The sequence below is a fragment of the Catharus ustulatus genome, chromosome 15, assembly GCF_009819885.2.
Source record: "Catharus ustulatus isolate bCatUst1 chromosome 15, bCatUst1.pri.v2, whole genome shotgun sequence".
NCBI classification, from domain to species: Eukaryota; Metazoa; Chordata; class Aves; order Passeriformes; family Turdidae; genus Catharus; species Catharus ustulatus.
This window is the reverse complement of record NC_046235.1, coordinates 7123457-7264875: the sequence shown is the minus strand read 5'-3', so window position 1 is coordinate 7264875 and position 141419 is coordinate 7123457. Positions and strand designations below refer to the sequence as shown.

Genomic DNA, 141419 nt, shown 5'->3' with positions numbered 1-141419 from the left:
AGCTTTTGATTGCTCAAGACAAAAGGGATGGGTGGGAGCTGTCTCCCTCACTCAATCACTGGCAGGATTTGGGGGTCTGAGAGGCTGGTCGCTTTTTTTTGGGGGGACATTCGCCAGTCCAAACATGGAGGAGCAAGGTTTCTCTGCGGTCGGATTTGCCCTGCACCCTGCTCTGCTACAGCCTCCTGTCTCTGAGAACAGCACTGAGCACTGGGACCCAAACAGTGAGGAGAGTCTTCCTTCACCCTTCTTCCACCTGGAACATGGCCCTGCCACCTCCACTTCCCTGCTCCTGCTGCTGCTGCTGTGGCTGTGAGGGGCCTGCAGAGGAAAAGAGTGTCTGTAACTGGAAAAAAGAGACTGGAACTGAGTTTTTTGTTCTGGTTTTGTCGCTGATTTTCATAGCTGATGTTGTTCTTGTTTGTCTTCTAGATATAGCAGTAAAGAACTGTTATTCCTAAACCCATACCTTTGCCTGAGAGCCCTTAATTTCCAAAATATAATAAATTGGAGGGAGGGGATTTTCATCCTCCATTTCAGGAGGAGCTCCTGCCTTTTTCTTGGCAGTACCTGTCCTCCAAACCAGGACAGTGTGATAAAAGGACCTGCCTTCATAAAAACTAAGCAAAAATATTGTTTCTCTGAGAAGTCTCCATGTTTTGTTTGGTAAAATCTTCTTCTATCTGATATAAATCTTGGTACAGTGACTGCATTTTTGCCATCTCAATATTAGGTGTCTAACCCCACCGAACTACCAAATCAAATGCCAAATGCCTCTACCTGCTCATAACACTGAACAAACCTTTAGGATTCCTTTAGATCAATTCACTGATGTTTCCAAATTTGAGCACCTGTGCTCTTTCTACACTTTGAGGAAGCCATGTTAAATACCATAACACAACTGAACTAGAGCTCCTCCATTTAGAGAAGTGTTGACATGTTGCTCACGGTGAAAAATTATTATTCTTAGGACTTTCTGTTCTCTGACATCCAGCAGAAGCATAGCTTGCCTCTAACAACAAACACCTGTTGTCTCATGGACCGAGAAAAGAGTGAGCTGTGCTAAAAAATTAGCAATGACTAATCCTTATTTTGTGGGTTTTAGCTGATGTGACAGTCACCTCCATATGACTGTTTCAGTGCTCTGCACAGACACAGCACCTGCTCCCACGCCCAGCGTGACTGTGGGGTGGCTTCCCACAGGCTTCAACATAGCTGCTGCAGAATTGGCTCTCAACGTCTTCTCATCTCCCCCGTACTGCAAATAGGCTAGTAACTATCACCATCTTCAGATATACAGTAAAGTCACCACTCTTGCTGCAATAATTTGTCCATCTGAAGTATCTGAAACACCAAAAGCCAGCAGTTTCTTTTGCTGAATGCAAAAGTTAATTTTTAAAATAAGACGCTCACTTTCCTTAGCTTAGTGAAATGGAAGCAGAACCTGACAAAAATGCAGAATTTGGCAAGAAGGGGAAGTTTTTACTTTTGCAAAAGAACAGATGAGCTTCTAAAATACCATGCTTTTTGGATCACCTTCTCCAAACTCTCTGGATTAAAGCAGGAATCTTACAGTGTGGCACTCCAGAAACAGCTATTGCTACAGCTTGCCAAAGATTTCCAAGACATACTTTTCTGTTACCATGCCTGGCTCTTTTACAAACTCTTTTTTCCTAAAAGGCAGAAAGCTTGTCTGAGAAGGGGTAAATTGATATAATTTGGTCATAGCCGCATTTATTTTATAAACAGAAGTATCTGCTAAATGACATGTGAGCTGCTAGCTGAGATCAGAAACAGGTTTGTCCTGTCAGTGGTGCTGCACAGAAGTGTTGGGAATGCCCAAGAACAGGATCAAGACACAAATGATCATGATTTCAAAATTATATTTCCTATTTTAATATAAGTTGTACTTAATGTTTAACCTTGCTTTGCAATTCGTGGTTTTTCTTCATACATAGACATTTTGATAAAATTCTTCCCAACGCCTAACTACAACAACAAAACAGAATTTTTGTATAAAGGAGTCCCAATCATTATGCATGGCACTGAAGAGCCTGCATCTTGCAGGCCGTACTTGTTCTTCAGTAACAAATTGCTGCTGTATTTAGAAAAAACTGATTCACCATGATCACGTTCCCAGCCAAGTTGTGGGACAGGTGAGGAACTGGCTTTAAGTCAGCTTGATGCTGCTTTGAGCTCTCGAGACTTAGAAAAATGCTCAGTGAACTCAAAAACTCGAAGTGTGCTATGGAAAGGAAAGAACAGACATGTAGCCTACATTTAAAGGGTTAGAGTTTCCTTGGGGACCTCAGAAGAGACTGACAGAATTGCTTTAACCAAGAAACCCACTGATTAAGCAGTGTGAGTCTGATGAAAACATTTAAAGGAGATACAATAGAGGGTATAAGCAAAAAAGGATCTGCCATGCATTACTCCAAGCTCTGAGTTTCCAAAAGTGCAATTCAGTATTCATAAATCTCTCTTTCAAAGCCTACACACCTTTTTTGACATTCCAAGTTTCTCACTGCAAAAGAAAGTCTAGGGACTCCCACTCAAGCTCTGCCCAAACTGAATCTTAGCACAAACACTTTCATCACTGAAACAAGGCAATCTTGCAAAATGTAATGTTCATAAGACTTTCTGCTATGGGATAACTGAAATATATATATGGAAATATGGAGATGTCATGCTTATGAAAGCACACCACAAACATCTAGAGACTACATTAACTCCTAAAAACTGAAGCAAACTAAAATAACACACTACTTGCTAGATAATCACATGGTTAAAGAGTTCCAGCTTTAGACTGCCTAAATAAGTAGGAGCAAAGGTGTGTCTGAATAGATGAACAGAAAACTTAGTCATCTGCACAGGTCTCATTATATCAAGTGACAAGTGAGAATTCAGCATGTGGTGTATTCATCATCATTCACTGCTCTTTAAACTATGCTGCCTTTTACACTATGGACAAAAAACAACAGCAAAACCATGAACTCTGACAGGCTGTCTCAGGCAACAACTTCAGAAGCTTCCTAGTATTCTTTCAATTCTTTATCCAAAGCACTATCTGCTGTGGACAGAAAAAAAAAAATCAGTTGTCAGTTCTGTAAAAAATTCTCTCCTGTACATCTCACTTTTAGATAATTTTGGGTGAAGCAAGACTCCTTTATGCAGAGCCATGGTGTGAGGAAGGGTCATCTGCAAAAGGGAAAGAAGTAGAACAAAAATTATATAAAATACTGCAAATTAATCACAACCGAAGTATATGAGCAAACTCATGAAAAGAGTTGTTAACACATACCTGGAGTATTTAAAAGGCTCACTGCTTTTGTGAAGCTAATGGCACACTTATTTTAAATAAAAGTGGTTTTATAGCAATGAAACTTGCAATTGCGTTAATCAGCTTAATTTTTTTGAGAATCAGATAATTTCATCTTTGTTCATATGTCTAAACCAGTAAAATCGTACTGCCCATTAGAAACCAAGCCCACCTAATAATTATTGTAGACATTTCTACTAAATTAAATGAGGAAAAATAGGCATTTGTTAGAAACACTCCATAGAATCCTTTGACAAAGATCCTTTGAGTCAAAATTTGAACTTTTATTTCTACCGTATTGAAAACAGAAAATACAGCCAGCCTGATTCAGGTCACTATTTATAAAATGACACAACAACGACTTTTAGACATTAAATATTATTTATTGTCATGCAGGAAGTTATTATACAGCATATACGCTGTCTTGACACTGCTTGTGGGAATTAGAAGATTTTGCTTGTCTCAGCTCCTTTCCAGTGGAATTTTATTCTTCAAAGAAAAGAAAAACCTAAAATCAGTTCCTCTGCAATTTGGACACCAGTAGAGAAAAGACACCATTGCCTACAGGGTGCAGAGGAAAGGATCTTATTTTACCTCCAGAAAGTTACCTGTTGTTAGAACAGTCATCAAAAGTTATGTTTTCTCTGGATTGTGCAGTTCTTAATGCAGAGTCTGGAGTGAAATTTGCAGAAAATCAAACACTTTTTCCCTGAACTATGCTGCAAGGGTCTAAGACTCAGTTGTACAAGTGCTTTGAAAATGGGGATATAGTTGAAGTTTGATGAAGAGGAACATGACTAAAGGAGAACAAAGACACAAACAAGTGAAAAGATCAGACTAGAAAAAGGTGCTTTGCCCAAATGGAGAAGAAATAACACAAAGTAAACTGTCCTAACAGCAAATTATTAAAAAAAAAAAATACCTCTTGCTTTTCTTGCTGCTCAGTAGAAGCTACCAGGTTCATAGGATGAACTGGAAACTGAAAAGCACATAGTAATTAAGTACTGATGGAAGTATGTAATTAGTTGGTCCCACTAAATATGATTAGTTTAGAAATCAAAATAAGTCATCTACTGCATCATTCTAGAATTGGTTGAATTGACCCTTTTCAGTACTAGAATTGGACAAGTTAATTGTACCAAACATTAGTTTAATTCATTCTTTTAAATTATTTTAACAGATGAATTAATTGAACTGACATCTAAGCTATGCAAATTTGCTCATTTAAAATGATTTAGTGAATGATTTATGCACCATAATTATCCTGAATAAAGGTAAATATTTAAGTTCATCATCTAGATACCTTGAACATATTGACCGTGTAAACAGAATGACACGAATGTATCCTGACTGCTGGAAGTGGCCTTCTCCTACAATGTCTAAAAAGAAGATTATATATTTTTCAAATTCATATAATTAAATAAATGAATTCTACTCTAAGGCCTTCTCTCCATGAATGGAGATTGAAGAATGAAGAGCCTTTCTCTTTATAGACAGCAAGGATGAGATATAACAAGTTGTAAGACCTATAATTTGGTATGAATAAATATCCAGGAAATGTGTATTATTCAATGCCAGAAAAATTGTGCTTCATGACTACCCTTTAACTATTTTCTGACTGAAATTGTGCAGATGCAATACTCAAATGCAAATGAAAATGCAAAGACTCAAATGCAATGCTGTAGTCTGCCTGGTCAGGATGTAGTTCCTTTCTCACATTGTCCTCTAATTTATTTAGGTATTAGACCATTAAAGATACTCATACACTGATGTAGTTCAGTCAGTGGTCTGGATTTCAAAGAAAACTGAAATAGAATTTGGTCTACTGTGATTTAGCTCAAAATCACCAGCTGTCTTCAAATTCTGACGTTAGGAACATATGCCATTTTTATTTATCACAGCCACCCTTCTGGAATATGTAAGAACCAAACATATGTACACATTTGGGCCAGGAAATTAAAAACACTCATGGAAGAAGTTAGTGAACAGATTTGGCTTGTGTTAAACCTGTTTTTTACCTTGCAGTCCTCTCTCTATGCAAATTAGATAGTGATTATCTAAATAATGATATACATCACAAGATTCTGAATGGGTGGAGAAACTCAATATATAGCAATACATGGCTCTTTTGTCCAGCTTTCAGTAGAAAGACATCAGGTATGAGCAGGCTTGTGATGGTGATCTGTTAAATAGCCCCTCAGAGAGAATCACAACTGGATGTGAAACAACAGTCACCAGGGAGCTCTTATTTACACATGTGATTGAAGTGCCCAGCAATAACATTGTGATAGAAAACTGCTTTTGTCATAACTGCCATCTGTTTCTTTGCCAAATGTAGTCCCACTGATTCAAATAGCCCTAAAACTTACCACACTTTTGCACAAAATATGAGTCTTTAGTCACAGCTTGTAGAAAACACTGAATTCATTAGATTACAATAAATATTTATTTTAACAACACGTGATTATTTCAAATTTGTAAATTTGTTTCAAGGTGACTTCTCTATATTAAAAAGAAATTCAACAGGAATAGAATAAAAGCCCAACAGTCTCTCCCTATCAACCTGCTCCAGGCTGCTGTACCAAATCAGCCCATTCTTTTACTGACAACAGCTTGAATTAAAACACGTTCTCCACATTTGCAGAGAATATTTTGTCATCTTAGATTAAGATTCTGCTGTCCTCCTTACTGAGACCAGTGAGGCACATATTCAGCTAAAGTGAAAAAGCACAGGGATCTACAGGATTAGAATATAGAAGTCTCTAATTATAAGCCAAATATTCAATTTAGTCCAGCCATCGTTTCATTGTGTAAATGCTCCCTGCATACAGATTTGACTTTGCAAAAGCAGCAGCTTTGCACACAGGTTCCCGCATGTTAATGCAGGCAGAGAAAGGATGCATTTGTGATCAGCTTAGTATGGGACTCGGCGTTTCCAGAGACAGTGCCTCAAAAGAAAAACGCACCAGCTTTTGCACACACTTGAAGTGTATCAGATCACTTTTTTCCAGCATCTAAGTATAGATTTCACTGTAAAATAGACCGCAGAAGAAAAAGGTACCTCGCCCTGAAACATTGCAAACATTGTCTCAAAGGTATACCAAAGCCTTTCAGTAACATGGTGAGACTCTTCAAATCAGCAAACACAGAGGAGCAAACGCAGGAAAATTTTCCCGTATTCCCCTCCTCTCCCCGTTAGCTCCATTAGGAGGCGCTCTTGCAGTGTGTGGCCTGGATGGTATTCTGGTTTATCGAGTACCATCCAAACTGATCATCACCCCGTATGAAGGGACACAGCGAGGTTTAAAATTCAGAGAGAATACATTGCAAAAAGAATGACTTCACCCATACAGCTTTCACTAACATTACCTGCAGACCATAGACTGGCCAGTAAAAAGCAAAAACCCTCTATAACAAAAAGCAGCACCAATATTTTTGTGTTTCAGGGCATATGCACACCTTTAGATATTCCCGTAAAATATCAGCCTTAAAACAGCATCATATAGCTACTTATATATATTCTGGAAACATAGATAAATGCTAAATCACGAAGTACAGAAACAGTCACTGATAAAGCACACCCTTTGCATGACAACAGTGGAAATATATCTTCACAGAAAAGTAGCAAGACATTCTGGCATTGCTACAAATACTGGGTACTGCTACCCTGGGCGTGTGTTTCTACTTATTTGACTGACACTTCTTGAAGAAGCAAACACTTCCCCCCACAAAATATTCAGCTGCTGAATACCTACTGCAAGTTGCTTCAGATGCAGAACTGTGTGTAAATCAAAGCAGAAAGGATGTGAGATAGGAGACATGCAAATGTCAAATCACACACTTAGATGTGATTAAATATATTATCAGAGAAGTGAAAACCTCTTCCTGAGTCCAAACTAGAAAATCTCTAGATGCCAGGGAACTTAAAGGTAAATTTGATTTAATGTTTTAAAAGCAATTTTCATAAAAATTTTAGCATTGACTGTGCTTACATTCAATGACATGGTGGTTCTTTTTATGTAACTCGACTTGACAGAAAGGAACAATTTAACTTTTCCAGTAAAATAACATTTATTGTACTTTTTGGAGAAAGGTAGGATACAGCATGTCATAAACCTGTCAGTCTGATGAAAATATTTAATAAGGGGATGTTTCAGCTAGTGCTTGTTTTATCAAAGTATCTCATTTGAAGAAGCTTACATTTTAAGTTTGCCAATATAATGATCAATAAGTAAGAAAGAATAGTGTGAAATAAACATTTGTCAGTACTGGAAAGCATATCAGTCTAACTACTCAAGCTTTTTCTTTTTTCTTCAAGGTAACAGACAGTTTAATTTCAGCCTCAGGATCAAGATTTTCTTTCCACATCATAAATACTGAAACATGGACCTCAGCTAGATTAGCAGAATGCTGCAAAAGTGAGGAAAACTGAGAGTTAAATTTGATTTAGCAGTCCAATAGCCTTAATGTGAGCAGCTCCCATTGGTAATATCTGATTCATTTTGCACAACCCTTTTTTGTTATAATTCTGCAGAAAAGATTTCTAGTATTATTTTTACTTCTCCCTAATTGCAAAAGTATAATCTGATAAAGAAAGAACTGCCAGCTTATGAGTGGACAAATACCTAAAGCTACATGCTCTAGACATTTCCTTCTTAGAAGTTACTGGCTTAGACATTTTATATCACCTTGGGATGATAAAAACACATAAAATCCTTCTCTCTGTGCAATGCACAAAGGTCTAGCTTTATTCTTGCCAGCAGGCCTTCCACACCACCTCAAAATGAGGTCTTACACAGTTACTGGGAAACATCTACAGGCTAAGCTAGGGAAGGAAGAATTCGATTAGTTTTTACCCTCTTCAGCTCCTGCCATCTACTTTCTTATACGAAAGCTCCACAGATGTCACAAATTTCAATGCTTTAATTCAAAAACGAATGTGATGGAGGACAAAATTTGTGTCAACAGCTTCTCCTAATCTCTGACTATATTGATCTTTTTTCTGATAGACATATGAGTATACAGTAAGTAAACGATGTTTGGGGGTTTTTTACTATATTTGCACCATTTAAAAAGACATTTTAAACACATTTTTTCATTGTCTTCAGACTAAACAGAAAGTGACATTTACCTCAAGGAATTTGTAAAAACAAATCTGCAATACTGAAGGTCTAATTTCAAAGGCAAGAGTTTTCCTAGTTTATCTCAAATACCTATAAACAACCCTGCAGAATACATAAAAAACTTGAAAAACAATAAAACTAAATCCTTTCCAAAGGGCAATAACTTTTAGGCTAACAAGGACAAAGAACGATTTAACTCTAGCCCTCCTAGTGAATTAATTTACTCCTGTTGGTTCAAAGCAATTTTTTAATGCAGTTAAAGGTTTTGTTACTTAATATAAGTAAACATCAACAATGTTAATTTTAGTTTCCCAATGTCTCATTCATTTTAAAAACTCAAAAAAAATATCAGCTAGACATATATAATTCATATAATGTGAACATCATTTCTTATATGACAAGTTATGAAGAAAAGGAATTAGCTAGGTGCTGTTTTTCTCCTTGACTCAATACTGTTCTCCTGAAGACCCCGAGTAATTTTGTGCTTGATATTTTTCAGAGACACTGTTTTCATTAATTAAATAAACACTTCACAAAAAGAAATCTAATGAGAGATTGTATCTTGTGAGTCAACCTTAAAGAACATTTCTGCCATCATGGTTGTGACTGTAAATATTTTATGGAGTGCCATTGTCAAGTACTATGGAATAAAAGCTCCAGTCATAGGGGCACTTTCATAGCAATGCTTTGATTTACCAAAAACTCTCCAGAATGAAGAGTGATCCACTGCTGCCTCTCAACAATTAAAAGCTTTTGAAAGAGAATGAAAAAATATGGTATCCTGAGAACCTCCACAAAGGCTTAGTGCAAAACAATTTTGCAGCTATCTGGAAATATTAGGACAATTCCCGTCTCAAAGAGCAAAAGTGGAGATGGTTATAGACAATCACCTGAAACTTAATTTTAAAAAAGTTGACATAACTATGCATCATATTTCAGTGGGTCTGAGCATGAAATGCTGGAAGACAAATTAACAATGAGATAAAATCACCCTGCAAGTTTATCAGTAGTAATAGTGTTTTAGAAAACCACAATTGTGTTCCTGTTAACCATTTTCTGAAGTAAATTCAGAATATTTAGCCATGACAGTTTACTCTGCAAGAGTTTTCATATCTCAGAGTTGATCTGGTAAAATTTAAAAATGGATACGTGGCAGATAAGACTGTCACCACCATTATATGAAAGAATTTGAAAAATCAAACAAAAATCTGAGCTTACACAGAGGCATGAGATCCCCAGAAAGGTCTGCCTGAAGTACTTGAGCAAATATGATCACCCAACAATCAATAGAGTACTTCTTTGCTTGAACATGTTGATTAGAGGCTGACATCACAAGTGCAGGATGTGATGATTGATCTCTTGGTTCTTACTGATTGCTTATGGAAAAGTTGAGTGTAAAATGAAAATAGAGATAAGTAGCTTGTGTTTGATGAAAGAGGGAAGGAAAGTCACATCAAAGTTATAGGGTAAGGAAAAACATTTGTGAGGGAAATTACTTTTCACAGTGGTATTCTGGATAACTCCATTAAGTGTTTTAGGCCAACGTAAATTACAGCAACTAGATGCCAGAAGAAGAGACTGGAGAAAAGCCTTACTAATTGCATAAGTGCTGCAGTGAGGTGGCTGCAAAAAACCTCTAAAGTCCCCTGTCTTCTAGGTGAGGGTGGCAAAAAAAAAAGGAGCTGGAACATTGGAGTTGCCCCCAAAAGAAGCACTTTAATTGAAAGCAAAACAGGATGGTGCCCAGAAACCAAGCGCAGTATAGGGACAAGCTCCTAAGACCAGGAAATGGGGTAGGCACAGCAATATATAAAGTAGGTCTGGGGAGGGACTGAGGGTAGGAGACCAAACACAAAGGGGAATTGGAATATGTAAAACAATGTGGCAAATAACCAACTGGGGAGAGAACTGGGACTACTTAGCAAAACCAAGTCAAAGACTTCTGGGAGGAAATCTCAGGCTCTCCCTGACTTGATAAATGTTTCCCAAGGCTTTAAGTTAATGCTTGGTGTGGCAAAGGTGAAGTCCTGCTGACTCCAAGTACAAGCTGGCTGATTCCCACAGATAAGAAAGCCCATCTTATAGATGTCACATTGCACAGTGCTGCTCATCTTAAAGCTGCAGCCTGAAACTCAACCATCCAGTAAGTAGGCAGGTCCCTGAGTGAGAATGATAGGATGGATTTGAACAAGTACAGGGAATCCCAGCCAATCTATTGAACCCTAAGTGCAGATGTATCATTGGCTGAGGAAATGAGTGACTGGGACCATAACCAATCACACATGTGTGCCCAGGAAATTCAGATCCTCTATTTAAGGAGAATGCAGAATAATAAAGAGAGTTTTTTGTCATATGGATCACAGGGGGTTGTGCTGTGTCTGTCTCCAGCAATGACCCCAGTCAACATTATATGTCAATCTTGGTTCATGATAATCATAACCTAAATGCAAATAGCTTGATAAAAGCCTGAGCAAAACAATGATGCACAGGAGACAAATCAAAGAGCTGCTGTCTTTGAGAAAGGAGACAGCAAAAGGAAAATGTGTATATTTTTGTTGAAAGAGAGAGTTGTGTGTGAGGACAAGTCAGAAAAACATGCCATGATTTTCCATCGAGCAGGTGGAATCATGTCACACTGTCATTCTAGAGGTAGGTTGAAACATCTGTGCTTGTAAATAAGAACCTCCATAAATGTGGCATGAAGCTAGAAAACAAAATAGCAAAAGTTCTGGGAAATGTGAAAAAGATGTTGAGAAAATGAGTGGCAGCAGATTAAAGGTTAAGAGGACAATTACAAATAGCATAATACATTTTTAGTACATGGAAAACCAGAAACTAATAGAAATTTTTCTCTAACATTACTTTACTAAACTACTGGGATGCTTACTTATGCTGGCTATAAGACAAGTTGCTTCCTATCAAGTGACATAATTTTTCCACACTCTTTAATTATTACTGAATGTCACTAATTCCAAGGCAGATCATCCAATTTCTGCAAAAATCTAATTAAAGGCTTTCACTTGACCTTCTTTTGCGACATTAAACATTTTATGCTGTTCTTTTTCAGAAATCAGTGATGTAAGATGCGTCATCAGTCCCTGTGTGAACATTCACAGTATCAACATTTATTCTTGTAGATGTGTGTACAAAGCTACTTAACACCTATGTAAGATAAGCAGATGTGTACATGAGAAATACACAAAAACCTTCAAACTACAGTAATTTCACGACTATAAGGCACTTCCGGACTACAAGGTGCTCTTTTTTTTTTTTTTTTTGCAGCGAGGATCTGCACTCAACAAAGTAAAGAATTAGTAACGAAATCACACAATGGCGGGGTTTACTGGCAGGTTCTCAATTTGCAAACATTTTTCATGAATCAGCGTAGCCTTTAAACGCAGCCCCAGGCACCCTCCCCATGCCGCGGGCCCCAGCACTCCCGCCTGCCCCTGGCACCGGCTGGTGCGGATCTTGTGGCTCGCACAGCTCATGCGGCTCTCACGGCCAGCGCGGCTGGCACAGCTGGTGCAGCTCGCACTTCTGGGTTGGCAAATTTCTGAACTTTGTCCATAACAAGGCACACTGGATTATAAGGCACACTTCCGGGTTGCGATCAAAATTTTAGTCAAAAGGGTGCGCCTTATAGTCATAAAATTACTGTAATTGTTTTGAAACATTTCATTTATATGAAATAACGGATTATTCTATTAAGTGTTTGTTTTCAAGTAGAAGTGAAGGGACATTGCCCAAGGGACATACATTGCAAATGAAATGGGAATGGCAGTGGCAGGCCAGGCTTTCAAATAAAAAAACCTCCATCTCTTCACCCAAAGGAATAGTGGCAGAGGGTATTAACATATACTCATATTTAGTGGTTTCACATTCCTTAAAAACAAAAACCCCAAACATCCCATATGACAACCTCAGCATTTGATAGAAAGGTTTCATTAGTCAAATTAGATGACAACTGAAGAACTGGTTTTCAAGAAAGTCTTCTAGAACAATTAATCCCTTGAAAAATATTTTAACAGTCTGAGAGCTCTTTTTTTTTCCTTTAAAAACAAGGTTGGAAAATTCAATTGGCAAGTTAAGCTAAAATAAAAGAGAAATCAATAATACTTCAAGAAATTCTTATGAACAAATGAACCCCATTATTAAAAAACATGAAATCAAAAATAAAAAAGTATTTAAAACCACATAAAAACCTGAAATGTCCCAGAAATCCCATTTGTGACATTCTTAGAGCAATCCTACTTGAATTAGGTTGAAAGATGCTGATCTCACTCATGCACATGAACATAGATGCCTTTAGACACTGAGATAATTTTGCAAAGGTTTGTTAAATGTTCGAGTGGCAAAACATAATCCTTTATAAACCTAAAGGAGATGAATGGGATCAGATCAGATGCAGCTGAATTGCATCTGCTATGGCCACTACTATCCTTAGACACCAGTAATGGATCAGTAGGAATTTGCTGACACTGCTTTATTATTTTGAACATCCCTCATCCTAAACTCTGGTAGCAACACAAAGTTTTAGAAAGTGCAATTCCATGACACTGTGTAGCTTGGAGACATAAATCTTACTGCAGAGTCCAGAAAGGACCATATGGATACAGAGAAAGAAATTAATAATTATAGGAAAACTATGGCCAGAAAGCAGTCAAAAAGGAAAACAGGTGCAGTTCTACAGATTTTGAGGACAGCCATGATTAGCATTTGATAGGAACCATGTTTTCAATAACTATTGTTTCCAACTCTACATCATTTACAAAATTAAAAAATTACCTACTCATCAGAAGATAAATTTTCTAAGTTTGCTTTTTTCTCAGATTTTCTTTCGAAGGATGGTCAGTTTGTATTGTACAGGAACTTATTTTCATTTTCTAAGTATTAAAGTTAGGATAGAGAAAAATCTCATACATGTCCTTCAAGCATCCAACTTCAGAGCCTACTGCAGTGAAAAGGCTAGACTCCGAGCATGTCTTGGTGAGATACCTACAATCAAGTAAGATATACTTGAAAGTGAGTGCAATTTTAGGAATGGGAGCAGGAAGGCTGATCGTTTAAAAGGAAACCTCACCCATGATGTTTACATGAAGAGTGACAGTAAAATTACGGAATGACTTCAACATTCATAAATTTGGGTGACTTCAGAGTAGTCAGCATAACAGTCACAGCACCAGTGCTAGACTGGTTACATATATTAGAGTTCAAGGGATTCCTGAATATACATCAGACCTGGTTTTTTTCTATAATTTTTTTCAAGTTGAAGAAAAAGGATTTACAATATAATGCATTTCACAAAATCTGCAAAGGTTGATAAAACTAGAAATCGCTACTCGTATAGCCATAACAAAAGCTATTTCAAACCAACCATGGAAAATCAATCACCTGTAAAATTCAGAAATAAAATTTTGCTTACTTTGTGTTAAATTGTACTGCTAAATTGCTGAAGTAATATCATAAGTCTAATTTGCATTTTCTATGATATTTTTCTATTTCCTTTCTCTTTAGAAAAAATGTTTGGCTCTTCTGTTTTCAACCATGAGCTAAAGAACTCTCCAACATGATTTTCCTTTCTAAGCAGTCTTTGATTTACTCTCTTGATGCTAAAGCTTCACCATTTGGCTCTTAAGCTTTTTAAAGTTTAAAGAGAAAAGATTTTTAAGTAATTTCAGAGGAAGTTGTTATCCATTATTACCCATCTGGACATTCATTCCTGAGTGAAGACTTTCTATAAAAAACCATCCTGACCTGAACAGCCTCCACCTCCCAAGGGTGAGGGATGCTAGGTATTTGGATATACTCTGAGTGCCTCCATATGAAGTTGGAGGAGCAGAAGAAGACACAGTAGATTACAAACAGTAGAGAACATTAAGAGAAAAAAGATATTTGAGAGTATTTGAAAATAGTTTGAAGTATTTTCAGCAGATGAAATAAAGTTGGTTTTGCTTTCATGTCAGATCAGGTTTAAGTATAAAAAAAGCCCCCATAATATATAAACCAAGACAGCAAGGACAGAATTGCCTCTAAAAATCTGTAATGAAGTTACTTAATCTTTAAAATGCAAGAATGCACTTGTGACTTCTATTAGTTATTCAGTGGGTTTCTTTCCCTGTAATAGTAGCTTCAAGGAAATAATTTCACATCGGTCATAGAATTTTCCTTTTACAAACAGTAGGTATCTCTACTTTCTGCATATTATCTATATCTAACATCAAACCAAAAAATAACATAGAGAAAAAGCAATCATACGACATTTTTAAGAGCTAAGACTTATCAAACCTCTCATAAAACATAGAAGTGATTCGTTTCCACCACCTACATCAGGTTTTTCCAACTAACACCTAAACTATAATGCCCAAGTGTTTTCTGGATGCACGGTGGTGGCAGGGTTTTTGACATACACACCTACTGTTGGTACAGTGACAACTTCTATTCAACAGCCTGGCTATGCTCAGGTGAAGCCCTGAGTAGCCTCAGGTCCACACAAGAATGTTACTTGCTCACACTGCAGTAGTTCCTCAAACTCAAAAGGTACCAAACACCACACTTTGCAGATAATGCCAAAGAAATAGCAATTCTGCTGCCTTCTATTTTTTTTTTTCCAGACATGCTGTAACTGTTACTAAACCTTCTTTCATCAAGAAGTCACAGTAAACAAGACCATTAGGAAAAAAAATAACCATCCCAATTTTTGGAAAAGCAGTGAGCCAGTTCAAATGAGAAGGATTAGCTACACTCTGTATGAAAAGATAAAATAGACCAATATACTACCTAAAGAATAACAAAACATAAGTAAAGCATGTAAAAAAAAAGACTTTTTACCATATTTTTTTCCATTACAGGGCTAGTGACAACTGAAATTTGAGCACTTGCTTCCTTTTAACAGCCCCCAAAAAAATCCCTCAAAGCCCCATACTACCTTCACAACACTTTATCACTTTCTCTCTCCTCTTAGCAACTAAATCCTGCTGCCCACCTATTTACCCTTTTACTCTGGTACCAGTCTTTATAGACTCTGTGGTTCACCAAAGTGCCCATAACCGAGCCCACTTTCACTGAGGACACAATCAGCCATCTGCAGATATGACTTCCTGAATACAAACTACTCCTTACTCTGCCTTTCCCACAAGTATTTCTATAAACCAAACCTCTATAGGAATTAGTTTTGTTGCAAATGACTAGAGGCTAGATTTCAAAGGTATTTAGGGGTCTGAACATAAATATACATTTAGTGCACTTTCCAAAGCACTTCCCTTCACCTGGTGCACCATCACTACAGCCATCGGAAAATTCAAGGACTGATGTGCAGCTAACTGCAGACAAATGGTACTAATGAAAGGTACTTTTCAGGACTTTAGAAGCAAAACCAGCTCATATTTGTCTTATATTGACCTTACAATTCAATGAGAAGGAGCAGATGATGTATTTGTGGTATTGTTACTGCAGGCCTTTCAAAGGACTCAGATGTCAAAGAGAGTCCCACTCAAAGAAGAAAGTTTCACCTGATGTAGTTGTGTGCAGAATAAGATTTCTCTCTTCCATGTGACTATCACAGCAATCATAACTACACAATTAAATTGTGTCATACTAGTCATGACTGGAACTGACCCTGCATTGAAACTCTCGAACACTGAAGAACAAATTTTCAAGACAAATTATTTTCTTCTTATAATACTTAATCAAATCCTTATCCATAAAAACATATTTCTTGTTTCCCAGTCTTGTTGAACTTTTCTCTACCTTTGGATCATTTCCATGTTAAGTAGCAGGTAAAAATATTTTCCCCCCAAGTCTTTTCCTTAAGTTCAGTGGATAATTACATCCAAAATATCCTAGAAGAGCACTTATGCGACTTGTCTTATAAATATGTAATATTTATATTTATATAATATTTAATTAATAATTTTAACTTTATGTATTATGAGAATTATCTGGAAAATACAAGAAAAATTCCAAAGCATAAGCCAGTCACTGGAAAAAAGCCAATTCATCAGCAAGTGACCTTTAATATCTACTGATGATGGTCCCCAAAGGAAGCTAAACTTAATTTTAAAAGTTAAAGAAAAAATTAATTAAAATTTAAAGAATTGTCTTATTGCATGCATGGCTTTATTCTATGAAGAACAACTTTTGCCAAAGGAATGAATGAATCAGGCAGACACAGAAATCAAAATAATCTTTTGGATGTCTATTATTTAATAGCGTGGAATGTTCTCTTGTCAAGGTCACCTTACTGTTGTATATCATTGTTGAAGGGCAACATTAATCAAAATCACTGATGATGAATACTGCATCTTTAGATATTAATAAATGAAGCTAAATGCTTGTTGGATTTCTCAGAATTCAATCACAGCTCTAAATTAAATATTGCACCACATGCCCGAAACAGGCAGAGTGCTTTTCTAAGACCAGTACTAGAATACAAATTAAACAGAATGGTACATTAATATATCATTCTGAGCTGATTTTTTAAACTTAATTTTTTTTTATTCATTGAATAAATTTATTTTAATATTTTTCCCTTTTATATAAGAGGCTTATCACCATTACCAATGTTTCCCATGAATCACATATCTGAAGAATGCTTTGTGCCTCTTAACCTTTGACACAATACTATCACGTGGGACATGATATTGCTATGGAATACCTTAAAATTTCCACTTATGCCCCCTACCCTTAGAGAGAAAAAAAAAATTAGAGTGCATTTTTCCCTCTTACCTTTTTATATTAAAGTCAAGCTTGCAGTATTCTTCTTCTGATTACTTGTATTTTTCTTCCAAGATATGAAACATTCTGTGGAGCTCATCACATTCAACCATTCCATTTTTCATGCAGCTCTCAATTGTGCTAAGTAAGGATTTAATTTTCTAGAGCATAAGCAGGTTTCTTACCCTTGCTGCCACATGTGCAAACCCAACAAGAGTCCCAGGGAATGACAACCCCACAGAAGCAAATAACAGGCTCTGAAATAAATAAACCACCACAATCGAATATCTATAGGTTGTGTTTGTTCTCCATAACATTGTGTAGCATCTTTCTTTCATACTGCTTTCCTCCAGTATCACTTTTTAGAATTCAAAGGAAGGAACTGGCAGTCATGATATCAATTTATTCCTTGAAGAGCCTGATCTCAACTACATTCTCTGCTCCTGACTTGCTGGTGACTGAAGACAACACAGGCACCAAAACTCAGTCTGTTGTCTAGGTCCTATTGATTTCAACAGATTAATAGACTACCAGGTGATGGTATCTCCATTAATAGGGAATTACACTTAAAAATATCCCATTTTTCCTGTGACAAACAGTACATTGCATTCAGACACACAATTTATTAGGGTTCTGGAGCACCACTGAATGTTGCAGGTAGTTACTTTCTCAGTTTTTAATTTTAGGACTTGGGACTTAGAGGCAAATCTTAATCTCAAGTCCAAAGTAGTGAATCTCAAAAGACAGGTTCTGTCTTAAGAGGAAGATATCACGCTCTGATGCATTTGACTTTAAGAGCTTTAAGTGCCTCAAATTCTTGGATTTCCTAAGTTACTTCCAGTGCATCACTTTGCTCATCAAGGTTATCATGCAACGATATAAAAATAGTATCTATTTCTAATTTCCCTAGCTTCCCAGCTCTAAATAATGGCTCTAAATCAATCAGGTTCACCTTCTTCATTAGTATGGCTGGTCTCTTATCCCTTGACTATTCAGTCTTCCTTTTTATTTTGTAAGCTGTCTTATTTACTTTATCTTGATAATACCATTTTAGTGTTTTCTTTTTTTCCCTTCTTCCTCCTCTTAATGAGAAAAAGAATTATTATTTACCCAATGGTATCATAAAGCAAGCAGTTAATAGAAACTGTCTGCAATGTAAAGACCATAATCAAACACTACATTTGCCTTCCTTGTACATCACCTCCCAAGTTCTAGCAGGAATATCATGTGAGTGCAGTACAGCTGGGCAAGTTATTCAGGCAACAAGGACATTGTGAAGATAGAGAAAAACTCTATGATATAATGAAATGACACTTTCTGCAGTCTGGACTTGACTCAGACCATTGTGAAAACAATTCCTATTTCTGTTTCAAACCCTCCAGTTAATGGAATACAATTCCTCAGGATATTCAGTTAAATATTTTACTCCTGTTATTACTGTAGAGTGGGATTTTTAAGGAAAAACTCATTAATAAACTCTGAAGCAATTAAAGTTAAGGAGTTTTGCCAATTCTGTTACGGCTGTACACAAGTCTTCAAGTTTATCTATGGCCCAGGATTTAAATTCTCAGCTATGTAAAATTTCCAAAGTGTCACCTTTTACTACACCATTGTGTCAGACCTCTGGCATCTGTAGAATAGTGCTGGTCCCATACTTAGAAATTAAACACTTTCAACAACAAGAGCTGTGAAATTAGGGAGAAAAAAGGGAGGAAGTTGGCAGAAGGCAAAAATAAGGTCAATTGTCAGATAGAGCGTCTTTGTCTCCATCCTTTACATGGTCACCTGGATACTGTAAATGTCCTTGCAAATGAGAATGTTTTCCTTAGTGAACTGCAGATGTGGGATCTTGTCAATACATGCTGAAATGTTGTGCTGATGAATTTTGGACCAGCTGGACCAGCTCAATTCTTTTTCCATACTCTCAGCTAGACATCCTAATGACTCAAAATTGGAAAGCCATTGTGCATTTAAAGAATCCTGCACTGTCCTCCAGGAGAAGCTCAAATTACCCTCATGAATTCCTGCCTGAGGACAAGGCAAAGCAAGACGGGCATCTCAAATTTCTTCATTTCCTTACTGCACAGGAAGAAAAATAGTAAGACAGAAAAACCACAAGTTGTTCCTAAATAAAAATGTGATAGAAATGAATGAATGTCATCGTCAATAAATTATCTGAGCCCTCAGATAAGTCACTGACCATCTGGCAGCTGGCAACATAATAACTCATTAAAGTACTTTGGGGAAGCTGTGGATTGAAATAAGACAATCTTGATTTATTTTGCTTTTAACTGACACATAAAACTGAACATCTTACAAATTCCGTCACAACAAATGTAACAGCTCCTATTTTTTTCACCATCTAAAATTCATTTTTTAAGTAGTACTTTTCAGCAATACACAGTGACATGCTGTAGGTGGGCTAGTGGCTCAGAATAACTTTTAAATACCTTCTGATTTCATGAAGCATTTGAAATAGACGCCTGTAGGGGGAAAACCCTTAGCTGATACATTATATGCAGGTCATACTGTATATACCCCTATATAATTGCAAGATGACAATGTTAACAGTGCTAAAATTAGGTATAAAATTTAGAAAAAAAAATACATAAGAGGTTTAGCAGTTTCAGCTTTCCAGAATATCATGTGCTTGGCAGTTGATACCAACAGATAATTTTAAACATAATCTAAAATTGAAATTGAGCTACAAAAAGAACAATCAAGTAACAGACTGCTGCAGACATTTTAACAATAATACTATATTTTCAGCCAATAGAACAGAATTTTTAATATGTATATGTTTCTTTAATTTTTAAAAGAACTGATGAAGTTAGATATTGACTCGTCAGCTCTGAAAACACAGACATAATAAAGCACTTAAAATTGATAGAAATTTTCTTTGATTAGTATAACAGCACTTGTCATTTTAGAAATTCCTTCCATAATTTTTTGAGTTTTTCAAAAGCTTGTGTTGAATTACATCACTAAAAATAAAATTAAATAGACTTTAAGGCAAAAAGCAACAGACTGAGCAAGCAACAGAAATACAAACATATTGTAATTGAAATGTATAAACAGGAGTAAAGACATTCAGACTAATGCACAATTCAGGATTATGTGATGTAAAAGCAAAATCTCACTGATAAATTGAATACATCACTTGTTTTCTTAAATTCATCAAATTATATGTATTTACAGCATGATATAAATTTCTTTCACTTCCTACTCAGTCTGTCTGAACTGCTGCATTGTGTGTAAGCCTTTGACTTGATAAAGCTGGAATTCCTCCTGACTGTACTTCTGGGTCAGAACTGCTCCCCTCATAGACTGTTGGTCCCTTTGCTTACCTACTCTCCAGTATGACCACAGACTAACGAAGAAGCATCTAGGAGCTGATGTGTTGGAAACTCTCTGGCCACCTGGTGCAGGTAGTAGGAGTTACTTCTGTTGTCATGACCACAACTGTCTTTGTAAATATTCTTGTAAGATGTGACTGGTGTGTCCGATATCTAGAAAAGGGGCAACAAATGTCGTCAAAGTCAAACTCCTTCTAGTGCAAACAAGGCCAGAATTTTATTCCATGTGTTCCAGTGTGAGATTTCTTAGTAAGAATTTGAATTGAGGATTTGAAATAACTTCTTTTTATAAAACTGGAAATTCCAGCCTTTCCAGTAAAGAACAAAATAAAGCCATACAAAGTATAGAATATAGTGCTCAAATAATATAAAATGGACACAGATGAAGCTGTTCTCTGTTCTCTGCTAATAAAATATATCTGGTTTCCTTTCTCCTATGATTAAATCTTACCTGTCAAATTAATAAAGAGAATTTATCATTGTAGCAGCTACAGCTGTTTATTTGCAGAAACTAAAATTCAACTCTCTTGCATCAGAGAAAAACAAATTAATTTGTGCTTGAAATGTCCTTCATAGTCTGAGCTGCTGCTATTTCTCACACATGCCTTTTACTATGAGGGTTTAGTGTGAGAAATATCTGAGTCTGAGACCTGAGTGAAAAAAAAATTCTACTCTTTGTTCATGTGAGGCTTTTAGAATAATTTTTTAAAAATTTAGGTATCACCTGATATCACAATGATGGTTGATAACTCCAAAAGGAACCAATACCACCAACTTTCTCACACATTCACCTTCATTTTCTTCTGGTCTGACTTGCAAAAATAATTATCGACAGTTATTGCCAGAATAGCCTCTGGAAGCAAAATAATTCCTCACTACTAAATAAAACCACAGAGAAATACATACTACAAGTGGTGAAACATCTTTTTCGCAGATAAAGAAGGAAGTAAAACTCCAGAACAATTTTCTCACACCTGGCGTAGATGTGCCAAGTATCATGTCTTGATTTGAAAGCTTCATGGAAAAAAAGAAAATTATGTGCTTGTTGTGGAGAACAGCTCATTTAATCATCAAAATTACTTTTAAGTGTCACTTAATAATGCAACCAAACTGATAGAGGAAATTATAATTTGATTATAAGTGGCAAATCTGCATACAGTAACTTCTGTCATGATGTCATAGTGTTATTAACAGGATTCAGCTTGATTTTGAGCTTAAGGGAGAGCCAGTGGGATTCAAAGCACAGGAGAAAAAAGTCACATGGTTAACAAAGATTTCTATGGCATTTATAAGCCTAATCTTAAATTCCTTCTATTTAATTTATCTCTATTGCAATAGGACTCATGACTAAGAACAGAACTGGCTACACACGTAGCTCGTGTGCATCACACACAGAATCACAGAATGACTAGGTTGGAAGAGACCTTCAAGATCATCAAGTCCAACCCATGCCCTAATACCTCAACTAGACCATGACACCAAGTGCCACATCCAGTCTTTTTTTAAACACATCCAGGGATGGTAACTCTACCACCTCCCCAGGCAGACCATTCCAGTACTTTATTATTCTTCTCATGAGAAACTTTTTCCTAATATCCAACCTATATTTCCCCTGGTGCAGCTTAAGACTTGTGTCCTCTCATTCTGTCAGTTGCTGCCCACTGAAAGAGACCAACACCCACCTGACCACAGCCACCTTTCAGGGAGTTGTAAAGAGGGATAAGGTCACCTCTAAGTCTCCTGTTCTCCACACTAAACAAGCCCAGCTCCCTCAGCCACTCCTCACAGGGCTTGTGTTCCAAGCCCCTCACCAGCCTCGTTGCCTCCTCTGGACGTGCTCAAGTGTCTCAATGTCCTTCCTAAACTGATGGGCCAGAACTGGACACAACACTCGAGGTGCTGGCTGGGTCTGATACCCTGGCCCTGCTGTAAGTGCTGCATGGTAACACTCAATACAAACTGTTCCATTACCTTACCAGGTACTGAAGTCAGACTAACTGGCCTATCATTACCAGGATCCTCCTTCACACCCCTACGTCCTTCCTGCTCTGACACCATCTACCAACCCAGGAGGACAGTTGTCCAGAGGACAAGCTGTCTTCACACTAAAGACTGAGGCAAAGAAGGCTTTAAGCACTTTTGCCTTCTCCTCACCTCCAGTTACTAAATTCCCTCCCTCATCCAACAGGAACAAAGATTGGTCTTACCTTTCCTTTAACCACTAATGTATTTATAAAAACATTTTTTGTTATCCTTTACAAAAATTACCAATTTAGTTCAAACTGAGCTTTGGCCTCCCTAATTTTTTATTTACATGCCCTTAAATACTTCCTGAGAGATGTGACCCTCCTTCCAAAGATGATACATCCTCTTTTTATTCCTAAGTTCCTTCAAAATCTCATTGCCCATCCAGGCTGGATGTATGCCTCATTGACTTTTCTGTCAGTCTGTTCCTGTGTCCTCAAGATCTCTGTTTTGAAGCATGCCCACCTTTCCTGAAATCCTTTGTTTTTAAGGGCTGCTTCCCAAAGAACTCTCTGAATAAGTTTCCTAAATAGGCTAGAGTCTGCCTTCTGGAAATGCAAAAGTCTTATTGGTGTTCCTTCTGATTTCACCAAATATTGGGAATTATATGATTTCATGATCACTGTGGCCCAAGCAGCCTCCAACCACCACATCTCCCACTAGCTTATCTCTATTTGCAGACAACAGGTCTAACATAGTCCCTCGATTGGTGGGGTCACTCACCAGCTGCGATAAAAAGTTGTCCTCCACACACAAAAAACTTTCTGGACTGCCTTTTTTCTGCTGTATTAAGTTCCCAGCAATGTCTGGTAGGTTGAAGTCACCTACAAGAACAAGGATTAATGGTCCTGAAACATTCTCCAGCTTCTTATAGAATAAGATGTCTTCTCCCTGGTTGGGTAGACAATAACAGACTCCCAGTAGGATGTTAGCCTTGTTGGCCTTCCTCTTAATTCTTACCCACATGCATTCAACTCCATCATCATCAGTTTCAACACCTATTGCATCAAAAGCCTCCCTAATATAAAGGGCCACCCCTCCATCTCAACTCTTTCTTTTCCTGTCTCTTCTGAAGAGCTTGTAGCCATCCAGTGCCGCTCCAATAGTCCCACCACATTTCCATGATGGCAACTACATCATAGCTCTGCTGTTGCACCATGGCCATGGCTTCCAGCTCCTCTTGTTTGTTACCCATGGTGCGTGCATTGGTATACATGCACCTCGTGTGGGCTAATGATTTCGCCCCTAACCCAGGCTTACCACTCTTGGGCCTGCTTCCAGGCAGCCCAGCTGCATCCCCGTCCTCCATAAAACCTAATTTAAAGTCCTCTCAATGAGTTCTGCCAGTTCATGAGCTAAAATTCTTCTACCCTTAACAGAGAGGTGCAGCTCATCCAGTTCCAGCAGACCAGGTGCCATAAAAGTTGCCCCATGATCAAAGAATCCGAAATTGTTGTTGATAATGTGGGCTCTGCTATTCCTTTCACTGTTTGCTATCATAGGGACTGAGGAGAAGATTACCTTTGCTCCTGCCCTATCAACCACTTGACCCAGTGCCCTAAAGTCCCTTTTAATTTCCTTGATGCTCCTCTTTTCAATTTAAACTGAAGTATAAGCAGTGGGTAATAATCAGAGTCCGGGAATCAGTCTCTCAGTGATATCCCATACCCGGGCCCAGGGAGGCAGCACACCTCCCTGTGGGATGGGTCTGGTCGACATATGGGGCCCTCTGTACCTCTCAGAAAGGAGTCACCCACTATGATTACCCTTCTTTTCTTTTTAATGTTAGAGGTGGTGATCTGTCCTACAGATTAAACATAATTGGGAGGCCCAGTGGGCAGATAAATTTCTTCTAAATTATCTGGCTGACCCTTTAGATCCAGAATCTCATACTTATTCTGAAGGGGTGCCTGGCTAGGTGATAGGGGTTGGGAGGAATTTTTATTATTACTTCCCCAAGCAGGGATCCCTTTCCACTCCCCTTCATCCACCAGGTGTCCTCTTACTGCTTGACAGTGGGAGGGATGGGAGTCCTCGGCCTCCCGGTGGGCTTCTCTCAAGGATGGAAGGGTGGAACTCTGCCAATCTATTTCCTTTGCACTTTCTCTATTACCTCATAGTCTTTCAAATTCCTCCCTAAGGTGCAAAGAATAAAAAATATTTGGTTACGTTTAGGTAGTGAGTGATGTACTTTGAAAGGTTAATTTCCTAAGGTCTTTCTTCATATGATGCTTCTGATGCAACATAAATCCCCCCAAGAATTAATGATGTGTTGGATTTTATCTGTATGGCTACTTTTTACAGATTATTGCCTGATCTTGAGACAGTAGAATATTCAGAGAAAGATTTAGGGAGAAAAACAGAATTTATTGCAGAATTATAATCCAGAAAATCACTGGTGAAAGTGTAGTTCTTGCTCTGAACTTACCAGCAGAACTCTTTCAGTGAGTAGGCAAGAAAGCCAATGAAAAGTCTACAAGAAAGATTGTGGATACTGTGAAAGACAGCTAAAAACTGCTTGAAAAATCTGAAATATCCTGCTCTTACTGTGCCAAAGCTTAGAAACACAAGGTTCAGCTGAAGCACCCTGGCTTTTGCCTGCTACAGTAAACCTTTATTTTATAACGTACTTAATTTTAGTTCTTAATGTATCTACTAAATAAACCAATGAATATATATACTCAATCTAGAGAAACCCCTTTGTCTATGTTTTATCTAAATCACGCTTTTATCAATATTTGCCTATGCTTTACACAAATGGCATAAATGGAAGCAAACACAGGGGAAATGTTTTTAATTTTTTTTCTGGTATAGACAAAGCTTCTAAAAGAAGAGGCAGCTTCTCTAGGCAGCAAGAAATGTTAATGATGAGCCTCATTCACAACACTCATTAAAATCATGTTATCTTAAGAAATTATTTCATTTTATTACCCATTATCTATTTGAAAATACTTCTTGGAAGATACATAATAAAAGCGTGATATTAAAATTAATTTTAAAAAATATAAAATGACATAAATAAATCATTTATGCATTCATTCTCATTGCACAGATGAACATGACCCAACACAGCTGCTCACAGAAGTACTTTGATTCCCATGATATTTTGACTATCGTTGCAAATGACAAATTCTTGGAAAGGCAAAGACATCAAAAGGTAAAGGATAATGACTTTTTATAATGTAGGAGAGCAATTACTTTGTTCAATGCCATGAATATAATGACACTATATGATTTTTGATATTAAATAAGTACTGTCATAAAGAGGATTATGGCAAAATTCTGACCAGCTATTCAGGTGTTTCCTAACTAGAAAGATGCATTGTGGCAAAATGAAATGGTTCAGTGAAATGTGTTTAATACTTGTATTAAAAATTTCTTTAGACGGGAATAGAGAGACTATCTTAGATTAACAAGTAGAAAAAGTTTCCTAGCTAATAAATTAGCGAAGAACATCTGACTTCAATACTAAGTTTACCATGTAAAGATGTAACTTGTGTTTTGGGCCTTAACGGATTCATTAAAATGCTCAACCATTGGAAGGTATATGCTTATCATAGAACCATCCTTTTTACATTTTACCTTTTATTTGCCTTCTGTTCTTAATTATATCTTCTGTGTATTTTACTAGATGCATAAAAGGATTCAAGGACCTTGAAGCAGCTTTGATTTTAGGTGGGGGCCCCTATCTTTGTGATGGTTGACAGCAGTCATTCTGCTCCTCTGTGACTGGGGTGGGGCCTAGATGCTGTCAGCAGGAGATTCCTGATGCTTCTGCTGGTTCTGCTTTTGCTTCCAGTGCCTGTTTGGATCATGCTGACCTGCTCTTCCTAAGCATCATCAGAAGCAGCACTTTATGTTCTGCTCCCAGTCTTCTCCTGGGTAATCACACTGGTGAGTGAGTTTGTGGCACAAGTGGGGAAGGGTCTTTTGACAGATCTCAGGTATGACTGATTTCTTCTCTAACACTAAAATACTCCAGTTTTAATAACTCATTTCTGCTACAGGTTCAAGGTCTCTTATACCTAACTAAATTGAAATCTACATTGCATAATTCCAAAGATCATGCCCTAACCATTTGTCTAAATACTGAGTACTTTAAAATACCATAGGGTTTTGGATTGCTACTTTCTCAGGAATGATGGGATGATTAATCACTCTCCCAGATCATTTTTGAAAACATTGCATCTCTGGGACTCTCCTTTACACTTTAAGACATGACCTATATTCTTCAATCTTTTATATATATAGTTGTGCTCACACACATACAAAAAAAAAGCTTTGTCTTGTCCCAGCCAGTATGTTGAACAACCTTTCTCTGGAAAAAAAATAAAATTTAAAAAAAAAATTAAAGTTAATCTAATCTGTTTTTCTTTCACATAATAAAATAAGAAGTTACTGCCAGTATTCACCTGTAAGTTTCTTGGCAATGTTAGAAAAGTTTGGGTAGATATTGAGCTCCTAAATAAAGAATCAGGCATTGGAGAATTCACACATGAAGTGTGGTAGACAGCTTAAAGCCAGAAACTGCAGACACATTGTAGCAGAATGACTCTGAAGAATATTATTGTGCATTTAATTTGCAAATCAACTTTACAGGTCTCATAATATAAAATAATACATGTTTCCTCTTAAAGAAATGCAGAAGTCTTAATAAACAACAGAGACACTCATAATAGTTGTAGGTATTCTTACATTTCCAATTTAACCAATTAACTAGCTCAATGTTGAAATTTGTATTATTTAGCAGTGTGGTTTTCAGTTTTCACATCCATACAATACAGAGAGAGTATCAACACAACATTTCTACTATTAAAAAGGTTGATATTTACCTTTTTAGTTTCCCTCCTACCACTTTATGTAATATAATATCTAAAAATGCTAACTTAGGCCATCTGTTCTTATTCCTGTTTCCAACCCACTCTTTTCTTTTTTTATTTTTCTGTTTCATTCCCCAGTTAAACTGATTTTAGCAGCACTGGAGCTCATTCTGTGACATTTTGCTACAGGGAAAATCCATGTTTATTTCCATAAAATTTAATTGACCAAATCAAACAATGAATATGCAAATTCCAAAAAGAGCAAGATTTTTGAAAAATAGCTGTGAAAAAAGAGAAACCTGTCTACTTACAAAAAGAGAACCAAAATTTTAGAGAACAGTCATAATAGATATTACATAGAACAAGCAGTGGCTCTAGAACCTACAAAGGAATTTGAGTCACTGCCCAGGTCATCAAATAGAATAAAGAAAATATGTTTTAGTTACATTAAAAAAAAGTTTGAGAAAAACACTAGAACTCCGTGAAGTTTTACATATTAATAGTTTATTCACTGCCATAATAACAGAAGTGATGAGATATATCTGCATATGTGGATGGAGTTGAAAGCAAGAAAAGGGAGAATTCTCTCAACATTTTACTTTCCATGTTGGTGAGACGAACAAGGAAAAGTGGCAAAAAACATGGCTAGCGTTACCTTTGGGATCCTGATGCCAAGAATTCCCCACCTGCTTAAAAAAATTTCCGCACATACTTTGAAGTTGTGCAAAAGAACCAGGGCTGGGAATATTATCTGACAGAACCCATGTGAAAATTCAGCTAAACCATCCATAAACAAAATGGAAGGAAGTAACTAAAAAAATATTGCTGTGCATAAATATCTATGTTTGCCTTTTTAAAAGAGCCTAATTTATTTGTTTTCCCAGGATTCCCTTTCACAGATGCTGCAGAGATTTTTTCCTCCTCCTTCTTTCTGTAGGATTGTCACTGCAATGTCCATTAAGGAAGATTATTTTGAGAAGCAGTCTCCCCATCTGTTGTCTCTTTTAAATGCTGTTAAGTAGTATTTTGCCTCCCTGGAAAAAAGCTGTTCACATATCCCATTCCTGCTGTTCAACAGCAGCAGCCTGGAATGAACAACTCAGAAGTGCAACTGAGTGATGCAGGTTCAAACAACGTTTGTTTAACTGAAGGTAAGAGTGGTCTTACATCATAGGACATAGTACTCATAAGCCAAAAGAGTGCATTGTTCCCTGTGACTGCAATCCTACCATACCCCAATGATACACAAATGCTGGGGTAGGTGCGTCTTTCCCTTCCTGAGCATTTCAAAGCCAAACTCTGTGCAGTGGAGTGAGCTCATCTATTTCAAGATGGCCAGCAGGATAATCAGTTTTAAAAAAAGTTCCATGACCAGTAGGAAATCAACTTTAAAACAAGTTAAAATTTATGATTTTTGTATTTCCAATATCTCCTCTGAGGTCTGTGAAATTTCAGTTTTGATTGTAAATGTGATTATGCAAACCTGTTAACTCAGAGGCATAAAAAACTGGTTCAATTTTTTACTTAGGATTTCTGTGAAACAATATAAAACTTAGTTAAGTATCTCTTTAAAATCCAACCGATTTTGTCTCCATTTGACTTCTAGCTTAAATGATGGAGCAGGTGCCCACTGCTAAACTTCTGTTTCTGGATTCACCGTGGCCTTCACCAATGTTGACATCGTCTGACAAAGATCAAAGTGTGCAGTCCATTAGTTTCTTGGTTTGTTCTTTAGGACGAATATGAAAGATTAAATCAATATTTGCTGAATGGAAGAAGATCAAAAGTTTCAGTAAAATAAATCTTGTTCCTTCATATAGAGATTCTGCCATCACTCCAGAAAGAAGCCCAGCACTGCTCACCCTCTCTCAATCCCAGGAGCGAGAGGTGGACAACTCCAGCATTCTTCTTTCCTCTTTGGCTGGTGCTTGAGTACAGAAAGCAGAGTCTGGCTTCCTGGAATGCTTTCAAAATGATCTTAAACTTAGAGATTCAGTGCAAGACAAGTGTGGGGAGAAAGCTGTAGTTTGAACACAGGGTTTATAGATCTAAACTCTTAGTATAAACCATGTGGAATATTGTGCACAAGGCTGATATATGTGAATACATATCAATAAATGACTCCTCAAAATCATGCTTCTTCAAAATTCTTGTGAAGCAGAAACTTCTCCTAGGCATTAATAAAAATACCCAGAAAAAAAAAAATCTATTCCTCAGAAAGTACCTTAGCATTGATTTCTTCACATGAGAATTTAGTGTGAAGGAACTGGGCCCTCTAGGTAACGTAACAGGGTAAGGGAGTTTAATCAGGTCAGTAGCAGGGAGATGGGAATGCAGTTTGCTCCAACAGTTTTGTGACAACGGAATCTTAGATGTTTACAGTTCAAAATAGCATTTGGTAAGTCTGTTCCTGGCAGAAGCTTGTAAATCTAAGCACAGTGAGAGAGCTGTTAGCCAACAACTTGTTTTCTTTACTGTTTTAGAACAAGATCAAAGCACATAAGTAAACAGAGTATTTTAGGGTTGTGTTTCGGTTGTATTAGGCTACTAGAAGTTTTTCTTTTAAGTCAAAAACTTGGAAAGCAATTGCTTTGAATAGAAACCTGGTTATACAGATTGAATAATATCTATCTGTAAAAATGTTCACTGTGTTAAATCCTGAAATAACAAATAACACTGTATGTCTGTCTTAGGAGACACTTCTCAATTTTAATCACTAAGTTTTAAAGTAATTCTTTGAAAATAATTTCCCAAGCAGAACAACATTTTGACTTTTAAAAAAATGCAGTAGATTGAATATCTAAGAAGGTGGGTTGAGCTTGAAGGGTTTCTTGAAATAATTACTATTTTTTACCTATTTAGTATTTTCTTTTTCTTTTTTTTCTGACAGTTCAAGTGAATCATCTTCCATATAAACAGACTGAAACAATGCTTAAACAATACTTTTTCAGATAAATAATTAAATATATCTTTGAGTCCCAAAGTGAAATTCTGTGGCATCCATACTCTACACAATGACAGACAGTATTTCTGACTCCATGCAGTATTTATCAGGAAAAAGTAGCAGGGAGATTCAATATTAAGATGATAATATTTTTTAATACAATAACAGTTATGTTTAGGTTACATTTGGCAAAACAGACAGAATTATATTTGGATACACTGTGCACTATACTTTTGAGTTAATCTATTGGTACTGACACGAATGTATGTATTTATGTAGATGCAATAATGGCATTGGACTTGGTTTACAATGCTCTTTGAAAGGTCCAGATTTCATGTTGATTCAGTCAATAATCATCTCTAAACTATGTTTTTAGTCTAGCACTTATCTAGTGCAGTTTTTGTTCAGCCCACCTCCATACCACTCCTTCACAGTATTTTGAGCACATGGATTAAAAGAGAAATAGGTGTCTGGATGTTCTAAATGAAATCCTCCCACGCACAACCATGAACACACATGTACAGTAAAAATGTGTAAAACCATGACCTAACTTTCTCCTAGAAGTGTTCCAAGATTAATTTTTAGGTTTTCCATGTTTTAATATACATTTATACACCTATTCATGACCAGAAAAATGTTAGAAGATAGACCATGAGGAAAAAAAAAAGAGATTATATCAAATCCTAGAATTGTATCCAAAAAATGCTTTATAATGGATGCTATTTTCCTCAGGAATTCAGAATTAAGATATTTACCCAAGGCTAAAATATGCTAGGAGAATCTCTGAAAAAGCAAAATGTTATCAAAGTTATAACTACTATTTTAAAATATATACTTATATATAACTTTAAACAAGATGTTTTTATAATATGTGGATTCATACAGTTCAAGAGTCTTTTTATTTATAACTAATAGAATCAGAATAATTTGAAACAGTAGTTAATGTGCTTTTATAAGCATCAAAACAATTCTTGATATGTAATAAATAGTCTCATAAAGCATAATTACAGAAAATTTAACTACTTAGATGTTTGCTTCTTATGGCTTTAATAAAGTATCCTCAACATGACCCATATAGTTACCTCCACCCAAATCATGTGTGCCACTTCAGACACAGTGACATTTACATTTCAGTTTTGGTGTTTTGCTTGTTTGTTTTTGTCTAAAGCAAATCAAGGAACAACAGGCTGAAACAGAAAGAACTTCCAGATAGGAACATGTGATAAAAGACAATCTGGCGAGATATTCACATTGTCAGAGTCCTTTTTTTTGCTTTATGCATATTTTGTAATGCCTACTTTTCCATTTGCTTTATTACACGTATCTTTTTCTTCTTCCTTTCTAATGTGTGATCTAATATTTGATGCATAGAAAATGAATAATTTTAGGATAAGGAAAAGCCATGTTTTCCTTTGGCTTAAGGATACAGACACATAGGGAAATCATAGGAGCTGAGAACCCCTTTGTTAATGAACAAGGTGTCTGCCAAATAAACTAACAACTCTTATAATATTCTAGTCTGATACAGAATGCATCTTTTTAGAACAATGACTTCTGTGTTTAATTATTCTTCATAAGACTCTTCTTTCAAAAACTTGGAATTAATTGTTGTGAAGATACCACATTTGTGCCCAGGGACAATTTACTGTGTGGGATTGGTTTATCACACAAAAGTGTCAGTGCACACTAGGCAGTGTCCTCATGCAAATTTGATCCTTTGTGATAATTTATTATGATGGAATCCTAAAACATCAGTGTCTGATAGAGCTTGTGGGCACAGAAAGAACACTATGCTTCAAAGACAATGTGCGTTCAGAGAGAAAGCAGCCTGCCACATTTTTGTTTTCTGCATCAGTTCTTCCTAACAGAGGTTATAAGTATAACATAATAATGAAATTCTTTAAGCATAAAATGTGGATTTACTTTCCCTTCCTTCAGACCGAGGTTGCAAAAAACTGCAAAGACAAATTTGCATTTAAAATTTCTTACAGCCAAAATTGGTACTGCTTCATTATTGGTGGATAAGTTTTATATATTGGGGTCAAGTATTTTAACAGCGAAATGATCTTATCTAGGAGCACTCAAAAACCTAGCTTGGCCATTGTGTGGTCCACTGACTGTACTGGAGGCAAAGATCCTAATTCCCACTACACCTAAGTCAATGCCTAAATGTCAATTGTAGGCAGCTGAAACTAAAAAAAGGTTGAAGTGTCTGGGATGAAAAACTTATCATAATATGGTGATGCGAGTTTTGATATGCAGAAAAATCTACACAATCTTCAGAGTATGTTTGTCCATCAAAACCCACTGATATCCAATTAAAAATGTGAATAGAAGTTACAGCTAATAAAGTACCTACAAGAATAATATGGTCTCTACATCTTAATAATCTCAGAACAATTCAGGGTTAGTATTACAGCATCCAATTCTCTTGACATATCATCTATGTGAGGGGAAGTCTGGAAAACTCTCTCAAACTTTGACATCTGCAGATTTTTCTTCTGTTACAGACCTCTTGCCTCTGTTAGCAAGAGTAACAAGTTGACCCTCTGGAATGAAAGTGCATAATAATTTTGTAGGAAGACTGGGAGCTCTTTTCCAACAAGAAGATTTTGCTAATAGAATAAATTTTCAGTAAAAAAAGTGCAGAGTAAAACCGCCATGCTTGTGCAGACACATTTGCTGTAGTCAAGAGAATAAATAAGTATTTATACAGTTCAAATTCTAGCCTATCAACAATTTTGATTCCCTCACCAAAATATACAGAGCATTTTCATCCTTCAAAGAAATGTTGTAATAACTGATGAGATAGATTGCAGCAATAAAATCACAGAAGTTTCATGTTTACAGGTAATGAATTGAACCGTGATCAAATGTTGATACTTAAACATGCATATATATATATATATATATATATATATATGATAAACACTAAGAGGAAGAGAGATATGGGGAGAGTATTTAAAATATTTTATAGATTTCTATCACTGAAGAGTCTGTATTTCACAAGTTGGTGGAATAAATTAATTAACAATAAGACCATTGACTGGAAATATTAAGTAACAGGTTTTCAACTTGTTACTTTGTTTGTAAACACTGATAAAAATATAGTGACTGTGTTAGATATTGAATGATCCAGGAACCAAAATGTATTTAATTCAACTAATAATATTGATCTATTGATTATTGTTAAATGCATTGTTTTTTGAAATAGAAGAAATTAACGATGGCTGAAGGCTAGATCTATGTTTTTAGAGACTCTGAAAAAGGAAATACTGTAATTTTGATGGATAAATTTCATTCTGCTTTTGGATGTTGGGAACTAACTGATTGTCCAAGTGTATCAGAAGGTTTGAGCAGAATCCAAGTGTCAAATTTTGTTCAAAGTAGACTAAGTCCAGTAGGAAATTTTGATGCTTTTATTTTATTGGCAACTTTTCACTTTCCCATCATTTAAGTTTTCTTTAGGATAAATATTTATTTATTTCTCCTTAAGTTTTAGAAAAGTGGATTGGAATTAAAAAAAAAGTGTTCCTGATCATTAAGTTTGCCCAATCCCCAGTTCATAAATGTAAATGGGTAGGCTTCTTTTTGTCTATATTTACTTTAATCTAGACAGAAAAAATAAGGGAGGTAAAAAAGATGTTATTGTAAGTCATAGTCCAAGTACCTATTTTAGACTGAAGTGCTCCTACTTTAGGAAATCGTGAGATTCCCTGAATTTTTTGCTCCACTAGCAGTTGCTACATTGCATTTTTGGACAATGGAACTTGAGATTCTGGTTTCAAAATTTGGCAGGATTCATCCTCCGTAGTCCTCTAGTGTTTCCCCTCTGGCCAGGAAGTGTTTCCTGTGTCTGTGTAGCCTCATTTTGTTAGGGGGAGGGCAGATAAAAATCTTGCATATTCCCCCTAATCCTATCACACATTAAATCACCTCATTCATACTAACTCCACCAATGCTGCTTTCCCCATTTCCTTAGTTACTTAGCAACAACACTCCCTCCCTTTTCCACTCCCCCATCCCACCTTTCATTTTTTCCCCCTTTGCAATCACGATTTCCACACTGTTTAGAAAAATGAGGATGCTCAGCAGCATAGGGCAAGCTTTTCATTCCAACCTCCTTTTTCATGCCTGCCAAATCCTTCTCAGCTCCAAAATGAAAATCCAGGCTGCCTGCATATGTGTAATCAAAGGTTAAAAAGCACCCTGGCTGACACCACGCATGTGTTAATCTGTGCTGCAGCAGAGTGCATCATTTCCACTTTGACCTCAGAGTTAATCTGCATTCAGGCAGAATCTCCATTGCTTTATTCTTTCTTTTTTTCCACCCCCCCTCTCATCTGTCCTTTGTTGCTTTATTTTTGTTTAGATTTTGCTGCATGTGTGTCAGCAGTTCCGTAAATGTGTATGTGCTCCTTTCCTTGACTATTTTTATTCTGTGAGTGTCTGTGATTTTCGCTTTTTGTTTGGGTTTCATTTTTTTTCCTTTTCTCCCAATTATATTATTTCCCTAGATCTGGAAGCTGCTGCCTGCTGCCTGAGCTGACGTTTTCTGATTATATCTGCAAAGGGCTTGTGCAGATCTAATTTCTCTCCCCCTGCATATTAATTCCCGCAGCTGGGCGCAATGTCTCATCCCACTGACGGGACCTGCTAGGGAGGAGGGAGAACTACTACCAAAAAAAAAAAAAAAATTAAGAAAAGGGACGGATCCATCTGCAACCAAGAAGAAAGGGGGGAAAAAGCTGGGGTGGGGGGGTGGGGGGGGCTGGAATAGAGATGATTCCTCCAAATCCAACAATCCTGGGGAGCACTGCATTCTTGAATCCTGCATTTTCTCTCAAAATGATGGTGTGGGCACTTCTGTTCCTCTCTCTCATCCAGTGGTAAGATGTGCTTTCTGATTCTGTTTGGGAGGGTGGGGGGAGAGGGAGGGCTGGGGGGGTGAAGAATCTGCAAATTTGCTGAGCTGTCGTGAGAATGCCAGAGGTTTGGATAGTGGCATTGCATTCATCTACGTCTAGCAGCTGAGATCTTAGACTGTTTTATTTCTCTTACAATTGTTGTCGCTCTGACATGGCCAGGGAGGGTGGGCAGCGGGTGTGTGTGATGGTGGTACACGCCCGTGTGTTCATAGAATTTGGTGCCATAATAATGAAGCCTTTTATCTCTGAATTAATCGCTCGCTCCGGTGCATGGAGTTGCAGGGCAGCGGTGTTTTGCGGCACAATGTCCGTGCGATCGTGCTTGTTTTCGCGGAGCGGGCAGCCCATCATGGCTGTGCGGGGCTGCGCGGCGGCGAGCGCGGCAGGGCTGAGCACCAAGGACGGGGATGCGGGTCCTGCCCAGCTCCCCCGGCTCCCTGCGGCTCCCCGGGGTCTGGCACAGCCTTCCCGGGTCCCTCACAGCCCCCCGGACCCGCACATCCCTGCCGTGCACCCCCAGGGCATGCGATAGTTTTGGGGTTCGCATGAGCCGAATGTTTCCATTTCCCCGCACGCCCGCCGCGTTCTGCTGGCAGACACTGTGTGTGCTGCATATGTGCATCATGCACCTAAATGGAAAGGGGTAAAAAAAGTGGAGGGCGGGAGAATTGCTGCAGTGCCAAGCTTTGTGCTGGAGCAGACATTCCCGCAAAAATGTGTGGACTGTGCATTTAGCAAGTTCGATGGGAAAATCTCTCGGCACGGCAAAGTGTGCGGCCTCTGGAGCGGCGGTAGATGCTCCCGCAGCCGCATGAGCCATGTTGTCTCCGATACCTTCGGGAAGTTAGTGCCCACTCTTTGCTATTGTGATGCTGGATTCACACAAGCTCCTCAAATTCACCTTCTTTCTCCTTCCTTCCTTTTACCTGGACGCTACCATACCAGAAAGTGCGTTATGGATGGGTTTTTTCGGTTTGTTTTTTTCTTAATAATTTTTGGTTTTATTTAAGAAAAATCAGACTTCATATCTGCAATTATAGGATCTTAGTTCTAAGCCAAATAAAAGGCCGAAATGATTGGCTGGGGAAATGAAATGGAAAGTTGCTAGGTTTTCAAGTAACTTTTTTCACACAAAAAGAACTTTGTAAAGAATTCCTCTGAGAAGAAACTAAAAACAGCTGAAAATTGAGTAGAAAATGATATAAAACTCTATAAGCCTGCCATGAGGGTACTTTGGTGTTGTAGGTAAGACAGGTGTGAGGTATTTTGACCCTTATAGAACCAGTTATGGTTACTACCTGAATACAGAAATAGAAAATTCCATTTTTATAGGATTTTATGACACAGCCTTTCATATTATTTTGACATAAAACTTCCACTAAAATAATCCCAGATACTTATTTTAGCACACTTCCTTCTTTTCACTCATCTTTCAGAAAAGCATCACTTGAGAGGAATTTTGCCAAAATTATTTCATAAGCCTTAAATGAAACTCTTCATACCACAACTTAAAGTTTTTCTCAGCAAAAAGTTCTATATTCTGTCCATAGTTATCTGATAGCTAAGATGGTTTCCTCTGATGGTTTCCTGACCTCATAATTTTAAAGACTAAATCATAGAAATAATAGCTACAAATAAAGGTAAATTATTCTTAGTGCTTTACAGAAGCATTTTAAATTAGCCAATATGCATATATGATTTTAATTCTAACAATCAGGACATTTTCCTTCTCTTGTGGTGGAAGAAGCCTTGTTATTAGTTTTAGAAATTCAAGGACACAGATAGAGTTACAAAAGTTGAACTATCATTCATTTATAGCCAAGATGAAAGGTTTTCCATGTTAAAAACTCATCAAACACTTCAGAAGGAGAGGAATATTATTCTATTGTGTGTCACTTTTATTGGACACTGAAATTCTGAAGGACTAGCTAAACACTAACAAAGGTGCTCTGTATCAAACATCTGAATAAATGTGTTGACATCACTCAGAATGCACATAGAAGTTTAAGTATTTGTGGAATCTGATCAAAGTAACGATTACCATTACTGTTCATAAGTTTGAATCTTATTAACATAAAAAATTACTATCTAGAGAAATTTAATGTTGCAAAATCATTAATATTTAAAAGATTGAAGAAAGAAGAGGGACGTTTAGACACCACTCAAGCATTAATGGAAGTAACTAAAATTCTAACATTGACTTCAGTAAATCATGAATGAATTCTGAAAAAATGTTATTTTACAGCACTGAGGTATTTTACCTTTCCAGATTTCGTATCAGTTTTATTAAATGCAAAAAGTACATCCTTGCCACTGGGCACACTTAAGTTTTAGGAAGTGTTTTCTTCCAGTTGGTTTCTTGACATTCATAACTAGACTTAAAGCTTCTTGCATGAAGTTCCCTCCTCATCTTACCCCTCAGATTAGTGTAAGAGCAGTGTGTTGTCCATCACATGGACTTGGAGCTGTGTTCAGGGAAAGTTAGTCAGATCAAGCTCCCAATTTCTGAAAATTGTAAATTAAAAAAATCTTTGAATCAAGAGACAATTTAAAATTATTTTTTAAAAATACATTTGTATACACCTGATGTGGTTTAATAGTAACTAATTATTTTATTGTCTTTATTGAACATAGTGCATGTAGAACTCACCAGGAAAGTTCCAAAATTATTTAAAGCTGTGCTGTGCACACTATTTATGTATGGGGTTTATCAGTTATTTTTGCAGAGCTTTAACAAATTGCCAGCAAAAGCTACATAATAAAGTGGAAATTAAGGTTCAGATGGGAAATGTGGGACTTCTTTTCTCACTTCTTTGTTCCCAAGTAGTTTCATAGCAATGTTTTTATGCTCAGCTACATGCCTAAAATTGAAGACATTCAAGACTGACCAAAAAGACCTCATAAATAAAGCAATCGCTTTAGCATCAAAATAATCTGGTGCCTAAGTGAGTACATGCATTTTATTAGTAAATTAATGAACATGAGTGTAAATAAAATGCTTTTGCTCTTGTAAAGTGATGCAATATAAAAACAAGGATGAAAATATTATCCTTCAGATGGACAGTCATTTAGAATTACTGTGAGACTTGCTAATATCAGTTTGGTGTTAATCCTGCAGCTATAGTAATTCATACACTTCCAATACTTTCACGGAGGGTATAACACTGACACTAAGCCAGAGGTCCCATTACTGGAAAAGAGAATTGCTCAGCAAGAGACAATTTCTCACCTCACAAGGACTGGTCTCCTCTAAAGAAGTGTCATGATAGTTGTGGATCTAAGTGCTATTAAAATACGACTTTATCCTTATCTGTGATACCACAAAACTGAATATTACATATACTCTAGTGTTAGTATCAGCAGAGCTAAAGCAGTGTGGGCACAGGACCTGCACTGCTACAGCATGCCAGGGGGAACAAGGCCTACCTATGAGTTTTTTGTAGCCGTGCTGCATTCCTGACTACTGTGAGCTGCAATGCTGGGACATAAACTTAGAACAACTATTATTGTCATAAAAAGAGTACCAAAACTAATGACCTAAAGTAGATTTGAAAATTAAGTTAAATTCTATTATTAATAACTTGATGGAGCAAAAAAAGACTACAGCCACTGTTTCCCTACTTGAAAATATATGATTTAGAAATATGGATGAAATGCTTTAACTAACTTCTGCTATATTGACTATATCACCTAAACATAGCCTGCATGCCAAAACTCATATATTCCAAAATACTCCAGTATGGAAAGCCATGTTAGATGTCTTTCAGAAAGTCTGAATCTTTGAAAATCTAAAAAGTGGAAGCTGGTAATAAAAAAAAAACTATAGAAACTAACTACAGTAAAAATATATTAGGAAATTATTCTGCTCTTTTAATATAATATTTCCCATATTATTCATATTACATGTCGTCTTCGTGACCATCCAAACCGCGCTTTAAGATTCTTACGGTTTAAAATGTTTGTGATTAATGGTAATCTGGAAAAAGTATCTTGTTGATTTGGATTGTGTTTACATTGTTTTCATTTATGCTACATTTGCTCTGTTGATATATGTCACTGAATTCTGTAACAGTTGCACAATAATTACAAGGGAAAAATAGGAGTGAATGGATGAAATGAAAAGAAGTAAATATCTTATCAAGGGGAACTCTTTTCAAGTCTTAGTCCCAGTACAATTAAACTCCTATATGTTTAGAGTAATGACCACCACTCTCTCCAATTGAGAATTGAATTGTGAATTGAATAATGAATTATTAAATTACTAGAAAAAACATTAGACTCAGGTAGCAAGTAACAGATGCACATACCTACAGGATGGTTGATTTTTTGCAGTACCTAGTAGACATACATTCAAGTATGCTCCAAAGCAGAGGCAGTTTTAAGGTCAATAGCTCTGCCTGGCACTGTGCTGAGAGAGATGCTCTGGCTCATTTGAAGCTGGCTCAGTACCCTTTAGCCTTCCCCTTGTTACAGCTGTAAACATTATATATATTCCTACATATGTACTCCTACATTCTATTTAGGTGATCATTTGATTACTTATTTTTTAGCATTCATCAGGATATCTGGAGTGTACTGGGGTTCTCTGTTGGTGCAGTCTGCACTTCAGCCTTGCAAACCATTGTATCTGCAGCCCCACTCACAGAAAACTTGAATACAAAAAAAGAGTTGGCTTGTGTGAAACTGGCAGTGACTTGTTTAAGGCTGCAAGTGAAAACCAAGCGGAAGCTGGGGGCTTAACTAATGTGAATTCAAGCTCAGAAAATCACAGAATCACTGAAACATTAGGGTTGGAAAGGACCTCTGGAGATCATCCAGTCCAACCCCTCTTCCAAGGTAGGGTCACCTGGAGCAGGTGACACAGGAATGTGTCCAGGTGAGTTTGGGATGTCTCCAGAGAGGGAGACTCCAGGAACCTCCCTGGTCAGCTGCTTCAGGGCTCTGCCACCCTTAACAGAAAGAAAGTCTTCTGCATGTTGAGGTGGAACTTCTTGTGTTTCTGTTTATGGCCGAAACTCGTCCTATTGCTGGGCACCACTGAAAAGAGTCTGGACACACACATATACACACAGAGATTAAGAAACCCCGCCCCTCCCAAACCTTATACAGGATGTCAGAGCTGAAGAGGTTTTTTCATTGTCATGCTCCATAGCCTATTTAGTGTTGTACTTTTTAAAACAGATTTCTATTGCAATACAAATTTCTTCTACCTTGAATGATAAGATATAATTGTCCATTTTCCCAGTTTTGCCTACTAAGAAACCAATATCATATCCAGTACCTAATGCTGAAAATCTCAGCAGTTCTGGAAATCTTCTCACATGACAGGCCACATTTTATCCTCTCAGTAATCCCTGTTCCACTGAAGTCAGTCCATTGCTGGAGGAAAAGTCAGGGCATATCCAGTACAGATCCTTACAGGTAGTTTTGTGCTCATCTAAGAACTGGGAAATCACCCAAAGTTAAATTATAGCTCAGTAAAGATCTTCAAAAAGTGTTTCCCACATTGTATAATGCTTTTACAGAAAGCTCTCAATGTACATTCCAGCTAAATGATTTACAGTACCTCTAAATATTTTTTCCTTAATTTCTTCTTTTTTTATTCTGTACTAATAAAACTTTACACTCCACTGAAGTCCACAGAGTGTAATGTAAATTGATCTTAAGTAGCACATACGTCTTTTCCTGGTCCTCTGGACAAAAAGGAATTTCTCCATTCTAGAAAATGAACTGTTTTCTGTGAATAAAATTTCTGAACAAGCACCAGGGAGCCTTTTTGACAATATAGGAGAAAAAGATGCATTCATTTCCGTTTTAGAAATGGAAATCCAGATTACTTCACTGGAAGTAGACGTAAACTTTCTGGGTTCAAAGCAGGAAGCTATTTACTTAGAGCTAGATACATTCCTTATGCATTGGATAAAAAGACTGCAGAAAGTTCAAGGAAAGAATCATAAATTCCAGAAAAAAGGAGCCCATCACCATAGTCAGGTAAATATAACTATTATTTGGTGGGGAAGATCCTCTCTCATAGAATGGGACTAAAACTTATTTGAGTACAAATGAAATTAGGAGCTACCATGCCCCTAGGGAAAATATCCAACACACAAAAAGCAGGGTGAAGAGATACTTTAGGTGATGGAGAGATGAGAAAGGAACCGTATAAAGTGCCTGTTCCAGATGTACTGATCTTTTAAGACTCAATTTGGTGAGTGCCTTCTCAAGACATTAAACTTAGCATTAACTGCATGCTTCCTTGTGATAATCGATTATGGCCTAAATTGTCATGATGCTGTAAAAAGCAGAGCGTGAGAGTCTAAATTCACCTAGAGTGTATACTCATGCAGGTGTAATGTCTTCACGGGCATTTTATTTAGGTGGGCCTCTACCTCAGGAGAGCTCTGGTGCAGTAAGTAGGAGCTTTGATGTTTGAATTGGGTCTGGTTTCATATTCTAATGTCCAGAAGTAACCTGCTTATTTGATTCTTCTAATTAAGAAGAAATTTAACTTTGCATTAACCCAAAAAGTGAAGAAAACTGCAAAACAGATAATTATATTACTTGCTTTTAACTTTTTCATATTAAGTGGTTAGAACCTAATTTATATCAGAATGTGTTTATATCAGAATGTGTAATGTGACAAATTTACAAAAGGACTATATATGTATACATATTTTTTTTTAATCCATATGAAAAAAGAGTGGGTAGAGGGAGATACATATTTTCACAAGTTCCAACACCTGCCAACTGACTCAGACAAACTGAGGTAAAAGAGAGGTGATGGTAGTAGGCTGAAGAACACTATTGAGAGAATAGTGAGGATTATATCTAGTGTGATTCTGGGGTATTTGTACAGTTGTGACAGAAAATTAATATGTGAGTCTTGTCAGACTGAAGATTAGGTATTCAGTCTGAGACACAATTATATCCTCTTATTTATATAACAGTAATATTTTTAACACAACTGCTGTCAAAAAAGGAGGCTTTAATGCTGATGAAAACCACCAGTGATTGCACAAGAAGGAGATAAATGTAAGAAATACCTTCCCATGTAAATGACTACCTCAGCTGCATAATGTTTTTTCATGTGATGTCCTAAGCAACACAGAAATAGTTGACTACAGCAGCTTTACTTGTTTTCCCTTATATAAAGGGCATAGAGCATGCAATGATATTATCCCTGGCTGAAAACTTACGAAAATGTTTTTCTTTTTAATAAGTGAGATGATGCAGAGCCCCAAATATTTATATAGATTCAAAGAGAAGAAAAATATTTAAAAATCCATTAAACTCAGTGATAGCATTTATTTTAGAAAATATCTAGCTGCATGTTTCTGGAAAAGGAGAGATTTTATCAGGGATATTTCTGTCCTTATCTTTTGCTCTTACCCTCTACTATTGGTAGCTGCCAGATGCAAAATACATGACACAAAATACTACTAATTTGACCCAGAGTAATGACTATGTTATGGTTACTGGAAAGTCATAGTAGGCAATAGAAATTCAGTAAATCAAACAACAATCTTAGTACAACAGATCACCACTAATAAAGAAAATAACTACTGTTTGAAACAGATTTTTGTATCTTGAAGATCAGTTCTCTTTTTTCACATCTAGTGGAAGGACATTTTCACACATATTCAATAAAGAACAACACAATGTGTAGGCCTAGCTGTGAAATCTGGCCATTGTGTATGAAACTTAATGTCAGTCTTACACGACAGAACTTTCATCTGTTTGCAGATAGCCAGCAAAACATTAAAGAAATATAATTTTTACCATACCTAAACCAACATACATAAATTATAACCAGAAATAAAAGATCAATATATGTAAAAAAGCTATTTAAAATAAATGAAAGATAATAATGATCTTTTGGAAGGAATGGAATAAGAAGTTATTTACTTTTTATACTTGCATTAAGTCTTTCCAAATGATGCAGGTAGTCATGTATGAAATGATATTTTTTATTGAATGTCATCTTGGACTTCAATGTGAACCTTTGAGATAGAAGGCTACCTTTCTTTCTGAGCCATTATTTATCTTCTTCAACTTTTTCAATGCTTCATGTTCTGCTGAAAAATACTTCTGGTTCTATACATTGATGAGAAATGTTTAAGGGGTATCTCATACATACCCATAATAATCTTCTGCCAGAATTCTTCCCCCCAAAGAAGAGGATGATATGAGAAAATGAGGGTTTTCCTTTACTAGTGACTCAATTTTATATTGTGCAACACAAATAGCATGTTCTGATCATATGAAGCTTTTGTTAATCTGCAGCAAGATATCTTCAGATCCAAACAAAACTCTGCCTGTTGCAACAGATTGTGGATTATCCACTAAATTCCACTTTCATTTAATTCCCTTAGATTATTTTTTAAGAGAGAGAAAAAAAGATAGCAGGAGAAAGAATGAGAAAGAGAACCATTAAGAGCAATAAATCAGATAATGCTAGAAAGCCTTACTAAACTAATCAATGTATTAGTCAATATGTTATTAAGTGATGCACTTCTGGGACATACTGGACCCCACATATATTTGCTAAAGGAGGAGAAGTGTGTCACCAAAGCAGAATGAAATGTGCCCATGATAATCAGACACAATGATCAGTTATTCCTGGACATTTTGTGTACATCCCATGGAAGTGTGGTAGAGTTTGTACTCTGTTTTTCCTCTCCAAAAACTGCTGAAGATACAAAAGATTTGAAACTACAAATTGACACTAAAAGAGCTTCAATCAAGTGGACAGTAAATACCGAAGCAGGCAAAAGAAAACAGTTTATCAAGGAGTCTACAACTGCTTTTCCCCTCTGTTACCCCAGTCAATGTCTCTGCCATAAGAGCCATTCTTCCAAAATTTATGCTTTTGAACTGACTCTCTGTGCAGAAAAATAATCTCCTGACCCGCCCCCCCACCATCAATAACATAATTCTATATGTAAATCATTAGCTCATGGTTATTTTTGGGAATGAACAATATTTTCAAGACAACTGTGATACCATGGCCCTAACAGATAAAACAAATGAAAGGCAAACAGGCACACAAATGTCAGTGAATGAAGAATACCACAAAATAATTTATAGATAATTAAAATTACAGTCAGGTTGACTTTCTTAGATGAATTATTGATAGCCATATTCTTAATTCAAGGACTCAGGACTTCAGCTATGAGTCCAGGAAGGTTGTACACTTGCTATGAATATGAGGCAGGACTGAACCTGGTCTGGAATGAATTATGAAGACTGGAATTATACAACATTTTTAATGTAGTGACAGAAGCCTGCTATGCTTCAAATAGAAAACAAGTGAAGGAATTGGTAAGATGAGTTATTATGTTCAAATTAAGAAAGATGAGAAATGCAAGGCAACCATCTGCATGAAGTTAAAACAACCTGGGTATATGTTTTGGGAGTCAGAGACCAGAGACATTCCATACTTGAAGAAGAGCACAATGAGAAAGCTGGTAGTGGTTTCAGAAAGAAGAGGGCATGTGACCCTTGTAATAATATTCACACTGCCAAGAACTGTCTTAGTAGCTGAACTTGAGTACTGAAAAGACACCTTTTGGCTTCTTTATATGTAACTTAAATGATGCATTCTGCTCCTGTACCCTGTGAGGACTCAAATGTGTTTGAGTGTTGAAATTTGGCTTTGTAAAGGAGTAAAGAAGTCACTATTTTCTGGGAAGGTGAGGAAGAGGGGAAGGTTATCAGAAGTAAAATACTTGGAGGTCCTTAGAATACAATTACAAATATTGCTACTCTTCTACTGAAGCCAAATAATTAACCAGTATCACAGACCACGTTGTACTGAATAAACATACTGGATATTTGTAAGCACTTTGGGGCGAAGTCAACAATACATTAACAATGACTTTTCTAATTTTATTTCCTGGTTTCTAAAGGAAATGTTAAAAAACACCACAAAGCTGCTTTAAAGACTTGCAGCATGCACTTAAAATTACTTAAAACCTTAATAAGGCTCTAATGTAGCACATGAGATTAAAGTAATAACAAATCCTTTGGACCAAATTCCTAAATTCCATGTCCAGCACAACTAACAAGGCTCCAAACCCCGTATTTAAGAACCAATTGTGAACAACATGGAAATACTCATCTTTGCACTGGTTACTGTGATCCATATCCACAGCTCTGCCTCCTTGATGTCAAAAGGCTATAAACCTAAGGTACTGCTATTTTGTCCAGGTGAGGACAGTGTACCTTTCCTCTCAGCACATGCCACCAGCACCTCCAGGGACAGTTCATTAGTCTGAAATTAAATAAAGCAATTCCAAATTACCTGCTATTTATATCCACCACTTTCAACCACTCTTTTACCCATTTAATGCATTTTAAGCACTTAATAGGCAACCACTTTTACTCTAGTATACCTCTTACTAAGGATTATTTCTACAATGAGTTTTAAAATTTACTATTCTGTCATCTAGGGAATACATGTGTGAAAACAACCCATCCATAGATTCGATATTAAAAGGGAATAGGAATAATTTCAGCCTTACTGATTTCAAAAAGTGGATTTTATTTAAGGGCTTTGAAATAAAATTAATCTTTGGCCAGAAACCAAGAAATTCAGCTCTTATGGTATCTTTGAAAAAGTTCTGAGTATGTGAAGGCTCATGGAGAATACTAGAAGGGAAAATTGTTAGCAGCTTTAATTATGCAATTTGTTAAGGAAGGCAAAAAAAGAAAAAGAAAGAGGAAAGATACTGTATCTGTGAAATAAATTCTTCTATTACTATCCCCAAGGCTCTGTCTTCATCTCTCTATAGTAGATAAACACAGATGTAAATTCAATTCAACATATATTCAGACTAAAAAATGAGAAACATTTGTTATCTGCAATCATTACTTGCATATGCAATGTTCTGATCTCCTCAATAAAATAGTTATGGAAGGATTTAATGAAAAGCCCTGAAGCTTAATAGTAAAATTACCTCCAATCATAAATAGTGCCTATTTTAAATAGGACCTTTCATTTTAGTTAACGAGCAACAATTCCAAACAGTATGTAAACAATATATTTCTTTAACAAAGATGCCACATCTGCAATGACACCTTGGAAAACAGTCTGAGGCAGCTAAGCTGGGCTTTGGTTTTGCAAGGTTTTAAGCATCCAAGCCTTTATCCAGGAAAATATTTTCATTTGTGTTTAAATGTTTATCAATAAGGTTTTCTACACAAGGGTCAGAATACTGAGCAGCTGGCAGTATGGAAAGCATAATCCTGGAAAATCTGACATATATAAGCTAAAAATGCAACATTTGCCAGCAAATGTATTCCATTTATGTACTCTATTCTAAATTATTTCTGTAATCTGTCCTGGAAAACTGTAGAGCTTAGAATAGCACCTGTTTTTTATTAAACAGATTATCCTGAGGTGTGTTTGCCAAATTCCCCAGGATCTCAAGGGAATAAATTGTATGCAAAGTTTTACTTCAGTGGCTTTTAATACAGTTTCTTCTCTCCAAAAATTTCAGAAACAAATTGGTAATAGTGCTGAATAAACTTGGCTCCCAAAGCAATGTTTCAAAATAATGCTTTTGGAATATGTCTATGGTTACATCCATACTACTTCTGACCCTTGTAGACAGTTACACACATTAATCAAACCCACTCATAGCTTCTTGTACCTGGTTATTATTTTTATTCTTGCTCTCTTTTACAGACATGAGGCATCTAGCCTCTAGCCCTGAATAACATCTACTTATAAAAGAAGTTTCTAGTATCTTTCTCTGCAAAATTCGCATTCCTTTTACAAGGAAAAACTTCTCTGACCATAATCAGAGCAATGACAATTTATAAAGTAAAATTATATAATGCTGACGAGAGTAAAAAAAGGTGTGCCAAAATATTTGTGGAGGAAAAAGAAAATTCTGGAAGATGCTTGTATTTGTATGAAATAGAAATTGCTCCTACTTCCCTGGTGTTTTGACGAGCCTTAATAGTCACATTCAAATGCAAGGGATGGGAAGATAGGCTTTGCAGTGAACATTATGCCTAGCCCACTCAAACATCAAAAGCTTCAGAGATAGGTAGAATTTGCATGTTATGTACCTTACATTTTACTTATTGGAGATTGACAGAGAAGAAAAAAGATAAGACACTGAGTGAGCCCGTACACAATTTCTTCTCACTAAAATGAAGTTACAGCTCACTGTAATATTTATTAGTTTATTAATTTATTAGTTAGGACCTTTAAAACAATTGACCATTTTTTGAGAAAAAAGCTTCTGAAATTCTTACATATAAAGCTGGATATAGTGAGATAGCTGAGTATAGTTGAATGGTGAGATTTTCTTTCTATGCATTACATATCCCAAGCAAGCTTTCTAGAAAATGTTCAGGACCCCAGCATTTCTTTTTAAAATTGTCGCTGGAAAAGTGGGGCATCAAGTGGCAAGTAAGATGTAGCAGCTTTGCATCACAATTCATGTGATGATTTTTGGAAGCACCATGTGTGAACTGCAGCTGCAGCCCAGCAGCCCACCACAGCCTGCAAGGCCTCAGGACAGAGGTTCGTCAGTGTCCGAACTCCTCTTGACCTGCCCACAGCTTTATTTTACTTGGTTTAGCTGCTACAGTCATTTATCTAATTGACCAGACATCTATGGCTAATTTATTTGACTTTTTATATGGTACAACCAGTTTTATTTAGACAATAGTAACAAGCCATGACTCCATGGAGAATGAGTTACTGACACCACTGTGTAGTATGGAGAAATAGAAGGCTACTGCAACAGCAGAGGCATTGAGAAGTAGACTTAGAATAGAGCATAGCAGGGTAAAGGCAAAGAATCATGGAATAATTAAGGTTGGAAAAGTCTTCTAAAATCATTGAGTCCTATCATTAACCCCACACTGCCACATTCACCACTAAACTATGTCCCCAAGTATCACATTCACATGGTTTGAATGCTTCTGGACTGGTGACTCCAGCACTTCCCCGGGCAGTCTGCTCCAATGCCTGACAACCCTTCCAGTGAAGATTCCTAACATCCAGCCTAAGCCTCCCCTAGTGCAACCTGAGGCTGTATCCTCTTGTGCTATCCCTTGTTACCTGGCAGAAGAGATTGACCCCCCCCACCTGAGTGCAACCTCCTGTCAGGGAGATGTAGGGAATGAAAAGGTCCTCCCTAAGCTTCCTTTTCTTCGGGTTAAACTGTCATGGGGTGAGTTGAGAAACCCTGCCTGGGTGCATTTTTCAGCAGAGGTGCTCACAGTCTTTACCCAGAAGCTGGCACGCTTATATGTCCCACAGGATTAAGGAGACCCTGACATGAAACCATCCTGATTACACTAACCACCAAATGTCCATCAAAACAAATAATTTCCATAGGGGAATTGCAGAACGATTGCTGATGATTTTTCTGCTCGGAGACTTCAGTTTGCCACTTACTTTCTTAATGTATCACACATCTACCCTGTTACCAGAAGTAAATTCCACATCCACCCCTGCACAGTCTGTTTTATGAGCATGAGTGCAAACAGCGTCTTGCATGATATAAGTCGGTTTATGTGGGAACACATGGGTTACTACTGGTTACCATGCATTAAAAATGAAAAATCAGAAGCATTGTTTAAAAAAGAAACAACAAAAAAAGTTTAATTTTCAGCATTTGCTTACTCTTATTTTGTGAATGAGTTAGCTACATCATGATGTAATTAAAGACGTGTATTGAGCACCTATTTTCTGTTCATTCTGCTCTTTTTTCAGATGCATTTCTATGCACATTCCAATAATGATACTTCCATGATCTGAGAGAAGTAAGAGTTACTAGTACACTCAGAATAAACCTATACTAGTTTCACATTTATTTTTGATTGGCTCCTAGACATTGAGGACTTATCTGAACCACTTGCTTTATCAACAATTTGGGCTTTAATATTGCTGGTAAGTGCAGTGCAAAGTCATTCCCTAAGAAATGCTTAGGGATTATTTCCTCCTCCATCATTAGATGGTTTAACATCATACCCTGTCCTCATCAAACACAAATAATAAGGGAAATTTATGTGTTTATTAATGTTGTAAAAGTGGTTTACACTTACATGCAGAGAAGATATCTCTTGGCTTAGTATAGCAAGTAGGACACTAGTCCCTTAGCTGGGTAAGCATTCCATGTTCCTGGCCCAACACCAGGAATACTTCATTATAGTGCTCTTCTGTGTACTGAGATGTAGAAGATGAGAATGAAAACATTGCCTGATAGATTAAATTCTAACAAGGATTTATATTAAGCTTAACTTGATTTATGTTCAGCCTAACTTGAATTTATAGCTCACACTGGTAGACCAATTAAAAAAAAAGGAAAGTATTTAAAAAAAAAAAAATGCTCAGGAGTGTTACTCAATAAGCAAAATTGCTGACATTTCTAGCACCTCACATGTTTGTTTTTAAACATTGACAGATAGTGATGAGAAGATGACTACATCATGAGTGAGTCATTCCAGAAGTCACTTCCTTCTGGGTGAAATTACCATTCAGACAAAATACAGAAAAAAATTGTGCAAGAATTTTGAAAAACCACAAATACGAGTGCCTCATAAGATATTACAGAACAAGAGCCTCTTTCTTCATTTCTCAAGTGTAATTAAGCAATAGGATTGGGGTGTTTGAGATAATGTTGTTTAAATAGATGACTGGAGGGCATCCATGTTTTCCTAATCTTTCTCACTGAGAAGAGAATATAGCTTTTTAATTTATTGTGAGATTTTAATCATTTATAAAAGCAGTACACATCATTGGGGAAGAGATATCACATGGAATACTAACAGATGACAATTATATACAATAAAACATAGTGAGAAAAAATGAAGTGAGCTCAAGCTAAAACATACCTAGTCAAATGACATTTCAGTAATGGTCGTTAACTCCTCCTCTTGAGGTTTGCTAGCTATAGTGGAAATCTGCGGGAGCTGAGTAATAGCAACAGGGAAAAATCATGCTCCAAGTGCCTGAGATTTCACATTCACACGATTTTTTTTTTTTTTTATGAGAGAAGGGGATGGGAGGGGAGAGTAGTGACAAAAAGAAGAATGTAAAACAAAAAAGAAACCTTCTGAGGTTTGCATAATTCCAAGATTAAACCTTTTACACTTAGATATAGGTAGATACTTTGAAATAAAGTAGATCAACTCAAGTTAACCCTATGATTGATGCACAAGAATTGCTATAGTTATTTCTCCCTTTTCTGTTTATTTCTAATGCTTTTGCTCACTGCTAACATGAATATCCATAACCACAGTGAAAATAGATACAGAAGTAGATTATATAACCTCCAGTAAATAAAATATAAAGAAATGTAGTCAAACAAAATTCCAGCTCAAAAAACCAAAAAAAATTTAAATAATCATCTTAAGTTATGGAGGTTTATCTGAATCACCTGATCACATCTTAGACTCTTCCAGAGCTCTAGTTACTATAAATGCTGCACTTCAAGCTCAGAGTGTTCAAAATGAATGATGTATGCTTGTTTCTATAATTATCTTTCCATTCCTTACTGGCCTAAAGTTTCCTTCATGTCTTTAAACTTTGCTATCATCCCTCGGCGTAACATACAATTCCTCTCCACATCCACAAGTTTTATATTGTGGTGAAGCCTTGTAACAGCAAAGGCCTTGCCAAGCCTCTAAAGAGGGGAAATGATGCCTTGGGCTTTAACTTTTATGTTTTTTCAGATTCTCTGCTGCTTGGTGTGTAACTCTGACACTTGACATTAGGTGTTTGCAAGTTCTCTTCACAGGATAATTAGACAAACAATCCCTTCCCAGATAGAGAATCAAGGACCACTGGTATCCAAAAAGCATAAACAACGTTGAAGGGAAGCGGACAACTCAGGGGGTTGAGACTTCATAACCTGGGGCTGTGGTTAGAAAGTTGCCCCCAATATGTAGATGAACCAAAACCAAAACTTGTGTCTGGGAACCATCTTGGATGCAACCTGGGTTCTGGCCCAGTCAGGTTCTTGTACTACCCAAAGTGTATACTTTTAAGGCCTTTCAATAAATATCTATTTTATTCCTTTTAACGCTGTTGGGTCTCTGTTCCACATCAGCCTTTCTAGGCATCAGTCCTGTAAATCAGCTTTGGTTGATAACACAAATCTGTTCTCATAGAACTGGAGATGTATATGCCTTATCAATTTCTATAACAATATACCTCAATGTTCTGCTGAAGAAACAGACTGGGTGCTACATTTCAGCTTTTGGTTCTTTGCCAGAGCTGCTAACACTGGTCTCTGTTTCTAATTTTTGTGGCAAAAGTCATTGTCACTGTGAACGCATTTTGTTGCAACTAGAAATATTTTAAGAGGGACAATAACTCTCATGGTCACTCATGACTTGAATCTAATCAGTTGTGCAATGCAAAAATGGCACTACAATTTTTCAGCACAGTGAACTAGAAGACACTGCAAATACTGCAAACCAGAAAATTTTATTGCTAGCACTCTCAATAAATGCACTCCAAAGGGTTTTTTAAAAAAGTGTTTTTGTGAATTGACAGGAGTTTAAAAAAACCATAAACCATGTTAAATTTTACATTTTATACCTTCTTTTATAAACACTTGCTGAAGCTAAATTCAGTTGAATGTGAAAATATGGAAAATAGATGCTTTAACAATAGTTACAAAGAGTTACTTATTACATCTTCAGTGCAGTAATGTGAGTGCATGTCTTGGGCAAGATGTAGGACTGTGAGATAAACCAGTCTGCTATGACTGACAGTTTTACAGACACTAATACAAAACCACCACTGCCATATAATATTTTAGAAGTCTGTGAAGAGGTATAAGAACTGGACTGCTTTACACAGAATGGCTGACAAACACCAGTGAGGATGTGGGAAGTTGCTCAATGACTACAAGAAAGCTTGTAAAGTCCACAGCATGATCCATGTATTGTGTTGCCAGGTATTGTCTCTTCAGGGGAACAGAGTGTAAATTAAATCCAGGCAGCCTTTAAATCTCAGGGCAGGCACAGTTTTCAGAAATAAGCAATTGCTGGCAGTTTGGGGCCTTCATGTTCAGTAAAGATGACTGAGAAGTCATTGCTAGGAGCATTCATTTGTGCTCCTCTAGTAATTTTTGCCTCTTAAAAAACCATTTTGAGACTTGTGTGCGCAGACCCTTAATCTGTTTTATCTGTACCTATTCGTTTATGAAAACTGTAATATTATTTTAATAATTATTTTCATATGCATTTCAGTACCTTTGTGACAGGGATGACAGAAAAAATTAGCTTTGCTTTGTTTTAAATAATCATTTCATGCCAAGATTTTAACTACATAATTTGAGTAGTATGTGGAATGATAGCTGCAGCAGAAGTAGTGCCTAGGAAGTAATCTTCTACAGGTGACCTAGGTAAAATTCACCCTACCAAACCACTGAATAGAGGTCAAAACCATTTTCTCTCCTCCTGTGAACTTCCTCAGCCTTACTCCATGGCTACAACAAATGGCCAAAATACAGCTTATACACCCTTACGGCCATGTGAAATACAAGCTTAGTTGAAAACTTTGAATCCGTGATTTCAAGCTCTTCTGAAATATTATAGTTTCCTCCAGAATTGTAGTTGCAGCAGCACCACTCTAGGTGAAGGGAGTAGGACTGCAAGAGAGTTTCTCAGTGATTTCTTAGTCCAAATTTTTCAACTTTATTTTCTGTTATGGAACTTCTGAAAGCTGACTGGATCTTCTCCTCTTTTAAGAAAAGCATCTGAGTTTCCATCTTTGATATGGGAAATGATTTGGGAATGGATTAATCTTTGCATTACCCGATTTGCAGTCCTAATAAATAAAATCCAAAGTTGTGTATTTGTGATGTACATCTAGTAGTAAAAGAGAAAATAGGTGCCATTTTTATGGCAAGAACAGAAACTCAGTCATGCGCATAGCCTTGGGATTTAAATAACACAAATGCACAGAACAGAAACAAAAACACAAACAGGACAAGAGAATCCATGGTATAGCTTTGTGAAAACATTTTCTACTTCAGTCAAGATACCTTTACTTAAAATGTGCGCCAACAAGGGAGAATTTAGACACTGTTAGATTTCCAGAGACACTGTATTCTCTTGTACATCTGCTATCTCCACATATTCATACATCACATCTGCATACAGCATCTCTGTATCCACAGTGGGAGCCTGGAATACATCTTTCCTTCCCACTGATCTTATTGCCATGAATAATGTATCACCTATAGATTAGGGTAATGCACATCAGAGAATGAATTGAACTTGACTCTTCATTAAACAGTGCTAGTAAAACTGTTAGGTGAACTGGCAAGCCTTGTTTCAGTTCTTCCCTGAGAGGCAGAAAATATTGGTGCTTTCAGTGGAAAACTCAGTTTATGTTCAAGTAGTTCATTAAATCTTTGCTGAAAGCTCTATAGCTTGTTTTGTATAAAAGATGAAATTGCCCAAATTTTTTGATAAATAAACATCAGATTTTAATTAGATTTAAATTATTTAGTCATGAGCTATTCAGTACTGCTACAGGTCTTTCCCTTTAGGCACTTAGTGGCTACTCTGGTTCTGCTTATAAACAACAATGCAATATTAGCAATTCGCTCTTAGTTAAAGCTTCACAACAAAATTCTTGGTAGTAGTTAAAATCAATTTTGTACACTTAGAAAAATTAGAGGACAGAGCCACAGCAGGTACAAACAGGCATAAATTATGTAAAGTCACCCGAATTATAGAGATTTTGATGAATTAATATATGACCTCATATCTGAAGACTGAAAGACTGACCAGCCATGGAAGGCTTCTTGCCAGAGAAGAGTATCCTTTCCCTTCTATTCCTTGTAACAAGTTGTGAAAATCATGTTCTTGTGGATTAGGAAATAATACCTTATTTCAAACGGATATCCTTTGCCAGTTATTGCTCACTACTTAAAAAAGATGTGCCCAATCTGTCCCCCAATTTAGACTGCAAAATTATTGCTGCTGTCTGTGATATTAAATAATGCATGGCCTATCTCTACCTATCTCTACTCTTTCCAAGAAGCGTTACATATGATTCTCCTGGAAATCACATTACAGTGTCTCTGATATAGAGATGACAGCAGAGATCATCCAAAGTTATAGTATTGACTTTATGTTAACAATTAACTGAAACACAGCAGTTTTGAAATGGGTTACCTATGATTTATATGAATTTTTGAACTAAAGAATTTAAGCCAAAAGACTTGAAAGCATAATAATGTAAGACAGCAATATACCATTAATATAACTATTTGTTAAGTTTTACTAAAGTGCAGATTATTTTTACATAGGCATCAAACTAGCTTCCAGGGAAATTAAAGCACAAAAGAAAAAAAACCATGCTGAATCTATTTAAATAAAAAAATAAAAATAATTTCCCAAACCATAATGTGGACTTCTGTGCCTTTGGGCGGCTAAGAGAATGGTGTATCAGCACATTAAAGAAACATTTAAGTAATGGGTTTGACCTTGTTTTTTGAAGAAGGATCAATAAGTTGGAAGAAAATTGTTTTCCTAATGCAGCAGTGATTTCCCAGCAGATATCCTTTTCTACAATTTTAATTGTATTTCCAGTATAGATATAATGCCTTTAGTGCTAAGGGGCCCACACAGGAGATTATAACAATGGAAGTGAACATTAATTCATTAATTCTTTTTCTCTTGGTTGGTGACCCCAGCTCCACTTGCAGTGGGTACCTCTGCCCACACGGATTACACTTGGACCAAGAATGATTAAATGTTGCCCAGAGAGTATTGCAAAGAAATGTATGGATCAAATGCACTGACAAAGATCTGAAGAATAAGTTCCTGAACACTTAGTTTGCATCAACCTCAGTTTGTGCTAAAGTTACTCCTCACCAATGACCATTCAAAAGAGGTATATAAATGTTATAAATCAAGTAACAACTTCAATGCAGGATTAGGATTAGTGTGTGTTTGTTTTAGGAAGGAAGATAAAAAACATTAGTTCAACCAGTTTAGCTCCTGACATGATAAAAATCTCATTGGCAGAATGAGGTTTTTATGTAATTGTACAGTGAGATACCATTTTGTAGATATTTGTATATATTATTATGAAAATCACATTTAAATTATTAAATGCTTATTAGCATCAGTAATTTCTGCCATCTTCCTGCTTTGTGAAGATGTATTTCAAGTAATTTCAGACATATAAAGATCCCCCTGAATGTTAAACACTTGTGGTTACATATATATATATATATGTGTGTGTGTGTGTATGTTTGTAACTTATTACCTTCAGAGTCACCACATGCAGACACAGCTGGCAAACTAAGAAGGAATTGGACCAGATGACCTCCAAAAGTGCCTTCTAAATTTAATTACTCCATGGTTTGAAGTTTCAAGCTCAGGTTCTGACCCTCTTAAGTAATCTCTTTTCCAGCTAGGGAAATTTATGGATTTATGTAAAGCAGTGTTGCAGACATCTTGCAGTGGCATTAATATCACAGTGGGACTATCTCAAATGGTGAGATTTTTTTATCAGTGTCTGAAAGATGAACCTTCAAAAAATTATAGTTTAACCTGCAAATAGGTAAATATATGTTTCTTTTCATATCTATATTATTAGATTTTTAAAAGTCAGAAAAATAAAAATAGATTTCAATATGCATTTGGGTATAATCTAGGCTTTAACAAATTTGGGTTGGACATTAAAAGCCCTTGCAAAATTTCAGTCATATAATCAGAAGGACTGATCTGAAGGACTTAAGGAGACAAAAAGGTCTTTGTCATTATAATTTTCATTTAAATAATGGCATTGCATATCTAAAGCTCTGTTCATTTGGAGAGAGAAATATCTTGGATTTTTCTGGCTGGAATGCAGATTCACACAGACAGACAATTACATACCCATGCTAAATTATGATCCTTGTGGAATTCTTATAAAAGCTGGAATTCAGTTGCATTTTCCCCCAGCTACATTGGCTGTGTTTTCTCTCCTGTCTCTCACTAATTTGATAAAGCATTTGCTGGTTTTGGAGATGTGGAGTGCCAAAATGAGATGAGCAAACAAACAACTATTTCTGTCATACAAATAATTTCCAAGAAGGAATGGAAGTTTCAGTTATTGTGGGCTGCTGTTCAATAAGGTTGTTGAATATCTGAGAAAACTCCTAGACAAACATACTTCTAATCTTGCACTGTTTAGTAGACCAGACTCTACTAATTAGCTATTTGAGTTTTCAAGTTTTCTCACTGCATTGATATTCAGTAACATGTTGCCTTTGTGAAAGAACGCATTTGATTTATTTTTCTTTTCCATTCAGAAAAAGATTTTTTTTCAGAGAATGATTGTTTAATTGTCTATAAAACAGGAATAAGGTTTTTTTATAAATAAAGTTATTTTTCTTCATTTGCTTTGCATAGTTTGAAAACATATAATCTAGTGCCTTCTGTTGGCAAAGGCTTTATTTAGAAGTATTTCCTTTCCTCCAGGAGAAAGAATTTGGTTTCAATTATGTTTCTTTGAATTACAATTAGTAGATGTTTGGACTCCAGACAACTGAATAAAAAAAAATTTCTCCCAATTTAATTAAATTGGCCTGTTTGTCAGTACCAGCAGAAGACTATGGACCATATTACCAATTAAAACTTTGCTTTTGATTCCTAATAAAACACTACAGGTCCAGGCTTGTGCAGCCAGAATTAAGAGGTTGGGTTGCCAATTCTTGACCTGGGAGGCTGAAGCTCCTTGATACCCACAGCTGGTGCAGGGCTGCAGTCAGTGGCTGGTGTCCAGCACATGTAACAAAAGTGTAGATCAGATTAGCAGCTTCCAAGCTCAACTCAGGGCACGACTAGCACTCTCTTCATGCTACTCATTCCTAGTTGCTACAGCCCAGTGTAATCTCGGGCTGCTTCAAATGTCCCTGTGCCTTCAGCACACCTGGGAAGCAGCGTCCTACACTGAGAGGCAAAAGAGAACTACAGCTCTTCGCTGTGAGGCTGTGCCCAGGGGAAGAAACAACCCAAAGCCTCTTTTCTGGTGAGATTGTATTTGTGAAGTTGGCTTACAGCTCCCAAACACTCAACACAGGAAAGCCTTTGGGCCATGCACTCTGAGTAGGTAGAAACTGAATGCAGCAGGAGAGCACTGTATGGAAGAGCAGGCACGACCCCAGCTGAGCAAAGATCGCTGTTAATGAAATGGTGCTCTCAGGCTCTGGGACGAGTCATCCCTTCACTACTGCACTCGTGACCATGACCAGCTGTGCCTCTTTTAATCTTGTGTGCCACGCAGAAGATCCAGCCCCCATGAAAATCTGCTTCTCTCTGCTCTTTCCCACTCCTTTTCAGATTCTGGTTAAAACTGGAAAATAATTAATTTTTCTGCTTTTCACTCATTCATATCCAAATTCTATCCACTGGCTTAAGACATTTGCAATATCATTAAGATCTTCCATATCTAGCCAGCATAATTCAAACTTTGTCACAGAAGCAGGACAGGAAAGAAGAACATTGTCATATTATGCAAAAAAACCATACAGTTGCCAAGCACTGTACAGCTGATTACCACTAACATTCTGAAAGGAAAATATCTGATTATGTCATATTCTAAAGTAGTTTCAATGTTCTTCTATAGAACTGGAGGCACGGATTTTGAGAAAACAAAACATCCACTAAGGCTAGTCTACACATTTCTGACTCCGAATTTGCTTTTTTTACTGTGCTAAGCAGGGTGAATTAGATCTGCTGTCATACTTTTGAGTAGCAGAAAAACCCCAGCAGACAGACTTTTTATCTTCTGTGGGTTCTGGTCAGCAAAAGCAAAAAGGAAAACCCTTGGCAAAAATTTGTGCTCAACTTTCCAAATGCACAATAAACTCAAGTTCATCAGAGTGGAGAAAAGCTGCATGAGAAGTTTGTCTGAAAAAATCTATTTATTGGTCTTGTCAGTAATGTGTTTCATCAAATTGTTCGCTCCAACAGAAATAAATCAACAACAATGTGTACATAATAAGTGATATTTTGGTGGAGAGTTGCATAAGCTAAGTGACAGATTTGTTTCATAACAGGTCCCACCTGAGACAATGAGAGAAAAAAAAAATGTGACAAAGCTGATAAACACTGATGTTCCTCTGAACAAATAGAATGTGATCTCCACTGTATTATAAGGAAATGATGATAAAGTGAACTGTAGCCTCAACTGTTATTTGATATCTTTACTGGGAGTCTAATTTTGAAAATGGGAAATTTTAAAAATGTTTTTACAGTATTATTAAAATCTAAAATGTGAGTGTGTTGTCTTCCAAAGATGTTACCTCCAAATTTGCATTTTTCAAGGCTTTTCTTTTCTTCATTTTTGTTTCCTTACTAGTTCCACCCAAAAGGGAGATGATGATTATGAAGATTACACTTCAAATAAGACTTGGGTTTTGACTCCCAAAGTCCATGAGAGTGATGTGACTCTTATTTTAAATGGTTTGTTGGAAGGATATGACAACAAATTGAGACCTGACATAGGAGGTATGTTGGTTTTGTTTTTATACTGCTTTTGATTAAGCAGTGAAGAGAAAGAAATGTCATGTCATATTATGTTATTCAGGAAGCAGAATCTATTCAAAGTAGTTACGAGAATAAAATGCAACACAGAACAACATCAGAGACATGTAAAGTAGTCATGATTTTGGAAGCCGACACAAATTAAGATTTCTGAATCAATCCAAGGACATCTAATAAGAGTGATAAAATTTTCTGAATAAGGCAGCTTGTGATGATTTACCTGAATAGGACATTCAGAATATAACTTCTGGGGAATTGAAAAGCAAGCTTTTGTCTTATTTTTGTACCTAAGAGATGCTGTTAGAGAATCACAAATAATACATTGGAAAGAAAGTCCAAAAAGATACAGCCTAATCCTTGTAATGATGTGATGGATACACAGCCTCTGACAGCAGCAGACCTGCACAGACTGATGCAGCCTGGGCCCTTGCTTACACAGCAGGGCAGGAGGTGACAGAATAGGGCATAGAGGAAGAAGCTCACAAAGGATAACTGCAGTCAAGCAAAGTCCATCTGCCCAGATGATTCCCACAGCCAACATAAGTACAGTAATTTCACGATCATAAGCCGCACCATTTTGACTAAAATTTTGGTCCGAACCCAAAGTGTGGCTTATAATCAGGTGCGGCTTATATATGGACAAAGAATGAAAAGTTGCTCTTTTAATTTGGAGGACAGGTGTCTGCTGAGAAAGGCAGGAGCTTCTCTTTGAAATGGAGAATATAAAGCCCCTCCCTCCAAATTATTATAATTTTGAAATCAAGGGTCTCTCAGGCAAAGATATGGGAATTAGAAATAACAGTTCTTTACTAGGGAAATTAAAATAGAAATACAATGCTACAAAGAAACAAACTCCAAACCCTGACAAAGTCAGAGTACAACCTGGCACCCCGTCAGGCAGGGTGTTGGTAGTAGTTTGAATAAATGGTGGCTGCATCCTCCTGCAGTGACAGATGTGATTCAGTTGGAGCAGTGCTCCTGTACAAGGTACAGTTTCCCTCTGGAGTCCAGTGGAGAAAGGGGTTCCCTTAGTGTCCCAAAATCTCTGGTTTTTTATCTTGGTAGGAAATGTTGGGCTCTTCCCCCTGGCTGGAGCAACTCTCAATGGGATGCAGTATTTTTATCAGTCCCACAGTGGGACTCAATGGCCATGAGCAGAAAATGACTCGCTGGAGGAAGGATGGGTTGTGAAAAGATAAAGAACAATGCCCCGCCTGGTTTCAGTGGATGCCCCATTAGCAGAATATCTGCCGTTGAGATAAGGATCACTGCCCCACCCTCAACAGATGGTGATAGAATAGATACCTTTTATCACACTCTGTATTGCAATGTGTGGCTTATAATCAGGTGCATCTTATGTATGGACAAAGAATGAAAAGTTGCTGGCACCCGGAAGTGCGGCTTACACTCAGTGCGGCTTATAATCGTGAAATTACTGTATATAGAGCCAAGCCTGGACTCGGAATGGAAGTCTTATTTGACAGAATCACATTTTGGAGTAATCTTCCTCTCCTCTGATTACTGAGGTGACTTGAAGGAAAAAAACCTCCCTGAAATGCTGCAAATCAGTCTGAGAAGACCCATGAGCGCACAGAGCAGGCACACAAGGATACAGAAGTAATTAGGTTATAGAAAAAGGTACAGATTTCATGATGAGGCAGACAGAGGAAAGCAAGGTTAATGAAGGATACTAACAAGTTTATATAGGCTTATAAACTAAGGAATTTTTCACAGTGAAGGATAACATGAGTCATTAGCCTTCAGTGTATGCATACAGTGTAAATTAGCAGAGGAATTTGTCTTCACTTAAACAAAGACTTTAGAAACAGAAGGAAATAAGGCATTCCTAAATTATCCGGGGGAAAAAAAATCATGCTGTAGTCAAGGTATCTAAGAAGAATAAAGCTGAAATGGAATAATTTCAAAATAAGTTAATGTAACAACTATTATTAATTTCTGCCTTAGACCCTTAAGTATTTTGGCTTTGGGCTCGAAAAAATTGTTACTTTTCTACAGCCACCTCTGTAGGCAACAGTAGTCATGTTGCATTTGGCATTATAATGTAAAACAAGTGATACAAGGCATCATAAGAGAAATGTTTACTTTGGTTGATAGTGTTTTATTTTGATGCGTTGCAGTGACCTGACAAAAAAATGTAGATCCTCTCAGTCAGACAAGCCTCTCTAAGCTATCAACACTGGTTTCAGTATTTCTTCTCGGAGCACAAGGGAATTTGTTTTGATAGAATAAATGATGTGAGAATTTGTCTCAAAGTATCTCACACTGATTTCAAAATAAAGATGTTGTTGCAAATTTGTATTTATTTCATATGCACATTTAAATTTGGGGCAACCACAGCGGAGAGATACCATAGTAACACACTTGTGCTTGACTTTCATGTAGTTGATTTTGACCTTCATTGGTTACTGATTCTTGTTGTTTCTCTTGCAGTTAAACCAACAATAATTCACACTGACATGTACGTAAATAGCATTGGCCCTGTGAATGCTATCAATATGGTAGGTAAAGGATTGCCCATTTTCCTTGTTACAAAGTCTCCATCATTTTGACATCACAAAGCTTTCATTAGTTCTTAATGTTGTAGCATAGCTATATTATTTTTTAAATCTCATTTTAATTATGGATGGGAGGACACTATCAGCTATAAATCTGTACAAGTCAGGAAACTGAGCTGAAAAAATGTGAAAATAATAGTTTTAACATATCCTCACATTTTTATGGGCTCTGCTTTCAAATGCTTTGCAACAGTTTAACTCCAGTAAAACCAAGCTTCTGGATTGCTACAAAATTGGGAAAACCATTAATGAGTGATATTACCACTCTTGCCACCAAGAAATTATAAATGAAAGGCCTAGAACTTTTCCAGAGACTTCACCATTTCTGAGATGAACCAAGGGGCAAAGGCAATTAAGTCAGCTAAAGCTTTTCCTGTTCTAGGTTCAAGGAAATAAGTAATTGTTGTCTGACCTGAGCAGGTGTGGGGTGAGGTGTAGGGGCACAGAATTAGAAAGATGCATATACCACTCACTTGCACCTTAGTTTTACCCTCAATGGTAAAATAATAAATTGTTTAAACCAATAATCTTTGGTTAAAAATGCCTCAAAATTTCACCAAAAGTTTTATCAGTTTTATCAGTTCTAGTATCACCTTCTGTAGCTCACAGTTTTTCCATATGAAATTAAGGAAAGTGTATCAGGAGTTACGTGGAATGCTGAGTGCTATGTTTTCATCAGTATTTCTGGTTAACACAACAGGAATATACAATTGATATATTTTTCGCCCAAACGTGGTATGACAGACGTCTGAAGTTCAACAGCACTATAAAAGTGCTCAGATTAAACAGCAACATGGTTGGGAAGATCTGGATACCAGACACATTTTTCCGAAATTCCAAGAAGGCTGACGCTCATTGGATAACGACTCCTAATAGGATGCTCAGGATCTGGAATGATGGCAGAGTCTTGTACACATTGAGGTATTTATACTTAACTTTAATTTCGTTTTCTCTCAGGAAAGTCAAAGAGAAAAATCCTGTGAATTCAGGTCATTTGACATTAACCTGAAGGAAAAAGATACTGGGTTTTCCTACATATTTATGCAAACAAAGTTGAAAAAGGGTTGATAATTTAGAATTTAGAAGATATCAATTGTATGAAATTTATTTTATATCGGCACAATAAGAAGTTTTATTTCTTCTAACGATTGTACTGTCTTGCTCCATAATATTCACCTTCCTATATTAACATTAATTAAACATTTTATAGTAATTAGTCTTCATTTTCAGGTATGTTTTATTGTTTGCCTTTGGTTTGGTCCCTTTTACTTTTTATTGTGTTGAACTGATAAATGTGAAATATCCTTGAATTAGGTAGATGGTATAAGAGGAGTTATTACATATGTCAAAGGCTTCTTATTCTGAATTGGTTACAATTTGCCAGATGAAATTCCACCCTGAAAAAGCAATTTATTCCTCAAATATCTTAGGCAAATAAGATTTTGCCATCCCAGCATTGAATATTTAACTCAAACCTATGGATATGCCCCATCAAAATTTTCATGGATTTGAACTTGATATGCTCCACCTGTCCATGTTCCTTAGCCACGTGTATAGTTTAAGACAAATAACCTTTTCAGTAATTAAGTTATGCATATGCCATATGTAACAATTCAAATATCATATTCCAAATTATCATAAGATACTTCCTAAATGTGAAAATTCTGTGGAGGTTATTTACACTTTTTTTTGCATGTGATATAATATTCTGGTTTATGTAAAATATAGATAAACTTGGCATTTTTGCAAGAGAATTTATAATTTAAAATGAGAGTACAGAATCAAATATGATAGACATAAGATTATCTGAGTTTTAAACTGCATTTTTCAAGGTTTTTTTTTTGCTTTTACTTTATTGGGTGCCAAAAAATAAAGTTTTGAAGAAAAGTACACATAATTTTAATGAATTGAGGTGCAGCTTTTGTTAAGACAACCTTTTAATGTTGCAGCTGTCTGAATTGCAAAAAGGAGTTTTATTTCATAGTTATTTTAAATATATTGCATATTGTGTTTCCACAAGAGATAACAGAATAATCAGAATTGAAATCCAATGCAAATCAAACTTAGTGTGATAAAAATGAGCCTAGATCCATTTTTTAAATATTCAATTTCGATTTGGCTACACTACTGTCTGTTTGGATTTTATTACCTTTCTCTTAAAATTCCTCAGTTTGTCTTACAAGAAAGCGAGGTGTCTGGTAGAGCTTGGAAACAGATAGCTGCTATGAATGTATATTTAGTTATGCTGGTGAGCCACAGCAAGCACCAAGGATTCAAACTCTAGTAACCCAGAAATGAAATGTGATGGTATCACACAGCTGTCCTGAAGAGGGATTCTGCCCTGAAGAGGGATCTGGGAGGACTGGTTGATTTTTCTCAGTCACCTCGCCCAGGTTTAAGAACCACCCAGCCCAGCAGGAAATCAAGTATCTGTGGTACTAAAGATGATGAAAATGAGAAGAGGAAGGGAAACAGGGAAATTAGATTTCTTCCTAAATCCCTGATGCAGAAAGGTTGCCTTTTTACCTTGGTGGTCCCTGGGTCTCTGCATCCCACAGGATAAGACTCAGAGTCATTTGCCCATAACACCTTCATTCAGGAACCTGGAGACAAACCAGGGGTCATCATTTTGTCATCCCAGAATCAGCAAAGACCAGAAACCTACAGCTTTCCTAGAGACACCTTGTGGAACAAACATTTTAATCCACTCTTTTCCATCTCTCACCCCATCTCTTCCCTTTCTTCCAAAGTCCAAGTATCCAAGAGCTTATGTTTGGTCTTGGAGTGAATGAAAAATGGTACAGTTTTTAGCAGGAACACCACAGGGTACATTTCATCTTACTTGGGATTTCTAAAAGTAATTTTCTTTGCACCTACACTACTGAGTCATCTGGAGACTCTCCTAATAATCAGTGGAGACAAACACCTTTTGGTATACTTTTCTTCTGATTAAATTTAAATGTCTTATTTTGGAGTGAGAGAAGTGTATCCTCAGAGTGCCTCTGAACTTGCTGTGAAAGGAGTCTAGATGTCTATCTTGGATGTAGATGCCTAAATTTGGACCCCTATCCATCATTTCTGAAATAGAATCTTTGTCACATAAAATACATTTAGTGCATTAAGGCATGTTGTGACACAAAGATTTGTCACTGCTCATGAGATGACCTGTATATCTACCTCCCCATGGATTTGTCAGTCATGAGTAATGCTGACATTTCAGATGCACAGGAACAGAACTTTAGTTCCTTCTTCCGTTACACAGTCCAGAAAGTGGATGATTAGGGTCTATGGAACCAAAAAGGATAGCAATAGTTTACTTTATATACATACATATAAATACACAACACACACATATATATATATATATTAGTAAGAATCTTGCTTTGTTTGCCATGATATAGATTTGTAGCTTGTAGGACAAACTTCTCAAGCGCACTCCCTATGTACTGATCTCTTTCTTCTCAGGCTGACAATTGATGCTGAGTGTCAGCTACAGTTACACAACTTCCCAATGGATGTCCATTCCTGCCCACTGGAATTTTCGAGCTGTAAGTAACATGCTTAAAAATATTCTTTTTGACCCACACTGAACTCCTTATTATAAATTTATTTTTACATACTTAGAGTCAGTGAAAGTTATGTTCTTAATTAGACATACCCCATTGATTTTACTTTTAGTTTGCTCTTTTTTGCAGTGCATGTATCATATATGTTCACAAATATCAGTAAGGAGAGCTATTAAAAATATCTGGAGTCTATGTGATACATTTATCCTTATATCTGACCAAAAACCAGGAAAATTTTGCTTTCAGCATCAAGGTGTCCTGGCCTTCCATTTTCTCTCTGTGCAAGGGTGTTTTACTATTACACTAGTTGGAGTCAAGAGTTTGACATTTTGAGGTTAGATGAAGGTGTGAATTCTTGGTCCAGCTGCAGATGGATCTGGAGGATGGATAAAATTGCATCCGATTAGGTCAACAAAAGTGGAAAACCTATTTTTGAAAAATGTATCTCAATTGCTATCAATTACATTGAGTAAAAGGCACTAGTAAGTTACTTGAGAAAAACGTATCTATAATTTACTTGCAATATGCTTCTCCAGTTTTTTCCAGAAATAAAAATAGTAGTATTTTAACTCCCCAAAACACCCTAGCAGTGACTATGAAACAAAGCATTCTGTATTTTCCATTGCAATAAGATGGCTACCCCAGAGAAGAGATCATTTACCAGTGGAAGCGCAGCTCGGTGGAGGTGGGGGACACCCGGTCCTGGAGGCTTTACCAGTTCGCTTTTACAGGACTAAGAAATACAACTGAGGTGGTGAAGACTACTTCAGGTAAGGCAACTGAAGGGTTTACCTCCAGGTTCAATTAGAATTTTATTAAATCAAGAAAGATATATCTGATTAGAACTTAGCATTTACACTGCGCTGAACAATTACAGGTTTTTCAATATCTATAGAATCATGCAGACTTTGGCATTTCTGAACTCCTCACAGAAAAACTCGTTGTTTTCTACTGTCCATTCTTGTCCTCCAAAAAAACCCTCTGACTGTCGGGAGAAAGCCACTACTACAAAGGGTGAATGGGTGAGGGAACTTGTGCTGCTTCAGTGTAGAAAACAGCAGAACTGAGCCACTAGAGAATGATCTGACACTGCACTGAACATTTTACAATTCCACTACCAGACACAGAGAGTAAGCCTCCACAGAAATGAAACTCAAAGTCCCAACCTCTGTACTACAGCGGCTCCAGGTTTATTTTGTTCCTTAAAATAAGGCACATTCAACTCGCATTAAAGAGAACAGCCTTACAAATCAGTCTCAGATGGTTTTCTTTCATATTTCTATCTCCTTGGAAACAAGCAATGGAATTTAGAATGATAAATGAGGAAGCAGAAGTACTCAGTGCTTAATTAAAATACAATTTTAACCCTGTTAACTAAACAAAAAATATATTTTTCTAGTCATATATATTGTTTTATTTCTCAGTGGAAAGAAAACCAGTGACTATGAGGAGGGATGTAAAGAGGAACTGCATACTAATATTCTTATACATGCATGATATCTCTTGTCCTTAATTTCTTACTTTCTAAAGGAACAATGAAATGTATACAGGGATTTTTAGGCTGCTTCCAGTTTGTACCCAACTTTATAGTTCTGGTAAATATCTTAATTTAAATTCAGACATCTGTGTTTATTCTGACTTCAGAAATACCCCCACCCATTTTATTTCTGAAAGTCCAGCATTGCTGTTATATTCAAAAAGGAAAGTGAGAGTCGGTAGAGTTGAAAGAGGCCTGCTGTACATTACACAGAACAAGCAAAGATATGGAGAATTAATTCAAGTTCCAAGTCCTGACTCGGTGGACATTAAGCACCAATGATGTGTTTAGTCTCATGAGCAGGGCAAAAACAGAAAGCAGCAATGTATGCCTCATGGAGTCTCTGGCCGTTTTAGCCAAGGAAGGTATTTAGTCAAGTATTGAAGAAAGCATTTAACTTTTCTTTTGCTTTCAGGAAAACAAACATAAAGGTGCAAAAGAGGACAGGAGAACAGCATGTTTGCAAGCCACAACTGCCAATAACCACCATTACACAGGGCTCTCAAAGCAAAAATATAAGCAGTAATGAATACATCTCCCCTCAGACAGCACAAATGGTAGCATTGCACCCAAGTGTGCTTCCAGTCTCATCCTGCCCATGTTGAAAACTAGCTTTATTTCAGCCTTAATTTGAGTTTCTTCTATCTGCTATTTTTTAAAATATTCTTCTTGAACCATTCTCTAGTCAACCCTTTTTATTTTTGACAGAGGTAGAAAATAATGAAATCTTAACATGCTACAAGTTTCCTATACACTGACTGAGAGCACTGGTGGCTCAAAAGCATTCTCTAATGGTCTGTTAATGTGAACAAAGTGCATACTGGGAAATAAACAGCAAAACACAAAAGAGAAAAAAACCCCTTTCTCATGCAAAGAAAACCTTTCTCTTTTCAGTTTGTATTCATTCAAGATTTTAGTACTTACCTGGAGTACTCCCATAATGTAGTATCCATAGTTTTTAATATGATGACACACACCAGTCTGTTTTATTTGCATTAAAATAAAGTAATTAGCGGCTAGCATGCACTTTAAAGCAGTGAAAGGTCATCACTCAACTCCTAAGTTAAAAAGCACATGAAAGCTACTAAGCCTGCTGCTGCTTTTGCAGGCTTGCTGTGTATAAAAATTTGGAAAAATATCTTGTGTATGTATTTCTTCTGCTGCAGTTACCCTGTGTTTTGTTTTCATTGCTCCTTTTGTTTTTATAAGCACAGGTATACAAAAGTAGATTTTATTTTGATCTATGTGTGGCATCTAAATAATTGAAGAAAAAACCCAATAACATAGCGGTTGACATGAATGTGGACTATTTCCTACAAGTATTTTCTTAAAGCCAGCAGAGTCTAAAGGATCTTCGTGGCTTCCTTAAGTGACTTATTATCATGCTGGCAACTACATTAAGTCCCGTATTCCTCAGCCAGACCCACACTCTCCCTATAATTACACTCCTAGCATGTGCATATTTTCAATAGTTTCATGAAGAGCAAAGATAAAAAAAGAATTCCAAGTTTATTAGCAACCTAGGTGCAGCCTGAGTATCCCAGTTAAATGTTTGAGTACCCGTACAGTTAAAATAATCTTGATACTTTACGCCATTACTTTCAGTGCAGAATTTCAGTACAAACTTATACCAATGCTTTGGTGGAGACAGAATCTGAGGTACAGTGGAGGAGGCAATGGAAAATTAATGAGATGTTGGAAAAAGGGCTATACTCCTACAAACTCTTCCCCAAAATTAAATTTGGGCAAAAACACCCCCCAAGAAACCAGAACACAAGAAGAGATGTCAGAGAATACAAAATTGAATAGTTAGACAACAAAAGGATCTTGATGTAAAGGCATTTGAAACTGGAATAAAGTTTCAGTGTCTTGATTTACTCAATTTCAAAACAAAATTTTTGTTTCCAGCTTTATACCTCCCAGCAACCAACACCTTCTCATCCTTGAGGGCAATGTCTGGAGAAAGAATCAGGATGGTTGAAATTTGGCTATTACAAACTCCACTACTCTCTTTCTGTCATGTCAAAGATGAACATTTGAGCTGTGGGCTGGGTTATGGGCAGAGAAGGACAAGGTTTGTTTCGGTGTAAGCTTCCTAAGACCTGAGGGTCTTCCTGAAATGAATACATTTATATACTGTTCTTCCTGGCACACTGCAGAAATACAAGATTAACTCAAAGAGCCGTATGTCAGAATTCTGTCCCTTAGTTAGCAAATCCCAGCAAATCCCAGCAACAGTTGAAAAAACCAACTGGAATATTACAAGCCATTTCTTTTATCTGAAGTAAGCCATCCTGAATTACCAGCTTGTTTCTCTCCAAACGGAACATTTACGTGCTACTTCAATTTTCTTCATAAGTCACTCACTAAGCAGTAAGAAATAATGTAGCAAATGGAATCCACCATCCAGTAATAGTGAGGACTCTTAAAAAAAGGTAACTATAAACCTTCTGTCCTATGTACATTTCATTAAATAACTAAATAGTCCATATACATGACCTGCATATATTTTTTGCTTTTTCACTAAAATCTACCTCATGTAAACAGCATTGGTTTAGTTTAGATTATTTCCAATAGAGTATAGTAATTTCACGGTTATAAGCCGCACCATTTTGACTAAAATTTTGGTCCGAACCCAAAGTGTGGGTTATAATCAGGTGGACAAAGAACGAAAAGTTGCTGTTTTAGTTTGGAGGACAGGTGTCTGCTGAGAAAGGCAGGAGCTTCTCTGTGAAATGGAGAATGTAAACCCCCTCCCTCCAAATTATTGTAATTTTGAAATCAAAGGGCTTTCAGGGAATTAGGAATAGCAGTTCTTTTCTATGGAAATTAAAATAGAAATACAGTGCTTCAAAGAAACAAACCCCAAACCCTGACAAAGTCAGAGTACAACCTGACACCCCGTCAGGCAGGGTGTTGGCAGCAGTCCCATTAAATGGTGGCTGCATCCTCCTGCAGTGACAGATGTGGCTCAGTTGGAGCAGTGCTCCTGTACAAGGTGCAGTTTCCCTCCGGAGGTCCAGTGGTGATGTGGAGAAATCCGGTTTTCCTCTAGAGTCCAGTGGAGAAAGGGGCTCCCTTAGTGTCCCAAAACCTCTGTTTTTATCTTGGTAAGAAATGTTGGGCTCTTCCCCCTGGCTGGAGCAACTTCCAATGGGATGCAATAATTTTATCAGTCACACAGTGGGACTCAATGGCCATCAGCAGAAAATGACTGGCTGGAGGAAGGATGGGTTGTGAAAAGATAAAGAACAATGCCCTGCCTGGTTTCAATGGATGGCCCATTAGCAGAATATCTGCCGTTGAGATAAGGATCACTGCTCCCACCCTCAACAGATGGTGATAGAATAGATACCTTTTATCACACCCTGTATTGTAACATGCAGTTTATAATCAGGTGCATCTTATGTATGGACAAAGAATGAAAAGTTGCTGGCACCAGGAAGTGCGGCTTATAGTCAGTGCGGCTTATAATCATGAAATTACTGTACATTACATGTTGAGACTGAATATCATCTGAGTCATATAAATTATTGCAGTTGACTTCACACAATTAGAAACTAAGATGGGTTTAAGATATTTTGTATTGTTGATGTATGTCAATAATCACTGCTCAAAGAGTGCATATCTTATTAAGAATCTAACATTTCTTGTGGGTGAGCTTTTTACTCACAGTGTAAGGTCCCTTCCACTGAATGGCAATGAGATTCTACAATAAAAATGGGATGAACTGATGGAAAGGTCTTGAGAACAAAAATTCACCAACTTGCAAAATTTGGATGCACACTGATATGAGCAGTACTTACAAAGAAAGCAAAACATGATACAGAAGTATAAGATTTGTAAAATATAATGCACGCATGGATTATGGAGAAGGACATGTCACACTTTGGGAACAGGAAAATAGAACATTTCAAAATTTATAATTAGTTACTTTAATTTAAGAGGGAAAGACTGGAGGAAGGAAATAACCATCCACACAGGTATAAAAACATCAGTAGTTTTGCAAAAAAAATTGGGGGGCTGTAGTAGTCCACCAAGGACATAGAACATGATATTATTGTAAAAACCTGTCTCTGGGATGTATTACTCAGCATTGCGTGTAATCTTGGGAGAAATATTCACTGTGCTGCTCTGTGAAAAATTTATATCAAACGGTTGCTGCATTCTGCTTGATTAATAAAAAAAATCACTTTTAAGTGCAATGTTTTGAGAAAGGGTAGTGCAGGGGGAATATAACAAGCAAACTGTTTAGAAAACATGACTTATACAAATGCTTGGAAATATGGAATTACTCTGGAAGAAAATATTATTGATGATCAAAGGAGTAAAACAACTATACTGTTTTTAAACCATAAGCCATAACAATGATCAACACTCATACAGAGTACTTAGGAAAATAAAATCAGAGGGTTTATGAAATCATGTCACAGAGTAAGAGGAAAGGAGTAGCTTAAATCTTAAAATTCTTTCTGTCAATAGGCTTCCATGAATTTCATACATCTCCTGGATAAACTGCACTTTTATTCACTGTTGCAGTTGCTTTGAACATACAAAATATTGTACTGTGCAAAACAGTTTGTGAACGTGCAATATTTTAGGACAGATGGAGTTTCTGGTATTCCCAGTTCATTTCTATGACTGGGTAGTTCCTTTACTTAGACTAGACATTGTCTACTGCTTATTTACAGAACCTGTCCTGAATTTTTAATTAGATACAAAGGCATTACAAGACTAATAAATAGCAATTCAACAAGCTGCACAAGAGTAACAAGATTGGTCAGGCAATATTTATAAATACTTTTTATCTTCTTCCTTTTCTATCTTTTAGAGAGCTAATTGGAATTATGCAATAGAGACAGTGCATTGCTCGTAACTGATAAACAAATTGGTAATTAAATAATCATTTTGCTATGCATCTATTAAACCACATAAGTAAATCTGGATCTGGTTTCTGTTTTATCAGAAAAATATGGTCAGGACTATTATTTTGTAGATGAGGACGTATTTTCAGGCTTTTATGCTTTATTTCAATCTCATATCCTAATGAATTGAACAGTTGGCAGATACACGGTATCTAGAGGTTTCATAAAGTGCAAAAAAACCCAGGAGTCTTCTTCTGCTTCTTTATTAAGGCAAAACACGACAGCTTCAAATCAGATTTGTAGATCTGTATTGGAAAATGGTCCTGACATTAAAAATGAGCATAAGTGGATTGTCATTGCACCTAGAAATCCCTGCTAGCCCCATACATAGCCTCAGGTTCTGGTCTGGGATGACTATAGCATATGGCATGGCCAGGGAGATCCGTCTGAGAACTCAAAACATTTCCTGTCTGAAGATTTTGATCTAGTGAATGGGTACAAGGTACTACTAGCTGCATCTTCCTTTTGGCAGAATTTAAACACTTTTTAATCCACTTTACAGAGGAGCAAATAATGATGTAACCTGTAAGTCAGAAAACCCAGATGACTATTAAAGTGTTGTGTGTTGTTATTGTTCTCTTCATGGTATGGAAAGATATTTATCTCAATATTCTTAATTTTGAAAAAGCTATGTTAAATTATTACCTTAAACGTGCTTGCTAGAAGAATATTGTCTCTGCGGGACAGTGAAACATTTAAAGCAGAAGGCAAACACAATAGACTGAAAGGCTATTTTTATCTTTGCTGCCTCAATGGAAATCCTCAGTTTAAGCCAATATCCTTAAGACAACCCTAAAACACTCCCATCACGCTGCTGCCTTGAAAAGATCTGGATGGCGAGCAGAGACCGGAGCCTTGGAGCCATGACTGGTACTGGAGGGACATCACCCTTCGGAGTTAGTGCAAAAAGCACCCAGAGCACAAAGACTCCTTCACTTTGCAATCTCTTTCACAGGGATGGGTTAGATCCTTTTGGTTTAATAGGTGGGAAAAAAACTGAACACTAATCCTAGGGAACTGATATGTTTAAAATTCTCACAGACTGAGAGAATCTGACCTTTCTGTTCAGGTCTGTATCTACAGAGATTCAGGTTTAGGCATTCAAATCCACCTGCTTCTACCTAATCATATAAAAAGTTGAAAGGCTCTTTGATGATTACTTTACATCTTCTGAGAGAGGTTAAAGGCTCTCTTCAAATTCCAGTCACATTAATTCAGCCTTTTTTTCTCTCAGTTTTTCCTGGACTCAATGCCAGCTAAGTCACCTCAGCAAAACAAAATCATGACTGTCCCTGAGGAAAAGGGTTGTTGAGGCCTGAAATCCTCCTCATAATGACTCCCTAGTTAAACAAAGATTCTTTTTTTCTGAGTCTATCTTTTTTAAGGTTTTCCATATCTCAAACCATGGCTTACTAGAGCTGAAACTCAGCTTCAGAAGGGTCAGATAAGGATAAAAAGAATTAATATACAAGTAACCAGACAATAAGGGATAATGTGGGATCTTACAAGCATTTTCACTGAATTTATTGCTAGGAAATTACAAAAACACAGATGATACAAGCAAGATTAGTTTTGCATTAAATATACTTGTGTAGGTATGATCAAACACTGCTTTTAAATAATATTTGTTCATTTAATAGCAAGAAAATAATTAGATCTTAGTATATTTGAATTATTAAAAATAAAGAAAAAACAGAATTTTGATGATTTCTAATTTTATGATAAAATCAGCAAGTTAAGAGGGTGAGTCTATATCTTAAAACACTTCCTGGACATAACTAGGCGTAAAAATTCTTGTGATGTCCCTATGAATATATTTCGTAAGTAGTGGTGACTCATTGAGACAAAGCATATTATCAGAACCCTCTTCTATAATTTCTGTTTGGCAATGAAATCGTCCTGCTCCAACCACTGAGTGACTTTCAGAAAAATCACAAGAGAAAATCATTGTAATGTTACTCTTGCCAGTAGCAGCTAGATCTAATTGTAGTGAATTGTAGGGAGAAATCTTTGATTTAAAAGGATCGGACCAAGTGATGTAGTCGTGGAAGAAAAATGTATAGTCATGATTACTTTAGAATTTAAATACATCTGAATACTAAGCATTTTTACAACAGGCAATAAGCATGTTTAAATCACTGCTATAAATAAATAAATATATTTTTTTAGTGAGTTGTTCACAACTAAAGTTCAAGCAATCCTGTGATAAATCGGAAGGTTCCTGAGCACTTTCATCTGCAGCATACTAGATAATCTCTGTAGCCTGTAAATTGATCAGGGGAGGACTAACAGTCAATTTCTGCACTGATGTTTCATTTCCAGACCCTTTTTATGTCAAAAAACCATGTTTGCAGTACAATGATTATAACAAAATTCCCTTGGCCTTATTTTATTATTCACCATCTTCCTCCTGTCTCAGTGGAGAAAAATTAATTCATTAGGATGCTTGAAGATGAGGACATCTTACTGTTCATAATGTGTGTAGAGTAGGGATAGTTCATTTGAAATAGGTTTAGTTTTGCCTGAGGCACATATATGTCCTAAATAATAAACATATTCCTCTACGGCTGTTCTTACACAGTTAAATCCCTTCACTTTGCAAGTGCAGTTTCTAGTTTCACAAACCCCTGTCATTACATTGCCTTTTTAGTAACCTACTTATCTAAGAAGCTGTTTTGCTGTTGTCACTGTATTTGAATAGATATAATTGAAAGCTGGTTGGAAATAAGACAATAAGTCTGTGTCATATGGAACAAGAGCCAGGCAGCATTCATTGGAGCTAATAATACTCAAATCCAGCCATATGTTTAAAAAGACACGTAAAAAGGAAATAAAACTAAATTAATGTCACTAACTTTGAAGAGACCTTCACAGTGAGCTTAATTGTTAATTATTTTTATCAAATAAAATGGGAGAAACCAAAAGAAATTACACTAGGGTGTTAAATGAAAATGTGTACATGATGTACAGACTATTGAAGTTCTCTGCCATAACTTGTGACTACAAAATATTCTACTTACATTTTTAGATACATGTTACTGCAATTCCAAATCCCATCCTACAATGCTGACAACAATTCCCACAGAGGAATATAGTAGCCTAACACTAAGCATGATCATAATGTTCAAATAGATGTCACCATCACTGTATATTTCTCAAACATCAACTCCCTCATTTTGTATTGTTCAAACAAATTCTGAATTGTAAATAGTGTGTTTTCACATTGCCTTTTGAAACAAGGCATAATTGCCCTTATTTCAATGTACATTACAGATGCTAAAAATAAGCCACTTATCTCAAAAAGTGATACAGTCTATTAAGAAGATGGCATAATTAAGACTAAAGAGCTGCAGGATAAAATTTATGTAATAATACTTTCTTGTACCACGCCCTACATAGAATTTGAAAATATTGTTTAAGATTTAATGCGCAAAGTGCCACAACACTTTTGTGTGTCTTAATGCTAGAGACTAGAAATGTTTATGAAACTAGTCAGTAATTCCTATTTTTTCTTTCTTGTCTATTGCTCCAAGAATTGAGAAAATGATGAGAATTTTTGACTAATGCAAATAATGCGTTCTTGTTGATTGTTGTTGACCCATTCGAATCACAGAGAGCAATAACTCTTTGACCTTACTTAACACTCCTTCTCTACTTATGCAAAATGCAAAAACACACAGTCAACAAAGACTAAACATTGATTTGATTATCTTCTGCTGCTACCCTGTAATACTTATACAAAACCAGAAGAAAACAAGTTTGATTGCTTTCAACCATCCTTGTAGTTCATCAAAATTTCCTTTATCTTACAGTAGCAAATGTCTGGTCTGAAAAAGAGCTAGTACATTGTCCCTGCTACAGAATCCTAAGGTGAAACAGCAGGATTTTCTAACTGCAAATACTGACTTTGGTTATAAAAATGCAAGAGCAATAGCCAGGGCATTCATGACAGCATACTCCAGTTTGCTCTAGTGCTAAGGTTTGAGTAATTCTATTATTTTATTATATCCTGGAAAAAGCAAAAATATTATTGAATATGAAGAAAATTAATTTGCTTCCCAATATTATTTTGAAAAACAATGATTATTTCAAGAACTCTATGACAATATTTAGAGAAAAACTAGCATACTTTCAAGTACAGGTATAGGAAAACTGTTGGATATCCTCCCATTCTAAGAGAAAAAAATTTACCTTTGGTGACAAGAAAAGTAAAAAGTTTAATAAAAAAAAATTGTTATTACAGAATAGTGCAAAGAGTAAAAAGCTAAACTCAAAAATAAATGCATGATAATCATTAGTATGCCTATCTGAATGCAGTGTTGCAGAAACCCATAAAAAAGCCAAAACTTACAATACAATATAAAGATCAATTTAAAGGAAAAAGTAGCTTTTCAGAAAAGGGCAGTGAAGAGTATTAATTTTATGACATTTAATTAATTTAGTCTAAAGATGTAAACTTGGGAGATAAGAACTCTTTTTTCTTTGAGATAAAATTCCTATGATAGTGGAATTGTATTCCAAAATCAAAGTTTCTAGCTCAAGGTAATACAAATGAGCAACAAACAATTTTTTTGCGTGTTCAGAGCTGCTTGAAGAACATTGTTTACACCTGTATTCATGTTTTTCCACATTCATTTGCTTAAAAATGTGTTCAAACACAGATGCTGGAACAAGAAACAAGGAGGAAACTACATCAGTAAAACATGTATTTTTCAAAAATTACCACAAATCATTGTAGGAGGATGGTTTATAAGGATAATGCAGAAGGCAATTTTCCTTGATGAATTACAGCTGTACTGATTACTGAGGTATGGAAACAGCCTTACCTGTCCAATGAAGATGGGTGTTGTAAAAGAATGGGTTAGTAGGCCATTAGTTGGAGTTTGCTGGCTGCGAGGAGAAAGAGACAAACAAGGTAAGATGTGCGAGGGGCAGACAGGATGGGGTGGCTGGATAAGGGACAGGTTGGGGTTCGCTGGTCAGGCAGAAGGAATCAGTGCTGTGTGGAGCTGCCTGTGAGAAGTCCACTGAAGGCATGAAAAGTTTTTAATAAGGGACTAATGATGGTGCTAGTTGTGTCCATCTTGTCAACTGCAACAAGTCATCTTCTTTTGAACTTCTAGAAATGATAAAATCTTTAAAATTTATCTGCCTGGGAGCTGCTGGGATGCAATTTGAAAACACCACTATCATTGACACATTAAAAACTGAAAGTTGTGTTTAAAATTGAACCTCTGTGTTCAGTCGAGTAAAAGAGAGTAAAGCAGTATTTGAAATGCTCTTTTGGCTACTCTCTCCCACCTGCAGTATGTGCATATGAACAGTAAAGTGCTTCCTTGGGAATGTGGCCAGCAGGGCTAAGGAGCAGACCCTGCTGCTGGGCATGGCACCATGGAGGAGCAGTGCTGCATCTGCCTGGTGGGAATCTTGGCCTCCTGAAGGAAACTGGATAGCATTTCCATACCTACATCACTTCTTGAAAACTCATGAGCCTCTTCAAAACAAATATTTTGTTGGGTGTCTGCAATTTTATTGCTTTGCCTCTTGGGCTTCGAGTATCCTTCTCTCTTTATGGCATCTGAGGTAACATCATGATTGTCCCAGAGAGTGAATGACCACTGCATCACTTTTGCATCCAACCTGTCACCGCACCCTGATGTCTGGTAACCTCTGTAGAAAGACAAGTGCAAAACACTTTGAAAGACTCTTTTGACCATATCAGCTTTTTCTGATGCCTGTCACTTGTTGCAGCCTTACCTCTCTTTTACAAACTCAACACCCAAATATCTAAAAGAATAATATAGGAGACCCCACAGAAATCTGGCTCCCAGTGAATCTCATTACATTCTGATATGTAGGGTGTACCCCACCCTACATGGTACAGCTCAATCCACAGCTCCCTCACCACAGTTCTGTGGGACTCCAAATGCATCCTTCTCTGTATGTCACACAGTGCTTCAGATCCAGAATTGCCAGTTCATTTTTAAAAGCTTTCCAGGACATAAATTTTTGAATGTTAAAACAAAAAAAATCTTAAAATGACTTTACCCATAGGATTCACATTGTTGTAACATCACTTTTAAGAAGATATTAAGAGGTTGTACTTTTGGGCCTGAAAACATACAGTGTGATGGCAATACACATTATGACATGGAATGGGGACTCCCACGGGAACCTTTTTTGTAGTAGCTGTGAATTTTTATCCTCAATATGTCCATTTGAGAAATAAATAGTTCTTTGAAAGTCTCCTCTTGAAAAGAATGAGCCATTTAAATATCTTGTAGGATTTGGACTAGGGTGATTACATAGACCTAGAAGCTCTACCTCTACCTGTGAAGCTGGTAACTGAAGCTTCAAGATGGTTATCTGCAGTCTTTAAATATTTTTTTCATGTCCTAAGCTTGATCTGTTTGACTTCAAATGGCAATACTGGGTATAAGTTATTCAGGAATCATAGCTGTCTCTTTTAAGGCATGATCTTCAAACCAAGCATCCTCTTTATCTCTGCTTCTCTCTTCAGGCTGCTGTATGCAGGCCCGTGGCCTTACTCTTAAGTATAGTTTTATAACATCATCTCATTGTTTGCCATTTTTTGTAGTTTCTTACTCTCTTTTGTTGCTTTCTTGATCACTGTCTATGTTTTTTAAACTTTAAATTTATGTACTATTTCTGTAATAACCTAGTTTCTTCTACTTCAGTGTCTTTATTTCTTCTCTGATTTTAAAACTCCTTTATTTCCCCCCTTCTGATAGCTAAAGAGATAGTGGTTCTAAAGGCTTTTTCTTGCCTTCAACACTTTTACTTTCTACCTGATGTCAATAATATCCTAAAAAGCTCAAGAGGTTAAAAACACACCCAATCACATTTGCCATCTCCTTTCTTAGCATATAAGTAACTGTTCTATTTGAGCTAGGTTTTTTCCATTTCATTTCCTCACCTCAGACAATTTTGCAGCACCTACTCTTGTCAGTGGATTTTTCTTCTGCTACCTGTGAACAAGATTAATTTGCACATTACGGAAGGTTTGCACCTGGCTTCTGCAAGACAAAATACTTAATAAACCAGAAACAATTTAGAATCTGCACACAGAGTAGACCTTGTCCTCAGGCAAACTGATAGCAGGAAAGAAAATTATGTTTACCACTCAAATACTAGTCCACAATAGTCTCTTATAGAAGAAGGCCTCAAATTGAAAATACATCTATCATATTTTTATCAAAAATTGTTTGACGTAGTTCTAAAGACCAATAATAAGAATAATGTTTTTCATAGTCACAGATGTGAGCTCTTCCAGGGAATTCGCTGATCTCTTTATGTGTTATGGTTTTAACAGATCTTAGATGCTTACAAAACGTTGACAATAAATGAGTAACTCTCAAATAAGTCAACCTAAACACAGATCCAGATGCTCCCAGTGAAAATATTTTCCCTTCATTCTGAGCTTTTGTATGTAGGGTTTGTGGTATTTTCAAAGCAGAAGTTGTGTGTATGGCTGTATGTAATATATGTAACACATCACTTATTTCTGTAACACACGACTTCATAAACTTATATTCCTTTTATTAAGTTCAGTTCATGGAAAAATGTAACTACAGCTCTAAATCCTATGAGGCAAGCACCCTTCTTGACAAATGCCCATTAATGGGAGCAGCCTGCTCCTGTATAGTCTTTTGCATGTCCAGTGGGATAAAAGCACAGCTCACATGGGACTGAATGCACTTGAGACAGCATGTTCTGCTCACACAGGAGGTAGGCAGCAGCTATGTAATCACTGAGAAAGAAGGTAGTTCTTCACATGCCTTGAACAGACCATGCAAGTTTGAGCACTGTAGAACTCTGTTAGAGCTAAAAACTATCACAGCTATCTCAACATCAATTTTAGGCAGCCATACATACACTAATAATTAGGGGAAAACAAGTGCACTTTCATCCACCTTTAAAAAGACATTAATATCATCTACACAGACCTATCACCACTGTCAGCATAAAACATCTGGGGAGGAACTCAAAACTGGAGCAGTACTAAAGGCTGCAGGTGTAGGTAGGAAACTTCCTTGTACATGATAGTCCAAGAAATGAGTACTTTTGTCAGGCAAATGTTTCTAAGGGTCATTCTACCAGAGTCTGTGTCTGAAGAAAAGTAATCATTCCATTCCTAAACACTCCCATGTCATTATATATAAGCAGAAAAGAGAGATAACCTGGCCTGTTAGTGTGCAGTAGTGATGTTGGGAACGTTGACAAGAGCTCCATTGAGTGTGCATTTAGAAAGGTGTATCTTTCCTGGTATTCAGAGACCATACATTGCAACACACAGGTACTGAGATTACCATGGTAATGAAAATCATAATTCAAAACTAACAAGCAAAACAACAACACAACACCACCTCAACAAAACTATGTATACTGAAACTTCACAAAAAATTGTATTATTCTTTTCCTTTCTTTCCCCTTACATGAAATAGACATACACAGAAATGTTTAAGACTCATTCAAACAGCAACTTCTCCTGAGGTACCCAATTTCCACGTCCACTTACTAACAAAGAACACCAAGATAGGCACTGGAACTCCTACACAAGAAATTAGCATTAGACCTCAGAAAAGTGTGTGAACGTGCTCCCCTCCTGCATGTGTATCTGGGTAAACCACTGGTTTCTGAAGAATTTAATACATCAACAAGTAGCCACGGAAAGCTATTTGGGATAATTCCTTGCAGATTTCTGCAAGCTTTTCATCATTGAAAGCCTTAATGATAAACCCATGAATTTTTAAGCAACTGAATTACCTTTGCTACGTAGATTTCATTTTAAGTCAAGATTCAACAGACACAAGTAAAAGAAGTTAAAAATGCGTTTTGGTTTTTCTGCCAGCTGTATCTGCCACTGATAAAAGAAATAGAAAACTGTGGACTGTCTCTCCTAATGGCATAATCACTACCTGGTTTATGCACTTACTCAGATTTTTTTTAACTAGTAAATGAAACATTTGGTTACTCTTCAACTACGTAAATACCCTATAAGAATCAAGGATATCAGGAAGTTCAGAATTACCACAGTCATTTGAGAAGCCATACTACTGAATGTTTCATCAAATTCTGAATAGGGAAGCATTTTTTTCTAATGAAAGGTGCAGGAATCCAATCCTACACATCAATGATATAATAAAACACTCATGCACTTTTCACCTCTATTATTCTTATTTTATTTGCAAGGCCCAGTGTATGGCAATTTTTATCACTTAAAAGAATTCCATTTGCTGAAGTTTCTTATGATTGATAGACATCATCTTGTTTCTATGTTGCATAAACACTTTTTCAAAATATATAGTCTGGCTTTTTTCCGGCATCCTAGAACCACGACAAGGTATGAGCATAAAACTCAATGAAGTTTGGATTTTCCTTGCTGTTAAGAAATAGCTATTTCCTAGCTATTTCCTTGCTATAAGAAAAATGTCTGGAAAATGGCAGAAAATTTCTGACCAACTTTATAGCACTAACTACAAGCTCTAGGTTTAAATATGAATATTTGTGAGTATATCTTAGATTTCTTATTTGGATGAATATGCCTACATTGCTAGTTTTTCATATCAAAGGAAACAAAGTAATAGTAATCAAACATTTTTGAGTTTTCTTTCATGTGAGAAGCCAAACAAAAATTACTATATAAGTATAAAAATTAATAAATGTTATGTAATTACATAATTTTCTTGTTTTCTCATTTTCATCTATTAATGGTAAATTTTCCCACATAAGTTTAGAACAGAATCTCCAGATGTTGTTGGAACACAGTGTGCATGCGTTCCAAATAGCTTTCATGGGCTAAGTGAAACAGCAGTCCTACAGCTGGTCCATCAGAGAAGTGGGACTAGACCTGAGATCTCTTGCCTTGCTTCAGTGTCCTGATCAATAATCCACACTGATTCTTTGACATGCTTTTGGCTACAGTGTTTTCCAACAGGACAGTTTACATTTTACCATGTGTATCTTTGTTGGGTTCTTATGCTCAAAGACCCTTTCTTACTGAGCTCTCTGAAGCCCCCAATGTTTGGTAGGTGATTGGGTCTGATCTATAAAACTTTTGCTCTTTGATGTTTTGCCTCCCAGAGTCTGATACTCTAGTGAAATTTAGTCTTTTCTTGTTTAGTTGAGTTGGTTTCCTGGGGGTTTTAAACTAAATATCCACTGATGAAATATCCTAAAATATTTAACAGAAGCTAAAATTATATGGAATTGAAACACTTAAAAAAAAAAAAGAAAATAAAAGTCTATCTAATGCTGGAAGCTGAGCAATAAAGGCAGATGTATCCCTCCCTCCCAGTGCCCCTTGGGCTCTATGTTTATGGTACTGTCTTCCCAGTTGTCTCCCTGTACACCCACTGGAAGCAAAATGCTGGTGTTTGAGTAGTACTCTCTTGTATAAATATTTCTTCTGCTGGGGCGTTCAGACAGAATGAATCTGTGAAATCTGTAGCTCCTCTGCAGCACATTGCCTCCATCCAGTCATGCCTTCTTTCCTCTGGAGAGGAAGTAGAAGGAAACATCAAGTTTTATTGCAGCCTCAAGTTATGTACTACTGGCCCCGAAAACAACTGAAAACATCAAAATGAAAGATTAAATGTATTGTATACTCAAAATGCCTCTTCTCTCCAAATGAAAGGCATTCAGAGGAATTAAAGAATGACCTCTGCCATGCAAGACAATTCATAAAGATATAGAAGCAAATCTGAGAAGGGGTGTTATGATCTACATTAGTCATGTGCAATTATTTCAGCAACCAGGACTTGCACAAGGCTCATGAAACGGTACTAATTTCAAGGGAGTTCTTCACTACACTTGTAAGATTGTTGCTATTTATACCAAAATTATCAAATACCTTTTTTTTCCCTCGTTATGTTCAACAAATAAGCCTGTATCTAATTTTTATAAGCAGTTTTTAACCTAGACCTCAAAATGTCACATTTATTTAATTCCCATTTTTATACCTTACATTTCTCTTATTACCCCTGGGCTTGCCCAGACTCTCTTTTCAGACAAATCCTTTGCAGATTTGCCTAGAAAATCTAAGTATGTTGACCCACGGTATGGTATCGATCTTGAGCTTTGCCACCCCATAAAACAAAAACATTCACCATTTTGTGCTTTCTTTTTCAGATACAAACTGCTGAAAATTTCAACATGATAAAATTCACATAGTTTTGACAATCCTCATCCCATGCCTTTTCATAAATCTGATAGTGTGTTTGATCTAAAGTATCAGGGATGTGTTGTACTTCATGCTTTGAAGTACAGAAACAGGAGCTATTTCCAGTTCTCCCTGCAGCAGGCAGGTTTGAACGGTGTCAGAAAGTGGTTATACCATCTGGATACCTTGAAATTACTGAAATACAATAAAAGATATTTCTTAATTGCTTATGTTGGTGATTGCTTCAAATCAAAACCTGTATTTTTATGGTAATAGTTAAATAAAATTAAGCAAGTCATTATTTTAAACATGCACAGAGTTCTGATAAAAGTGCATAATTTTCTTGAAGCAGACAGCTTTTCTTGAGGTATTCAGATAATGACCAGTCATCTAAAACAGCCAAGGACACAGGATGTGTCAGACACAGAAAAATTCCTGGCAGAACAGTACCTCAGCTGGTGCTGCTGCCTGGAAATTATGACTCTCTACTTTTTCTCCTTACTTGAGATTTCCTGTCACCCTCACCTGTTCTCATCTCTGAGCTGGATGGACTTTTTATCACAGTGAGTCAAAAAGGTTGTTTAAAACCAGAATAACTCCTGAAAATTCAGAGATAAAATGTTGAGCTCTCATCCTTGGCTGATGCTTCCTAGGCAAGGGGGAAATGGGAAAGAGACCAGAAGGCACTCTAATCTGAAGATTATTTGCACACTGGAGCATAATGGTTTGCTCACAGAAGTTGCAACTATTGCTGCTGTCTCATCTGAATACTAATCCTGCACACTAAAACCCTTCCTGTGCTTGCTACTGCTAATGCAATAGCTTATTCACCTTCACAGACAAGCAAAAAAAGTTGTTTGTAATTATGCCACAAACCAGGAAAAAATCATATAATGGACAAATATATGGTGTCAGTAATGTTCATCTTCCTTTTGACTTCTGGCACTCACAGATGAAACCTTAGAAACAAATACACCTAAGTTTACATTCAAGCCTTCAATATATTTCCACATACCGACATTTTTCAGCTACAAAAAATTCTCAGGCTAAATCTTGTCTCTGTAATTTCAAAGAGAAGGTGCAGACAACAGTAATATATTTTAATTACTGCCTAGTGTCATTACATTCTTTCCTCCTATAATTAGAAACTAATGAGAAATGGAACACATTTTGTCAAATGAACTGAGAAAACAGCACTTCAAGTGCAATGAGTGGCCAAGGACCAAACAAAATCCAGAACTGTTGGGCAGAAAGTCGTGTCATACATAAAGAAATTTCATTTGCTTGGATGGGTGTAATGATTCATCTCATTTTTCAGAAGTTTCATCAGTCGAGATAGTCATTTCACAAACACAAACTAATTGCAGCTGTCTTCTGCCTGGTCCCACAGGAAATCAAGGTGTTTAATGTCAGACATATTAACACACAGACATACACCTTATTTTTTAAAAACTCCACCAAATAAAACAAAAAACAAAAAAAACCCACAACCCAAAAAAACCCTCAACTGTGCAATGCAGTTAGGATTCATTCCTTGGACTGTAAATTGAAAACCAGGCTTGTAGCTATCTGAACCCCAGAGATAATCTTATATAAATGGACTACAGTGCAAACTGTAAAAATCTTAATATTGTTTTTCCTCATTGCATAATCAAACTATAATCACAGCATAGAAATGAATATTAGGAATTTCTATTATTAGATATTTTGGGGAAATCATTCGGTACTGTGTTGCTGTGCTGCACCAGCAATGACCATGGCTCATCCCATTCTTTATGTAATTCCAGCAGTCAGGTAGGGAATGGCACTGCTACCATGTGCAAGTCTGTTAAAAGCAAATACCTCCAATGCTGTGGCATATTTTCTTTTTTTGTCCCAAAGGCTAAATATTTACACCATTTTATTTCACATCATGACTTCTCTATGACACAATTAGTGTCATAAGCCTCAGAGGGAAAAAGATTATTGAGCATTTTTGGAAAGTAGGAGTCTCGATTTTTTTTTTTAACACTCTGGCCGTTATGCAGTCTAAAAATGTCAATGAAAGAACAAAAATCTGTGAGGGACAGAACCAATGAAAAGGGCATTTGGAAAAGAATGAAATAAGGTCTCATGGTCAGATACCTAGGGAACAGTGTTCCCTCTGGTTTTACTTTTTCCCTGGACTTTTCATTTCTGCCTGTGGGAGCAAATAAATCTCATACATACCAGCTTATGATGAGTACAGTGATCAAATTTCTGTCCTGTCTTTATGAAAATGAATTCAGGCATGTGCCCAGTGCTAAAATACTTCAGCCAAAATTATTTTTCTGCCATATATGTAAAAACATTGCATCATAAGAAGGAATATAATTTTTCCATGTGACAAAAGAGCAGTTTTAGAAGTATATTGGCACTGAACTTGACAGACTTATGAACTTTCTGATCTGTTGGAAAATGAAAAAAAAAACAGCTCAATTTAGCTTTCACACAAAGTAATTATTGGAACAGGTTAAATCTGAGTCCTCATAGAAGACTGTGTGTTTAAAAAAAATATAATATTTTCGTCATGCCACTGTAACAGTGTAAGACATCCCACTGAACCATATCTGCAGGCTGACTCATTACCCTCACCAAGACAGTAAATGCCAGCAAAACTACAAATATAGACACTGTCAAGGCAAGAAAAGAGATGGGCACAAAAGCCAAATGAAGATGCATCAGGATGAATCCACCAATCTTAAGCTATTTATTTGATTTTTTCATCCTAGATTAGAGCTGCACTGTACAATGTATTCCACAGTCTAATACTCGCTTGATTTGATAGAGAGGTTTGATTCCTGTCTCCCATTCTCCCCTTCTCCTGCCGTTCCTGGGGGCAGGGATCTGCCTCCAGCCACTGCTGAGCAGAACATACACCAGAGCTCTGGTACCAACAGCTGATATGATATGAAAGAGAAAAGGCTTTGTCCATATTCTTTTCCTCTTCCTTCATTTTCTCTCCACTTTCAGCATCCTTCGGGTAACCTCACTGCCCTCCAGCGTGCCAGGAGGGCACACAGTGAGAAGGAAATCAGCTGCTTTACAGGCAATGCCCCACAAGTTTACCAATTAAGTATTTTCTATTATTGCGGAATATCTGTCTAGAAATGGCACCAAGTTTGAGTCTTTTATGAAGAAGGATTCAAAAAGGATTCAAAAATCCTTTTGGTCCCATTTACTATTATTTTTATAGTCTGTACTAATTGAGCAACTTTTAAAGAACTTTTTAAAGAACTTTTTAAGAGATTTAGAAGCTCCTTTAGATGTTCACAGACATCATACACCACTTCTTTAATGGTGTTTCCATGTACCATGACTAAACCCAAGAAAACACATCTATTCCATCAAACTACCGTTTACCTATTCCTTCTTTTAAAATAAACCAAGACTACTAGCTGTGTTCTCTGCTAGCAGAAAGGGAGACTGCTGGCCATGTTAACAGCAAAAGAGAGAGAGAGAACAAGGATGTATCTATTAGCTATTTATGAGGAAAAGAAGATAAATTCTGCTGCCACAGTTGTTCTTCGTTAAAAATTGATGCAGTTTATATTCATTAATTTTAGCACAAAGGTGATACTACTTTGGGGATATTTCTGTCACACAAGAGTTGGTTTAGTCTTTAAAAGTGTTCCTCTAATAACAGACCCACACAAGTCAGTTGTGCCATTTCAGTGTTTTTATAAACACTAAATGGCAAGAATAATCAGAATTTTTTAAGATTCAATTTTCCACTGGCAGACTTGCAAGCTTTTCTTATTTCTATTCTGAGGTGACAGTGCCCTCCTGTGGCACGAGGTTTTTTTATTTCCTTTTTCCCCAGTGTACTCCATCCAGAAAGATGAACTGAATAGGGTTTCCCATGTAGAAGCTTGTCATTTATTTATATATTTGTTTACATGAAGTAATTTTGAGAAACAGGTCTATTTCTATCTATATTTTCACATGTCTTTAAAAACAAATATTTTAAAAAGTGCTTGCTCTTCTCTGTATGGCTTCTGTGTAAATTTAGGGGATGAAAGCCTATTAGGAATCTGGACAGCTGGTGCATCTCTGTGTCTGTAGGATGTGGTTGGAAACAACCATGTGGTTGTTATTTGCTGCACTAACAAAACTGTGCCTATTATATACCATGTGATCTGTAACCTATCAATCCTAGTTTCTAGTCATTTGATCTGTCCTTAAGGAGCAAATGATGGCTAGAAATTCTGGGAGAGTTTGGATAATGCATTACTCTTCTCCTATCTAACTTTTTATGGGCAGTTTAATAAATCCATGTAGTGGAAAAAACCTTTAAATTTAAAAAGAATATAATAAAAATACTTGGTAGCTTTTGCTGGCAATTATTGATTCATTACCAATGTTCTCCTACATAATTTATTTTCTCCACAGATTTTAAAATTTTAAGCACAAAATGCTCTACATCATAAACATTATCAGAATTACACTAATTTCACGAGTATAAGCCGCACCCTTTTGACTAAAATTTTGGTCCCAACCCGGAAGTGTGGCACATACTCTGGAGCGGCCAATATATGGATTAAGTTCAGAAATTTGCCAAACTGGAAGTACGAGCTGTGAGAGCCGCAGAGCACTGGACACAACGGAGCCCCGCCGACCCCGCCATCCCTCACACCATCCGCTGCGTCCCCACCCGGCCCACGCCCGGGGCCGTGCAGCCCTGCAGGAACACCAAGGCCTCGCAGCCCTGCCCGCTGTGGCTCCACCGGGCTCACAGCCCCCCAACACTGGCAGACCCAGGCTCTCTACTCCCGCCCGCTGCCGTGCAGCACCCGGGGCAGGGTGCCAGCCTGGCCAGCGAGCAGTGGGGCCTGTCCGGCGCCGGGGCCACCCCTGCACCGGGGCAGGCTGGAATGGCGCTCAGCGGGGCTCCACCATTCGCCAGGAAACTTTCCCGCCTGCATCCCCCGCTGCCTCCAACAGCCTGGGGCAGCAGGTCCCCAGCCTGCCCGTCCCCGCTGCCCTCACCCCCCTGGGCCATGCCCTTCTCTCACCTGGGCAAGAGCGGAGCTGGCAGGTTTAATAGCAGTGAGGGATTTTTCCTCTGTATTTTTTTTTTTTTTTAGTTTTTAGGCTGCGTTTAAAGGCTACCCCGATCCGTGAAAAATGTTTGCCAATTGAGCACCTGCCAGTAAAACCTGTGTTCGCGCGATTGTTACTAATTCATTACTTTGTTGCGCGCGGATCCTCACTGAGTACGAAAGTGCAGCTTATAATCCAGTGCGGTTTATATATGGCCAAAGAACGTAAAGTTGCTGACACCCGGAAGTGCGGTTTTTAATCAGGTGTGGCTTATAGTTGTGAAATTACTGTACTAAAGCAGACATTGATTTTTATAATACTAAACATTGACAAAAATATTTAACTAAAGAAAATTCTGTTCAGACCCTGGGATACAAGGCTTGTCATTACTCTGGGAGAAGAGCTCCACAATGAAACTCCTGACACCATGGAGTCAGCATGACGTGATGAGCTTATGTGCTGTAAACTTTCAGCAACACAGAGAAGTCCTGGAGATTTTAGATAGTAGAATATATAAAGAAACAAACACAGTTTGAGAATAAAAGAGGCATTTCTACTGTCCATCTGTTTCTGCAGTGCCATTCAGAGTGGTGTGTAGCTTTTTAAGAAACAGAGAGAGAAATAAAGTTTTATAAACTCTCAAAAAACTTATTCATATGGACATGTCTGTGCACACATTGACTGTTTTCCAAAGCTTTTAAGTTAGCCATGAATGACTTAATAATGTGAACCCATAACAATGCCAGCCCTTGACCTAATTGAATTTCCCTGTTCAAAATTCCATATCCTTAACAGATATGAAAAATTGAATTTTCACCACTCAAAAACCATCTGAGAATGAACTGAAGTAACACATGCAAGTATCTTGGCCATCTGGCCAATATATGATTTTTGAAGTTCTTCTGCAGGTTTTATAATAATTTAAATCCAGCAGTGCTTTAAACAACTGAAAGAATCACAAGACAATCTTAGTGCTAAGTGTTGCTACCTGAACTATAATTAAGACACCAATTTCTTGTGGTGTTATCAATCTGTTCTTTACTCTTGCATTCGCAGTAGCTTCAAAATCACTTCTGAATAAAATCTAGAGGTTTTTTCCCCAAGTACCTTATAATTTGCACAGTCACTTAAACATGCATAAAGAGAGCACTAATGGGTATAATTCCCCATTCACTTCACACAGGTATAAACGACTCTTCAACAAGGAAGCAATGAAGGATCACACCCACTGAGCTGATTAAATCACTTAAGTACAGTGTACATTTCCCCTGGCTATGCTTCCTGGCACGGCTAATTCTTCTATTGAACCTTTGGGACCTAGGCCAGCACATATGCACAGATGGTTCCTCAAATCAGGAATTCGCTTCCCTTACTGTCTAACAGAGCCTAAATCTGGTATTCAAACCACTATGTCACACAAGTGTAGGGTAAGAGGAAGACCATAATTTCCAAAGTTCATACAGACTGCTATGAGTCTGTGTAAGTTAGGAGGGAACAGGACTGTTAGAAATAAAACCTTTTTCAAGTGATTAGTAAAGTCACAAGCACTGAATACTGATGCATGAATCTAATTTTCAAATTATCTCCTACTCTGGAAATTACTTAAGATCCATGCACTTCCTCTGTGTGCCCCAAGAGAAATATTCAACTTCCCATTCAGTGTGGCAGCTTGAAGATGCTGTGTCTCAAGTCAAAACACTGCTCTGCATCTCTTGATCTTCGAAACATAATTGGGAGGAATATGCAGTTAGTAGAAAATATGATATGAGCATTTATACATTAGGATAAATATGACCTGGATACCATTTTCCTGAGGGATTGCGTTCTGGTTTAAATATATGTCATTGAAGAAACTGGTTAACTTGCTATTGCATCTTCAGATAAAAAAAGACTATATCTGTCTATATGCAGATAGAAACACAGCTGCCTACTGAGGAATAGGAAAAATATGTATATTCAGAGAAAGAGAAGAAGAGTCTTAATATATGAAGGATCAATTATTATGCTCCTTAGTGTAATAAGATTATTTTTTCCAGGGGAAAATTTTATTTCTTTAAAAATTGAAAATTATCGAGGCGTTATTTTCTAGACACATGTAGTAGAAATATACCTCAGAATGAACAACAGGAATATAAGGTCTCTGATGAAAGGCTAAGTAATCTGAAATCTTCTAATTAGGATGCCAAATGTTCAGAACTTAAGTATGTTGTCTTACAAAGATACTGCCGAGTTGCACTAGCATTCATTTCTAGATAACTCCAAAAGTGTATGTATTAGTGTTCAAAACAGCAATCTGGCAGTCTGAGAAGCTTGCTTTCTGCAGCAGACAATATTGGACAAACAAGAGCCAGAGCTCAGGGAAAGAGGATGAATAATGAAAAGATTATCCATTTGCCAGGTGAGGACTAATAAATGACATTATGCTGAGGATCAAGTCTGGCCATTTTTTACTAAACTAAAGCTTCACATGCAGGCATCACACCAGGAGTGAAAAATCACCTGAGGCACAGATATAATCTGAAAATAACAAAATATTTAAGCTGGTTTGAGCTAAAGAGCTGAGAAGTGCATAAATAGTCAGAAAACAAACCAAATCTGGATAAAAACAGGGCTGAGCCTAAATTCCGTCATGAAAGGTATGATTAACGCAAAGTACTGTCAAGTTCATGCTCCACAGGGGACTTAGTGCATTTTACGTTTTGGATGTATGTGTGTTGACAGCTGAGACTGAATCCTAAACTTCACATCTTAGGTCTCACTATATTTTACATGTTCAGAGTACTTTTGTTATTCAAAATGTCAGAGGACCTGCTGTTATATCACTCCAACATCACTTAAGTAAACTTGGCAATCCCAGCAAGATATTTCTCTGGAGCATTCCACCACTTAGTCCTGTTTTCCTTTTCTCATTATTGCCACAGTTGTCCCTGGCTGGCAATTGAGTACAGGTGGCTTTTCACTCACTCCTTACCCACCAACCCTCTCCAGTGGGGAAGAGAATCAGAAAGAAAAGGTAAACCTCGTGGGCTGATATAGGAACAATTTAATAATTAAAATGAAATATTACTATTATTAGAAATGTGCAAATAACACTGTAACAATAAGGGGAGAAAGTGACAGAACCCAAGAGAAGCAGGTGATGCACAATGCAGTTGGTCAGGACCAAAGACTGATATGCCCAGTCCATCCCTGTAAAGCGACTGGCAGCTCCCAGCCCACTCCCCCAGTTTATGTACTGAGCAAGTCATCCCTGGGTATGGAATATCCCTTTGGCCAGCTTGGGTTAGATGTCCTGCCTATGCACAATCCCAGCTTTTCCTGCAACTACTCACTTGCAGAGCATGAGACAGAAAATTCTTTAACTAAGGTTAAGAACTGCTTAGCAACAGCAAACATCAGTGTGGCAGCAACATCATTCTCATGCTAAATGAAAACACAGCCCTGTGCCAGCTACTCAGAAGAAAATGCATACTGTCCCAGACAAAACCAGAACATATTACTTCAAGGCTAGAAGAGATATTAAGTCCATTACAGAATTATTGACTTGCTTTGTCTTGGCAATTCCTAAATTCCATTAGTTGTTCTTACTTTTATTACCTTGGAAAAAAAGGTCATCTCTGCATCTCGCTTCCTAAAACCACATGAAAGCTAGGTAAAATATTAACATTGTTCCTTTCTTTTGTAAGGATCTGAAACATTCCATAACTAAACAGTGTCTGCAGCATCAGCAGGCTTTCAGATTAGAAAGTAAGATTTAATTTAAAAGAATTTATGCATCCTTGAATGACTCTTCATATTGGTCAATTTCAGATTGCCTGGTAAGTTATAGTTGACACTGAAGTTTTTACTTCCCCGGATTTAATTTTTCAATTAGTAGAAATCATATAAAATATATATGTTTATATATATGTATATATATATGTGGTTTTGTGTGTGTATACACATATATATATATGAGATATATACATGTATATGATATATATATATCTTATTTCTAATCTCTCATATATATATAAATATATAACATTTCCTTGAGCTTTAAGTAAAACATTTCCAATTCTAAAATGCATGACAGATAAGGTCTTCCAGAACAATCCTGCAGACTTTTAAATACAGAAACTGATAGTTTCCTACAAATACAATTCTGGAGAAACTTGCATTCAAAAAAATCCAAACATCAATTAAGGAAGAAAGTCTTTGCATAAAGGAATGTGCATAATATCTGAGAGGGTTGAAAAATCCTAGAATTATATCACTTTTTAACTTTTGGAACCTATTAGCAGGGACATGTTCTTTCTAAATATAAACTCTCATGAAGTCTTGTATTTAAAAAAAAGAAGAAGTAAAAGAAAAAAGAAAAGCAGAGGGAATTGTGCTTGATTAGATGAAACACTTCCAACTAGAGTGTCTCCAGTTTGTGTAGTAAATGTCCTGTGGACACTGCTAATGCTCCATAGGAATGAATTGCCCTCTGAAGTATACCTTCAAGATGACAGAGAATTCAAAGTTCTGTTTCACTGCCAGTGACTGGACTAAGGCCTTTAAAAGTCAGTTCATGTTTTAAAAGATCTTATACAGATTACATTATGAACAGCAACAAAAAAGTTAAAAGAATGCATACAATACTGTAAAAATATTACTGTAATAGTTTACTGTATAAAAAGCATTCCTTGGATTAAGGGAAAAATCCAGACAAGTCTCCATAAACAGCAGGGGATCACCACTAAAACCAAACAAAAAAAAGGAAGAAGTATTTGGAAATGGTTTATAAAATTGAAGGACTGAGGATGCTCTCTCTCTACACACATAGATGTATATTTATACATTATCCACAGCACTCTTTGGGCTGGGTTTGCACACACAGGTATTGAACAAGGAGAGTGTGTGAGGGAGGGCTTGCACTATGCCTTGGTCTAGGTGTCTCTAGATTTTTCCCCAGAGTGCTGTAATCTGAAGTAAAGATAAGAACTAGGGTGTGGTTTTTTTAGTTTAGATAAAAATACCCCACAACCAAAAATAACAGCAACAAAAAAACCCCAAGAGGAACAAAAAAAAAAAAAAATCCACAAAAACTATCAACCAACAAAAAACCCAAACCCAACCAACCAACCAAAACCCCAAAAAAACTAAAAACAAAACAAGCAAACAAACCCCCCCCCCCCCCACCCCCAAACCAACAACCCCCTAACAACAAAAAAGTAACCACATCCAAAACTGAAGCTTTGCTACGTCCGTGAATCCAGGTCGAAGTTACTTAATAATTTGAGATGGGAAAAGAACGTGAAAAGACAATCACAAACTACTGAATAAGAATGATGTGTTATGTACACCTGAGTAACTTCTAGCCCAGCTTTTGAGATCACTTAGTAAATGTAGGTTCAAATTATTTTAGGGGAGAAAAAACAGATGATCTGCAGGAAAATAAAAAATGAACAATTGACACAGCCTAACCCTGAAGAACAGTTAAGAACATGAAAAATCTAGGAAGTACATCTGAAAGCATGAAACATTTGAGAGTGGAGCTGGGAGCACACTAATGGGCACACAGGGACTGGAGGAAGGCTGGACCCTCACCACACCCTGGGTTGCTGTAAGCAGATCACACCAGGCATGTCTGGTTATGAGGAATGACTAGGGTAGAAGTCATGCTGTGGAAGGCAGGTTACCCTAGAAATCATATAGCAAGGTTACCTGAGTGAATCTGCACAACTGTTATTTTTTGTTAATTTAGTGTGGAATATCCACTGGTTCTTGAGCTCCAGCTGAGTTGATGAAGATGTATGCATGCATTTTTCATCAGCGTATGTGGTGAATCAGTTTAATAATTACGCATATAACCCCCAGGTGTGAAATAGGAAACCCCTAGCTCTTACATACAAATTTTATGTTGGCTTTCTAACATATTATTCTATCTTGTTCTGCTTTTGTTTTACAGGAGACTATGTAGTCATGTCTGTCTTTTTTAACCTGAGCAGGAGAATGGGTTATTTCACTATTCAGACCTACATTCCCTGCACACTTATTGTTGTCTTGTCCTGGGTCTCTTTCTGGATTAATAAGGATGCAGTTCCAGCCAGAACATCACTGGGTAAGTTTATCTTTCCTGTTTTCTTCAAGCATTATGATGTTTAATTGACACCTCTTCAGACCACCAGTTTGTAACTATGAGAACAGACAACTTCACACGAACTCTCCTCATTTTGAGGAATGCAGTAATTTCCAGTGAACAACGTGGACTAAGTTATATTTGCATCTCTTCCTTTTTATGATGTCAGATTCTGACTATTGTAGATTGTCAAGAATAAAAGCTTTCACATTTTCTGATTACAGAAGTATTTTTTATAAACATCAAGACGATGGGAACACATGACTTGGATGAGAGGGAGGATGCATTATTTTCTCTTGTTCTATTTCTGTATCACAGTGACTGGAAACACTAATTAAATAATTATCAAGAAGTAATCCAACTTTCTGGCTGTGTGTCCAAGTGGTAACAAGGGGAGAATGTACCACCATGACCACTTTAGAGACCAACAATCAAATGTAGACTTCAGGGGAAAAAACAAACTACATTTGGTGGTATCTAAAACCTTATACATGAAAATGTGGCATACAATTAATCAGAATAAGAAATTTCCACACATTTAGCAACTGCTTTACAAGCAACTGCTCCACGAAGAAAGACCAAATTAATCTTGCTTGTGCAAGGCAGCTGTAACAGTAAGAACTAAAGCAGAAACATTCAGTTAGAGAAACTTTAACACATTTTCTGCTTCTACATTAAATCCACCCAAGTGAGAATTATTTCAGTTTTTCCTTCTACATTTTCATTTCTTCACAGAACCACAGCACAGAGCACTGGAGTGTAAAATAGTAGACAAAATTTTCATTACAGACTAACTAGAAAGAACATAAGAGCAGAGGACTAGTGGTTTCCATAAGGGAAAGCTTTAAGCATTGAATTGTTTTGGTTTTTTTCACATCCTCTTTAAAAAAGAGGTGATAAAATCTGCTTTAAAGAAGTACAAAATTGTTAAATGCATTCAGCCATTATTTTAAATTTTACCTAGATACACAAAACAGACTAGTCCCTTTGTTGAGGTCTATTCACACCATTAAGAAGTCATAACCAACAATATGAAATTTGCCATAAAAATGTGGTAGATTTTAACTGTTCCGATGTTCTAACATTTTTCACACCACAGTACATGCAATAATGTTCTGAAAGGGAAGGGATGGTGAGGCATGTAACAGTACTTTTTTTTAGATTTTCTCTTGCTCTGTTTAAGGATTTGAGCACATAAACCCTAAACTTCAATTTTCAATAAAAATAAAGATTCCCCAGAAGTAAACTACAAAACAAAACCTTAAACAAAATTTCTTAGAATTCAGCTAACCGAAGTATTCTACTGAGCAGCACAGGCAGTGACCATGCAAAAATGTCACATACCCCTGTAAATCCTCTAAGCTCCCACTGAATTGGGATTTCACTGCTAGAATGTCCTGGTGAATACCTCTGCTGTACGTTTAAAGTCCAGGAAAACTTCAAAACAAATCAGAGAGAGATAACTGGCAAAATCAGTTTGCTACTTGAAGTAATATTATTTATGTTCTTTTCTATCTATCTACTAGGAATTACAACTGTCCTGACAATGACCACCCTAAGTACAATTGCTCGTAAATCTCTTCCCAAGGTCTCCTATGTGACAGCAATGGATCTTTTTGTGTCAGTCTGCTTTATTTTTGTGTTCTCTGCACTGGTGGAATATGGAACTTTGCATTATTTTGTCAGCAACAGAAAGCCAAGCAAGGATAAAGACAAAAAGAAGAAAAATCCAGTATGTATCTTTTTATGAGCAAGGCCTAAAATTTAATTAGTTTTTCTGAGAGAGGGAGCATTTAAATTCCTCTTTAACTGTCCCTTTTCTTCCATAATTTTATATTACATATATACTCATCCTTCCTAACAACAGGAATGCAAACATTTACTCTGAGTATCAAAATCTCATCTATTGCAGTTTTCTGGATGTCAGATAATTGAATTTCTTAGAATAAAGACCTTTTTAACCAAAGTGTTCTGTAACTACTATCAAACCCATTATTTATGCTATATATAGATCTCTTTATAGAAAAGAGCTCAGTTTCTCTGTCTTAGTATTAGCAATATTTTATGCCATTAACTTATGCTGACATTATTAACATGACTATCTTGCTTATCAGGACAAGAGTTAAACTTTTATATTCAAACTTTGGTGTGTGCTTTTTCCACTTTTCCCTTAAGCATCTGTTTCTTTTTCATTGTTTCCTTAAATTCTTTTTCATATAATTCTTACCTTATTTACCTACTTCTCTGCCTTAGAAAGTGATTTCACAGTAGTTTATAATGATACTTATGGATATATTCTACCCAATAGTAAAAATAATGTATATAATAGCAACAATACAAAAATTCTGGAAATACCCTTAGTAGTGATTGGGGCTGTTGCCCACACAGGGAAAGAATTTGATGTTTGTTTTGTAAAAAAAACAAACAAAAACAAACAAACAAACAAAAATGTGAAGGAAAAATGTTTTATATTAATAAAGAGTATTTTCATCTCCATTCCAGGCATTTAGCAATTTGGATTTGCTCTGCTAAAATATTCAAGGACTCTTGAAGATATTCTCTTTTAGTTTTAAAATTCATCACAAAAATCAATATAGAAAAAATAGCAATTAAGGAACCTTTCACTACGTACTATTCCTGTAATTTCCAGTTTAAAAGCTGAGAGAGATAGACTAAAAAAACCAAAGTAAAATGATAAAGTGATGTGTTTGTATTAGATGGAAATATAAGTATCTCTGTGTATGTGTGTCTTATGCAGTCAGGTAAAGGAGCAAAACTGAATGCATCTAATTGTTTCACTTTAAGGGATCCATATAAGGACAAATAACTTCTTTACATTGCTCATCTGTGAGCATCTGGGAAAAAACAGAACTGTAAACTTTTGCCTGAATCCTAATCACAGAGTCTAAAAACCTTAAAAGTAGAGTGTTCAGGGCACAGTCTGCAGGTAAAAAGTCTTCTTTCTAAAAAAGTGCTTCTATAAATTGTGAATGGTCTCTTTCAAAACAGTTCAGCATAAATGACTAGAATCCCCTCAGCATATGAAAATCTAACAGCAGTTCTATATCTTATATAGATAGTCTTTCGCCCAAATGTAAACAAGACAGTGACAAGCTGAAAATGTGGGGGATTTTATGTTACTTGTTTCACTTGTTTTACTTGCTGTAATCGCAATCTTCCTATAAATTTAGTTATTTTTGACTTAACATGTTTTAGAAACATATTTTTAATTTGCATTATTTTTGTCTCTTTCTTTCCTTTCTTTAATTTAAAACAAAACCTTCTGATTCTCTTTTCTGTCTACAAAATGAAAGCTTCTTCGGATGTTTTCCTTCAAGGTATAACATTTTTTGGAATGGAAATTCACTGCATGCGACTGCTGAATTTAACTATTAGAACTTAGATGAGAATGGTGTTTTGTTTGGTCTTTTAATTAGTACTCTAGCTACTTGCTAATTAAGTAGAATGGTTACAAATTTCTAAACAATTTGTAGAGTTGATTCAGCAGCCCAAATACCAACGCACTATGGTTCTGAACTTACCTAAGTTCAAGAGTGACCAACATTATTGGATCACATGAATTAAGAGAGTTTAATGTTAAAACACTTCTGCTCCTCTCTCTCAATTTACCATGGGATCCAATAGCACCAGCCATCCTAAAAACCTCCAAACACCCTTTTAGAACTCAGCTCTGACCCTGGATTTTTAACCTTTGTGATTTCACTTCTAAGTGTAAAACCAAATCTATTCTGATGTAGACCTGAAAAAAAACTCAGTGTCACCATCAATTAATCAAATGCTGTTCATAATAATAATTTTAAAAAAAATTAAATCAGAGTTTTGAAAGGGTTTAAGAGGCATATAGATTTTTACTGTTATCAGTGGATCAACACACTTAGAAAATTAGCAAATATATCTAGCTGTGTTCCACAGCAAAATCTTATCTCCATTCAGAAATGCAGCGATTTTATTAAAAAAAAATTAAAAGGTGGGGGGTAGGGGGGGAAGAAACCACATAAAATAAATGCTATTACATTTATTACATACTTATGGAGTGGAATTGTTATGTTTCCCTAATAACTATCAGCATGAAATTTCAATGCCTATCATCTCAGAGTTCACCCAGTGCTCAAATGTGTTTTAAATGCTCGACTTGCTCAATTCATTCTAAATATATGTATGCATATATACATGTACAGCTACTATATAAAATCTGGAACATACTGAACCTTCTAGTTGGTGAACTTCAGTAGGTGGTGAGCTGCATATATTCAAATAATTGGAGAGTCTTACAGAGATTCTCCTAATCTTATTCAAAAGACCTAGTTTCTGCCTTTTTCCTGTATAGACATATTTGCATTTTTCTCGACATGAACCACCCCTTTTAAAATCCTGCATTTACAATTGATGGTGTTCCTTTCATGGGCAATACACAAATTACCTTCAGATATCAAGCAGTTATGTAAACTATAAAACAAAAATTCAAAATACCATCAATTATATTCCTAGATTACAATTACAGTTCCATTTAACCTCTCATGTTTACTCAGTTTATCTTTGAAGCTGATTGCCCACAGCTGTTAACTTGAGATTGATTGATTGTTGCTTTCCTCTAAAGGGTATGATGCAACTGATTTTAACAAGTTCAAGGTAATATCGCCATTAGAACACCTCAGCAATTTCTCATGTACCCCCCCCTCTGCAGAACCATCATTCACATATTGACCATCATCCCTCAGCTGGTCTGCTGATAATAACAAAGTTTCTCCCTCTACCATCTTTTTCTTTTTTGCTACTCTACCGTAGGCACCTACTATTGACATCCGCCCCCGATCAGCTACTATTCAAATGAACAATGCTACACACCTCCAAGAAAGGGATGAAGAATATGGGTATGAGTGTCTTGATGGCAAGGACTGTGCCAGTTTTTTTTGCTGCTTTGAGGATTGTCGGACGGGAGCGTGGAGGCACGGCAGAATACACATCCGCATTGCCAAAATGGACTCCTATGCCCGCATCTTCTTCCCAACCGCCTTCTGCTTGTTTAACCTGGTGTATTGGGTATCATATCTGTACCTTTAAAGGCAGTAGGAATCAGTGATATGAGCCTTACTCACTGAATTTCTTAGAGAGATGGTTTCCTAAATCCACTTGAACTATTTATGATGCGCTTTTTAGTGATCTGAATTCTTTAGTGCCATAATCCCGTAAATATCAGTCATATAATTTGTCCAAAAGTTGCCATCAGGTTATTGTGAATTATATGTCCATTCCACATGCCAAAATAATTTAAAAATAAAATCATTTCAATAGGTAATATACACCTATACCTGCTGGAATAGAGAGAAACGGGGCAGAGAGGGCAAGGTGAGCATAGCAACATCACTTAATAGCTCATATTTGGAATCAATCATGTGATTCCAAGCAGGAGTGAGAGAGAGAAAAATTCCCAGGTAAAGTTCTGTACAGTTTGCTATCATTGTCTATAATTATGCCATAGCTTTATTCTCTGTGGGCTTTTCTTTCTGGAAGAGTCATTTCTCACTTTGAACAGGTATTATTAAGCAAGGAAAATTAACTTCTACTCCCAACAAGATGAAAAGAGACCTTACCCTTTGCCATCCCTTTAAGAGCTGTAACATGTACAATGCTGTAAATATTATAATACCTTATAGTACATAAAGCCTAGTGCATGCATCTTTTGGGGGCCAAAATAATGAAAAAATGTACCATAAAGTTTTGTCTTTTATTTTGTGTCTCTGGATGTGCTATTGTAATTGAAATGTGGACAAACCTAATTTTCTTTTTTCTTGAAAAATTGCCCCTTTCTCTCATGCATGGAAGATCCAAGCAGACAGCACTGTCATGCAAGATATTAGAGAAGCCTTAAGGATTCAACTAAATACCATAGATAAATCTGTATGACCAATATAATAGCTCATAAAGTGTAATGTATGTGTCCTCTGTAGTTGTAACCTTCATTTCCCATTGATAATGTTGCTATATTTCAATTGAATCTCCAGTAATTATACATTGCAAGATCAGCTTCTGAATTTAATCCATGTGCTTCTATTATTGTTCTTTTCCCATGTTGAGCTCCACTTTTTTCCTTACACAAGTGTTTGTGGGGACTTTTATTCGTTAATCTGGTACAGGAAACAGCTTTTATTCTAGACATTATTTTTGCATAAGAGCTTCGAGTTAATTTTGAAACATTAGTCCTTCTATTGTATATACAGACACAATTCTCTGCCCATTCATGTCCTTGATCAGCAATAGCTGTTGTCAGTGCTGCTTTCACTCAGTGAGTACCTTTACTAAAACAAACCTTTGCCATGGCTTGCACAGAGTTTATAGATAGCCTTGAAAATAAAAGGGAGCAGGAGGTGTCTTGGCTACTAAATCACATGTATGCAGTTATGTATGTATTTAAAACCTTCAACCTACCTGGGTGAGTCTTGAAAACCATTGGTTTTCAGAACCTGTATGATGCTCAATTATGCAACCTTAAGCACATGTAAATATGACTGATGGGGTTTTTTTTAATTGTCAGATGCAAAATGCCACCTCCAGAAAAGTGGGCTTGCAGCTTGAAAAGGGAGACCTATAACTTATCACTACAGAATTATTATTAATTGAAATGGAGGAAAAGGAAAGTTTTCCAATGTTTGTATAATTTTGGAAATAAAAATGTTTAAAAAAGGAATATCTCTTGATCATCAGTTGCTCCTATTCCAATGTATTTGGAAACATTTTAATAAAGGAATTGCACACACCTGTGGACTTTTTCAATAAAACTGCTGCACTCAACTCCAGTTTTTCTCTGATGAGTTTGTTAAAAGCCTGCTTTGAGAACTAGACTGCTTGACCAGTTGGACTAATAAGGTACCTAAATATAAGTTAATATAATCCTTACAACCCTCTGCATTGTCTCATTTTGTAGTCAAATGGCTCACACGTAACTTTCAAGAATGAAGACTAACTCTTTTGAAGGTCATCTTATTAAAAATAAAATTAAATTTAAAAAAAAAATCACTGAATTGGAAGTACTCTAATGAGAAATAACCTTCCTTTATCTAGTTAGAGAGTCTCCACTATCTGAGTTAGTGCCAGTCACCTTTCACATGGGAAGGTGTTTAGGTGTTTCAACTGGTACCAGATGGATCTCTAATTATTTTCCCCAGTAGTCAATGATTTAAGAGCTTTCTTTTATTTTCTTGCAATTAATAAGAGTGGCTAATGTTACACATTTAAAGTTTCAATTTTTCCATGTTCCTGTATACATTTTATACATATCACTAGGAAATTCAGCCCAAACCAGCCCTTTAACACCCTCACTCCAAGTGCATTTTGGTTCACGTACACAGAATTTTTTTGGTCATGATCTGTGGAATTAATGTGACACTAAGCACTTTAATCTAGTTCAGCCATCAGGTTACGTATGCCCACGAAAACCTGCAGTACTGATGAATCAGATGTAATAATGAGGAACAAATTATTCAATCCCTCACTTGCACAAGTTTGTCTTCTCCTTCCAGCAAGAATTTATATATCCCCATCTCCATAATGCAAACCACACAAACTGGAAAAGTGTGCCACATCTGCCTTAAGGAGGTGAATAAACTTTGCTCACCATGTATCACAACACAAAGCAGTAAGACAGGAAAGTCTTATAAGGCAGGAAAGACAGTAAAGGAAATAATCAGTCATTACCCAAAACCTCACTCCTGCACACGTACCAAGTGGATTTGTAATTTCCTCCTGGGGAAAATGGAAGAAATTCAAAAGGATGGTTCATGAAGAAACACATAATTCTCAGTAAGAAATTGACACCAAACTGCAATCTAAGTGTAACTAAGTGTTCCTCTAACAGGGATTATTTTAGCTATTCAGTACAGAAACAAACCTTTGTTGTAAAGCCAGATTGCCACCATAGCAAACAAAACAGTAGGCAAAATAATGTCTGAGTAATGTGTCATTATTCAGAAGAAAACTTCCCAGAAATCTATCCATATAGATACATTCATGTATACATAGTATACAAAACATTATGCTAATATATACATTATACATACTAACTCTCCCAGTCGTATTTCAGGGAAGAAACTCCCCTGATGCACCAGTCATGCTGAGATATTTTCAAGCTCATCACAGTGCAAATAAATATCACTTCTCTGGGATGTGTCTGAGGATGTTCCGATTGGCATTGAAAGTTTTCTCAGATATACTTTAGTGGCACAATTATTTACTTGCTATTTATATTCCAAGAGCATGTAATATCCTGACCAAGACAAGACACTGTTGTCCCAGGGATTATACTAAAACAGGACACCTTCAAAGCATTTATAAATCTTTATATATCTATAACATTTACAAAACCAGATGGTAAATAAAGAGTTGGTATTCAGGGAGATCATGTGACTCAACAATACTTCTCCTATTTTTTATGTTAGCCAGCCCCAAAAATATAAATTTTGCAAAGCAAGTATGGAATAATTTTAGGCTCTGTACAACAAAAAAAATGCTAAAGATACACACATATGCTAAAAGGGAGGCAAGGAGTCTTTTAAAATCCACTCCACCTCATTTCCAGCTTATTTTCCCATAGTTCCCCAAATCATCTATGTTACATTTTATAACATGGCTGGACTGGCCCAATAACAATGTGTTAAAGTTTCAACACAGCTGTTGCAGCAACTATTGGGAGGTCCATATATTTAGACCTCCTTCCACCTCTGCCCCCAAAGCCCTTCAGTATTAAAACATGTAGAAGAAGAAAAAAGAATACTTATAAAACAATTAGGCAAGTGAATAATGTCAGAAAAGGAACAAGAAAGCTCTGTTAACTGCACAAATTTTAGTGGATAATATTTTTTTGAGGGAACAAAAAATATTTTAGAAAATACAGTTTTGGATTATCTGCCTTACCACCAAATCTGGGTTTTGTAGGACCATGGCAGAGATGAGCAGCAAGGACTTTTCCAGGTGTGCTGAAGAGTTTCTCATGCTTCAGAGCAAAAGGCAGGACAATGTGGAAAAAGAATTTGTGGGAGAACTTGGTAGTTAAGAAGAGAAACTGAGGCTTGGATATGACACAGAGGCTGAAATCAATATTAAGAGGATCTACTCTGTCCAGGCTGCAGCTGAGAACTGAATTAGACAAGGAAGCAAAAGAATTCATACATTAATGTAATAAAGTGGCAGCCCAGAACAACAAGCTAAGAAGGTAAATTGGAGGCAAAATGATCTACATTCTGGGCTAAAATAATGAAGGTTGCAGTTCTCTGAACTTTTAATAGAGTACCTTTGGGATTCAGGAATGAAGGATCAGATTTTAGTGATGCCATGGTAAAGAGTTAATGTTATTTGGAAATTAATATCTACACTATAAGGTCTTCATGAAAAATAAAGGCTGTTTGTGGGCTTCTGTAGTTGAGGAACTAAAGCCTATCATTTTAAACTAAGGCATCATCCAAGGAAGAACCCAGTAGTAAGAGTGAAGAAAAGAAAACCAAAATGTGAAGAATCCATCTAAATGCAACCTAATTACAGCCCAGGGTACAAAATAATATTTTTAAAACTAAGTATTGTCTTCCAAACAAAATTTCAGTTGCCTTACTGAGAATTGAATTAAATGTTATGAAAAGTTTCACAGATAATTGGTTTATTATACCCCTGAGAGATCTATTTTTCCATTTATAAAAATTAAAAGCCAGGGTACTGTCCCCTCCTTATTTATAAGGATTCTGTAGATGAAAAGATTTAGACTTTCTACTTACACATTACTTTGGGGCTTTTTTAAAAGTCAAGATTTACAATGAAAAGCATACCTGTTGAATATGTAAAAGAAAGCTCATGACCTTTAAAAGATCTTGAATAACAGACATGAACAAAAAGCTTGCTTACAAGTCCGAAAACACATTTGAATAATTCATGCCAGAATGTCAAATTACTCCACAAAAATACATTAAAAAATGTTGCCTTATGGGAAAAATACCCAGACCACAGTATATTAGACAGGATTAGACATTCTCATTTGGATTCACATAAAATTCATATTGATTACCAAAATGAGAAAAGTAAATAAGAAAATATTAATATACTTTAATTCAGCCAGTATGAAAAACATTAGAAATATTGATCTTTCCACCAGAAACATGCTTTTTAATACTGGCATATCGAAACCCATATCTGATGAGATTTAATCTGCCATCAGTCTCTTTAGAGTTTCAAGTATATGCTATAAGCCTAACTGTAGATTCCGTTATTTTGCTGTGAGAAGTCTAATCTTAATTTACCCATAGGAAAAAAAAAAAGGAACAAAACCCAAAACCTCACAAAAATACCACCAGCCTTCCCCATAAATGCTCCAAATCAAGACTTATTTCATTCTTAAGACAAGACACAAACACAGAGACATCCACACAGCTAATGCATCTACAAGATGCCTATAAAAATAGCAAATCAGGCTATAAAGTGCTTGACAGACAGGCAGCCCTGCACCTGCTAGTGAGGATTTAGCATAGCTGGATACTTTGCTGTATTAAAGAACCTAAAAATCCCATATAAATTTACCATGATTTTACTGAGATTTTTTTTTTAAGTCTCTATGTTTGTATTGACAAAACAATGCACATCCATAAACTCTCAGAATTCACTTCAGTGCTTCCTTTAGGATTAGAAGGGAAAGACTAGACAGACAGTTTTAGCACTTCTACACTCTCACAAACCTATTCCAATTCCAAAAGCTTTTCTGCTTCTCATTCTTTTTCTACTTACATCACAACTCTTAATCTGCTGCCACAGTGAGACTTCTCATAGAAGAGAGCACTCTCCTTGTAATCTTTCCAATTCCTTTGTCCCCAGTTACATTCACCTGAATTTGACAGCTTCCTGCTGATTTAGCAATTCTGGATCTTTCTTGCGCAAATGCTTCTCTCCAAAAATCACCACCCCACAGTTTCACCTAAACCAGTGATTCCATTTCAACCCAGAAAAATTATTGCAATTTGAAAACTATCACTTCTAAAAAAGCTATAAGCGAAATAATAAAATTAATAGACTTGATATCAGGAAACAAAAAACTAACTATGAGCTCACCTTTATTTTACTTGCTTGCAAGATGGCTAATGACTGTTCTTGTTAAGGCACATCCCTCAATGCTGAATTGCTCAGAGAGCACCTGTTGCAGTGCATGTTTATTTTATTTTATTCAGTTTATTATTATAAGGATTTGTTCCTGCGTTCCCCTATGTTTTCCCCAGTTGGTTTATCCACCCCTAAAACTACCTAATTTGGCATTCCCCTTCCTTGTCCATCATTGTAATCCTGCCCCTTTTTCCAGCACCCTCCTTGTCAGTTCTATCCTGGGCCAATCCCAAGCTGTTCCACCCCTTTGGAAATCCCCTGTTACTCGATGTCCCATTGGCCTGTGTGACCCTTTCTCATCCCCCTGTTTCCCTCATTGGTTGTAACCGTGTAAGACCCTGCTCTCCACTCATTCCCTAATGATCAATTGGTCAATTTTTGTACCCACCCCCTGATCTGCCCGTGTATTTAATCCCAAGAACAGCCGTGCTTGGGGCTCCTTGTCTGTGGTCCCTTGAGTGTCGATAAGCCGTTTAGAACCTCAGAAACAGAGAGCCTCCCTCACTTCCTTTACCCAATGCTCGTCGTAGGTCACACCAAAGAGATACTACCTCTTAAGGTTCTGCCTCTAAGAAACCTCACCCTAGGACAGTTCCCTACACCTGGCATGGTGCTGGTGTGCCTCCAAAGGGCTAGCCTGAGCTCTGGTAGCCCGTGTCAAGTACTCACACTGGCACGACCTGCAGACCCTGACAACATCCAGGTGTGGCATAAATCTTACCCAAACCATACCCTCCTCATGCAGGAGCTGTCCTGTTGGACTCAAGCACCTGACAATACCGCCTACAGCTGCTCCTTCGGTATTTCAGGAAAGCAAAGACAATGGTCATGCAAAACCAGACTTCATTCATTCTTTCAAACCCCAGGTAGCACTTCCTTACATTTCTGGCTGGTTCCAGTAGCTAGCCAACTTTCTTAGGAGTCTTCAGCAGTTCTGTTGGATGTGGGAGAGACACGGACTTCTGGACACCAAATCAATATGATTATGTAGAAGCTGATTTATTGTTTACATTTCATCCTAATTATACGCTCTAAGACTACTGTCCACGCGGTTATGCATCTCTTGATTTGTGTGTCTATCTTGTCCATGTGCCTTGCACGAGCCCTCCAGGTTTAATGATTGGTCACTGTCCAGGTCTTCACTGCCTGCCTTTATCTCAGGTCTTCTAATCTCAGCATGCTGTTTTTCATTCTCTTCTCTCCCGATTTACCGCACTTTATATTTCAGCAACCTTGAAGGGCCTCAAACAAGTTACAGAAAAATCCCCTAAAATTCTCTCCCGCAAAGCACCTGTTATAAACATTGCTCTAAACTAAGAAATATGCAAAAAGAGGTACAAATGGGAAAGTACAGCAAAGTACAAAGAAAAGCATCTAAGCAGCAAAATATGGACAACAATAGCTAAATATAGTTTGGCTGGTGCACATGATCAAAACCATGGCCTAGACTTGTTCAGCTGGAGAATTATACACTGGCCAATATACTCTGGATGGCCCTTAGGAGATTCTCAACATCAAAGAATCGCGGGTAGAGATTATAACAGGCATGACAGAAGGTAGTTTACTGCATGTTATGTTTGAATGAAGATAAAATATTTATTCTTCACCTCAAATATTTGGTATATAGAAGAAATCAAAAAAATGAAAACACTCCATAAAATGAAACTGCAGTAAAACCCACTTAAGAAATGGTTGTGTAGTTATATAAAAGTGGTTTTCCCCCTTTTATTTCTACAGATGGTTTTGCAAATACATCACAGCAAAAAAAAAAAAAATAAAAAAAAAAAACCTACAAATAATTTTAAGTACACCTCCAATTGTGATTTGTTAAAATAATTTTCTAACTTCTAAATTTACTGTAGAAACATCCTAAAGCAGGCTTTGTTACAAAGGGGAATGAGCACCAGACTTTATTTGACTTTATTTGACTTTCTTTTTGATTTTATTTGTTCTGCTCCCCTCCAGGTCCTACAGAGCATTTGCACATACAGGTCCAAAACACCTCATAGGTGGTTACCTGAAGAGAATGTCACATGAGAAACACATTAGCTCAATCTAGAAATCTATCAAAAATCTGTAAAACAGAAAGCAAAATTATTCTAAAAAAACAATCTTGCAACTCTTAGTACACTTGAAGGAATTTGTTTCAAACTACTCAGCATGATCTGCCATAACTGATGAGAACTTCCTATATTTGAAGAATCATCTCATTCTAATTTATTTGTCTGTGCTTTAATAAAATAGCATTTTTGGGCACTGGAAAGCTTTTCTGTTCTTGAAGCACTCACTCTCAAAAAAAGGCAGGGCAGTTCCTCCTTCCAGCTGTTGTCAACCTCATACCCAGCACTTGCGTGCAAAGGAACAAATCTGAGTCCCAAATACATCTGAAAGTAGAACTCAACAGAATTCAAAAAACTGAGATTTTTTTTTAACCAAAATCATGGCTTCCTTCCAAAACCCTCTGAAGAGCCTTCTCACCTGCCCATGAAGGAATTGGGTGTGCTACAGCCTGTGCAAGCTGGCAGGTCCCTCCCACTGCCTGACTGAGTTATTACTCAAGTGCTACTGGTGCCTCCTCCTTCATCTCTTCTGTCCCAGTGTTCTAAACCAGTGCATTAACACAAGTCCTGAGCAGCATGAGAAAGCGCAATGTGGAAAAGGTAATATGATTTGCAAGGTTCAGCATCAATGTTAAACATAAAAATTTATTAGCTATTCAGTGTTACTATTTTGTAATAGTTAACCAGAAGGGGATGTTTCTACACTTAATTTTTAAGAACTAGAAGGTTTTTTCATTTTCTCTACATAATTTTAGACTGTTTCTTTTAGCATTGGTATCAGCAATTGGGACCAAATATTGCCCAAGCATAAATGACACATTTCTCCTGTAATTGCATAACACACAGCTATTGAAAGTGAACAAAACTACAAGATGCCTGTCTGGTAAAGTAGTGAAGTGGGTGGCCCTGTTCAAAATCTCTGAAATATGGAAAGAATCTGATTTATTTTCTGTGTTGACAACTTTGTCTTTTACAGGGAATTTAAAGATAAAACAGGTAATTTAAGAATAAAAGCCATCCCAAACCTGAAGTAAGATTTGCTATGGTAATATTTCCTAGGTGATAAGCTGAATGCCAGCTGATTGCATGAACATGCAGTTTAGTCTCCGGAGGATGTTTTACCTACCTGTGCAAAGGGGGAGAGTCAATAAAGCTGAGTTAATGCAGACACACGGGTTTTGATTATGTAAACAGGCTAAAGTTCACATCCCATGCACATCTGAGATAATTGTAAAAATTCTTCTGGGGATTTTGCCAAATAAATGCTAAGTACTCTGTTATTGCTTCTTCTACCTTCCCTCCCACTCTCCCTGGCATCCAGGCACAGAAGAAATGAGATCTCAGTATTCTTGAGTGTGTACATGGTGGAAAGGGAAAGTGCAAGGGGAGAAGATGCTCCTTTTAAAAGATGCCCTAATTTTACCCTGTCATCCAAAAAAACACCTGAAAAAAACCCACAGAACTAAAAAGTAGTATTTGGCAGGGAGTTTTAGAAAATAAAAACTCTAACACTTTGCAATGAACTTTTCTAGGTAAAGAAAGAGACAAGTATTGACAGCTTATTTTCTGTTCTCTATTTGTCATTCTAATTATCTTAGAAAAACTTAAACCATAGTTACTTAGTAAATTATTATTGGTAGATTAAGACCATCATGACCATTCCTGCAAGAAGTGCTACCAGATCCCTACATCATTTTGATTACTAGTAAAGTTAAATAATTCTATCTTATCTGCATCGCCGCAGTCCCAGTAAATGGATTGACATTCTTGTCTAGAAAATATATTCAATGAACATTTTGAAACAGAAAAGGAAAATACCCCTGTCTCAGGTTTAGTAATAAAAATCTAAAAACTTGTAAGTTCTGTTTAATTCATAGCTAGCAGGCAAAATACTAATCAGAATGCTAATCAAAATCAGTCATGCCACAGGGGAACAGAATGAATTCTATTCTAAACAGCAACAGTTTCTAAAGATGTTCTGCAATTATTACCAGTTGTAAGGAACATGCTTTTTGAAGAGTTAAAATACAAAAGGAATACTTTACTTATTAAGAAAAAAATTAAATAATTATTTAGGAAATGAAAGTAGAAAGAAAGCAGTCATAAGTACTATATCCCTGAAAATATGGTAAAATAATGGAAACCATGAATTAAAAACCCATTAGATACATTTCAAGAATTAACATTCTAAAGCTTGCACTTTTCCCCTACTTTGGAATACATTTTTATTCAAAAGTCAGAACACTGGCTAGTTATGTCCTGACTAGCAATGAATACATCCCCACCTGAAAGTAACCATGTGCAATTAGCTCTGTAGATCTGCATTTTTACTTTGCTTCCTCTTGTTCAGCACAAGATACCAATTTTCTTTCAAAAGCCTTCTTTGTACAATTTTTTTTTAAACATAAATCACATCACCTGTCCTTAGTATATTTATTCAATCAAATCCTAAGGAGAGAAGTTCACAAAAAGAAAGTAACTTGGCAAGTTACCACTTAGTCATCTATGTGAACTTCAGAATTAATATCTTCACTTTTTCTCCCAGTCTTGTACAGAGAAAAAGCAAACATTTCATTGGTGTATATTGTAAAACACAAGGGAAATGGCCTTTGAACTGACACATGACAGAGCTGCTTTCTGTGACATGTCCATGCTCGCAAGGAGCCATCAGTCCCACACACCCACTTTGTAAGGTGGAAGAACCAAAGAGGGACCAAAGAAATCCCCGCTGGGATCTCCCACACAAGCTCACAACTGCAGAACAATGTTCTAACCTGTGTTAGCAAAAATGCTCCCCAAAACTGCAGAACCTTCTCTTAGGTGTGACTTGTCACATTTTGTCAGGGATTTTGCTGACTCCAACCAAGCGCACAGAGATGTATAGAAGGCAACTGAAACAGAACTGAGATCCATAGATTAGCATAAAAAAGGTACAGTAATTTCACGAATACAAGCCGCAGCAATTTGACAAAAATTTTGGTGGAAACCTGGAAGTGCGGCTAATAGTCGGGGGCGGCTAATATGTGAATAATTTTCTGACATTTACAGCCCCAGACGTGCCAGCCAGGGCGCCGAGCCAAGCACCTGCCAGTAAAAGCCGGCATTCCGCGATTGTTACAGTGTTACTGTGTTGCCCTGGCTCCCTGTAGGCAGCACGGGGGGGCGGGGAGAGAGGCGGGAGAGCTCTCTTCTTCCCTCCTCTGCCGCAGCCCAGGGGAGGAGGGGGGGGGGGGGGGGGGGCGTGCCACCATTGCCGTGGCCCGGGGAGGACGGGGGGGGGTGCTGCCATTGCCGCGGCTCGGGGAGCCGACGGGGGCCCTGCGCCACCATTACCGCGGCCCGGGAAGGGGGGAGGGAAGTGCGCGCCGCCATTGCCGCGGCTCGGGGAGCTGACGGGAGCCCCGCGCAGCCATTGCTGTGGCCCGGGGAGGCGGGTGGAAGCGCACGCCGCCATTGCCGCGTCTCGGGGAACCGACGGGAGGCCCGCGCAGCCATTGCTGTGGCCCGGGGAGGAGGCGGGGTGCTTTGTCCGCCGCCGGTGCCACGGGCGCGGGAAAGCTCCGTCCCCGCCTGCCGCCGCTGCCGTAGGAGTGGGGGAAGCTCCGTCCCTGCCTGCCACCGCGGGGCAGCGCCGACCCGGGGTGACCGAGCCCAGTGGCAGCGGCAGGTGGCCCCAAGCCCAGTGGCAGCGGCGGCCGGCTCCGAGCGACAACGCCGGGCTGGGCCACCTGGCCCCGTCGGCAGCCCCGAGTGGGCCGAGCCTGCACAGCCCGAGCTCAGCCAGTAAACCCCGCCCTGCCGCGGTTCGGTTACTATTTGGCAACTTTGTTGCACGCGGATCCTCGCTGCGAACGACAGAGCGGCTTATACTCGGGTGCAGCTTATTTATGGACAAAAAACGAAATATTTGCCAACACCCAGAGATGCGGCTTATACTCAGTGCGGCTTGTATTCATGAATTTACTGTAAGTGTAGGAGACAGGCACAAAGTTCTTCACATATTTTTTTTCTCAGATTGATGGACAGATACATACAGAATTTAAAAAAGTTACCACTTCAGTGATACATTGTCTCTTTTGTAACACATTTTAATATAAAACTAAATGTTAATGTGCACAAAAAGTCAATAACATTCATTACTGTGTATCTCACTCATAACTCTAATATATTTGCTCTACCACTAAATGTTTAAAGTAGCAGCTGGGGATACCATCTTCATAGGTAATCTTCAGTTTAACCATCCTACATATTTTACAGTAAATATTGAAAACAAGAAAGTGAACTATTTTATGATATTCATAAACATTACCCAAATATTGTTTGTGAAATATCACTCTGCCTGGAGAGTAGATCAAGCGTTGCTTTGCATTATTAAGCTGTCTAGCAAACTGCCCAACCCCATTAAGGAGGGAAGCACTATGAATGTCACCTCTAGACAGAAGCAGAACCATTTCTCTCAAGGGATTTTTGGTTTGGCTGTTTTTTATTGGTTGGGGGATGACATATAAAGATACATTGCATTTTTCCTTCTATTTTGAATCTGAAATGTCTCTTTACCTCAAGTTCACAAAGTCTATAGCAACCTATAGCCAACATTCAGACCCTTTAAGCTTATTTATTAACCTTATGAAATTATTCACCTTAATTCCTTACCAACAGCAGACAAATATGGGTCTCACACGTCAGAACAGGACACTTGTGGGCAGTGTAAATTCCAGGATTTAGTGTCTTTGTCCCCATACTGATTCCCTAATCATTGACTAACAATGTTGGATGAAATTAAAATTTTTCAATTTCAAGAAACCAGAATCCTCCTCTAGGTGATCACCCTACAATTGTACCTCATATTGACTCACGCAGGCTGTCTTGGAATAAATTCCATTTGCTACCATAGAAACCAAGGATGTGGACTCTACACCCATCCCTTGAGTTTAAACCATTTAAGACTGAAATACATATTTGGAGGCAATGAGGAACAGAAAATGTATTTCTGAAAGCTGTCTTTGAAGAAGAATAGAAGGAGGAAATTCATGTAAATTTACAGGATAGTTTCTGCATTGGCTAGTACAAAATGACCAAAGTCCCTGGGAGACAGAGACTGCAGCAGTCATGGACACCTGCACAGAAATTTCCACCTACAGTGCTCTATCTCCATGATCTGCTAGCAAAAGGATAAACTGGCTCACACTGCCAAGCAATTATTCCTAACAGGAACTTTTCTGATGATACTGCTATTGGAAGAAGTGGTAAATGCAAGAGCCATTTGTTCAAGCCTCTTCTCACTTTTGCCATTCTTTCAGTTGATTCTTTTCCTCCTTGACTTATTTTACAGACTGTGGAAAAAGTGAGAAAACCACTAGAGACACAATTTGCCTTTCTTGTAATTATGAAAATTGTAAACAATGGACATCAGATGACTCTCAAGGAGCCATTTAAGATTTCTTAATATGCAATCAAAAAACAACTTTTTAGTTTCACTACTTGGAAAAAAATGTTTTGCTTGACAAAGCATCACAAATTAATTTCTTTTGTTGGTGTAGAAATCTTTGCTTGACTAATACTGTAAGCGTAAATGATTTAATGAGGGGGTCACACAGCTGCTCAGTACACAAAACTTAGGTTAGAGTAGAACAAGGCATGTTACTCTCAGGTGAAAATGAGCCTGATTTCATGAAGAGATGAACAGCATGAAAGATGAGATATAAACCCACAAGAACTAAATATGAACTTCACAATATATTGTCTTTATGTCAGACAACATGAGTAAAAAGTGGTAGCTTCCAATAAGAGTATTTTAAAATTTTGATATGCATTTCAAACTCTACTGAAACTGCCCTTTAAATATCTGCTGCTGTCTGTGCAGCACCAAAGAGATGAATATTCATCTCTGCTTGTGCAGGGTTAGCAATATGCTGAAATATAAACATACCCCCAACACTGAAATTTGCTGAATGTTTGTACTATGCACATTTCATATTGTTGGTAGATGCTTTGATTGGTACATTGAATTTTTCTTATATTTGTTCCTTCTTCAGCATCAGGTGGAAGTATGGAGACACACTGAACACTGTTAGTCTGACTTCCCACAGAGATTAGGCACATGCACAACTGCATCTCTGAACTGGAGGCCTAAATTTCAGATTACAATAAAATTTAGAGCTCTACTGCATAAGACAAAATTTTTGGTGCTGTGACATCTGAGTAGACAGAGGACTGCTATCCTTACAGAGAAAAGGAAGGAAAAAGATACAGGCAAGTGAAGTCTAAACTAACACCCGTATAAAGTTTATATCAAAAGATATAAACTGAACCAGAATCCTTTGAGACCCAATCTATGCGTTAATAACAAATCTGTCCTTTCTGTGCCACAAAATGGAAAATCTACCCACCTGCCTGTCAGCCAGTAACAGTATTATAATAGGATTAAACATAAAAGGTTGACACAGTTTTTTAAACTGCAGATCTTAGAGATTCTTTGCTTTCTCTCTCATGAAGATTTTATATTTGTTCTCACTGTGTATTTCAGCTTTCCTAATCTAAAATGAAAGCCATTGAGACTGAAGTGTAAGTTTTGCTCTTTATGCACTGAAAACACAGCAAAGAAAACTGTCAGGGAAAATACAACTGTGAACAACAACAAACTGCTTAGAGCAAAAAGAAGGTGAAAAGGATTCTTGCATAAGAAATAGAAATAATTAAAAAGAGCAAAACCAGTATGCAACCAAGGAAGCAAAGCAGTCTATTATGCAAATACAGAAGTTTTCAGTTTAATTATAAATACATTAAAAATCTCACTGTCTCTCAAAGAGGATCAGTAAATATTTTCTGCAAATACTGAATAAATTAGTTGTTTTCAACAAATACTGCAAACCTTGTAATTTTCCCTGGGACTACTCATACAATAAAGAATGACACATTGAAAGTACAAAAGTTATTCAGAATTACATTAGGGAAGTTCATTTGCCCCTCCTAAAAGTCATACGGAACTCCAACAAATTGTGGGAGAAGAGCAGTTTTTTGTGGATAAAAGTGCATTAGGACTTGTACTAGTTTGGAGGACAGGTGTCTGCTAAGAAAGGCAGGAGCCTCTCTTTGAAATGGAGAATGTAAAGCCCCTCCCTCCAAATTATTATAAATTTGAAATCAAGGGACTCTCAGGTAAAGATATGGGAATTAGGAATAACAGTTCTTTTCTAGGGAAATTAAAACAAAAATACAGTACTACAAAGAAACAAACAAACAAAGCCCCCGCCCCCTGCAGCATCCCTGAGAGGGGCTGAGCCCACCCGACCCAGAGCTGAGCCAGTAAACCCTGCGATTGTGCGATTCTGTTACTAATTGGTGACTTTGTTGCTCACAGATCCTCGCTGCAAAAAAAAAGTGCGCCTTATACGCTGGTGCACCTTATGTATGGACAAAGTTTGGAAATTTGCCGACACCTGGAAGTGCTCCTTATACTCTGGTGTGCCTTATACTTGTGAAATTACTGTAATTTGGTTTACCTTTTTCTCACTCAAAATTATCTATATTTTACCAATCCATTACAAGTTATGCATTGCAGCCTATAGAGAACTCTCCAAATGTGTTTTGGTTTATTCAAGTGTTCAGTCTTTGTCTAATCTTCCAAACTCAGATTAGATTAATGCTGTTCCTGATTGTTTGATTTGAACTTTGTAAACTATTTCTAGCTGTCAAAATCAGGTTTTGATTATACAAATATTAGTACATCATAAAAAATTGCATTTAAAAAGCATTCACACAAAACAAAACATGAGGGGCAAATATGGTAGATATAGCAATTATTATAGTTAAAATTCAAAATATTTAGAAATTAATTTACCCCGCTACATTTCAGCTGCACTCATGAAGCTCCAAGTTTCCTTTTTCTGAAAAGGGAAATGCACACCAAGTAACCCCATTGTTTCCCTCCTCTGAAGTTTGTGCCTCTTTCAGGACAGCAACAAAAGAAAAGCAGGGGAAAAAAAGAAGAGAAAAGAAGGCAGGCAGTTGATATGTTCCATTTCTCTCTACCCTACATAAAAGTCAATTTTGTTAGAAACTCCTGAAATACTAGAAGTTACCTAGACTGGTGAAATACAGAAATACAAAACCTATTCAGTTGTAGGACTTCATTATCAATCCCCAAATTCTAATTCTTTACTAGTTCTCCTACTGTAACAGCTGTTCAGAAATTTAAGATCAAGAGTTGTAAAGCTGTAGGGGCTGTAAACAGTTGTGAAACAAAAGCCTCCTAATTTTTAACATGTAATTTTTAAAGAACCAGAACAACGAATAAGCACATTTTGTAAAAGCCGAGAGGAGGTAATATTTTCCAGCTTTTGTAATGAAGTAATTTGTCCAAATCCCAAAGATGAAATTTTATCCTTGTGATTATTCAGTCTGAAATTGTACAAATTATATTGATAGCCAAATATAACATGTAGATAAGTAGGGTCTCTGCCTGTGAACTTTTTAAAGTAGGTTCTTGCATGCAATGTGTAACTTTAGACCTCCAGTAAGTGTGACTATTAAACATTTTTATCTGTTCTGAAGCACTACAACACTAATAAATAACCCCAAATCTTCAAGTACATTTCAGTTTTTCTCAGAAGAAAAATCCGTGATGCTTCATTTTAAAACTCATGATATTTTCCTATTTTCTCTTTATTTTTAGGTTCCTTATGTCAGAAAATTAGCACATATTTTTCTTTCTTTTGAAAAAATTATTTCAAATTTATTAGTGGTTTAAATTAGGAAAAGCATCTGATCTCATTCACAGGCTTTCTGTAATCCGTTCTTCTCCTAGAGTCTCCTGATTATTAACTAATTGGGAAAAATTAAATATCAGGGACTGATTTAGAGTGGAGAAGTTCAAGACATGGATCTACTGAGAATTCGTAATTTGTAGCTTGATAGTAGCAGCATTAACTTACACTGAGATCATAAGGTTATTCAAGGATTACACTCATCAGTGAGGAAAAGTTTATCCTGGGAAAATCTGCTTTCTGGCTCTCTCTGCAAATTGCTTGTTCCCACTGCAGAGACTTTTCAGGTGCTAATGAAACACCCAGTGGCCTGGGAATAGCCAGTTTGGTCTTTCTATCTCCAAAACAGTTATTATGAAATTAAATACAATTGAATATGGATCTATTATTATTTTCTTCTTCATTATCAAGCCAAAAATTATATTTTAAAGGGTTTTAACCATGTACTCTCCTCGATTCATACTACAGACAGTGTTTTGCTTACACCACGATGCCTCTACAGTATTATTTCTGCCTGACCAAAATTGCCTCACAGAGTGGGAATTTTCAAACTCAAAGGCAACTTTTTGCTGGAAAATTGAAAAAATTAGGTCTAGCTGAATAGCAGAATTTGACTCCAGAATGTCTGAAAGATAATGCAGGGACATACTCGGTAAGTGCTGCTGCAGGCAGCAGCTTTATTTGAATTTGCAGTGAGTCTAAATCAGCACCATCATTAGAAAAAGTAGGACTCCATAGCATAAGACATTTAATTAACGTTTCACTCCAAATGACTGATCTTCCACACCAGGGTTCATGTAAGCTGCTCCAATAGAAATTGGCGCTGCCACCATATGCTCTGTGTATGAACAGCAAACTTCACAGTTCTCGCCTTTGGGGAGCAAGAAGTTCAGATACTTGCAGAAAAGTGGTTTTCGGAAAGCTTTAAACTCTGGCTGTAATCCAGGAAAATGGATATAAAACTGTGTATGAATCCATTAGAGAGGGCCTGAAAATCACAAGTTCCTGGGCTGTCAGTGAGCTAGAAAAGGCAAGAGAGTATTGAAAGCTCTGCTGGTCCTGCCTGAAAGTCACACTGCAAAACAGACCATATCAAGAAATATCAGTCACTGCAGTGCTCTTGAGATGCAAAACTGAAATTCTTTTTGGAGCTTGCAAGACCAAGACAACAATGTTCAAAGTTACCTACTTTTGTCTAAACTTAGAAGCACCAGAGCTTTAATTGCCTTCAGATTTGAAATTCAGGTCATTAGAAGTGACCAAAACCACTTTTGGGCCTAGTGCCCAGTACCAGTTAGGTATAAAATATCATTGCTGAGATGGTACAGAAGAAAGGAACATGCTGGAGAATTTTGACTAATAAGCACTGCCAAATAAACCAGAAAGGTCTCTGGAAAGCTGCCTAAAATACTTTTAAAATGTAATGGATATCGCTGAAAAACAATTGTATTAAAAGAATAGGGTGTGATTTTGGGGGAACAAGAAAAGAAGCAATGACATTTAATGAAAAGAGGTTTTAAATGGCAGAAGATTGGGCTCAAATTGTGTTGCCTAAACTAACTGTAATGCCTTTAAACATCAGCACAAACAAACAAAACACTATACACTGCTGACAAAAAAGGACTTGTAGATCTAAATGGAAGCTGAAAAAAAGTATACTGGACTAGCAATGAGAGTTCTCCCATTCAGTTCTCCACAGTCAGAACAACTGCAAAAAACGTAGCAAGTAAATTTTCTAATTTTTTCAAATTCTCCAGAGCTAGTAGAAGCAAATGAGGTAGATTTAAAGCAGGTCATGTGGAGTACACAATTCCTAAAGTGTGACATTGAGGAGGAAGACATATTTAGATGTCTTCCTCATTGCACTGCTATAGTTGGAGTATTTTCTTATTTCTACTTTCATGGACAAAAATGCACTGATTACTCATTACTCAAAAAATTCTACTAAATTTCAAAGCTCCGATTATTTTACTGGAGCTATTTTCTCAAAAAGTACAGTTTACTGCTCTGGACCTCTTCCTACTTGTTTCTTTGCCCACTTATATCTGCCCTAGTTTTTAGGTCTCCTAAGAAAACAAATAAGAAAAAATATGCCAATCTTCCAAATCCAACCCTTCATCCTTTATTGCTTTTCCTGACATATGAAAAGATTTTATTCTCTTGAAGGTGACAAACTATAAAACCCAATCTAATTCTCAAAAGGTATTTTTTAAGAAAGTCATCCAAACCAGAAATAAATGAAGTGGCAGCTGTGTAGGAGGAATGGTTGACAGAAAATATCTGAAATCCCTCTATGTGAAATATTCAGCAAAGTGATACCAGAATTCTAGAAAGAGGTGTCCATTCTCAAACATATTTTTTGACATTATCCTATGGGATAGTCCTAAGGGATTTTAATTCCCTTCTATGTTTGCCACGTTCTTGTTCCTCTCTGTGCCCAGGCCTATTTTTCAAGCCCCTTGACAGAGATTTAGGTCCTTTGATGTGCCTGGTTTGTTTTCAGTCCAGATAACTCCTCAGAAAGGCGTTTTCTCAAGCTGTTACTCTTCATTACCATAAGAGAAAGCTTTCTGCCGGTACATTCACACACCTCCTCGCCTTGTGACCACAGCAGGTACAGGATATGGACAGAGTCAGATGGCGACTGCAGAGCAGATGTTTTTGGATTGAAATGCACTTACTGGAATGCACATATCATTAAGAAAGCCTAAGCATCTTTTTTTTCCCATTGTCTTATAAATATCACTATCCATTTCATAGAAAGAGGATGTTGGGGAATGCCATTTGTCTCTTTTCAAACCATCTGTATCTTCATACTATATAGAACCTGTTCAATGGCAGGCATTTGAAAACTTTATTGTTTGAACAAATATGTATTTTCATAGCCCTTTTTGTAAAGTTATAGTTTGATATTAGAGCACTTCTACTGACTGATACCAAGCCTCTGTTAAATTTGAATCACTTGTTCACATACAGAAAAAGAATTTCATTGTTTAAGCATAAACAGAGCAAAGTAGAAAATGTTCCAGTGTCTTTCCTCTCATTCAGGCAGACCAAAACAAAGACAACAATGAATAAATCAACGTTAGAGTAATGAAAAAAATTTTAAGAGTCAGGGAAGAAGGTATTCCTTTAAGTTAAATGGTCTATTCTCTTGCCTCAAAGCAGCTTCAATATGCCTAGCTACATAGTCTCATGAATTTTTTATCTGATTTTTCCTAAAGATTGGCAGTGATGCAGAATCTGCATCCAATGATGCAGAGCTGTTTTGAACTATATAGTCAGTTACTTTTTTCGCTCAGGCTCCCTGTTGTTCCCCTTATCAATTGAAATGTTGAGTCCTATTCCTTAGCAGACAATTCTGAATCCATGAATATAATTTGGAGTAGTTATCACAAGTATGTTCACAATATGTATGAGGTGTTAATAAACTAAGTAATGCAATGTGATTTTTAAAAAATTTCTGATTTGGTGATTCACATAAATAACCAATACTGCTTCAAGTGAGAGCATTCTCTTTGCTGCAAATTACATTTCCATTGCAAATGTATTTCTGGGGACTTTTTCCTTAGCCTTTTAATTTAACAAGAATACAGTAAGTTTCTTACCTTGAATACTAAAGAAAAGCTAACAGAAAAAAAAAACAGCACATAAAAATTTAAAATATGAGAAAGTATTTCTGGGTTTGTTTCTTTTTCAAGGTGTCCTGGTTTGGGGGACTGGTACTGCCAAGAAAAAGGCAGGAGCTTTTCCTAAAATGGAGAGTGAAAATCCCCTCCCTCCCAGTTACTATAATTTGGAAATTAAGGGGGGCTCTCAGGCAAAGGTATGGATTTAGGAATAACAGTTCTTTACTGATATGTCTACAAGACAAACAAGAACAACATCAACTATGAAAAAATCAGTGGAGGAAGAGTAAAACCTCCCCAACCCCCAATGCTAGGTAAGTTTTCAGTTGTTCTTATTCAAGAATACAAAATGATTAAAATCCAACAGTTTGTTGCTTGATATTTTTTCAGCTTATTTACAGGACTAGGTGTGGCTTACTCAGTTCTTGCTTCCCAGCCCTACTCTGCTACCTTCAGCTTAATGAAAAAAAAAAATTTTTCCAGTTGTTCTTCATTTCCAAATATTTCACTGCAATGGAGGTTCCTAACCTGGGCATTTGAAGAATTTGAAGAAGTTACTTCATGAGGGCCTATATAAAAATACATATGTTTTCTATAAAACAACCTAATGAAATGAAATGAAATAAAACAAAATTAAGCATTTATAATATATGACAGTGTCATTGGAATAAACCCAAGTAGAAAAACATAGGAAGAAAAAATTTAAAAATAGGAGCTTCCTGTTTGGGAACCCTTAAAATCAGAGGGTCTTAGCAAAGCTGCAAAAAAGCAGGCCTCAGAGACAGCAATCTGCACTTAGAGCTAAGTGGAAAGCATAAGGTATGTCAGCAGAAAAGTTATATGAGATGTAGAAAGCAAGGACAAATAAAACAATGGTCTGCGTATTAACACTTGGCTAGAATAACTCTCTAAGCTGCAGAAAAATATATATTGCAAGGTATTAGGAAGGTCTAAGCTTAGTAATGGAGCTCTGTGCATTGTATTTTAAGGTTTACAAGTAGGTATTGCATTTGACATAAGCAAGCATTGCTTTAACCAAAGGTACATGTACTCACAGTGGTTGGATGGAACTACTGTCAATATGCTTTTGCTTTTTGTGATTGGTCAAAAAAGTTTCAAAGTGTGTTTTACATCACATTCTCTGGGTGCTGCCGAGGACATGTGCTGCTGGCATCTTCCTGCTGTCCCACCCATGTAATGAGACTGATGCTTCGGAGGAAAAGATAATAATAAAGCACCTTGAGACGCGTTCCACAGCAGTCCTGTCCCATTTGTGATTCTGGGCATAAACCCATGGCCGGCGTTATTCCTAGAAAGTTGCTAACTTTTCTGCTAGTGTAACTATTCCAGTTAAGAACATACTTATATTTTTTCCTAATTGATATAATAACAGCATTATAATCCCTAGTTCCATAAGGAGTTGCAGTATTATAACATGTAATATGATTAATTTTTCTTCTTCCTGTTATTCATAGCTACTGGGTTTTGTGCTTTTCCTGTAGTGAAAAAGCTTCTCACCAAAACAACTAACTTGTGTGCATTTTCTTGTGTATGGATGCTCACAGATCAGATTATTTGTTTGTTTGTTTTTTCAGAAACCTACTTCCACTTGAACTCCAGCTGTACAGCTACCCCACAGACTCTTATTGCACATTGTTGTGTCCTAGTTTTTCTCTTCACTTGACTACTTTCCTTATGCTCTGTAGTTTATGATTGAGCTCAAGATTTGAAAATGTAGAAGAAATAAGTCTCTATGTATGTTTAGGAATAATTTTAGGCCATGAAAATTCTAGGGTTTGCCACTATTACTGATATCCACCATGAAAATAATACAAGCAACTTCTTCACTAGCCAAATATTTATTCTGATATGAAGTTGCTAAATTTCCTTTGTACACAGGAGGGTCCTGGTAGACCAGCATTAGTATAAACCTTACATGAACATAAAATTATCAAATAATATTACATAACAGCATTAAAGTATCTGGCATGTGTAGATATTATTATCTTCCTAAAATGCATGTTCTAGAGAACTGTTTTACAGTTAAATAAATTTGTGCTGATATTAAGGAATTGCATGAAAAACTGCCCTAAATAATGTCTGCATGATCCAAAACACAATAAGCCTTTAGTTACAAGATACAGAATGCAAAAAATTAAGATATAAAATATTTTTCTGAAACTTTTTCTGACATTCTGGTCAGATCAAACCACAATACTCTAGTGTTTTCATGTACTGTCCCATATTTAATAAAAATTAGGATAGAAAACTTATAATGCATTAGTGCTTCTTATATATAAGTAGATTTTGTCCAAATCTACTTAATGTTATACATTCACTTCACATGAAGATGCCTGGGATACTCTTTGTATACGTGTTTACTTCTGGGCTGCTTTGCAGTGTCTAGCCCATGTAACTCAACAAGTTCCATTGCTCAAAAATCCTGTATTTTTTTCTGTATCATTTGGGAAAGTAATATTATGAAAGTATTTATTTCATTTTATTCTAATTATTTTAATGTATGAAACCTTATAATCCTCAGTACCATCACTTCTAGTTCACTATTTCTACCTGTGTTCTTTCCTGTCTGCTTTACTGAAGGGTGGAAAAAGTGAATACTGAATACTGGGAAAAAGCACAGTTCTTAAAAATATATAAATGCATAATTATTCCTAGTAGCAGGAATATTAGTAGAGATGGAACTCTGTTTGTACAAATATTCTTCTATTTTTTTCCTTTTTTCTCAACTTCATTACTGAGCTGCAGTTTTTATCCCACAACAAATCAAGCTCCTGATCCATAACCAGAACAGCAACTCACACTGTAATTGTGAATAGAAGCATATTTTTCATATTGCTAATGAGGAACACACAAACAAATGTTCTATCACACACTGTGATTGGAAAACAGATAAGTGAAATTCAAATTACAGTTTTCTTGCAGTTTGTGGGTCACAAGCCTTAAATATCGCATTTTGTTGAACCTATGTGGTACTAATCTCTCATAAAATAATAAAATAAACAAGAAAAAGTTGTGTGAGTTAAGAGATATCTATCCCATACTGGGCAGGATCCAATGTTGTTGTTTTGGTTTTTTTTTTGAACACTGTTAAAATATTAATGTTGTTACAACTGACATGTACTCCGACCATTCCAATTTTCATTATTCTCTGTAAATTTTCACATGGTTTGTATGTAAGCCAGATAAAGAAGTTTGCGGTCTGTTTTCTTGTGAACAAGAATGTAAGACTAAACACATGGCAGCGCATGGGGGGTAGTGCTGCCATGAGCCACCAGGAACCCCTCTTGAACACTGAGAGGTATTGCCTGTATTGCTGGGGCCTACTTGGCTTGGCCTCCTGGCCCTTGAGGGGTGCGCTGTGCTGCCAAGCTAAAGCGACTGTGCAGCAGGGCGGGTGCTCCCGCAGGATGGTTTGCACTGACTGACTTGGTGACCCAGGGTTGGGACAAGCCCGGATCTGGTTCATGTGCTGCCAGCTGGAGGCTCCGTGCGGGTCGCGACCCAGTGGCGTCGAGCGGTGGAGGCGTGATAGGGTACCGGACCCCACCTGGCATTCGGGGAAGCAGTTCTGGGCCCCCTGCAATAGGTGCACCTGCATTCATGTCTGTACAGGGCCACGGCACCAGGGTACAGGTGATACCACAGCCCAAAGACAAGAGGGTGTGGTGTAAAGTAGCATCCTGTAGTGCGCGTGGCACGTTCATGACTGCGTCCCATAACACCTTGTGTTATGGACAAATTACCAGACTTGACTTGGGTGGATGGGCCACCCTTACTTAACCCTGAAAAGGTGCAGAAACTATAGTCTCTGCTCGAAAAATAGCACATGTCATGTGGGGTTAAGGTGTGAGCAGAGAAGGTTGCAGAAATACGATTAGAAAAGTATGGAGAACTTCTTCCATGCTCTCTAGCTGCTTTACTTAATTCTTTAATCTCATTAAAACCCAGAGTCTCCCGGAAGGGATTGCCTCTCCTATTATATTGGACTGGCATAACATCCAGCTTATTTGTCATTTCCCAATCACCCTTCTTTAATGGTGTTCTTTTTATTTTTTCCCAGGTCCTTTTTCTAGATTCCTGCCAGCAGAGGTCTTCCACTGATGAAGAGGAGGGAAATGAATCAGATAGGGAGGAATAGCCCTTGGCTAGGACCACTCTTTTGTATTTCTGATTCCTTTCCGTATTGGATTTTGGGGTAGGCCATGGTGATCTGAGTGCTGCTATCGTGGAGGCAGACCCTTCTGGAACTACAGCAGACATAGTTCTGTCCTCCTCCAAGGGGGTGTGGTATTTGGAGTTAGTTCCAACAGGAAATGGAGGCTTTTCTAGGCAGTAGGTGTGTGCTGTGAGAAGGTGTAGGCAGGGTCATGTGTGGGGCTGAAGGTGGAAACTCCTGACGGACCAGGGCATCAACCGGAGATGTTAGTGTATTCTTCAAAATGGCCAACATTCTAAAAATGGTGGTCAGTGGTGTTACGTCCGTTGGTGATTATTGTGGAGTTGGACTGCTTGATGTTGATTAGGTTGGAGGGTTGATGAGAATGTGAGGGAACTGGTAGGATGGAGCGGGAGAGGTCCAAAATGGCCTGCACACTGACATTGTGGATATCAGGTGGAAGGTCTGGTGACAACAGGCACAGGGCCGCGGGGTTACCGACTAAGCCTCATTTCTCCCCAGGCCAGCCTTGGGCACAGACATCCACTCTCTCGGCCTCATGTCTGTCCCTTGGGACAGTCGGTGGATGGACTTTGAAGGAAAAGGCAGAGTTGGCATTCCTGGACTTGTCTGAATCATTTGATTTTTGCTCCACTCCAAATAATTTTGATTTCATATTTTTCTTCTTTTCTTCTAATCTTATCACACCATATACCTGTTGAAATATTGGAATTAACTTTTGTGTGGAGCAATTCCAACTGACAGCAGAATGATAGCTTTTTCCCTACCAAATCCCAATGGTCAACTGAATATAAGTTGGGCTCAGTGATAGCTGAGGTGTCTTTAAAGGCCCACTGGATCAAATCTTGGAGCTCCTTTTTTCTCAAATTTCTTTCCCGGTTTGCCAGTTTTAACTTAAATGTCTTGTAGGTGTCTCTCTTAACTACATGACCCACTGCTGGCAGTCCAATGAGGAGGGCTGTGGCCTACACTCAGCTCTTGAAGGACAGACCTGAGTCCTGTCAGGGCCGCTGCGTACCAGGGATCCCTGCTCAGGTGCCAAATGAAACCCCCTGGTCTGAGTCCAGAAAGTCTGACCAGTGGTTTCCCCAAAAAATAGCTCTGGCAACTTTTATGGAGAGAGACGACTTTGATCTGATTGTTCAGAAAAACAACTTTAATGAGGTGAAAACAACAAATAGGAAAGTGTGCACTGTGCTAGGAATGGACCATAAAAAAGGCTGAGTCCAGGGTAGACCAGAGATATTGATACAATTGGGTTCAGGAGGGGTTAAGGCAGGGTCTGAGGGACAGATCCAATGGGAAAGAGTGATTAAGAATATTATCATTTCTGCAGCAAAAAGTAACCAGTAGTACTGAGAACTTTCTAGTAGCAATCTACATTACTGAACAGGGGGATCTTGGGAGTGAGCCTTTTACTCACCATGACTTACAAAAGGTTTTCCCATAGTTCTAGGCTAAGGTTTTGCTGTTCTGCTGATCCAACTGCAACAATTCTGTCTTTAAATTCATCCTCTTCTATGTTCCAAATGGAAAAAGAAGGTCACTGTGTTCTGTTAGGTTACAACTGAGAAGTTTGGTTTCTGCTTTCAGGTGTCTAATTTAAGTACAGTGGGACTCCCCAGACGACCAAGCAGATTTGGCTGCCAAAAGCTGCAGAATAACGTGCCTGTTGGCAGACTGAATGTCATCATAGCTCCTCTGGTCACTGCCAGCAGGAGGACACAGAATAGCTCTCAGTATTCTAAGGAAAACCTGCATAGTGCAGCTCCCTGTACAGTTGTTACAGTTTAGTCCCAGCTAGCAATTAGGGACCACACAGCTACTCCTTCACCCTCTTGCAGAGGGACAGAGGAGACAACTGGGAGTCTAAAAGTGAAAAAACTCAATAGGTGAAGAGAAGAAAAAGCCCTGATGCTCTGCAAGCACTGCTCAGCAATATCTAAAACATCCCTGTGCTATGAGTACAGTTTTCAACACAAATCCAAAACATAGCTAAAATTAACTCCATCTCTGTCAAAGCTAGTACAACAATCCACACTCTTTCTGATCCATAAGGGGCAGTGGTGGCACAAAAAGTTTCAGCAGACAAAGTACAGTAATTTCACGATTATACGCCACACCTGATTGTAAGCTGCACCTCCGGGTGCCCGCAATGTTTATTCTTCAGCCATATATAAGCGGCACCTGATTATAAGCTGCACTTTCGTTGGTAGCAAACTGTCACAAATTTGACAATTAGTAACAGAATCATGGGATTACGGGGTTTACTGGCTTGGCTTGGGGCCGGGCGGGCTTGGCCTGCTCCCCCCTGCCCACCGCCTACACTGCCGCCGCTGGGCTCGTTTGCCCTGGCCTGGCGCTGCCCTGTGGTGCCAGGCGGGAGTCTACTTTCACGTGTGGTGCTGGCAGGAGGGAAGGATGGAGCCCGCTTTCACCCACAGTGGCAGCAGGAGGGAGGGACAGAGCCCGCTTTCGCCCGTAGTGCTGGCGGGAGGGAGGGAGCCTGCTTTCCCCCACTGTACAACATAGTAACCAATTTGTAACAATCACGGGATCGCAGGTTTTGCTGGCAGATGCTCAGTTCCCGAGCTCAGCTCAGCCCGTGGTTCACACTTCCTGATAGGGAAATTTCAGAACTTTGTTCATATATTGGCCGCTCCAGAGTGTAAGCCGCACTTCCGGGTTGGGGACCAAAATTTTAGTCAAAAGGGTGCAGCATATAATTGTGAAATTACTGTAATTTTCCAGTAGCAGCAAAGCAGAGTATCCTGCACTTCCTTAGCTGCTTTCTGGGGGTGTATAATGAAGCTACTGTGAAGATGAGCAGATAATATCTGGACACACCAGATTAATTTTATGGTGTTGGAAAATATCTCATGATTTAACAATATGCAGATTAGTTGCCATTCCCAGATACCAGTAATGCCCTTAGTTAGAATATCTGTGTGCTTCTTGCTTATAGAAACAGTCACTTGCAGGTCGTTTTTGAAGCATATGCGAATTCATATTTTGATTAATCAGTCAGATAAGTCAATTAATGTAGGTTTTCTTTAACTAAACTGCTTAGGGCAACTGGAGGCTGTGGTTGCCTGGGAGAAACCTGGCTACCAATAAGGCTGTCAATTGCAAACACATCAATGCATGTTTTGCCCTCCTGATCTTCCTGCTTTCTGTATAAACAGTAACTTCATAATCTATATTGGGACTGATGAGGAAGGAAATTCTAAAATCTTCAATACTTATCTTGTAATAGCTTTGCACCTCTATTAACAACACTAAAAATCCTAAGAGATAATGTGCAGTACCATTTATAATCCATGTGGAAGTCAGAGCAATCTAGATAAGTACAATAAACTTCAAATGAGAAAGAAACTATTACAACATTTGCTGACCTTCATAGTTATAAATCCTGCTTGGTCAGGACCACCCCTGTTTTGCAACATATCTGTCACATGAAAACTTTGCCCTGTAGTTAGCGGCCGTTTATGTCCCAGATCATTACTTGTGTAAAGAGTTTTTAGAATTTTATTCTAGACAAATATAAGGTCATGATATTTTTAAAATAAAATATTCTTTGTAAGAGTAAGGGTTTGTCTGTTTATGTATATAATTAACAGCCTAACAAAACTGGTCTCACTGCCAAATCACATCTGCCTTTTCTTTCTCAGCTGCCTGACAGAGTGAAGTTTATTTTTGACATTGCAAGCTTTAAGGCTTTATTTTTCTTTTAATGTTCTATGAAGAAACAAAATCCTTTCTAGCCCCTCACATGAACACAACTTGAAAGATTATGTTTATGTAATTTCTCATTTAGCTTATACATCCATTATTCTTTACCCTCTGATGGTACAGATGGAATGGAGTTCGTCTAAATCTATGCCTCATGTAGTGTCCATCGACATCACAAATTGGAAAGTAACCTACCTTACTGTAACTTTCACTTGTAAGATTCATCTCTGTTATAGGCAGGTTAAATTCAAACATTTCATAATCAAATTAAAATTAAAAACTATTCACTCTTGAGAAATAGAATGGAATCATCTAATTTGAAATGTGTAAATATTCCTGGACATACCTTACACTAACACACATGAGAACTACTTAAAAACTTATTTTGACTTACTTTCTTTAAAAGCCTTTCACTAAATATGGGGGCCAGTGCTACAGTCAGCACATTTTGATTTAGTTGCAGGGCTAAGTTCTCATTTTCTCAGTTATGGAACTGAACTTTGTCACTATAAAAATCTCACTCTGAAGCTCTCAGTTTTTTTTCTTAATGGAATATTCCTTGTACTAAGTTTGTGTCCAAGATGATTATTAAGAGGATGTGTTTTATAAAAATGTTCAAGGCTTCCTGGCCACTGTATTTTATCTTGAATTTAAAAAAAATCTCCTTGTTTCAAACTGATAGAGACTTTAGAATATTTTTATTTATATGTTTTACCTCATCTACCCATATATATCTGTGAAGCACGTACAGACAAGCTGTGGGACTTCTTACAAGTTATTACATGAAGTGCACAGGAGAAAGCAAAGATGTGTCACTCACAGGTTACGCTGCCCATACCAAGACAGCACGGTTCCTGCTGGCACACTTTCTCATCAACACAAAGGTTACATTTTCAAATGTACTATCAATGTTGGATCTCAGTATTTTACTATTTAGATGAGTCAGTAGCCATTGCAACTTGTGTCCCTCCTTATTTGCAAGCAGGCTTTACCCTATTCTTTGTCAAGAAGTTCCAGATTAAAAAAATCTGCAATCAAAAAAAAAAATGATAGAAACCATATAAATAAAAAATTGGAGTAATCTCTTAATTGGGAATACAATTTCAAACAGATGTCATGTTGGTATCTGTATTCTATTTATTAATTTATAAGGTCAAATTAATTCCATTTTGGCTGCCCTTTATGTCAAATATCTTCCTTCACCGCATGTAACAAACAACCATGAAGGTTACAGACCAGGAAACAAAAATTGACAGGACATGGTACAGTCTTTCTCAAATCAAACAACTACGAGTTTTTGTAACACTGCAAATGTAAATTGGCAAGTGAATTATACTACACAGTATTTCTTTAAAAACAGAAAAAAAACCCCAAAACCATAAAACATTGTTAATAGAACATTGCCAACTGTGGGCCTAGAAAGGCTTTCTAAAATGCCTTTTACAGTGGTGAAATAATTCATCAGTTATGTTGTGCTATTTATCATGTGAACATGATCTTAACACACTTCTGGGTTTGTATCACAAGTAAGATTGATTACTCAGCCACTACATCCAGTAATGCCAATGCCAGCTTTGTCAGACCCCACATGCAAATGGACACTTGGATTCCAGCAGGAAATTTCTCCAATCATTAAGAATGCACAGTGTGTTTTTCATGCCCATATGAACTTTGGTTTTATGAGGGTTTTCTATTAATTCATCACTAAAAAAAAAACCCAACAATTTTTAAAAATTCCATCAGCAACAATTTTTAGTAATAAAGTCAGGAATAAAAAGCAATCAAGGACAAATTGTACAAAAAGGTCATAAACACACCCTAGGAATTACCTGAAAAAAAAGCTAATTCTGCAGATATACTGGAAACCAGGAACAGCAGTCTATATTGTAGGAAGAAATTTTGGGCACTTAATTTCTTTTCATTCAAATATTGAGTATTGGCAGGCAGAGATGAGTATACATGGTTTGGGTGCACCTGAAGCTGTGTACTTTGGGAGCCCATGAATGCCCATTTTTCAGTCATTGCATCATAAAATAGCTGAAAAATTTGCAAATATCCCAGGCATTAAAAGCAAATTGCAGATATCTTCAAAAGAGAAAATCCAGGTGGTCTTCACAAATCAAATAATAATTTTTAAAAACCCTTATTCCTAAATGCACTTTCCTGTATAAGCTAACAAAGTTTTCAATGCATTATTGGCTCTTTGAGGAGCCTAGAGTGAAATAAACTCACAACTGTAAAGTTAAGCCACCAGTCTTCCAGTAAAAAATCTGAATTTCTTAGGGAGCAAACACAGACAAGGTCTAATTGCAAATTCCCAGTAGAGGGGAATTGTCACAAAATATCAGAGCCTTAAGTCAGTTTTCTCAAAGTTGTGTAACAAACTGTGCAAAAATGTAACAAATTATTAACATAGAGAGATTATTAATATTGTGAATTAAAATTGAAAAGGTCAAGGTTAGAGTGAAAGAAGAGGAAAAATGTGTAATGGAGTTTTGCCTCATAGGAAAGAAATGATGCCTTAGAAATAGGAGCTATCCCTCCTCTCTTTCCTGTTCTTAGGATTCTTCAGAATTAACCAAGACATCCAAAGTATGCATTTTTCAATGAGACAGTGAGAAATTAAGTCAATACTGATTCAAGGCTGTTAATACAGTACCTCTCGAGAGTACAAACTGAGGTGCCTGTGCTTTAACTTTGCAATCCACCTTACAGTATTTCTAAAGTGAAAAATGCAAATCGTAGATATTTGTTAAAAGAATATGCTGAAATACTCTAGGAAGGAAAGAATTCTGGGCAGCTATTAAAGTTTTTTTTTACGAGTTCAAAGACAGGTCGTACTAGTAACTACTTTGTAATAAAATCTTATTGTACAATGTGCATTAAATAATAGGCCAGAAAATATTTGACTATTTAAAGGAATTTTCAAGGGGCTAAATTTTTTCTTTATGAAAGACTAAGATGTTTTCAAATGCATATTGATTAAAACACTATTACTTAAGACAGTGAATCACAAATGACTCTCCAAACAGCAGGTCCTGATATGTGATATGAGATTGCCACTTAAACACTCACCAGAAGATGACTGCTTTCAGGACCTGAATTTTTTTTAATTAAAACCACCCATTTACAGACACTGAGCTATATTTGCCAGTACAGAAGGCAGCAACCAGCCAGAGGTAAGCACAACAGCAGTAATAGCAATGGAAACAATAAATACTGAAAGAAGTGTCAGTTATTGTTAGAGAAAAGTATCGATATTTCCAATCTTCCAAAACAATGTTCAGTGTGAGTGCGTGGCTCCCTTCTCAAAGGCACAGGTATCCAAGCTTCAGTGGAACACCTTTCCTGACAGAGTCATTCAATTGAGTCAAGAATCTGGCCTCATGTTTTTGAATTTAAATAGTTTAATAAAACTACTCGGATCTGCACAGTCCTTACTCTATGCATGATCTTACTTTTGTGTGCATTGTTTTAGTTCCTGTCTCTGAAGCATTACAAACATGATGTCTTGCCTTCAGGATGCAAAAGGTTTCTACCTATAAATGACTCTACAATGAAGGGTTCCAGTGTTCACTCTGAGCCTTTCCTCATTTCCATTCTGTAGCTCTTTTCCTCAGCATTTGGGTATAAACTTAGGACATACTCAGCATATCAGTTGCTGGGCTCAAAACCTATTGAAGAGCACACCAATATAGGTTGCATTAGGGGTCTCTTTAAATGTTAGGATAAAAAAAAAAAGGGTTGTTTCTGCTGACCTAAAATTAAATCTGAATTACTGGCAAGTTTCTTTCTGGAAAAAGACAAAGTGTGTAACACATTTTGTACATTCACAAAGGCCTTTGAACTATTACCTTTTCTTCTAGATATTGTGCCTGGTTTTGAGCTGGCATGAGATGAGAGCTAAAAGTTCAGCTTCCTCATGCTTGTAGAGCTTCAGAAAGGAGCCATATACATTAACATGTTCTTTAAAAGCGCATTCATTGTATTTTGCAAATAAAGATATTTCGGCTGGAAAATAATTTAAAGTTCAAATAAAGTAAACCCCTTTTATGACAAAACTCAGGAAATTAATATGGGAAATAGCAGTGAAACCAACAGCTGTAACCAGGATAATTTTATTTTGTAAGAAAGGTCAAATGAGCATGTACACTGACAGTTACGTTTTCATGTACACAAGTTAACAGTTATTTTCTTGCAGAGTTCAAAAGAATAATTACACCCCTTAGAGGTAATGGTAGGTTCTCAAATTTGATAGATTCTTGTCAGACCAAATCATATACTGAAGTTTTTATGTATTCCATTATTAAAGATTTCCTGCATTATTCTCTCATATCTTACCTCCTGTAAACCTGAAATATTCTTTCAAGTATACTCTTGTTCCAGGAAGTCTACCTGCAGTTCTTCCCAGGGCACTGCACAGCTGAGGTTTTTTGATCACAACCTCCTCAGAGACAGCTGAAGAAACAGAACCTAGATTGTGAGTGATTGTGCACTGCTCCTTGTTCCTCCTGCAGCTGCCAGCAGAATCCCATTGCTGCTGATGTGGTGTGGGCAGCTGCTGGCATCAGCAATCCTCCAGCTCTGGGAAGAAGCTCTGAGTCTGGCTCTGTCCTGCAGCACCACGACATGAGCAGTAGCTGGACACTATTTGGGGAGATGACACTGCTGGAAATGTCAGATTCATTCGCCATGGCAAAGCATCTTCTGCCCTCTGGCAGAATGCCCATCTCTATAACCACTGGCTTTGTCCAGCTTCTCCTTTTCTTAAGTCCTACACTGGAACCTAAGCTAAAGGCACACATTTCGAGAGGCAAGAATTCACTTTGCAAAGGACTGTGCCTTCTACCTGCATGATGAAAGCTGAAATGGCCACATGATTACATTTTGTGTGTTCAGGATTGGATTTTTCTCCCAGCTATGTTCAGTAAAATCCTGCGGTTCCAACATTAAATGAAATTCTGTATTAATGAATTTTGTCTGTAGGTGGCCAATTGCATTTGGTATCACATTCAAAACTTCACAAGCAAACTTGTCTCTCCTCTAACCTCTCACCATCTTTTTCTCCCCTAATCAACACATAAGTGAGAGCGGCTTTACAGTGCAACAGTCTAGAGCATGGAACATTTCTCAAGCTGCTGAAGTTACTACAACCTTTTCCTTATGCTGAACATTAAACTCAGACTTATTTCTTCCCTCTTCATTCCCCAAGAAGAGTAGAAATCTCATATTCTGATAACTCTTCTGGAAGTCTGAATACAGGATTTTGGAAGGTTCAACTCTGAGCAGTAACACAACTAGAACAGCTGAAGAGCCTTCAGTATAACTGTCTCTTAGGAGTAATCACTTATTTCAGCTGAATGCTTACAGCAATCATTTTCTCTGACTGACTGCTAACAGCTCTTTCTTGAGTCACAGTGCTGTTACCTGCTACCTATTGCCTGCAGCAAAGTCAATAAAGTGTTCCTAAAAATAATAGTAAGAGCGATAAACCTTTCTTTAAAAAAAAAAAAATACTGCAAGCTAGTTTAAACTTGGACATCTTGAGAGGAATTTAGTATGTGAAGGGCCATGTACTTCCACTCAAATAGTTCTGAGCCTGAGCCAATATCCCTGAGCACAGCTTGGTGGCCTCTGTCCCTGGCAAACCCAGGTCTTTACTGCATCACTACTTGATGGATAAAGTTGGCTTCTGACTTGATCATGCCAGTGCCTTCTGCTACCTCCTCTGGCTTTTTAGGAAGATCTGCTCTCAAGTAGAAGACTGCTGTAAGCTGCATAGAGCTCTGGTGTCTTGGTTGAAACTGAGATCCCTGAAAGTTGTCATGGACAGGGCTTGGAGCAACCTGATCTAGTGGAAGAAATCCCAGCCCACGTCAGGAGATTTGGAACTAGGTGATCCTAAAGGCCCCTTGCAACCCAAACCATTTTGATCTCAAAGCTTCAGTGTATGCTAACTCATCTAATTTGATTTTTTTTTTCATTTTTTTAACCTTTTTTCTTTTTCTTTTCTCCCAAAAAAGTCACTAGTAGAAACTTTATATTAATTTCTTTTAAGCAGTAAGTTGATAAGGACAAACACAGGAAATTCCTGTGACTAGATATCTCAGAGAATATTACCAGTTTAAATGATGTACTTCATTACCCATTTTTAGTCCCAGGTACTCCTGAAAATTCATGAAAGGAATATATTAACGAAATATTTCTTAGTCACCATCACTATCCAGTAAAATACAAAATAGAGCTGCAACTGCAAAAACAGTCAAACAAACCAATGAAGAGGCATGAGTAAAGAAGAAGAATTTTATATAGATGGTTAAGCTGCAGTTTACCCCATTTCCAGGTTGAGTCATGGGTGCTGTAAGGCAGGTATAATACATACATATAACAAGACCCCCTATATATTCTGGTGCATTATCAGTGAGCCTTAACTGACTGACTAACTTACGAAGTACAAAAGGAGTTTTCTGTCAGAAAACAAATTATTGTGTTCTGCTCTGCCGCTGCCCAAAGCTCAAGCAAAACGTAGCTTGGATTTGACATGCCAATTAATCTATTTCTGCCATTGCCAGCTAAAAATCTTCATTCACATTCTGGAACACCTGAAAGAGAAATACATTAGTTCTTATGCCTTTTAAAAATACAGTATGTTCTACACAGGGTGGTGCATAGCTCATTGCTCTGTTGACCATCCCTGAACATTGATATTTGTCAGCATTCCAGGCAGGCAGCCACCCATGCCTGGTTCAGAGCTGTTTAGAGAAGATTTGGAATAACATTAAACAACTAAATGCAGCACTTCATAGAACATAAATGATTGTCATAACCAATAGAAAACATTAGCACACAGAACAAAACAATGGGTTTTAAATGCCCTTAGAGAGAAATTCGACACCAGTTTCCTTTGCAAACTAAATATGCTTTGAAAATATGTATTAAAATGGTTGATAAAGCAAGAGATTTGACAAGGGGCCAAGTTAAGGCCTTTCAAGTTGTGTCAGACTGTGAACCAGATAGGAAGTAACCTGCTTCATGGACGAGTGCTCACTTGCAGGGGTTTTCCCTATAAATTTGAGTTAATAGTCAATAACAGGAATAAGATTTTCGTAGTCATGGGTTAAGGTAAATGGAGGCATATATTCTGATTCTATAAGAAATAATTTCATTTTTCCTTCCTTCTTACTGGTGAAAGTTAAAGAATTTGTTAAGCTATTGCTTGTTTAGCAACATCAGTTTAAAAGCAGTTTCCTGAGAAGGGAAAAAAAAAGGATCAGTATAAATAGAGGATGAGTAAGAAAAAGAGAACTCTTATCAGGATATTACAAACACAGTGTTACTATTAGGAAGCATCATTTTAATGGTACCTGGGGGAAAAGCACCCAAACCCCAAAAGCTACACAACTACCCCTTTTATTTTATGACAAATTTCTCACTGTTCCTCATTCCTCAATGGCTAATAGACACATTTTGTCATAAATCACTACAAGAAAATTCAGTGCCCTTCACTAGTCACAGTATATATCAGAAAGAGAGGTTGGAGTTTCTGTGTAGAGAGGGTGAGGTTTTGACAGGGAGAGCTTGTTCACACCTGCTCTGTTCAGGTTGCAGAAGGGATTTCTGCACAACTTGCTTTCAAAGTAACAAAAAGGAAAGCACCTTTGCTATTGAATTCAAGTATCACATTTAATTCTTCTATTTTATTTTCTTCAAGCAGAAGTTGAGCAAAGCTGAAAAACAGATAACTGGAAAAAACTAAATTTCAGAGTTTAGACTTTAGTGAAAACACAGGGAGAAAGCACTAGAAGCACTAGAAGCTCTTAAGAACAGGTGTGGTTTTCTTCTATGTCTAAGAGGTTTATCATCAGGAATTCCATGGCATATGGTTGCATAATACCTTTATGAAATCAGGCATCTCCTCTATGCTCTTTATCATAAATTGTTAAAAACCATGAGTCATTTCCTCATCAATATTCATTTGTCAAGCTCAAATTTGCTTCATTATATCTGGTAACTAAGGATCTAAATAGTAAAATGGTGACGAAGAGAGATGGTAAGTTGATAAACTAGGTTCCCGTCCTCTTCATTTGCATATTACCAAGATGACAGGCTAAATTTCATGCACACTTCTTTTTTTTAGGTCCTTATGTTTATTTATTTATCACAAGGTTAATTCAGCATGCGTTGAAAGTAATATGCATAATTTTGCCAAGGTCAGTATGTTTCAGACTACAGCCTTAGTGCTCAACTTCTTGTCATTGTTTTCCCTATTAAAATCAGAGCTTAAACAGAAGCTCAGTATATCAGACACTTGAGTCATAACCAATTTTATCCCCCTCTGGGGTGGACCCTCCACTTTTCCCATTGCCTAGCTCTGACTCGTTGGGTACTTTTGTAATTCCTATTTTTTTATCTCCTTAAAAACATCACCTTAATGTGAATATTGTTTAGGTGGAGGTTTTTAACTCCAAGAAGAGCCACCTGAAGCGACACATCCTATTTTTATGTGGACCTTTTTTCTTTTGTTTTTATTTATTGTACCTGCTTTTATGGCTTAAATTTAAGTCACTGGGTAATCTGAACTTCTTCCTACAGCTCAATTCACCAGTAACATCTAACTCACCAACTATTCTGGTCACTAACATAATCAGGTTTTGACTAACATAAACAAAGTTGGTTCATTTTTAAATGCTGCACTGGAAAGGCAGGGTAAACTCCAAGCTAACAACAGTCCTTTCTTCAAAATTAAGCTATTTTTCCACCTTAATAAAAAGAGTTAGTGGAATACACCGCATAAGGTAACATGCAGTAACCTACCCTGAGGGTAGGGTGCCATGCAGGCAGGAGAGCACACATTCTTTGTGCAAAGCAGTACAAACTGATAAGGAATTTTTAGCCATCATCCCCCCAAGAAATCCCAACCAAGTAATGAAAAAATATACTTTTAACTGGTTCCAAGCAACAAACATTACTGTTGCTTTTGTGAAAAACATTGTTCTCAGAAATTCTTTGGAGAAAATTAAAATCTAGAGTTTGTAAATTTACCCTCTATTTTATATAGGTGCAACTCTTCACCATTCCAATTATTTTTGTGGTTCTACTCACAAGTTCCTCTGGAACTAATAAATGTTATATATCAAAGTTGATTCTTATCTGACTCCACCTATTCTGAGTGAGAGACAGACACAATATCCCAAATTTTAATAGATTATTTGTCAGTTGCTCAAATTTACATCCACAAAACATCACAAGATGTGATAGAAATCTATCTTTGCAAAGTCTCAGCAGGTTCTGTCACAGGCCTCTGGCACTGGTTGTTTTTTATTTCACCAACATATTTTAGTCCATGAAGTGTACAGTAATTTCACAATCAAAAGCCGCACCTGATTATAAGCCGCACTTCCAGGTGTCATCAATGGGTCATTCTTCCTCCATATATAAACCGCACCGGATTATAAGCCGCACTTTTGTTCGCAGAGAGGTTTCACGTACAACTTTCACAAATTTGCCAATTAGTAAAAGAATTGCGGGATCGCGGGGTTTACTGGCTTGGCTCGGGGTCGGGCGGTCTCGACTTGGCGCTGCCCCGCTGCCAGGGCTGGGCGGGCACTGCTTGGCACAGGGCTGCCCTGGCAGAGTCACCAGGGCTGGGCGGGCTCAGCTCAGATCAGGACTGCTGCGGGCTCACACTTCCAGGTTGGCAATTTTTAGCACTTCATTCATATATTGGCCGCTCTGGAGTATAAGCCGCACTTCTGGGTTCGGACCAAAATTTTAGTCAAAACGGTGTGACTTATAATTGTGAAATTCCTGTACTTTGGGTAAAAACTTTTTAATGAGATTTGTTGAATAGACTTTTTATTTCTAGGCATCTCTCCAAATCTCCACCTTCTGGTTTATTTCAAAGAAATAGGTTGAGCGTGTTTCTGTGACCTCTCTGAGGTTTCTTGAGAGGTAGAGAGATGTCAAAAAATAGCGATGTCTCGGTGGTGGTATTTAGCTGCCCACTTTATGACTGTCTGCCTCTGCTCCTGTTCAAAATTGAAAACTTCCATTTTTGCTCATATATTGTTTCCTCCCTTCTGTTTGGGGCACACAAAGTGTTCCAGTGGAGACACACAGGCAGAGACAGAGTGGCAGCTGTCTATTATTCAGGAAGTAGAAAGCTAAGCATGGAACCAATAGCAGTGTATAAGTTTCTGCTGGAGCACAGGGAAAAGGGCAGATATCCTGAGAATGTGAAAGTGAACATACAGTTACTTGTAAATGAAAGGAAATATACAGTCAAAAAACAAAGTTACAGTGGCCTGAGCTACTTATTGCTTGTTCTTGGAATAGGTAAAGCTAGAAGGCATATGCCAATAGTGTGCTACATTGCATCACTGCTATCAAACACCATTAAGTGCTCAGACTTTTGTGTGTGTTGTCCTGTAAGCACTGGCATGAAAAAATATGGGCTTCTATAATTTCTGTCTTCTGAGTAACTGTCTGAACTGAATTGTACTAATGCTGCAGTGGGAGTGCACTCTTGGATCACACATCAAAAAGTCCACACATACTGAAAATAATCCCAGTCACAGCAATCTGACCACTGTTCATTTCAAGGTTTATCAGGGAGCATTTCTCATGCTTCACTGTTTTTCCTAACATAGGTATTAACAAAAAAATTCACTCAGGTGGGAATTTGCTGGTTGCTTCACAAAGTCTTTGATACATATGATTTGAATGAACATGACGTAAAGCATTACTGGCTTCAGAAGCAGGAATAAAAATAGGATCATAGAACATGAGCAACTGACAAAGCCCCTAAGGACTCTTGGTGCTGCCCTCACTCTAAGTGATTTACTCTGCCAACCACTGCCAAATTTATCACCCTTTTAATGGATCACTTCTTTGCCTCTAAAATAGCTGACGAGCTTAATTTTTGGTCAGGGCAATACCTAAAGTTTAATTTTGGATCTTATCAGTGCATGTCTTATGTTATTTTCCCAGTCATACAACTGAGTTTCCCAGAATTATTTTCATGCAAGTTCTGATAGACAACACCTTGAATCTCATTATAAAGCACTGATTTTTTTTTTAAAAAAAACAATAATTAAAAATTTATAGTTTTAAAAGTAATTAATTGCAATTACAGCTTAGGATCAAAGACACCCCAAGCAGAAGTCTTAGAAGTCACAGAACATACTAATTTTCATAAAAGTTTGCCACTTATAGTATGCAAGCTTGATGACAGCTGCCATCACTCCAATCCTGCCTACACAGATATGAAAAGGAAGTGCTAGAAATTAAGTTTTCTAACTTAAAGTTTCTTCACCCTCCAGATATTCATATTTATCTCTGAAATCTGTCATTTTTCTGAAAGGTCTTAGAGTTGATTCTGGTCCTGCCATCTTTATCAAAACAAGACAGATTCTAGAGGACATATTTTTAATAGCTATCTACGGATCATTTTCATTGCTCATATTACAGTCCTGGTATATTTTCACTTAGGGCTGACTGGTTATATATAAAAAAAAAAGACTGTAGAAAAGAAGTTCTAGGTCCTTTCTTCCTATAGCGTGTCAACAAAATAAAGCAAGTCCAATCTAGTACAGTATAACTAAAGATCTTCCAGTGATGCAGATTTCCTATTCACAACCTTAGTTCCACCAAAAAAATAAATATTTTTTTGCTTGGTTTTTCTTATTAATTTTTTTTAAAAAAGGACTATTTTTGTCAGCAACTAATCACTGGCTAAAATGTGGCAAAGCCTCAAACTTCTCATTTTCAGGTGATGAGCAAAATAAAAATAAAATTTGTACATTTGTAAATAAGATCGAAAATAATGTTACCCAAACTAGAAGCACACAGAAATGTGACCCTAAAAACATCGAGAGCATTGTTTAAATGTTTGGCTCTATTCTTTCAGGCTCAATTCTTTCAGCAGATTTATTAAAAACGAAAGATTTTTCTCTAAAGGAGCTAGACTTCATTTTACAGAAATCACTGAAGTACCATTTAACACATAAAAGGCTTTTAGGGGAATTGCCCTGTATTGCATTTGGTACTTAAAAACATTCCACTTTTACATCCCAGTGATTTTTTTTGTTTGTTTGGTTTTTGCTTTTTGTGGGTTTTTTTTGTTGGTTTTTCATTTGTTTGTTTTTGGTTTTTTGTTGGGTTTTTTTTGTGTAGTGGAAAAGACACCACAAAGTTAGGTATGAGTAAGCTTGTCCTTCTTCCTCTTTGATTCCTGTTTTCTGGTTCAAGCTCCATTACTTTAGTAAAAACCCATCATTTTTGTATAAGCACTGTCAGAGTATTTACAATAACAAGTTGACTTCAAATCTCTTCTTCTTAATCTATCTTTCTTTGCCCTATAAAAATAATGGCACTGTGCATACGGTCTGATATATTTACTTAAGTCAGACTTTTGAAAGCTTCTCCTGATAAATAAATAGAATATAAATGCTTTGTAATTAAGCTTAATCTTCCCAATCTTCAGAAATAATTTCTATATAAGTTAATAACAAAATGAAAACAATTTTAGTATCTATGATCATGAAAATTTTACATACATAGATGTTGAAACTTAACAAAGAAAAGCCTGAATAATCAAATTTAATTTGTCTTCATCAAGTGATTTTCTTTGAATATAAATTTGGTCTTTATTAAATAAAAACATGTCGTTTCTTATTGGGATGAATGGTACTTTGCTTTCGAATTTAATTTTTGGAATATCTTCCCAATTGTTCTTTCATCCATTAGATGATTTAGTTGCACTTTTTTAGCAGATAATTTTGCACTAGAGTTTGATGCACCTTATAACTTGCATTTATTACTTTGATTGCCTCTGAAAAGGTGACACTTTTATTAAGTTTGCAGTTAGTGCAGTATATTACACAGGCGTGTGAGCTACCGAATTCTTGTTATTCCGCAGTCTCTGTGACAGTCTGATTTCCCTTGCAGACCTTATGTTTTACCCCTCACAGATTATTTTTCTGTTAGTCCATCAGCCTTTCCCATGCTTTTATTCCTGCTTCCATGACCTCTGCTGGTATTTGCCTCATAGCTGATCCCACTGGCATCCCACAGGACACAGCAAACATATATTAGTCTTCTGTTAAGAAATTAATATTAAAGTCTCTCCATACCACACATCTCTTTCATTCACAATTCCATTCATCAAGTGACAAAAGTGATGGCAGCTCTCTATTCTTGGGGATAGTTCAGCATAATCTGTTTCTTATGACATTTTAACCACGTAAGATACACGTATAATTAACCAAAAACCCTTCTATCCACAGCATCTTTGCTCTTCATACACTGGCATAAAGATTCTGATTTTGGCTTCCTAACAGGTTCCTGAGGATGTAGTGATTATGTTCTGGTCTCTCACTTGGTATCCCTCAGATTCACTAAGCAAACACTACTGTGTCTCATTCAGTGAAAGCCATTGTCATACTGGGGAATAGGTAATCCTCGATGGTGTTTCACCAGTGGTGAAGCAAACCACTGACAGAAAAAGATCAAAAAAGGACCTCTGAAATAGAATACACAGGCGCCTTGAAGAAGAGCCAAAAATTAAAGATTCAGGTTCTAAGACCTTGCCAGAAAATAACTTAAAATAAGAAAAATTAACCATTCCTGGTTTTAAGAAGGACAACAAACCTGTATTCCTTTTGTCTATATGCTAGATCAATCATCTTTTTACACAGTGTTAAATAGTGCTACTTATGCAAGAAGTGTTTTTTCAATGTAACTGACAGGAAAAGCGACTGAGGGTGTGGAAGGAGCTGAATGGCACATACAGAAGATAAAGGAATGGCCAGGTAGAGACAAGGCAGAAGAAATTCTCTGCAGAATGGTAAGATAACATGACAACACCAGGATGCACATACAGGCAAAATTTTCCCAAAGATCAATTATTATGGTATAACTCTGTCTTGTTAAAACACAGGAAATGCTTGCAAGGTATTTTTGATAATGAAATGCTAATCACAGAGTTCAAATATATTTTTATGTTGCTTATTTAAATTTATAAAATCTACTGGTATAAAAACACCTAGTATATCAAAAGCTATTGAATAAGATTCGAGGAACACTGAATAAGATTTCAGGAACATGAGGTTCTGTTCTGTTCTGTTATTAACGTTCTTTAAATGAGACATTTCCTTTCTTATACTCTGTCCTTGT

At 37.1% G+C, this 141419-nt stretch overlaps 1 protein-coding gene across 2 annotated transcripts; it reads left to right on the top strand.

The window, feature by feature from the left end:
* Positions 1 to 34289: 34289 nt before the first annotated feature.
* Positions 34290 to 100522, top strand: GABRG2 (gamma-aminobutyric acid type A receptor subunit gamma2). Of its 2 annotated transcripts, XM_033073080.2 has the most exons (10): positions 34290 to 35191; positions 58575 to 58723; positions 61211 to 61278; positions 62036 to 62256; positions 64801 to 64883; positions 65534 to 65671; positions 93542 to 93694; positions 95239 to 95444; positions 97027 to 97050; positions 98519 to 100522. In XM_033073080.2, exons 1-10 carry the CDS (start codon positions 35085 to 35087, stop codon positions 98792 to 98794), a joined length of 1425 nt encoding a protein of 474 aa, XP_032928971.1. In that variant the 5' UTR covers positions 34290 to 35084; the 3' UTR covers positions 98795 to 100522. The 2 variants fall into 2 exon arrangements, with proteins under 2 accessions (XP_032928971.1, XP_032928972.1); XM_033073081.2 differs by lacking the exon at positions 97027 to 97050 and having other exon boundaries at positions 35067 to 35191.
* Positions 100523 to 141419: the final 40897 nt, after the last annotated feature.

Excerpts from the sequence above, each read along its gene's own strand:
- GABRG2 (XM_033073080.2), top strand. The coding sequence starts at position 35,085 with ATGATTCCTCCAAATCCAACAATCCTGGGGAGCACTGCATTCTTGAAT. Across the intron at positions 93,695-95,238 it reads TCCAGCCAGAACATCACTGG|GAATTACAACTGTCCTGACA; the intron begins GTAAGTTTATCT and ends TCTATCTACTAG. Across the intron at positions 95,445-97,026 it reads ACAAAAAGAAGAAAAATCCA|CTTCTTCGGATGTTTTCCTT; the intron begins GTATGTATCTTT and ends ACAAAATGAAAG.